General features: G+C 42.6%; 2 protein-coding genes and 2 pseudogenes across 2 annotated transcripts in view; 3 read left to right on the forward strand and 1 right to left on the reverse strand.

Annotated features, from left to right (window-relative positions):
* Positions 1-15,597: 15,597 nt before the first annotated feature.
* LGI1 (leucine rich glioma inactivated 1) lies at positions 15,598-53,006 on the forward strand. Its single transcript, XM_045878452.1, has 8 exons — positions 15,598-16,021; positions 16,421-16,492; positions 34,097-34,168; positions 34,270-34,341; positions 45,753-45,824; positions 48,610-48,779; positions 49,059-49,223; positions 51,817-53,006. Exons 1-8 carry the CDS (start codon positions 15,807-15,809, stop codon positions 52,650-52,652), a joined length of 1,674 nt encoding a protein of 557 aa, XP_045734408.1. The 5' UTR covers positions 15,598-15,806; the 3' UTR covers positions 52,653-53,006.
* A 10,570-nt stretch (positions 53,007-63,576) lies between these two features.
* LOC123845526 (stress-induced-phosphoprotein 1-like) lies at positions 63,577-65,231 on the reverse strand (annotated as a pseudogene).
* A 48,517-nt stretch (positions 65,232-113,748) lies between these two features.
* On the forward strand, positions 113,749-114,124 carry LOC123845527 (U6 snRNA-associated Sm-like protein LSm3; annotated as a pseudogene).
* A 21,862-nt stretch (positions 114,125-135,986) lies between these two features.
* The window catches only part of SLC35G1 (solute carrier family 35 member G1), a 10,053-nt gene continuing 1,860 nt past the window's right edge, over positions 135,987-144,179 (forward strand). Inside the window, exons 1-3 of the mRNA XM_045878453.3 lie at positions 135,987-136,244; positions 140,760-140,940; positions 142,983-144,179. The exon at positions 142,983-144,179 is cut by the window's right edge and continues 1,860 nt beyond it. Coding sequence (XP_045734409.1) covers positions 136,067-136,244; positions 140,760-140,940; positions 142,983-143,721 — 1,098 coding nt within the window. The 5' untranslated portion in view covers positions 135,987-136,066 and the 3' untranslated portion in view covers positions 143,722-144,179. The remainder of the gene's footprint in view (positions 136,245-140,759; positions 140,941-142,982) is intronic.

The raw sequence follows: 144,179 nt of genomic DNA on the forward strand, positions 1-144,179 counted from the left end.
ACTAACTGAGGGGCTTCCCTCCTACCCTTACTCCCTTCTTCAAGCCTTCCCTCTCTGCTGTACTCAGTTCATGCTGATGGAGCTCTTCGTGGCTCGCACTCCCAGGTGCTGGAGGGTTTACAATTCCTACCAAGAATCCCTTCCTTAATTCTTTTTAAATGCCCCCTTTTCAGGAACAATGGTGTTTCCCACACTCACTCCTGCAAAAACTTGCCTTTACTGAAAAAGGATCAATTAATTTTCTCATTTTCCTGGGCTCAAATCCTAGCTCTGCGGTTGGCTGGCTCTATGACCTATTTATTGCACCTGTCTAGCTTTAGTTCCCTGACCTGAAAAATGGGCATAAGAACACCTACCTCATAGAGTTGTAATGAGAAATAAATGATAGAATGAAATATATGTAAAAGGTTCTTAGCCCAGCGCTCAAAACCCACACAGGGCCCGGTGAAAGAGATCAGAGTATGTCACCGCAAAATATGCCACTTTGGAATAAGGTGGTTTTGAGCTGAAAGGGATTGGTTCTTTGCCCTTTCCCTTCCTGTCTAAATGCAGGGCACACCTTTCCCTCTGTAAATGTAATATAAATTTTCATTTGTGAATGTGCCTACCTCTCCAGTACCAGGAAAAGAACTGCTCTGAGACAATTCTTATCACCTGAGAGGACTCTTATCTACATAATAAACCTTAAGAAACCTTTTTTTTTTTTTAGATTTTATTTATTTATTTGAGTAGAGAGCCAGAGAGAGAGAGAGAGAGAGAGAGAGAGAGAGCAAGCACAAGGTGGGGGAGGGGCAGCAGAAGATGGAGAAGCAGGCTCCCTGCTGAACAATGTGGGGGGCTTTGGGATCATGATCTGAGCCGAAGGCAGACACTTAACCAACTGAACCCCCCAGGCGCCCCTAAACAACTCTTATTTACCATGTTTCCTAGTCACCTTCTCATAACTTACCCACATTCCAAAAGCCCCAAAACCCTTTCCCTTTGTCTAGCCTCCTCTCCACACAGTGTCACCCCTTGTTAAGGTGATATATGGAGGCCCAGATTGTAACACCTCCTTCAGTCATGTTTCTTTGTGAACTCCTGTGCATAAGTATATAATTAAATCCTGTTTTTAAAAAACTCTTGTTAAGCTGCCCTTTGTCAGTTTAATTTGCGGGGCTCAGGCAGGGAACCTAAGAGAGTAGAAGAGAAAAATTTTCCTTCCCTACAGAGGCACAAAACCTTTTTCTTCTTGTACTTTTTTCTTGTTTCACATTATACTCTGTGTTCCCTGGTTTACCCTAGAAACCATTTCTCAGAAGCCTTGCCTATTGTGGGGAGAAGTCAGAGGCAAAGGCATGAGGAAGTTTCCCAGATCTTGGGGATCAGAAAGACTACAGCGGGACACTCTTTACTGGTGCAGCCACCTGACATCCACAGGCAATCTGGGGACCTTGAAGAGGCTGCCAGGATGGACTGAAACAAATGGAGCCCTCTGGGTTTAGTTTAAATTTTCCTGACCTCCCAGTTGAGACTCTGTGCTGTTATCGCTGCTCCACCAACCTGATTGTCCCCTAACAGTCTTCTCCCACCTTGTGCTTCCTCTTATTTAATTCTTGACTCCTCCTCTAGACTATGATGCTCAAAGGTAGGAGCTCTGCGGGTCTTGCCCTGTACTGAATGTCCAGTGCTAGGCTGTGCCTCACATGGAAAACACATTTAGCACACATTTGTTGAATGAATTAACTTAGATAACTATGCTGAGTAAGAACTAAGATAAAACTGTTCAAAGTAAAACGAATAAATAAAAATCCAGCATTTACTTAGTTCTAATCTGAGTGGCATGATTACAGTCAAATGCCAATGATGAACACTCCATTTAAGGAGGGCCTATGTCCATCACAACTCACTTCAATGTTGGTCCAGAGAAGTGACAAAAGGGGAAAGTGGTGTTTTCCTGGAAAAACCTGAACAATCATCTTAGAGTGTTGATGCCGTCCTTTGAAAGCCCCTCTGAGATCTGGCTGCTCTCTGGGGTGGGGAGAGTAGGGAATGCCACCCCTGGACTATGTTTCTTCAGGGTCCTGGGATCTATCCTCAGACTAGATGGAAGGTACCCATCACAGAAGCCTGGGGTTGAGGGTATAGTCTGGGCCGGGAAGGCAGCCGATCCAGGCTGTTCTCCCCCATGGCCAGGCCTGGCTTCTCCACTCACTCATTCTGATGGCTTCAGGAGGGGCACTCTTGATCCGAATAATAATAGCTTGCTATGTGCTAAGCACTTTCTTCCCTTATCTCATTTCCTCTTCATAAGGATCCTGTGAGGTAAGTACTGATATCTTCATTTTACAGGTGAGAAAACTGAGGATAAGAAAGTTTAAAATTTTTCCCAAGGTCATGCAGCTAGTAAATGCCAATGCCAGGAGCTGAGCCACAACCATCATGCTATACTGCATCCTACTGGATTGGGATGACCCAAGGGTTCCCCCAGGCTTCCCCTGAGAGCCTCCAGAGCCAGGGCTGGATCAGCCTCAGTTATTTCCATACCCCAAATGCCATACCGTATACAGACAAGGCCTCAAGAACTGCCCATAATTTCATACACATCAAAAATAAGGAATCACATGATAAACATTTTGGAAACAGACCGAAGTCAGTTTGAAGCCAAACTAAATGGCCTTGGGCAAGTCACTGAACCTCTCAGAGCTTGTGTTTCCTCACCCGCAGGGTGAGGATGCTAATGCCTGGCCTGCAGAGCAGGTGAGATGATCAATTGGTCCAGCAAGTATTGGTTCTTCCAGCTCCCTGGCTCCACCGCTGGGAGCAGTCGAGGCAGTGCCAAGCATGTGGCCAAGAGAGGGGCTGGTGCAGGGGCCTGACACTCCCCTGCTGTCCATGTTTCTCCCTGCTCCAGACCAGCAGGGCACTAATCCTATGGTCATACCCAGTTCCATCATTCCCTTGCCATGTTCCGGGGTTAAATTCCAAGCTTCTGGGATCATCATTCCTATGAAAACTTAATGGGTGTAGTACAGGCCACAAGTCACAGGCAGCAGTGGAAAGCTCTTAGTTCTTCCAGAATGAGAGTACAAAGCCAAACAAAACAAAACAGGGCCTTTCTAAAGGGATAAGGCAAAAGCAACAAGCTTGAAATCCAACATCATGAAGTTCACGTTTCCAAAGCAGAACAGTCTCGTTGCAGGTTTCGTCTTCAATTTCAGAATCTTAAACCAAAATAACCAAACAAAAAAGCACTTAATGGTCTCCTTGAAATGGTGAAGAAGTGTCTCTTCTAAGAAAAAAATGACTGCTGGGCGCCTGGGTGGCTCAGTTGGTTAAGCAACTGCCTTCGGCTCAGGTCATGATCCTGGAGTCCCTGGATCGAGTCCCGCATCGGGCTCCCTGCTCAGCAAGGAACCTGCTTCTCCCTCTGACCCTCCCCCCTCTCATGTGCTCTGTCTCATTCTCTCTGTCTCAAATAAATAAATAAAATCTTTAAAAAAAAAAACAAAAAGAAAAAAGTGACTGCTAATAACTACTGTGGGAATGATTCAGGCATAAAGTAGAAGAAGAAGAAAAAAGGAGAATAATCATATTTTCAGCTATGCATTCCAATGAACAAGTCCTCCCTAGGGCAACACCTCTCAGAGGCACTGTTTTCCCTTAGGACCACCCCAAATCATATTTCTGGCTCAGTTATGTTCACCTTGCCCATGACTGAGAATTATGATGCTTGTTTTATTCACTAACAACCTTCTTTTTTTTTTTTTTTTTGCTATTCAAGTCTAGCCACTTGAAAGGCAGCCTACCAAGGCCTTCCCTGCATTTTTGGTTTTTGGCTCTGAAAAATTCAAATATATTTCTAGAGAAAATGCTAAATAATTAAAATCATACATTACCAAAAATATTCTTGGATCACTTGCTTCTGTACACTATTTTATTTTATTTTATTTTATTTTTTTAAAGATTTTATTTATTTATTTGAGAGAGAGAGAATGAGAGAAAGCACATGAGAGGGGGTAGGGTCAGAGGGAGAAGCAGGCTCCCCGCCGAGCAGGGAGCCCGATGCGGGACTCGATCCCGGGACTCCAGGATCATGACCTGAGCCGAAGGCAGTCGCTTAACCAACTGAGCCACCCAGGCGCCCTGTACACTATTTTAAAAATTGACCTATAATATTACACCGATTTCCAGCATACAACATAATGATATTCATATATAGTTTTGCAAAATGATCACCACAATTAATCTAATTAACATCTGTCACCATATATAGCCACAAAAGAGGTTTTTTTCTTGTGATGAGAGCTTTTAAGATCTACTCTCCCAGCAACTTTCAAATATGCAATATGGTATTGTTAACTACAGTCAATATACTCAGTAGAGTATGCTTTTGTATTTTGATTTAAACTTCACCATGTGTGGGATGTCTGGGTGGCTGAGTCAGTTAAGCGTCTGCCTTCGGTTCAGGTCATGATCTCGGGATCCTAGGATTGAGCCCCACATCAGGCTTCATGCTCAGCGGGGAGTCTGCTTCTCCCCCTCCCTCTCCCTCCCCCCCCCCCCCGCCCCGCTCTGTCCCTTGCTTTCTCTCTCTCTCTCAAATAAATAAAATCTTTTAAAAAAACAAAATAAAATAAACTTTGCCATGTGCATTTTGGTTAACTGTAGTACATGCATCTACTATACACAAAATGAGGAAAACAAAGTCTTTTCAAGCCTCTGTTTTGACAAGGTATTTCTCCTGCCTGAGGAGAGAAGTTTGGAAGTTCTAGAATGTTAGTGTTATGAAGCTGGAGAAACTGAGACCTGAGGAAATGAAATGCCAGTCCATGGCCACACAACACTTCCACAGTTCTTGCCAGAGGATATCTGTCAGTTTGTTTTGGATTCTGTATGTAGAGCATTCAGCTTCCCTGGGCTAATGGGTTATTGATTAATGTTCAGAAAAATGCACAGAGAAGTTTTTTATGTTCCCACTATGAGAACTTCTTTTATTCCTTTTCAGTGGGAATGCTAAGAGCTTTGGGGCAAGACAATTCTTCGTTGTGTGTGGAGGTTCCAAGAGTTTCAGGATGTTGGCATCTCTGGTCCAACAGTTGCAGCCAGGGGGAAGCAGGAGGCTACTAGGCCAATATTTTCACAACTCCTCCAGGCACCCAAATAGCTATTAGTAACTTGCTGTTGTACATTCAAGAACCTGCTCAACATTCTCCCTGCCTTTCCAATAATCTTCTCTCCGGTAGGCTCTCTGGCAGAGGCAGTTCACATGTACAGGATCGTTAGATCTCATCCAGTCCCGGCACTTCCTTTGAAAAGCAGAACCTCGATGTCAAGAGCTACACACAAGGTCATACAGCTCATCCCAGACAGAACCAGATCTTGGCCCCTTCTCTTTCTACCACGTCCCAGAGACAAACTTCCCATATGCCACAGCTTTTCCAAGGGATCAGCCCCGGGTACACGGCCGGTCCAGCACAAGGGCCCAACAGCCATCACTCCCAGGAGTTCCACACCCCACAGTTCCTGCCCGCTCTTGTGTGAGTAAGGTGGGGTCACCTTTGTTCCAGGAAACCACTCTGCAGCAAGGAGACAGTGCTGTGGAGTGAGGAAGAGTGCGGAATGTCTCTGTTTTAAGCCAGGTGGACCCCTTAGCTTGGGCAAGCAGCCTGGTCTCTGCGCCTCAGTTTCCTCATTTATAAATCGGGAGTGAAGAGTAGCCAAACTGTGTTCCAGTTAAATGGGGTAACGTCTCCAAGGCACCTACACCAGTCCTCGGCACACTGCAAGCACATGCTAAGTGTTGTCAGCAGCAGCAGCACCATCATCATCGTCATCATCAGTTACATCAGTTTTCCTCCCCTGAAACTTGAACTGAGGAAGGACAGCAGGGCCCGTTCAAGTTCTCCCACCAGCATGAGCCAGAGGGTCTCCTTCTTTGGGGCTGCAAGCAAGAGTCCCCAGTCCATGCCAAATTCACTTTCTACTCAACATGGAAGACGGTTATGAACATGTATAAATTCAGTATACTTAACTGCATTAATAAAAATTAAACCAAACAAAGTTTATTTTTTAAAAGTAAAAGAAAATACCAGGCCACACATCTGAACTATATTTTCTCCTTTACAAGGGCCATTTTAGCTGTTTCTCCTAGGTAATGGTCATTCAGCCAAAGGAATAGAAAGATACATAAATTGCAGGTCCTGCCTTCAAGGAGGCTTTTTAAAGCCATACGACTTGCTGCCTTTCATCCCATTCACCTGGGCTTCACTCTGCGATGGGCTTGGAATCTCGGTAAACTAAAGAACGCCAGAGCCTAAATTCCACTGGATTCGCTGACCCTCCTGTTCCCTTCCTCACAGACCAGCACTCCTAATCGGGTGGTTCCCCAGGCTCCCACATTGTTCTTAGTTCTCTTAGAGCCCCGTCAGTTGCTTCCTACAGAAGAGCGGTTGGAAGGGTGTATTAAACATGTCTTCTTATTTTCTATATTCTGATGGTTTGACATCTGGGACCTTCCTAACCCTGGAGGGACTGCCCCTGCCAGAGTTAACCGATTCCTAGAGATAGTAAATGACTAATCTGTGAGAATATCTGTCATACGCAAACCAACCAAGGCAGAGTCCATCTTCCAACCATCTCCTCTACTGGGCTCTCCTCCTCTGAGCCACTGTCCACCTGCTCTAGTCATCCCAGAAGCAGGTACCCCATAATTAGGGACAGCTCTTATGTCCCAAAGCTCACTGCGATTATTCAAACAAGCACAATAAAGGCTCTTGTCTACACTTTCCCTTCACACCTTCTGCCTCCTGACTGTCCCTAGTGCTTCTTCATGTGGCCTCCCTGCATGGCCTGCCCAGCCTCCTGTTTCACACTCCAGGGCGAGTACAGCAACTTCTTCCTTCATGACAGTCATTTCCATGTCTGCCTGTCATACCATATACCTGATTGAAATGAATCTTGGCTACCTTTACAATAAAGGGAAATAAAACGGGAAAGAATGAGAGATAAAATCAGTTGGGGGAGGGGTGCCTGGGTGGCTCAGTCGGTTCAGCGTTTAAGAGTCTGACTTCAGCTTAGGTCAGGATCTCAGGGTCCTGAGAGCAAGCTGCCTGCTCAGCAGGGAGCCTGCTTCTCCCTCTCCCACTGCCCCTCCCCCAGCTTGTGCTCTCTCTTTCTATCTCTCAAATAAATAGGTAAATCTTAAAAAAAAAAAAAAAAGAGCCAGTTGGGGAGGGAGGGTTGAATTCAGTTTAGTAAACATGACTAGAACAGCATAAGAAGAACCCCTCATACTTGTAAAAGACTAGAGTTGATAAAATGCTTTCATAGACATGATTTCATCCAGCCTTTGGCAAAAGCCTGTAAGGTCAACATTAATTTCATTTCACACAAAGATATTGAGACAGAGGCTAAGGGATTGACTATGATCCCACAGCCAATAGGTGGCAATGTCAGAATTTGAACTCAGATCTGTCCATTTTTACAATTCTACTGCTGCCTCCCAAAGAAGCAGAGAGAGAATTAAGAATGGAGAGTGAACTGTCTACCATCTTATAATCTAGGTATTCATTCCGTTTGCTGAAGACAGAGACTTATGTGTCTTTGCATTCCCCAATGCCTCATGCATAACAGAGTATTCAGAAGTACATGTTGAACCAATGAATGAAGAGCAATTGAAAGGGGCAGGTAAACAGTTCCAAGCGCCTTAGGAACACACCGACCCTCTCTCTTGTCACAACAATATTGCATTGTTGCCTTATCTGTAAGATGGGGTAATAATAGTACTTATGCAAATCTGTTGAGAAGAATTAATATATAATTCAAATATATATAATACAATTATATAGAATATTATATGAGTTACATGTATATTATATATTTTAAATATGTAGTATTTGTTGTTGAGAATTAATATCGGAAAAATGTTTTATCCATATGCCTGGCATATAATCAGTAGTCAGTGTGCAAGAGTTAGTACCTCTGATGCTTCTGCTCCTGGCTGGGCACTCTGGGCCTTTGCTGCTGGGCTGTGGGTGCAGTATTAATAGCTTCTGGTCAAAGTTCCCTCCTTAGCCATCCTTTTTGTCAACTGGCTAGTATGTCCCTGCTTTCTATCTAACTCCTGTTTTTCCTCCTTTGACAAAGGAGAGAGGCTGTGTTCTAGCTCCATGTCCCTACAGCACTTTCACCATTAAATCAACAGGTATGTACTGAGCATTGTTTCATGTTTCCTGTTGCTGCATTAACCAACCACCCAAAACTTACTGGCTTAAAATCATTTTATTTGCTCACAGCTCTTTGATCTGGTCTGAGCTCAGCTGGGAGTTCCTGCTGTTGGTCTTGCCTGTGGTCACTCTTGTGGCTGCATTCATCTGGTAGGTCCGGCTGGAGCTGAACTCAGCCTGGGTGCTGGGGTGGCTGGGTCTCTCTCTCTACGGAGACTCAGGATTTCTAACTCTATGTGGCCTCTTCACAAGGAGCCTGACTACTGACATGGCACCTTAGGGCTCCTAAGAGTATAGAAGCAGAAGCTGCCGGTTCTTAAAACTCTGGCCAGGAACTGGCCTCATACCACTTGTGCACATTTTGTGGTTAAAGAGGGCCAGTCCGGCTCCCAGGGGAGAGGGCACAAGGGCATGAGTACTAGGAGGCCTGGTTCATTGAGGGCCCTTAATGGAACAGACTACGGAAAGCACATTCTCTGTGCCTACCACTTCGCTAGGATCATTGGTGAAAACATCAGACCAAGTTCCCGCCTCCATGGAGCCTCCATCCCAGGGCAGTGGTTATCAAAACTTGACAGTGCACCAGAATCACTGGGAAGCTTGGTGAAAACACAAATTGCTAGGCCCTCCCCGCCGAGTTTCTGTTCCCCATTGTCTGGGGTGGGGTGGGGCAAGTTCCCAGGTAACAGTTGGTCTGGGAACACTTCGAGAACCACCGTTCTGGGGTTCAGTTCTTTCACCAGAATACATCCCCGGAGATGTTACTTCAGTTGGCCTGGGGTAAGGTAATTTTTAAAAACATTTCCCTGGTGATCCTAATGTGCAGCCAGGATTGAAAACTGCTGCTTGAGAGACTATTCTGTCTCCCTCTCTTTTTTCAGACAAGTTTCCTTGAGCTAGTCACAATTTGGTTTATCTTTATGACCCCACCTGAATATTTCTCTTCTTCAAAACAAGGGTTCTCAAATTTTGCTGCACTTTAGAGTTTCATGTGACATTTAAAAGGCTTAATGTCCAGGTCATACTCCAGATCAATTAAATCAGAACCTCTAGGGATGTGACCCCTGCATTAAGTATTTTTAGAAATTCTCCAAGTGATTGCAAAGTGCAAGAAAGTTTGAGAATAGTGATATTATCACGGTACACATTTCTCAGTTAAAAAATGGTCTTCCCCATAGTAATTTTCAGTGCCTTCCTTTGAACACTAAAATGCAGAGGATATTTTAAACTAGAATTTTACCTTCTCCTCTGTCTACTCCCACTTACATATGCATTCATGCCTCAATTACATAATCATCCTTTGGGAGACCAGATTTTGCCACATTTGCCCTTAAAAATTTTTTTACCCAGGACTGCGAGGAACTTTTGGTGAGGAAGGGGTTAAGATGATAGCCCTGTTGCATGCTGGGAATTGTAGTTCTAGAGCAGCACCTCACCAGTGAGGCAGTATGGGCCTCCAAAGCAGCACCCAGGATCCCGCATCCCACTGACCCTTCAGGGAGGCAATGTCCAGTGGTGGCTAACACCGTGGGCATCAGACTCAGATGCCTGGGTTAGATCCCAGTGCCGCCCCTCACCAGCTGCTGGACCCTGGGCACACTACTTCATCTCCTGGCCCTAAGTTTTCTTTTCTGTAAGTGGAGAGGAAATAACAACAGCAACAACAATAATAATAAATATCTAGCCCATTGGATTGTTATGAGGATTAAATGAATTAATTACATAAAGGGCTTAGAACAGCTGATGGCACAAAATACGCATTCTGTAAGTGTCAGCTTTATTCCTATTGCCTTGCAACTCCTCTCGGCCAAAGTTGGACCATAGGAGTAAAAAATATCCCAATTCCATAGTCAGGACATAAGGGTTTATCTGTCTTTTGAGAAATTACCCATACCTGTTTGTATAAATTACCCTCTGGGTCATTCTCTTAAAAATCATGAGGTTGGTTGGTTGGGGTGATAGGCTGGGGACAAGGGATATGATATTAGCTAAAAAATGCTGGCACACATACCATCCCCTAGTGAGTGTCCCTCGATTTTGCCTGCCCAGCCATCCTCTTTGCTCCTGGTAGTAACACCAAAGTTTCCTTTGGGGTGCCACACCCCTCCCACCACCTCCACTCTTGGTGGGATTGCTGCCAAGGTGTCGTGCTTTCCCGTGGCAAATGGATGGGTACCTGACCCCAGCTCAGCCCACCAGGCTCTCTCCTCTGGGGAGGAACATGGGGACAAGAACTGGTTGGAGCAGGTTCACCTGAGGTCCTTGTCCCTCACCTCCTGTTGCCTAGATCCCCGAGCTCCCACAAGTTTCTCCTTTCTGAAACCTGCTTGGACAGACCGTCCTTGGATTCTGCGAGTCACTCTATCACCATGGCAATGAGGGCCTTTTATGCTACGATTGGCAGAATCAATGTCTGACACTTTCTACCAAAGAGTCCTAAGTGACATCCTCTTTCTAAGTAATCTTTAAAATTTGGTCCTCGGTGTACCTGAGTGGCTCAGTCGGTTAAGCGTCTGCCTTCAGCTCATGTCGTGATCCCAGGGTCCTGGGATTGAGTCCATATCAGGCTCCTTGCTCAGTGGGGAGCCTGCTTCTCCCTTTCCCCCCTGCTCATGCTCTCTCTCTCTTGCTATCTCTCTCTCAAATAAATAAATGAAATCTTAAAAAAAAAAAAGGTAAAATCTGGTCCTCTGCTCACTGGCCTTGCCCACATCCCATCTAATTTCTGGCAGAACTATCAGTAGCTGAATGCTTTCTTTGTGACATGCCTTCCACATGCATTATCACTAATCCTAATATCAACAATGTAAAGATGGTATTACTGCTACTTTATCAATGTAGAAAATGAGGTACAGAGTAGCTAAGCAACTTGCCCAAATTCACACAGCTAGTAAATAACAGAAATGATATTCAAGCCAGTCTACTTACTACTGCCCTCAATCAGTAAGTGAATTTTTTTGATATTGAGATCAACATTTCTCTGCCATTTCACAGATTCCTGGGGTGGGTGAAGATCTTTTGCATCCTCTAATGAAGCATTTTCTTTTTTTTTTTTTTGGTCATAGACTGATTGTAAGAAACATTTTACATCACAACCGTACACACACACACACACACACACACAGAAGAACTGACACCCGTTTGCATGTGTGAGTGTTTGTAAAAGGGAGGCAGGGCCAAGCTGGACCTTTTGAGGCTCATAATAATGATTTGTTTACTTGCATAATGCGTGTTTCCTAGGCCACGCCAGCCTGAGGGGAGAGCTGGGATCAGAACCAGCACAGGCTGTTCCTCTCTCCCTCTGCTTTCATCAGCTCTCCCAGAATCTCCGGCCCCTCCACCAAGCCCCTGTCCCAGTTCTGAGGATGCCCAGAGAACATCGCACATGTGCTCCCGAACACACGCCAGGGCCTGTTTCCCTTCTCTTGTGCTCTGGCTCCCTGCTGGGATCATTTGCCTACTCCTTGGTGTGGCCGTCACTGCTGCCAGGCCACTAATGTTGAGCTGCTCCTGGTGGAAAACCCAGTGGCTTTGGTGACGTGTGAGTCACGGGCTCGGATGGGGACGCTGTTATATCTCCATGGCAGTTCTGGTGCCGCAGCGCTGGGCGCAGTTCCTCACAGCACCCACGTGCAAGGCCATGATGCCCACTAACCTAGAAAGCACCCCCTTTGTTCCAAGGACTCAAATGTAGATTCTTCTTACCCCTTCTAACTTACGCGTGTTCAAGGGCAGCAGGCTGACAACAATCTCCGTTTTATGTTCATCACCAAAACCACCTTCTTTTTCTCCAGCTCTGGACCTTGTCCTTGGACTGGGCTTGGATGTTCTTACTCTCACCCAGACTGGTGAGTTCGTTCTTTCCCAGGAGGATCCTTGGTTGCTTTATGCAAATAGACTCTTGGCAAGGCCACAGTCTGTCATCCTGCCCAGAAGTGCCTGCTTCCTAGAGCGAATACAGACTTAAGATAAACCCATTTTTATTTGAGAGCTTGGCTTCCCAGGTCTTGGGAGTCACATGTTCAGAGTTCAAGTTTTGTTGCAGCAATGATGAGGAGGATGATAACAAATCTTCCCCAGGTACCAGACCCCATGCTAAACACTTTAGATACATTTAATTCTGTCAACAATTCCATGTGATATGTATTACTATTATCCTCATGATAAAGAAGAGAAAACTATGGCTTAGAAAGGTTACGTTGTAGCCTGTGGTCATAGGCTGGCAAAGTGCAGAGCCAGCCTGGGACCCACTGGGCTTCTACAGCTGGGCCTGAGCATCCAGCCTTCCTCAGTCAAGCCTCCCAGTACCCCCTGCGCCTCCTTCCAGCTCTGTTTTCATTCTTTCTAAGCCACTCTCCCAAGGGCCCCCACCGTAATGCACAGGTGGGTTATCAAACCTTATCTAAAGGTGTCCAACTTGGTGGAAACCCCTAAGCTTTCACCCTCCCGATTCCCACATCCTCTGTGTGCCCTACCAGGGCTTCCCGGAGGAGGAGGCGGAGGAGTTGTGGGGAAGTCTCATCAGCAGTAAGAGTCCCCTCTCCAGGCCCTTCAAGTCTTCAGTATGGCAAACTGCTCTTCCTAGCCCCCTCCTCAGATCCAATTCTGGAGTCAGGCGGTTTCTCTTCCCTTAAAAGTCCATCAGCATTCCACATTACATGGTTACAATTTTGCCTGATCTTAGTGGGTTAGTGGGTGTTTTAATTGAATAGGGAATTCAAGTCTGGGCTTTAAATGCCATAGAAAAAGAAAAAGTTACTGTCTTTTCAGAATGCCCATTGTAATTTGTCCTTAGAGTCCACCCCCCCCCCCCATGGTCCTTTTTCCACTGGAACTGACACACTGAACCACCAGATAAATACAGCTGCAAAGTGAAGTTATGGGTATGATTTCTTTCCCTCATTCATTTGCCCTTCTGGCTTCGTCCAGTCAAAAATGAAAGACTGCCCACCCTTCCTCTGACCGTGTCTACAGAGCACAAACCCAAGGACTGATCAAACAATCTAGATAATTTGATACATTTGAAAGTGAAACATAGGAAGTGAATTATCCTGTTTAACCACACTGATCAGTTTCACCAAGTCTCTGTGAGAATGTCACCCCACACAGAGTGATAGGTCTGTTCCCTGCCATCTGTATGAGCTCTCAGGAACACAGTTACCCCACCTATAACATTTTGGGGGTTGGATCTGAGAACTCTGAGGTTCCCCGAAGGTTCTCGGGGTCTTTATTTTATAATTACAAAATGCATCATTTACAAGTCAGATAAGTTAGGGGATGGGTGGTTAGAATAAAAAACGTCCTCTATAAAATTTTTACTACATAATTATTTTATGGAGCAAGTTGCCACTGTGCGCTTGAAACAGGATTCAATTTACAGAAATCTGGCTTGCAGCCAACTTTTAAGTGACACTTTTACCATTTCAAGTGGGGCTTGCCCATGGGTCACAGTTTCTAAAAACACTATCATATACTCCCTCCCCCCATAGAGACTTTGACAGTGAAACATTAGTAGAATCTATTCTAAAATCATTACTTCTCTTGGATTGAGGTTTTTTTCCTCTTCTGTAAAAATACAACATATTTATATGCCCTCAAGAGTTGGTTTAATGATCATAATCTACTGGTCCTTTTGAAGCACCAACCAGGTGATATCACTTCTTGCCTAAAGCACTGCAGAGGTGTCCGCTGTTCTCAGGGTCGAGGCCAGGCCCTTGTGTCTATTTGCCCCACCTGGAATGCTCCTGCTCTCTCTTTCACTCCCCCTTACCTGGGAACTCAGCTCAATCATTACTTCTTCAGGGAATTGTCCTCTGACCCCCTTGATGAGATCAAATTCCTCTATTATAACTCTGAGACGTGATGTGAAGTTTCTTTGGATGAGCGTGGTCTGGTCATGAATAGCCTTTACGCCCCATTGTTGGTCTAGGTGTACTGTTTGCCCAGCATGTGCACAACGCTGTCCAGGCACTGGATTCACTGCAGGGTCTCTGCCCTCATGAAGCTTAGAGTCTTCTGAGTGAACAGACAGTAATCAAATACAAGAATGAACATGCCTGCCACTTCCCCCCTCCTCCCACCTCCAGAGCTTACAGAGATTAAACAAGTGATTGCAGTGAGTGTGGGGCATGTGATGGGAGGGAAGGGGTAGACCGCCAATGCATCAAGCTCCAGTGGAGGGTGAGTTTGGTCATAATCACACATTTGTTCAAATTGTCGTTTTACTGCTTTCAGTCTAAGGTGAGCGGGAGAAAGGACTGTAGACTGACATCCCCTGGCCAGCTGGGCCAGCTCCAGGGTGGCTGACTTCAGTGTGGTAAGAGGACCCAGGGTCTATTCTCCTCCTTGTCCTCCAAGGCAAGGGTCTTCCCACCCTCTTGGACTACACCACCCTGCCCCAATGTCCCAATGTCAAGGCCTGTTTTTTTTTTCTTTAAATAAATTTCCTATTCCAAGGGTATGCTCTCTTTCCCATCAACTATGACAGTGACGTAGCCTACCATTTTGATGTAACGTTCATGATATTTATGGAACACCTCTGCTACCATCCCCATTTCACAGACAGGGAAACAGATGCAGGGATAAGGCCAGCTAGTTTGTGGCAGATCTGGGACCTCAAAGCCAGGGCTCCGGCTCTTAATCCAGTGCTTTCCCCACCCTGTCTGAGCCTCCAGGGCTAAAGCAGGTCCTTTACAGGGCCCCGAGAAGCCAAAGTTGGCAGCCTCCTGCTGGCAGGGCACTCCCTCAAGCTTCTGGTCTTATAGCTAACGAAGGGAGTGTGAGAAATGAGGAGGGTGGATTATGCACGGGGGCAGTCTACACTCTTGTTTCCTCCCTCATCGTGGAAGGAGGGGATGGCTTACACATGGGGGAGGGGGGCCCATTATGAGAGGCAAGAATTCATAAGAGTTGATAAGTGTCAGAAAAGTATTTACTCACATTCATTCCCTCAAAGTCACATTCTCCATGTGTTCCTATTTGTCTTTCAACGATGGCATCAGTCAGGTGGATTCAGCCAGCCATACCAAGGTTTTAGCCAAATGCTGCGGAGGGAGAGAGTTTCATTTAACTTCATTTTTCCAGCCAGGGCTGGCTCCGAAGCAAGTTTTTCTGACTCGGTCGTTTGCTACATGCACAGCAAATTCCCAGAGGTTTCTGAGACTGCCGAGATCTGACACAAGATGACTGCTCCCACCCACCCGCCCACCCACCACTAATAAGACATAAAGCCGTCCTATTTTTGGTAGCAATTAAAGGGCCTCCCGGTGCAAGCAGAACGCTGTTTATTTTCTGTTACATCACTTCACTTTGCCTTCGAAGGCTGGTCTGTGCTCAGTGTTCTCTTGGTGATGCAAGTCGGCTCTCTCCTCCAGCAGTTGGGTCCCTCCCATCGTACAGCACCTCACAGGTCTCTTCCCCGAGCAGTGCGTTGCTGGAGCGAAGAGCAGCTCACGAATCAGCTGCAGGTCCCCGTTTTGAAAAACAGACACAGAGGCAGAGGAAAAGGGTGGACTCTTGTGTGACCTGGTCTCAGAGCAAGACAATCACCAGCTGAATTCCAGAAGCCCTGTTCATGTTTGGGGATATTTTTTCGACTGCATGGAATCAGAGAGAAGCCAGAGGATGGGAAATGCCTGCATCCCCCTGAAAAGAATTGCTTATTTCCTATGTCTCTTATCTGCGCTTTTGCTGACTGAGGGGAAGAAACCGGCGAAGCCAAAATGCCCTGCCGTGTGTACTTGTACCAAAGATAATGCTTTATGTGAGAATGCCAGATCCATTCCACGCACCGTTCCTCCTGATGTTATCTCATTGTAAGGCCCGTAAGCATTTTGATATCTAATTTACGATTTAAAAATTCCAGCCGATGTATTTGGGGCTTTGTATGTATCGGTAGGAGGGCATGGAGAGAGAAATTCCTCTTGCGTGCTTGGCCATTTGACAGTGCTAACATTTTGCTGCATATAGAAATTTTGATTTTGATTAAGCTGCTATGGAACATGCTTAGATACTCCCTACCCCTGAACATTATTATGAGAAACCTGTAGCCGATTCATCTCTCCTACTCCATCTGGGAAGGAACAGTATGGTACTTCATAAAATAGTGTCAAAATAGTGCCTGTTTTGCTAAACCGGATTAACATAAGGTTTGTTCTGTGTGTGTGTGTGTCTCTTTGTGTATGTCTGTTTGTTTTTTGTTTGTTTTCTTTCAGATCCTTTGTGAGATCTGGTTTTACTGAAATCTCAGAAGGGAGTTTTTTATTCACACCATCGCTGCAGCTCTTGTGAGAAATATTTATATCATGACTATTTTTAATATAGCATATATTTGGATGAGCCCTCTAGTAAAACAATCTCAATATTGATTTTGTCAAATGTGATTGCATTTCTGGAAGGAAAAAGACTATCAGTAAAGTCAGAGGTAGCTGGGTTTGTTGGCGACTTGACACAGGCAGTGCAGGTTGATTCTTGCAATGGTAAATTTGCTAACCTGTAATGCTGTCTACTTTAATGGCTATTTATGAAGTTGTTGGAATGTTTGCAACAATGCTCCCAATTCCATGCCACTATTTTACTTTCATTTTTGACTTGGGAACTTTGCTTATTTTGCCCTGTAGTTTTTGAATTAGTCGATACTGAACCCTGCATAACATATGCGCTCAAGATGTTGTCTCCCGGGGATCTGGGGCAGGCTGCTACTCTGTATGATTTACCATGTGGGGAAAAACAAATCCGGGTTCTTTCTAGGTAACTCCTTAATATATTAACTCTCATGAGATTGTTTTCTAATCTCTCGTCATTTATAACTAGTCACCTTACAAGGAGGCAAAGAAAATATTAATATAGGATGGTGCAAAGGATTAGTCTTTGCTGTGTGTTTTGAGTTAGCCACGAGGGAACCACATATTCCAGCTATGTCTCAAAATAGTCAAAAAACAATATTTGACTAAGAAATCAGATTTCTCCACAGGCACAATATCACATGTATAATTTGTTCTGACGTGTAATGTTTGGCCATTGGAGTGCTAGTTCTTAGAGCAGGACCACATGAGGGTCAAGAGGTCTCCCAAGACTCAGGTGTCAGGTGACAGATTGGAGTTGTAGTGACATGGTTCCAGGAGGAAATTAGCCAATTGTCGATCAACTGAGTTTTTGTTATCTGAACTGCATGATTCAGGACCCAAGTTTTTTGCTTGCTTGATTTTTGGTTTTTGGGTGGGTGGGTTTTTGTTTTTTGTTTTTTGGGGTTTTTTGCCTTAATTGGCCATTTTGGCTGTTTGAGGTTATATATACGGAGACAAACAGCATGATTTGAAATTGGAGAGACCTGTGTAAATCTAACCCCACTACTCACTAGAAACTAGACATGGAATCTTGTGCAAATGACTAAATCTCTCTGAGCCTCAGTCTCCTCATCTGTAAAATGGAGGTGATGATACATTGAAGGATTGTTATCAGAGATAAATAAGATTTAAGTAGATAAAATGCTTGGCATCAGGTATGACAAATGGTTACAAGTTTTATGAACGGTAGGGCTTTTAATTTTTTACATAAAGCTAAAAAGCTAAAAAAAAAATCTATAAATTAAACCTGTTAATCTGTTGTTTTATCTATATGAAATTCCAAAACTGGTTTGACTATTTCATTGAATTCACAAACCTGATCAGGTGTTCGGACATTATATAACAATGTTGGCTAATGTCTTTCTACTAGTTAATGTCTTGGATTGATATGCAATTGAGTAGAATATGCTTAAGGGATTTATCTGACTGATGGCTAGTGGTATGATTAGGGGAAGGGTTAGCACATCAAACAAATCCAAAAAAGAGTCTTTAGCACATAGAGAGGCAAAGTCTCCAATGCTGGGATCCTTCCGCAGCATAAGAATTGGTTGTATCTGAAAAAGTGGTAATTGTGCTTATGTTGTCCACTTGTTAAATAAATAAATGGCTCATCTAAAAAGCATCCTTTTCAGGAGCTAAGGCACCTCTTGCCCCCCAAGGATAGTTGAATAGATGAGTCCTTAAAATTCAAGGAGAAGCATCAGTCAACACATACTAATATTCCAACACTAAATAGACGTTAGCTGTAACATAGAAAACCTGGATTGAGCAACCCGATCAGTTAGAACATGTCTACTTTGATTTTTTGTGTTTTGTTTTTTTTTTTAACCGGTGGACCAACCTCACAAGCACAGATGCTGGACAGTGGTATAGGAATAGTTACCCGGCTGCTGCAGGGTAATGTGATTACACGTATTTAGAATCACAGAGGGAAGCCAAGGAACTGGTTTTTAAATAGCCCACACCGAGTGTGTGCCATGCCCCTGTGTCCCATGCTCTGAGTTCCTAAAGAACATTCCAGCCCTTATTTCTAAAAGCAGTTCAGGTTTCAGAAATAACAAAAGGGCGAGTAATTCTTGCCCTATATGTCCTTACTTAACTCACATTGGCTAACTTCAACATGCAGATTTGTGCCAGAACAGAACTTATGCAAAAGTGTCAGGTGTCAAAGTTTGTCTCTGATCTCAGCACCCTGTTTCCTAAAGATTTTGCTCCCCATTCTTCTTGCCCAATTTCTTTGCTTCCTCCTTCTCCTCAGGAAAGGGTCTAATAAGCTCATTTTCACTGAGGAGGAAATAAATCATAAGGCTCCAAATAGGAATTGTGCCATAATCATAATATTAATGGAAATAGATGGTTCACAGATGAAAAGAGTTCTTCTGTGGGGCATGGCCACCCAGTGCCCTGAAAACCCCACGTGGGCTGCCAGTCCCCCCCGGAACACGAAGACGAAGGGGCCTGAATTTGCCTTTGCATGACTTTGGCCATCAGACGAGGCCTGGATCACACCAGCCATGGCTTATGCTTTGCAATGAATTCTAACAGCATTTGTGACCGTGGATTACCAAACTGACCTGTCCTATCCTGTGAAGAGAGAAACTTCAAACTCGATTCTGCTTGATTGATGTGCAAAGGCAGTTGGTTTCTTGCTCTGTTGTTGAAAAAAGGAAAAGAAATGACCCATTCCCATGATCCATGCTAACAATCTGATAATTTTGTTATGGCCCCAGATGCTTTTTCAGACCTTCTGCAGAAGCATGATGAGAAGTACTTTTTGAAATGTCAGCCTGGGGTACTGAGGAGAATAGACACAGTGCCCTCCTTAAGTTACATACAGTGTTTTGGGAGAAAAGACAATGTGTGTTGGAGAGCAAGAACAACAAAAGCGCACACTTTGTAGAGAGGAGAGAAAGAATAGAATTATATAATAAAAATTCATCAAAAATGTTATACAAAACAGTTTAAAAATGTCTTATTTCTGATTTTAAACAGCCACAACAACAAAACTTTGCCCAAGCAAATGCGATTTCATTCATGTTTTCCATAGAGCCAGTTGTGAAACATAACCAATGAGAATGATTATTCATTTGGGTTTGCTCTTAGGGGTGGGGAACAGTGCTTGTAGCAAATGCAATTTACAGAAATGTGTTTTCACACATTAAAGCCCCCTTCTTCTCAACTACAGACTGAAATCCCCAATGATAAAGGCTCATTGAGGAAGTAAAATTCTAACTGAAGAATATAAAATGTGGCAACATTGCCATTTGTTTATAAAATTTTTAATAAACTAAATCCCTCCAACTCTTGGCGAGAGTTCTCTTTGCAGGGAGCAAATTACAAGGTTGATTTTAGTATCATGCTAAAAAAAAAATCCATGTATATAAGAATTCAATGTGGTCAGAAAAAATTCTATTTATTCCAGTGAGATTTGGTCTTGTTTGAAGCAATAGAATTGATCCCTCTGGGGGGAAAAAAGTATCACTATTTCTTTTATTAATCCACAATAAGCACACAAGTACATAGCCCATAAGAAGTAAAAAAATTTAAAAAGGAAAAAGCAATACCATGAGCAAGATAAATAATACATCCAACTTATTAAGGTTTTATCGTTTAGTACTTCAAAATACTATTTGCCCACAAGAAAATATCCATGGCCTATCTCACCTCTGCAGTTATCAGCCCCTTCTTCTATTTCTCCTTATGTTACAAGCATAAGAAAAATGTAGCACTCTTTAATGACTACTCAAGCCAGACCTATAAGCTAAGGGGGCTTCTCAAAGAATTATTAGCTGGTAATGGATAAGCATGCTTTGGTTTGTGGCCAGCTGATGCCCCCCACAATAGACCAAGAAGTAAAAATTTCAGTCAGCAAGTAGGTTGTGTTGTCTACAATTTGCCTCATGACCCATAGCTCTGATTTTCAACTTTTTAATTACTTAATTGTTGTGACTGCAAAGTAACCTTGTATAACCAATGTTTCCTCTGAAAGTATATTTCATCCCCTCAATTATTCCAGCAAGAAACTTATGAGTTACCGGCCCCTTCTCCTTCACTGTTTTCCAACCAGACAAGTCCTCTCTCAAACAGGATGAGAACCTGCCACCTCCTCTTCAACCCAAGGCCATGGCCCTAACTGAAGCTGCCATCAGGGGTTCACGAGCTGCTGTGGGAGCCTCTGCATTGGGTGCCCCTTCTATCCACCTCCATTAGTGTTACTTTCCAGAAACACAGATCTCATCATGTCACCCTTGTGCTTGGACATTTTTAATGGTTTCCCAGAAACAGAGAAAGTCTGAACACCTGAGTTGGTCTTAATAGAATGTGGCTATTTGTCCAGGGTCATCTCATAATATTGACACCACACATGCACACAAACACTCCCCAAGCTCCGTCCATTAACAAACTGAAGTACCTTATTCCCTGACCTCTGTTCTCTCAAACTCTATAGACTTTTTGGATATCTCTAGTTCTTCTTGTCTTTTACTAGAGCTATCTGTGCTTTTATCTGCCTCATGTCTCTGGACATCGTGGAGGGTCATCAATAGCCAAGGTCCTAGAAAAGAGCCTAGATGTTGCAAGCCTAGACTAGCATATATTTGTTGAATTCAATCCATATTTTCACAGATTTTATACTAAAGAGTCTTGCTTTCCTATCAGTAGATAGTCACATTCTTTTTTATGTTTGGTGTACCCTATCAGATTTCACGTGAACTAAGTGCGTGGAGGTCTAGAAAGTGAACTGAACCCAAAAATTGTGAAGAGATTCTGTTCAGCCTCAGAATAAAGGTGTTGTTCACTGACTCAGTCACCTCCCCCATACTGGCATTTCATGTTGGGAATTGGCCTCCTTCCCTAGAAACCAAGGATTACCCCTACAAAGAGAGTAATGGTTGGATGATACTCCCTCAAGCCTAAGAGAAGCTCCCCAATCTGTCCTAGGGACCCAGGTAACGTAGAAGGTATGAGACAGAACACAACAGGCCATCATGGGGGGAGCCCCCGGTCTGAGGCTCCAGTTCCTGGAGGACTTCTACCCTCCCTCCTGGAGGCCTGAATACAGACTAAATTTGAATGGGTCAGGCAGAGTCTAAGTCAGTTAACTACCTTGCCTTCGGGACCAGAACAAAATAGTGGAGGGCACTCTGGGAGGCACAGGCACATTGTCTTCCCCAGGAGAGGCCAGGGAGAGCAGCAGTTTGCATGGTGGACACCTCCTTCCTCTTCACTGCCTCTTCACTTTCTTGCTGCCTTTTTCCCAGTCTCCTCACACCCATTCCTGGGCTGTCCCAATCCCCTCTTCTGTATCATGTGTATTGGTTGTACATATAAATTATACTTTAAAAAAAAGGATAAAACCCTAGCGTTATGATATTAAACTTCTTCAACAGAGATCTCTAGTGTACCACAATTTAAAAGGCAAAGCATTTAAAGCCTTTCTTAGACCCACTGCCTGAGTCTCTTCTGTCCCACTTGGACTTCCTCTAGGCCTTTGACATGAAAAAAATCATATTTGCCTCCCAGGTTCTCTGTTGACTCTGGAGGTTAACTAGCATCAATGGTGTGAAGGGTAACATTCCCCCTTTATTCAGTCTGACAAGACATCCAAAGGGAAATGTTGGTTAAGCAGTATTAAGATGGAAAAAAAATTCACTGACAGAAAGGTTATTTCCTTTTTTTTTTTTTTAATGAATACGTCTCTTTTTTTTTTTTTTAAAGATTTTATTTATTTATCTGAGACAGAGAGAATGAGAGAGACAGAGAGCACATAAGAGGGGGGAGGGTCAGAGGGAGAAGCAGGCTCCCCGCCGAGCAGGGAGCCCGATGCAGGACTCGATCCTGGGACTCCAGGATCATGACCTGAGCCGAAGGCAGTCGCTTAACCAACTGAGCCACCCAAGCGTCCAAGGTTATTTCTTTTTTGACTTATTTATATTTGCTTAGCTAAAAGTAGGTATTCGTTGTAGTGCTGCAAGCAGTAACAAAATGAAAGCAAAAGCCTCCCATTTCGGTAAATGCATTTTGGGATTCTACTGTGCAACAGGCACAGCACTGGGCTTTGTGAGGGACACGAAGATGAGTGTCATCTCTCTCCCTCCCTGCTCTGATATGGCAGCTCCAAGTTGGCAGTGATCCCTAAAAATGTAAATTATAATTGCCTGTGTTTGAATGCATCATAAGGTAGACTTTTAAAAAAATTTTTTATCATAAGGTAGTCTTGATAGGCTTTCTTATTTTGTTCAAAATCATATTCAGTTGATTGGTTATGATGGTGACTTTTGCCAACTGTTGAGATTATAGGCTACAAAATGATGACAGGGGCTTTATGGTGACAGCTGTGATATCAAAGTGGCGAAGCCTGGAGAGCTGACAATGTGGCAAGCAGCAAAGAATGCAGGTTTTGTGGTCAAATAAACATGGGTTCAATCCCCACTCTGCTGCTTAGTAGTTCTATGCTTTGGGACAAGTTTAGTCAAGCCTCATGATCTGCATCTGCAAAATGGAGAATAACCATCATACCTACTGCACAGGATTACAGTAAGGATTAACTGAAGCAATAAATGTAAAGTGCTTGGCACAGTTCCTGTAACTCAATAATAAATGTTATTTTTATTATGGTTTTTGAAAATCACTTTAATTTGACCTACCACAATATCAGATTAGCATCTGATTGTATGGGTTGGATTTGCTTATGATCCTAGATTCGAAATGTTATTGTTCTACCCAGAGGTCTCCATCAGAACCTGCTAAGAAATCTTTCCTTCAAATACTTCTCACAGAAAACATGAACTATTTGCCTTTTGGGGGGGTAGAAGACTGAGATGAGCAGAATCCTCTCACTTCTTCCTCATGGAAAAACAACTGGCACCACATTTAGTAAAATATGATTTTGTTCAAAATAATTAACACTGACCAGTCTTCAGATGAGTGGTTCTATGGTAGGATGGAAAGAGGTCTGAACTAGAAGACATGAGTTTCAAATCCAGTTCAGCCACTAATGGGCTTTCTGAACTTGGGTTGGTCACAAAATATCCCTGGGCCTAAAATTTAAATGTATAAAATGCCAGAGATAGATAAAATTATGGTTCTTGAACTCAAATGCCAGTGGGGGTTGGGTGATAGGGTAAATAAAGGAAGCAGTTGAGTAGAAGACAATAGGGGTGGTAGTGATTGGGGTAAACCAGAGAAGACAAGCCTTGCCTAAAAATGACAACCTCGGCTCCAGCTAATCATTGCTGATGAGAATATGGTACATGAACATGGAGCCATATTTTCCTAATTTTCAGGGGAAGGCAAAAATCTGGAAGCAGATTTTTAAAAAGGATAAAAACCAAACAAAACATAAGTTGACATTTTGGGACCTATATATTCAATTAACTGAGGTGTTTTCCTGGCCTAAAAAAATTCTATTGTATTGTATTCCATTCTACAAATAGAGTTACTTTAAATTAATATAATATAGAAGGTGATCTTGTTAAAGAAAATGGACAAAATTTATTGGATCAATTCTAACAAACCAGTAAATTAGATTATTAAATGAAAGAGCCTCATAATATGGAATTAGCTATTATAAAGTCATTATTAAAATAATAATGTGGTTCTCAATTTTCCAAGTACATCCCTTGGGATTTTGCCAAGACCTCCCCATGGTGGCTGATGATAAAACAATATTTCATTATCCCTCCCATGGTCAGGGACTAGAGAGAAATTGTTGTGCCCATTTACATGGCAAAATGGCAAGTGTTTGCCTGTGCACAATGTGATTAAAAAGCAATGAGCCTTAAAAAAAAAAAGACTAGAATTTATATGTACAAATAACTCTGAAGTCATTAGAGAATTCCTGTGGGAGGTCATAGATTCCTCCCAACTATGCTTCCATGGCTAAACATTTCTATATCCTTCTTTGAGAACTGTCTTCACTGCCAGTTTACAAGCCATGCAATAAAACCAGGCAAAATTTTGTTAGGGGGTGTTTGTCATTTTTGTATTGCCTCATGCTAAGCACTTGATTGATCTCATTTTTTTACTTCATCATCACAATAACCCTATGAGGGGATATGATTACCTCCATTCCACAGATGAAGCACTGAGTCATAAAAGGGTTTTAAGTAACCTCCTCAATGTCACATCCCTCCTAAGTGGCACATCTGGGGCTTAACCCCACATCCTCACTTTTAACTACTTGCATCTACTTCCTCTTGAACATGAATCACTGGGCTTGACTTTACATAGTTCCGTTCCCAAAATCCAACCTTCTTTCAAAGGGTCAACCTTTGCCATTAACAAGGGTATTCAAGGGAATGTGTCCTGATTCCTGAGAACAATTAATGAGAAGGAGTTTCAAAAGCCCTTTGAAAGAGTGGTAGCATTATTGGCAAGAGCAACTCGTTTCCCTAGGATTTAATTCTCATTTGTATGTGTAAGCCCTGGTCTCCTTGCTTGGAAAAAAGAGAGAGAGAAGAAAATAGCAAAAGAAAAGGACTTATATACTTTAAAGTTATGCCTTAGATCAATGTTTTCTAAACTTGTGTCCTGTGGAACCGTTGTCCTGCAAGAAAAGGGTCTGTGCTCAAATAAATTTGGGAAACTGTACATTTTATCCCCCCACCTTGGCTACTCACAATGCATTTTGCCTTAGAAAAGCCTCTGGAATTATTTTATGTCATTTTGCTTTTCTTCACATTTCATAGGATATTGGGAATCTATGCCTTTGGTATTCATATTATTTATTAGCTTAATTATTTATACTCACCTTGTTCTAGAAAGGCTTGCTAGCAGTGGTTAGGCAGGTACAAAGAATTCCATCTTAAAGGATACACTAAACCATCTATCTCCATATAAGGAGTTAACTCAGACAATTTTGTTCGTGTGGATTCATTGAGTGTGATATCTGGGAGCATGCCTCCCTCCCACACTGTCCACCTGGTCAAGCAGCTTGGCACACACAGCTGCCTTGGGGACCTCTCAGTGAATTCTCCATCTTTCTGAGGAAGTAGATTACCCCTTGCAGCATATTCAACAGGAAAAACTCCCCTGAGCTTACATTTACACTCTCGCTATTTTTGTCTGGAGCAGGTTCCCTCACAGCCATTTCTCAAATGGCTAATCCAGCATTTCCCTGGGTATGATTCATGGAATATTCATTTTACATAAGGCTTAATGATAAAAGGGTCCCATGATCAATAAAATTGGGAAACTGCGTATTTCATTCCCTTTTGAAGAGTCTCAATTTATTTAAGGATAGAAAGAGTAGTGTAATTAAGAACTCTAATGATCTTTACTTACCCACTTTCTCCAGACTTATCTATTTTTCTATTCATGTAAAACCTCTCGACCCTAAGAAGGCCTTGTATTCCAGGGAATAGACTCTGGGAATTACCAGGCAAGGCTGTTCTAGACTTGCAGCAGACACTGGGCAGATCTGATGGGACTAAAAAGAGAAAGCATGGCCTCACCTATGACCGTCACCAGTCTGAGCACAGAATCCCAGCTTTGCCAGTGACAAGCTTCAAATTATTTTGCCTCTCTCACCTCGGTTTCCTTCATATTTTAAGAGGAGAATATAAAACCTAAATTATAGTGTTCATTTTAAGATTAAAATGAGTTCCTAGATGGCAAGCTGCTGAAGATGAGGCTTGGCACAGAATAGGCTTTCCATAAAATGTTAAGTCCCTTCTCCTTGGTGCTTCAGGACCAGGGTGATATAGGCTGAATTTATAAACAACATCAGGAGGGTAGGCTGTTGACTAGTTATGCCAACTCCTAGAAAGGAAAATTTGACTGTCCTGGGATAAGAGATAACAGACTATAAAAGCAAAGAGGTAGATCCGTGCTTTGATATTTGCTAGTAGGCATGCCAAGAATATTCCTAAGAGGAGTGCCTGGGTGGCTCAGTCATTAAGCATCTGCCTTCAGCTCAGGTCATGGTCCCAGGGTCCTGGGATCGAGCCCCGCGTCGGGCTCCCTGCTCCGTGGGAAGCCTGCTTCTCCCTCTCCCACTCCCCCTGCTTGTGTTCCCTCTCTCGCCGTGTCTCTCTCTCTCAAATAAATAAATAAAATCTTAAAAAAAAAAAAAAAGAATATTCCCAAGGGGATCCCTGAAACCTACATTCTAATCCTGGCCCTGCTGCTGATAAAAGATGTATATGACCTTGGGTAAATCCCTTAACTTCTGCAGACCTCAGTTTCCTCACCTGTAAAAAGAGGAATTGAACTACGTATCTCTCTGGAGTGCCCCTCACCACCCACCAGATTTATGTGAAGCTAAAGTAGGGTTATTTCCCATCAACTCGGATTAAGAGGTGGTGGTTTACTTAAGGATCAGCTGAATTTCATTGAAAATGTTTTTCAAGGATGAGAGACCCAAAAAATCCCAAAAAACAAAATACTGTGACATAAGGTGCTCATGTACGATGCTTCCCATTTTAATGCTTTCCTGCCTTAAAAGCGTATTTTTAAATATTCAAATTAAATTATTCACATGGCACATGCCCTTAGAATGTGCGTATTTAACTAAAGTGAATCATCAGCCTATTATTAATTATCATTCAACCAGCCCTATTCTTTTGGATAAAGGAGAATATTAGTATCTGAAGGGGCTGAATCATTTCAGCACAGCAAGCTCTAAACAACTTGTCAAGTCCCTCCAGCTATGCCCCAACTCCTCCAGCAGACTGTGGCCTGTGTGGCTTCATCTCTCTCTTACCTATATATGCAAATACACATCACAGATGTGCCTGGTTTTGTGCGTTTCTGTGTTTACTCACACTACCCATGGCTGCCTCTTTCCCTGGACAATACCCATAACAGTTGTCTGGGACAGCCGACAATCTCACTAGCTCTCAGTCTCCCTAGCAGTAAAACTAAGGTTCTTCACTACATCTAAAGGCTCTTCCAGCTCTGATGTTTTATGTCTATGCTCTTTGCTTAGATATTCTTTGGCAGAAGCAGAGGAGACATGCGCACATACGTCATCTCATGTAATTCTTAGAATCTTCCAGGAAGTCTTTTTGATATTATAATTCCTATCTTGACAGATGATGAAACAGATTCACCTACTTTATGTATCATGTACATAATGAGTGGCAGTCACAAGCTTAGAAACCAGATTCTCCATTCTATATCTGATCATTGCCATCTCCAAGTGACAACCAAGTGCTGGCTGCTCACTCTTTTCTTCTTCATCGGGAGTAGTCCTCACTGAGGGGAGATTATATGGGAGACCCCCCTCCCCCCACCCCCACCCCCGCCCAAATCATCTCCCCTCCATAGCCAGGAGAATCTGTTCTGGGCTAGAAGGCACCATGCAGGCCACTCATGGGTCAATGACAATTCTGATGATAATGGAGATGTCACAAGTGCCTGGAGGGAGTTTGAGAATTATCAGTAGAGCCAGGGGGCCCTGGCACATGACCAGATGAGCAATCCGGTTTGAGACAAGGGGAGATTTTCTCAGCAGGGTTACACGGCCATTCAGCTCTCTGCAGACCTGCCTCCACACCACTCCCTGCTTCCCATGCAGAGCCCATGCATACTCTTCCAAGAATGAAGCCCACAACGCTGCAAGCATAGACTTCTACATATTTCAAGCTAGAAACGACATAGCCCCCTCATTTGACAACATAGAGAGAAGTCTTAAAGCCACACGGGGGATTTATCACCAATTCACAGGAATTAAGACCCAGCCTTTCTGATTGCCTCTTCACTGTGCTCCTTCCCTGGAACCTGGAAAAATGAGGAACCAGGGCAGGAAACCACTTCAGCAGCCCATCAGCCTCGGCATCGACACCTGGGCTTGCCCAGTCCTTTTGCTCTTGTGGACCCCCATCTCCACCTTCTTGGCTGGACATTGGGCAGCCTAAAACTTCACTTTCTTCCCCTCTAGCTAGATTTGCATTCTCTGATCTGCTCATTTCTTTGCTTCTCTGTTGCCACCTCGGTTTCCCTCAGGACTCCGAGCTCCACACTAACCTTAATGCCCACTTTTTTGCTCCTTTTGAATTAAATGCTCTGGTGCTAGCTTTTCAGTTCAACCAGGAACCCCATAACAACTTTACAGCCTTGGTGTTAATTTACTGATTGTGAAGAGATGTGACCCATCAACCTAGGTAGTTGGATGTAGACACCAGAAGGAGGAGCTAGAGCTCGAGGTGAGCAGATATCTTTCAGGGATGTCATCCTCTGTTCCCAGTGCTATATTAACAATAAAATCATGAGGGCTTTTTTAAAAATCCTATCATTGACGGGGAATTTTAAGAGTATTATTCTAAATACTTGTGGAAATCAAATATGCAATTTTAAAAGATTATTACCTTCAAAATTTACTGGATGCCTTACTCAGAAGTAAAGTCATATTTCTAAATACTTTCCTTCTAAATCAAAAAGAATAAAAATATATGAATTGAGCACTAAACTCAATATTCTAAGGAAATTAAGAGAAAATAAATAGCAATCAGATAAAATAATAAATTAGGAAGCACTAGGAATAATAAATAAATCCAACATTTGATTCTTGGAAAAACCCAATAAAATAGCAGACATTTGAAGGAAGCAACACTCATAAATGGGGAAAGCATCAATTATTCAACAAAAGGTTTTGAGTAAATTTGAGTATTTAGGAAAGAATCAAGGCAGTGTCTCACCTCACATTATACATAAAAGTAAGTCCCAGGTGGATCAAGGAGTCACATGTTAAAAAAAAAAGAATTTTTAAGGGAGTAGATGTAGGTAATATTTCATTGATCTTTATGTAGGAAAAAATGTTTTAAGAATAAAAGCAAAGAAAATATACAATAGAAGCTGATATATTCTGTTAAAAATGTGAATCTTCTATATGTTAAAAATCATGAATGAAAAAAATCATAATCAATAGGGAAAAACTCTTAGCATCAAATAAAGAAAAGAATAAGTAATGTTCTTAATATATAAAAGGGCTCAGAAAGCAATAAAATTGTCAAAGGACATGATTTCATAGAAAAAGAAACAAAAATTATAATTATAAATGTTGATGTGGTAAAATAGGCAAAATATTTGTATATGAGGATGGTTATGATAGTGTTTATAATAATAAAAATTGGAATCAACAATAAAAAATTAAATTACATTGGGGCGCCTGGGTGGCTCAGTTGGTTCAGCGACTGCCTTCGGCTCAGGTCATGATCCTGGAGTCCCGGGATCGAGTCCCGCATCGGGCTCCCTGCTCAGCAGGGAGTCTGCTTCTCCCCCTGACCCTCCTCCCTCTCATGCTCTCTGTCTCTCATTCTCTCTGTCTCAAATAAATAAATAAAATCTTAAAAAAAAAAAATTAAATTACATCTATAACACAAAACGTACTCATCTGTTAAAATTATACTATTGAAAATTTATTGACATGAGAAATTGTTCATGATAAAATAAGCACATGAAAAGGGCAGAAAAACATAACATCATTATCCCAATTTTATTAATATATATGTGTATATCTCATGTATGTATCATGTATACGCATATCAATATCTTTGGATAGTATGATTATGCAATCTTTATTTTTTCCTTTAAACTTTTCTGTGTTTTGCAGAATTTCAACAATGAGCATATTGTATTCATAAGCAGAATACACTGAAGTGCATTCCAAAACTTTAGTCTTTACTTGAAGAAAAACACAGGTTTAAATGATCTTAATGTCACTTTGAGTCTACTTAAATTGGTTAATTAATTCCCTTTAAAAAGGGATTATTATTTAATCAGATTTCTTAAATCCTTATGAGCTGAGCAGTGTTGTCATGATTGTCTGCCAGAATGGAGATATTAAGTCATTACGTGACCCCTTACTAAACTGCTACCAGCTGTGCCAATAGGGCACTGGAGGAGGAGTCTCGGGCCTCAGGACCTTGACAAAGAGCCGAAGGCAGACGCTTAACCGACTGAGCCACCCAGGCGCCCCTTGAGCAAAGCTTTTAACAGCCCTCTGAGCCTCAGTTTCCTCCCATCAAACAGATATTAACACCTCCCTTACCAGTTTCACAGAGTTTTTCCAAAGACCAAAGAATATAATCCAGCAGGAGTCTATGAAATATAGGCTATTATGAAGGCAACAACCATCCTTTAAACAATGAGCTGTTGCCTGCCTGGAATTAGCAGTTGGTTTGTACAATCTTCCTAAGTCTCCTTCTTGTAAGGAAACATATACTCCCTTGGTTGCAGAGGGGGAAAAAAGTCCTCCCCATTCCTCCTATAGTCCCTTTTCTACTGAATTCGTGAGGGTGCTGACTAAGGGATATAAGTGCGTCTCCTTTGGGGGTGAGGTACAGATAGCTCATCACACATCCCTCCACCAAAACTCGACGAGGAAATGCCTGGTGTTTTCCTTCCCTGAGAATAGAGGAAATGGCAGAGACCTCACAGGTTCCCACAGGACCAGGGTGGAAGGGCAAATTCTACACTATCTCCACACAAATCCACAGGATGGCTGCTTGGCAAGGCTATGGGATCCAGATCTCTGATTTGTGGCTCAGAGTAACAAGTCCATTCATACGGCACATTAGTCCCCACCGACCCTTCCAGGATGCTGCAATTGTGAGGATGGTTGTCAAATCTGAGTCTTATTATTGCAGACTCTTACCACATGTAGTTATGGGGACAGGACAGTCCACAGCACCTCCATGTCCAGAGCCACTGCTCCAACCAGACTTGCTACAAGGAGAGCAGACTGCTCTCTAGGGAAGCAGCCACAGGTAAAAGGGGGAGGGGAATAGTGTAACTGACCTGGAAGGAAAGCCCCGGCTGCATATAAGAGTCACCTGGGGAGCTTTTGAACATCCCCATGCCCAGGCCACACCCCAAACGTAGACTTTAACTTGAACCCCTCAGGGTAAAACCAGGTATCAGTATTTTTAAAGCTTCTCAGGTCATTCCCAAGTCGAGAAACTCAGCACTATCCTCACCCCAAAGGCTCCCCTTGTGCTCCCTTCCAGTGACTACCCACCTCCAAGGGTAACCACTATGTTGATTTCTGCCAGTATAGATGAGTTTTGCTGTATTTTTTTTTTTTTTTACTTTATATAAGTGAAATCGCATAGGATATACTCTATTGTGTTCTGGTTCATTCATATTTTTGCATGTAGTTTCAGATTTAGCCAGAGATTTTGATCCTTGAAATCTAGTTCAATAAGCATTATTTAACCAGGAACTATGCTCAGGGCTGGGGACACAAAAGCAAATAGGGTAAGTCCCTGCTATAAGGAACAATCAATCTAGTAAAGTAGTATTGACAAGAATTTAATGTAAAGTGAATTCCTTTTGTTTAACAAATATTTATTCAGTGTCCACTATGGGATAGGCAGTGTTATAGGTGCTAGGGATAAGCAATGAACAAGCAGATACAAATTCTAGTAGAAATTCTCTGTTTTATTTCCCTGACATGTGTGGGCAAGTTCTGCCCACTAATATCCATTTCCCGCTCTGTTTTGCATCTGCTTTCAACATGAGGGGAACTAGTGCTGAAAGCTACTTCTTCTGGCGACTTGGAGTGTACAGCTTTGAAGTGGCTGGTCCAACCTGAGGCAGTTTATAAACCAGTGAGCATGGGAGGTATTTCTCTGTATCTATTTTGCCTTATTCTATTCTCTCCATCCTTGATACTGCCTATATGGAATGAAACAAAAATCTGGAACCTAAAGAAGGCTTTGGATGTTAGCTTACTTTGGGAGTAAAGCTGAGCAATCTTGTTGCTTTCTAGAACCAGGAAGTAAAAAGAAACAATTGCCAAAGTTAGACTGAAATCATAAACCTTTGAATTCGTTTTAATAATTACAAGCATCTAATATGTATCATTATTCAATAGTGGTGACTTTTCAGAGCCTAGTGAATGATTTGAGTGTGATGGAGGAGGGACAGAGAATCCAACATCACTCCAGGATTGATAGCTTAAGAAGAAATGGAACAGATCATCTAGTTTTATTTGTCTAATTCATGTTTTCCCCCATTTTTATGGAAAATGTCAAGCATACATAAAAGTAGAGATAATAGTAAAATTCACTTCCATGTACCCATCTTTTACCTTCAAAGACTATCGATCATGCTCAATTCATCTCTAACCCACTGCTTTCCTTCCTCTGACTATTCTAAAGCAATCCCGGGGGCGCCTGGGTGGCTCAGTTGGTTAAGCGACTGCCTTCGGCTCAGGTCATGATCCTGGAGTCCTGGGATCGAGTCCCACATCGGGCTCCCTGCTCAGCAGGGGGTCTGCTTCTCCCTCTGCCCTCTTCCCTCTCGTGCTCTCTGTCTCTCATTCTCTCTCTCTCAAATAAATAAATAAAATCTTAAAAAAAATAAAAATAAAGCAATCCTGGTTGTCAGATAAGTTATTCATAAACGCTCAAAAAGTGAGGTCTCTTAGTTTTAATCTGTTTAGTTAACAGGCACAGAGAGGTGAAGTCAGCAAGCTAGTTAGTGGCAATTATTTTTAATCCCTAGACTTCAAAAGTAAGTCAAAAGACTACTAACAGAATATTGGACTTTACATAGTGCAGTTAAATGGTATGTGTGAAATATGAGCTGTCAAATTATGTCAAGCATCTGGTCTGGTCTGTGACCATGGTCACATTTTGGATAATAGTTATAAGTGGAATAAGAGGTTCCCCACACAAGAACCGTAATATGTAGACTGAACATCACTTGAACCCAATATAAATTTGTCATCAGTACATTTAAAACCTTATTTTTAGCTTGCGTCAACACTTTAATGAATTTCATAAATTAATACTCACTCTAAAAAAAAAATAAATAATTTGTATTTGTATTATTTGGCCTACAACCACCTCTTTTAAATCTCCTGTTCAGAAACTGGCAACTCTTCCAAATTGTTCAATAGGATGTTGGGACTGATGGTTGATGTTCTTTTTCATCAGTAATTTCAAAACAAAATTCTTGTGGATTTTGAAATTGCAAATAAATGTGTCCAAGTGAAACTGTTCTTTTCAACTAGTTAGTAATGAAATGGGTCTAATACCGTTCCTAAGTTTCATTGTTTCCCATCTTCACCCTGTTCTATTTTCTAAGAAGGTTAGTTGATGTTCATTGAGCCAGTGTCAATGGCTTATCTACTTTGAGATATCAAAGCATGACTAGGCTTTAATGGAGCTGCTTTTCCAGAGTTTCCGGGCTTCCCACCCTGAGGCACCATTATTTGAGCTGATGAGAATGTTCCAGAAGTTTCTAGAGCAAGAGGGAAAGACTGTTAGTGTCTTTGTTGTGATAATGTGCAAAATGTTGCTTTGACTGCTTTGACTGTTATACTTGTCCAGTTTTATCTCAAAATGTTACCCAAGGCATGTGACATCCACCACTGTGAGAAGTGGGGCATAAAGCCTCTCTCAATGAATATTTGATGAGGGGATAATGGGGGGGCGGGGAAGCTGCAAAAATTACCTAAATAAATAACACTGTAAAAGGCAGATGTTCAGACACTTTTTCATACACAAATTTCACTTGTTTCTCTAAGAGATAACAGCAGCAAAGATTGACAGTCTGTCAGGTTAACCATTTTCATTGTGTACTTTTTCTGGGCAGATTATTCACATCGAACTCCTTTGATGTGATCAGTGATGATGCTTTTATTGGTCTTCCACATCTAGAGTATTTGTAAGTAAAGAAACTTTTTTTTTTTTTTGACATGATAATTCAGGACAAGTGCTCTCAGGTTCCTACAGCTGTCTGACAACAAATATTATAACCTATTGCAGATTCATAGAAAACAACAACATCAAGTCCATTTCAAGACATACTTTCCGGGGACTAAAGTCTTTAATTCACCTGTAAGTATGAATGTTGCTATTACTTTTTAAGCTTACTAATGGACAATGCAGTTTGATAACCTGTGGTTCAAACACCCACTTCTTGGGTAGTCCGTGGAAACTTAAGAAACCCAAATGATTTCTCCCCATGTACATGTGCCATATCTCCCTCTCATCAGTCAATGTGGGTTCAGAAAACTGATTGCTATTAATATGATTAGCCTAATCCAACAATAATTAGGAAAACAATCTAATGCAGGGAAACTGTGTGACTGAAATAATTTTTTTATTATCTACATCATTACTCACTTCATGGATAATTATGGTTTGACTATATAGCTTAATTTGATACGTGCTGTTTTTCTTTTTCTGTGTAAGCCCTGACTTTATATACATTTAAACATATACTATAACCACCAGCAATGTCTACACAGTACATGAACAATTTGTTTGTAAATGAAATACTCATTCAATGGGTGACTTATAGCTATAGTCATAGTTCTTCACGGTAGACAATTTTGTCTCCTGGGGAACATTCATCAATATCTAGAGACAATTTGGTTGTCAGAACTCAGGGCTGTAACTGATATCTGGTGGGTAGAGGGCAGCAATGATCCTAAACACCCTACAATACACAGAACAGCCTCCACAACAAAGAAATATCCAGCTTAAAATGGCATAGTGCTGAGGTTGGGAAGTCTTGAAAAACATGAACCAAATAACTTATTTCTCCTAGCCTCTCTTGCCCCCTAAACACATACACACACACACACACACACACACACATGTATTTTGAAGGAGGCTAGAGGGCATGGGAAGAAAAGGTACTAACATTTATTAAGTGCCTACTATTATGTCAGTCAATTTGCTTTACATGGATTTTTATTTAATCCTCTCAACAATCCTGCCAGATAGGCACAATAATCCCCATTTTAGAAATGAGAAAACAGAGACCTGGAGGGGATATGTGACTAGTGAGCTGAATAGTTATGGGATTATAACATCAATTCAGTAGTTGAACTGCAATGGCTATTCATCCATTCAAGACTATTTTTCAAGTGCCTAATATGTGTCTCATTAGTGTTAAGACAAAGATGCAGGAGATCCCAGTGTCATTCTGTCAACTTTAATGTGTTCCCTCACAATACCTCACTGTCAGCTCTGTTCTAAGCCCCAGGATGCAGCAGGGAACAAGGCAGACAAAAATACTTGCCTTTGGAGTCTACATTCTAGTGTGTCCACAGGGTCATAATGCTTCCTCTCACCAAACCTTGTCTCAACTGCTGTTTGGATTTGCAGTAAGGGGCACTGATGGCCAGATGTATTACACACAAATCATTAGACCCTTCAAGTCTTCTGTAAAAAGTCGTTATAATAAAAAACATTTGCTTTGCTGTGCTACATATCAATCCTGTAATGTGATACAGAAATAGCTGTGTATGGTATACATGTTATGCCATTTTATCACAGAGCCAAACACTACCAAACATCATTGTTTAGAAAATAATAAAAAACAGAAACAAATATATGGAAGGAGAAATAGAAGTCATGACCTCAACTTGAGAGGTGCTTAATTCACATAAATCCCATTCAACAGAGCTTTTGTCTGATGTTCAGCATAATCAAGGACTGAAGGAAGGATGTAAGATCCACGTGTCCTCTCTGGGAACTCATGACATAAGCCTTGCTATTCCCATTGGTTCACTCAAGTGTATCTTCTCTCCAGTCTAAAGGACTACCTGACCCAGAAGGAAGGAAGGATGGATGGATGGAAGGGAAGGGAAAAGGATGGGTGGAAGGGTTAATGAAGGGAGAGACGGAGAAAGGGAGAAAAGAAGGGGAAGAGAAAACAGAAGGAAAGAGGGGAGAGATGGGGAGCAAAGGGAGAAAGAAAAAAAATCTATACAACACCCTAATGAAGAACATCTATTTTATTTGACTAGAGCCTGTTAGGTCCATTAAATGAAATGGGAATTGAAATTTGGGTCTTAAGGAAGCCTCTTATAAAAAGGGGACACTGGTATAACATGTGTTTAGCATCCAGACATTTTCAAGCTCAAGGGAACACCAAAGTCAGTCTTCAAAGAGAGCAGCATGAATCTTAATGGTCAGACAGTGAAAGGAAAGTTTAACCTCTCTGATCAGGTGCTAGAGGTGGGAAGGTGTTATGAGGGAACAGGTTAAAGTTGACTGAGTGAATATGACCCTTAGGTCTCTTGCATCTCTATCTAACACTTAGGTTGACTCATATGGCATTGCCAATATTAGACTATTTTTGATCTACAAAAATGCAATGCCATATGACTCATCCTAAATAGTCTCTAGGAAGTGCCACACAAAGATGAATAAGATCCAGTTCCAACCTGGAAGAGCTCAGTCTGGCAAGAGGAATTAGACAAACAAATATTTTCTCACTGAGTGCCTTTGTCCCCAAGTTATTATGCTGTTCTGCAAGATGTACTTCCTTCCTTCCTTCCTTCCTTTCCTTCCTTCTTTCTTTCCTCCCTTCCTTCCTTCCTTCCTTCCTTTCTTCCTTCCCTCCTTCCTTCCTTCCTTCCTTCCTTCCTTCTTTCCTCCCTTCCTTCCTTCCTTTCTTTCCTTCCTTCCTTCCTTTTTCCTTCCTTCCTTCCTTCCTTTCCTTCCCTCCTTCCTTCCTTCCTTCCTTCCTTCCTTCCTTCCTTCCTTCCTTCCTTCCTTCCTTCCTTCCTTCCTCCCTTCTTTCCTTTCTCCTTTCCTTTCTTTCTTTCAAGGAGAGATGGGTAGGGAGGATTTGAAACCCAAATGTCCCTCTGACTGCTCAGTACATCAAGTTAATTTTCCATTGTTTACCACCTATAAATAAATCTGACATTTGTTTGAGCCATTAGTTTCCTTTTTAAGATTTTAGGCTTTAAAGTGTACTTTCCTCTACCTCAGACCAACTCTTCCCAACCAAAGGCAAACACTGAATCAGTGAGGAGTTATCATCTGACCCTCTAAATTGTGTATACCGGTGGAAGAGTTTACAAAGCTCTTTCAGATTCTTGACCTCATTATAGTCTCCTGGTGACCTTACAAAAGAGGGTATAGCACTGCCCCTGTTGACAGATGAGAATGTGGAGGTGCACCCTGCATTTAAGCTGCTCCCCAGCTGATAAGGTAAAGGCAGAAGTTTCCTGGGGTCTTTAATGAGATGTCTCATGCCCTGCCCACCACATCAGTTATAGCAGGGACAGAAAGCTTTGATTGAGCTGCTTGGATCCTTCCACAGGACATCGTCTGAGGCGCAAATATGACTGGGGAAGAAGGAGAAGATCCTGAAGACAGGGCCCTAGCCTCACTCTTAGTCTCCAAATGCAAATAGTTGGAATGAGACATATACCTTCAGATCCAACTGGTTTCCACTCTGGCCTAACATCGAAGCTGCCTCAATGGACCTACCTGAGCATTTATACAGATTCAGTTAGTCCCCAAGGAAGCAACAAACTTATCTCACTTTCTTATACATCTATCTCAGGAGACCTAACTTCTAAAGAGAGATTTATAGACAACTTAAAAGTTACTATGTATACCCCCTCCCCTTCAAGCTAGCTTTCAGAAAAGGGAGAATTCCTTACATTTCTGTCCTTACAATGCCAGTCAAATCCTGGGACCCTCTATTTATTACTTTATTCTGAATTACTGTCCCAATGTTATACGTGTTTAACTTTAATGTTTGAATAGTTTATATATTTCAACAAGGTTTGAATTTTTCTGCTGACTGTGTATTACTTTTGAAATCAGGGTGAAAATGCATTAAAAATAGTTTATGGCCAATGATGACAGAAATCTCTAAACATTAGGTATTAGTTTCTGTTAACATCCATGAGCCTTTTTGGTAATGATTTCATATGTGTCACTGTGACTAAGGCCCGGTAGAGACAGGACTGTTGGCATGCATGTATAAAAATATTTGGGGAAAACTGTCATCAATCTATACGTGTTGCAGAGCACCTGCTGGTTGCTCAACATTGGGGGGTACAAAAAATGCATATAGCAGTCCCCAAACTCAGGGTGCCTGCGTGTCCCCAGTCAGGCAGGCAGATGTCTTCATTTCAGCCTTCACGATGACATACATGTAAAGAGGCAGTGCAGGGTAGTGGCTGAGGGTGACCTCTGCCACCAGACTGCCGAGGTCCAAAGCCTGAGCAGCTGTGGGATACCAGGAGGTCACTTAGCTTCACTGTGCCTCAAATTTCGATTGTGTAAAATGGGAGTGATAACAATAATCTGTAAAAGCAGGGACAGGAGATAAGGAAGTGCTTAGGAGTACCTAGCTCCTAAGGTTGTCATAAGATCAAATGAGTTCATCTATGCAAAGTGCTTAGAGCCTGGTATGCAGGAAACACCGTTATCGAGGAATAAACTAAAACTCCCTGCCTAACCTCTCTTGGTCCTGGATCAGGATTTCAAGTGCTATGGTGTTTTTATCCCTTTTAAAGATTCTGTATGAAGTTAAAATAACTGCACTCGAAGCACTGCAAATTCCATGAGACACCAACTCAAGTGGCGAAGCTGCACTGCAGGGAGGCTAGGAGCACCCCAGATGGCTGTGGGCGCTGCTTTCTTAGCAGCAGAGCCCAGCGGCACCGAAACAAACTTGCTGTCGAAGCCAGTGTGGTCTGCCTCAGAGAGGAGACTTTCCAGTAGGTTCCATAGTCATCATCAGAGGTTTTCCCAGGTAAACCAGGAAGACACCAAAGTGGAGGGAATGGTCGTCCCCTCTCTTGGGAAGGACAGACTGTCTGTCCTTGGGAATGCTTGACCCTACTCAGCTGGTTTCAAGACAACTAGATGTTCGATTGGGCAGTGTCCTGGTGTCTTAAAGAATGTTCCTTAGGCAGGCTCTGAATCAGGACTAGGGAACGGTGCTTAGTGGAAGGCACACTTTAAAGAGCCTCCACATTGTTTTGGAATGATTGCCATGGGGAGGTGATGAGGAGGGAGGGCACCTTGTGAGCAGCAGGTCCCTGTGATGTGGGTGGCATAGGGCAGTTCACAGGCTTTGCACTTTCTTCCTAACTCAGTGTCTTGGTACAAGGGGCCTAAGAGAAGCAACCTCTACTCTTTTTTTTGTCTAGATTGCTGCCTTTCCTCTCCTCCACTCCAGCCTGCCCCATTCATTCATTCCTTTCAAAGTATCTACTGAGGGCTTACTTTTGCCAGGCACTAGGAATATGGTGGTAAGAAGAGCCTCCTTCCAGAACGCTCTACAGAATCAACCTAGAAAAAATTAACATGGATGAAATATGTCCTCAAACCTTTCCTCATCTCAGGGCGCCTGGGTGGCTCAGTCGGTTAAGCGTCTGCCTTCAGCTCAGGTCATGATCGCAGGGTCCTGGGATGGAGCTCCACATTGGGCTCCCTGCTCAGTGGGGAACCTGCTCTCCCTCTCCCTCTGCTGCTTCCCCTGCTTGTGCTCTCTTTCTCTCTCTCTGTCAAATAAATGAATAAAATCTTAAAAAAAAAAAAAAACCTTTCCTCGCCTCATCTTCACTCCTCCTGATCAGTTCTATCTGCTCCCCACCCCCTGGACATTCCAGTGCACCCCTACTCCCTATAAAAACCTGTAGTCAAACTCACTGACTCTAAACTACATGGCTTAAAGTGTTGTCTCTCCTAATATTATTAAAGATGAAGCCATAGCCTTTCATGGTGAAAAATATAAAGATGTGATTTAAGATCTGGAATAGCACTTGCAGATAATTCTGACCAAGTGATCGTTCACTTTGTAGAAAAGAAAACAACCACAGCTCAAACCCAGATATGTCATTTCCAGACCATGTCATTTCCACCCCGCTCTGCTGCCCAATCCAAGGAGCCCTGGTGAGGATGGACAGGCAAGGGGTTGGCTTGGACAGTCACCAGAATTTTCTTCAGTCATACCACACACAACGTCTTTTCCTGACCACTCATGGCCACGTCCAACTCCTTGCCTCTCTCTCTCCATCAGTCTTCTAATGTGTCTTCCTCTTCTTCCTAGTAATACTTGTATTTAGTTTAAAAATCCAGCACTAGGGCACCTGGGTGGCTCAGTCGTTAAGCATCTGCCTTCGGCTCAGGTCATGGTACCAGGGTCCTGGGATTGAGCCCCACATAGGGCTCCCTGCTCAGCGGGAAGCCTGCTTCTTCCTCTCCCACTCCCCCTGCTTGTGTTCCCTTACTCACTGTGTCTCTCTCTGCCAAATAAAAAAATAAAATCTTAAAAAAAAATAAAAATCCAGCACTGATTTGACCCTTGCCCACCTAGCAGACTTTCGAAGAGGAAAGAGGTCCCCCACACCAATTCAGGCTCACGCTCTTTCAAGCCATCTCACTCTGGACCAGAAAGAAGAAGGGGGAGAAGAAGGTCTCTAGACCTTCAGGACCAGTAGCATGTCTCTCTGGAATCTCTTGCTTTCCACACAAATATCCCTCATGAGATGAACTCTGTAGTAATGACTGAAAGAAAATATGACAAAAATCTTAATAGTGATTACTTCTGCCAGGATGATTATTTCATCCTTCAAAAAAATAATTTTTACACTTTCCAAATTTTCTTGATGAAATAATAAGTATTATTACATATATATGTATATATGTGTGTATATATCAGAAAATATATATTCCAGTGACATATATATCACTATTTATTTATATATATATAAAGTTTATTTATATATATATATATCAGTAAAAGATGGGACACTTAAAAATACCAAGGCATAAAGTTCTGTCTACTCAGAGAGGCAAAAAGAATAGATGACCTCAGCCTCCAGAATTGAGCATTTAAAAGTGCTTAGGTATTAAATATCACTGGTTTTGACAACAACAAAGAAACAGATTAGTTTTGTAGTCTTGATTATCTGACATAAGGCTTAAATATTCACCTGCAGATGCCAAATTTTTCCCTGGAATCCATTTCAAAAGTGTGTATATAAAAAATATTAGTAGTTGTGTGTGTTAATTTTCACCCAAAAATGAAATTGGTATTCTTTGTTCAGTTTTGCAGATGGAGAGACAGAAACCAATACCCCCCAAATGACCACACTGTACTCAGTGATGCTGGGGATGAGAGTAACGGCCATTTTACAAAAGATACAGAACGTATTTCAACCAGAGCATCTATTAGGGGAAAGGGAATAATAACATGAAGCTGTTAGTCTGTGACGCTGGGGGGATGATGGAGGAAAAGGAGAAACTGAGAAAACTGAATGAATTCGATTTTCCATTTTGCTCTCCAATAGCAAGACTCAGTGCAGAGATGGAATCTGAAGAATCAAACGATCCTAACGTCAAGCCTAAAAACCTTAACCCTAACCCATGAAATGCTGTCTCAACATCTCTAGCTGTTTAACCTAACAGGCAGCAGATCCTCACCCTTTTCACCTAAGGACCAAATGCTGAGGAAGCTTCAGGGAGCATCAGGGACTTGTTACTGTTTCTTCCTGGCAGCCCTGGCGCAGAGCCCTCCGGAGCCCTCTCACCCCTACTCCACCCCCACAGAAATTTCCCACGGAGATGCCCATGATGATTTTTGAAGCTCCAGGCCCTCCTCAAAGCTGGGTTTCAGCTGGTGTCAGGAACCCAGAGGGATGGCTCCCAACCTGGATTGACTGCATTCCTAAATTTCCCCAGATGACGAGGGCCTGGAGCCATGCGGTCATCTTTTTTTTTTTTTTTTTTTTTTTTAATGATTGTATTCTTTCTAAGGCAGAACTGTTGCAAGAATTCTTTTTTTTTTTTTTTTTTTTTAAGATTTTATTTATTTGAGAGAGAGAGAGAGAGAGACAGCATGAGAGGGGAGAGGGTCAGAGGGAGAAGCAGGCTCCCCACCGAGCCGGGAGCCCCACGCAGGACTCGATCCCGGGACTCCAGGATCATGACCTGAGCCGAAGGCAGTCGCTTAACCGACTGAGCCACCCAGGCGCCCCCATGTGGTCATCTTGTGAGAAAAATGGGAGCTCCATCCTGAAACCCATCTCGTGCAAGAGCTAACATCATCTGACCACTCAGACCCCCTTGTGCTGACCCTGATAGTTACACTCTGGTGAGCCCGGTAACTTCGGGACTTGATGAATGAAGTAAAATAATTGATTTAGAATCACTAAATCTTCACTGGACAGAACCATTCCATACACAAATACTAAGCAATGGGGTCTTTTTAAAACCTCAACTTTATTCTTTGTTTCTTCTGAACTTAAAATAACAATACATGCTTGATGATAAAAACTCTCACAATCCAGATGTTTATATAGCAAAAGTAAAAGATTCCAAATGTAAAAAAATTATATCTCCTTCCAGACCTTTCTTCATGCATTGTTAGCCATGTATCCTCCTTCCCCAAGTGGGATTACCCTCTACATCCTATTCTCCAATTTCTTTTTTTTTTCTTTCGGGCATCATTTCTTGCCGAATCATAGAGATCTACCTCATGTTTTAAAATCTCCTGCAAAGTATTCCATGTTAAGTATAAACCATCATTTATTTACACAATCCCTTATTAATGAACATGTAGGTTGTTTCCAATTCTTTTCTACTATAGATAATGCTAGATTAAATATCTTTCCCCAGTTGTGCAGTGGGTCTCAAAATAATTCCAGCTCTCTTCACTTAGTAAATTGGTAAATACTCTTAACTGGCCAGCTAATTAATGTGTGGAGGCATTTCATCGTTCTCTTCTTAACTTTGCAGATTTTGCTGATCTCCTATGTGCCCTAATGCATCCTTCACCGTTGACCCATCAGCCCGCACTGGAAGGCTACTTTATATCAGGACCCCGTTACATTTGTTTTGCAGAATAATGCCCAGGCTTTATCAGCATTGTTTTCCTAAGACATTCTCTGCTCCAGTCCCTGCTGCCTGCTTTCTTCTTACACAAGTGTAAACCCTGTCACTGAGGCCTCCCAAAGACTTTAGGGAAGCTGTCTGAACTCCACTTAATGGGACTCGGAAGGCTTCCTCTCCTTTCTGGGTCTTACTTCCTCTTGGTTCTGCCTCTTTTATGAGTCCAGGCAGACTTCTCATGCCTACTCCTCACCAAACCTAGGCGTGAAGCTCCATCCTATCTTTTTCAGAAACAGTCCACTGTGAGTCAGTATTTCACTGAATTTTGGCAGTGAAACAGGAAAACGAGTAACACTGAGTGCAGTAAATCCAGCCACCATTTCTGCCTCTGGCACCCCTCACGCCACTCTGCCTCCCCCTCCCGCTGGTCCCCAGAGTGAGAGCCTCCCTGTTACAAGAAGTCCTCAAAAGGCATAAAGCCTCATTTTACAGCCCAAGAAGGTCAGCCTGCCTTCATCGGCTCCAGCCCCCAACTCTGTTGACTTAAAAGTCCTCCATCTTCTCATGGAAAAATGATGTCTCTTTACCCCAAGAGCCTTGTCGCTCCAAGTCTGTGTCTTAACAGCCGCTTCTGTGGTTGGCCTTCACCTTGGGTATGTGAGGTCTAGAGCTCTATCCTTTGGCCAGGAAGTGGAACTACCAGATTTGCTCATTGTTTAAAAGAACAGCCTTGGAAAAAAGAATAATAATAAAAGAACTGCCTTGGGCAGCAATGCAAACATGGTCCCTCTTCCTGGGCAACCCTGGTGGCAGTAGTAATTCACGACTTGACTGTTTCTTCATTTCACGTCCGCTGTCCTATGACCCAGCCTCCTCCAACCTTGTGCCCTGCAACCAGTTGCAGTTTGTTTCATCCACTTAGAAGTTCACATGAGAACTTTAAGACACATGGTGCCAGAAAATAAATTGAGACACATAACTTGGGAGTGACTCAGGACTAGACCAAGACACCAGGAAGTCTCTTCATTCAACCACTAGGCAGAAAGGTGAATTATAGACACATTCTCTTGAAAAGTCTTCTTTAGCAACATTTTATTAATCCTAATACCACTACAGTCGTAGTGGTTCTTTCATATGGCCAGTTTTCTAAATGTTATTTCTTAGGCAAGCCCTTCTCCTTCTTTTCCCCTCCCCCTCCTCCTTGCTGCCCTTTATTGAGAATAGACCAGAAGCCAGGTACCATCCCGAGTTATCTCATTTACTTTTTGTCTTGTGACATGAGGTATTATTACCCATCCCCCCACCTAAAAAAAAAATGAAAAAATTGAGTCCTGAAGAAGATTCAGAATTAAAGTCACACAGCCAGGAACTAGTGGAGTCAGGACTCAAACAAAGCTCAGAATGGCCCAAAGCTGTGCCCTTCTTTACATAATGGACCGTCATTGAGACGGGAACATTCTGATTCAGTTCCCGTTCTTAGTTCCAAGGTTCATTGAAGTTTTCCAAACTAGTCGCAATTTCTAAAACTCAGGAAAACAACATAATTAACTGAAAAATAGGTTTTAAAAGTCTTGAATGTTTGCACTTGAGAAATCTCATATTAATTAGAGCAGGTAGAAGAAGAGTTTTGAGAGTCTTTTAAATGGAATTTGAGAGAATTTTCAAGGACTTTGGAGGCCAACAACATAAGTTCTTTTTGTTTTGGTTTAGTTTTTAAATTTTTTGTGGAAAAAATTTCATAAGTATATAATAGATAGGTGTGTAATCACACAATGCTGATTAAAAATAGAAAATTATCAGTACCTACATCCCTTGCTACTACTTGTTACGTCCACATTTCTGCAGTATGGACACATTTCCCTTTTCTTGATATCATCAGGACTACTCCTTACTCATTAGCTTTGATTAGAATTATTCCAGTGATTCATGAAAGAAAAAAGAGAAAGAGAAAGAGAAAGAGAAAACAGTTCCTGTGACAATAAGAACTGGAAGAGAAGGAAAGGAGATGATTAAAGAGGATGGATGGATGGATGGGTATTTGTGAGAAAGCTGTTTTCTGAGGTCAAATGAATGGAACTTAAAAGAAAAGAAAAATAGAAAAAGGGAGTATATGCTTTGAAAAGAAGAAAGGATGTGCTGGCAGGGGGATAGGCTATAAGGTCCCCCAACTCTAGAGCTATTGGCACTATCAGTTGGGGGTTTGGCCACTGTCTGGAGCAAGTGAGAAGGAGAGAGGGAGGAGCAGGGGCAGGCTGAGTGTGAGGGGAAATGGGCACTGTCACCCATTTAGTTAGTCATTATTTGGGACACATGCCCTAGACTGAATGTCTAAGAGTATGAATCTCATATTCCATTCTACATAGAAAGATCAATGCCCAATATCATTTTTTGCTGGTTTGTTAGTTTCTTTTTTGCCATGGTACATAAGTGCCATAAATACTGAGTGAGCATTGAAGCAAAGAGACCAAGAATTGAAAGTGTGATAGCGGGAATCTGAGTAGTATCTTAGAAGAAGAAATAAAAAAGGTACTGCAAGTAATTTAGTGTAGTCAGGAAAGAATAAAAGGGATTTATAATTAAGTTTTATCATAAAATGCATCTATTTAGTTTATGATTACAGTTTACATCGCTCTTTTTTTTTTTTCCAGGAGCCTCGCAAACAACAATCTCCAGACACTCCCAAAAGATATTTTCAAAGGCCTGGATTCTTTAACAAATGTGTAAGAGGACCTAAGAAATCACTGATTAATTAATTTGCAATAGTTAACAAAGAAACTTGGTATTGATGTTTAGAATTTGTAATTGGCTTTAAAATTAAATAAGAATTTTACAATTTAAATTTTAAATTGGCTTAAATTTTAAATTTACTTGAACTAATGTTTGAGTCTTCTATAGTGAAGACTCAGTATATATATTCTATATTCTGAATATATAATGCCCAGGCATTCCTTGGGGCAAAGTGTGTATCCTATGGGAGGGAGTGTTGATAAGGGACTTTGAGGGGGTGGGAAGAGGAGGCCCAGAGTGAAATTTCAAGATGCCTTTTTTCTCACGAGGTCCAGGAAATGGGGCTACAAAGGAAAAACTTAAAGGAGTCTGGGAAACTGACAGAGTACAGATGAAAGGTTACACCCATGGGTTGGTCAGTCAACAGAGAAATGGAGCAGGAAGTGGGGGAAGGGAGGCAAGTTTGCCTTTTCTCTCCTTAGACTGAACAACAACTCTAGGCTTAATCCCCAGGAATTTGGCTTAAGCCCCAGGAAGGGAATGAACTTAATTATTTTTGACCCTTTGTCAAACAAAAGAGCTTTCAAACTTTGACTTTTAAGCCTCAGAGTGAAAGATCTTTGTAAGGAATTTGTATATTTTGCTGTAAGCAAAGCAAGTAATATATGCCTAACTCTCTCAAAAGCAATTTAGCTTCATTAAGTGCCTTCCAGACATTAGAAAGGTATTTAAATGGTCATAAGGTAGATACAGGAACAAATGAAAGGATATATGAAAACAAAATGTTTCTTATCAATTCAGGTACTTTGCTATAGAATATATATTCAAAACAACTTTTCTCCAATAACAAAAGATCTGAGTCAAGTATTTTCTCCTAAACCTAGTATTTAACTTCAAATCAGTAAGCTAATGAAAAACTTTCTTTGTTCCTTGTGGTATTTCCCCAGCCCCTCCTCAATGCCTATTACCCCAAGTCCTGAATGATGGTTTATTTCCAAGAGAGTGCAGGAAGCAGGACACTTCCAAGAGAGTCTCGGACAGACCACAGTTAGCTGTTCTGGTTTACAATCACCCAGAAAAGTTGACACTCATTATTTGGGGTCAGAATATTCTTGGGAGATGAAGTCAGCCCTGGGATGTCTTGGAAGTTAGATGATATACCATGGCCGACTTGGGGATACAGCTTATTCGGGCATCATCTTCTGGCTCATCCTTGTGTCAGCATGAGCAAAAACCAAAACAACAACAACAAAACCCACTTGAAATTGGCTCAGTCTCTAAGGAAATTCCATAATGGGTTTGGCCTCTTGGGCCTACCCTAATACACCCAAATCAAGAATTATCTAAGAACAAGGATCCTTGACAGCTTGTCTTTTAGAGGATTTCTTGGTTTTCTTGAATGTATCCCCCAAAAAGCATTTTTAAAGCTTCAACATTTAAAAATTATCCGTGTGCTGTGTGAGACTAGGCAATACCTATCTTGGGAATTCTGTGTGACCAAGAAGGGTTTTAGGAAGGAGCTGGAATTTCTGAACAGAAGCAATGCAAATAAACAGAAAACCTGGTGAGTTGGGATCATGTGTGGAAATTTAAATGATCCATGCTGTATAGTTTATTACAGACATGAGCTGCTGGATGTCTGAGTTAACTCTGCTGTGTCAGTCATTTCCTATTAAAATTGAATTTGTAGACCACGGAATAGGATCAGGATGAATTACATCTCTGAGGAAGAACAAAAGCAAATAGCTGATTTAATTAAATATGACATAATAAGCACTATATTCTATCCTCTAGACCTGCACTCCAATACAGTAGCCACACATGTGGTCACCAAGCAGTGTTCTAAGTGTAACTAAGGAACAAAGTTTTAAATTTTTACTTAATTTTTAGAAAATTAAGTAGCAAACTAAGTTAAATTGAAAAACTGATTCTCAGTTCGGTTATTGCAAAACTTAATTATGTTTGGAACAACTTGGATGTGCGAGACTATTTTTTTCCAACTATAAATTTTATGAAATCTAAATACAGATCGCATACTTCTGATGAAAATTTAGCATCCAAATTGAGTTATGCTCTAAGTGTAAAATACACACTAGACTCCAAAGATGTAATATTTTTTAAAAATGTAAAATACCTCATTAATAATGTTTGTTGGCTACACAGCTAAATGATAATATTTGTGTGAGATATTAAATAAAATATATTATTTTAAAATAAATAAATTATTTTAAATCAAGTATATTATTAAAATTAATGTCACCTATTTCTTGTTACTTTTTTTAGAAATACAGAAAATTTAGAAAAAAAATTAGAGATTTTATTTATTTGAGAGAGAGAGAGAGAGAGAGAATGAGTGGGAGCTGAGGGAGAGGGAGAAGCAGGCTCCCTGCTGAGCAGGCATCCCCACACTGGCTTGATCCTAGGACCCTGGGATCATGACCTGAGTTGAAGGCAGACGCTTAATGGACTGAGCCACCCAGGTGCCCCTAGAAAATTTTAAATTACATATGTAGTTCACACTATATTTCTATGGACAGCACAGCTCTAGACAGAGCTGCCTTTGATCCAAGAGGGAATAACTTATGAGATTCTATTCAAGGGTGCACTGCGGGAACTCTCTGAACTCAAAGTGAATGGTCAGTCAGGTTCAAGGTAGATTATGGGGCATGATGTAAAGCCGGGTAAAGGCATTCTGCGTATGTTAATTGCTGAGGTAGAGATCATACATGCGTAGGTAGGACCCTCATATAGCAAAATCAACTGAAGTTTGTCTTTCAGGGACCTGAGAGGGAATTCATTTAATTGTGACTGTAAACTGAAGTGGCTAGTGGAATGGCTGGGCCACACCAATGCAACTGTTGAAGACATCTACTGCGAAGGCCCCCCAGAATACAAGAAGCGCAAAATCAATAGTCTCTCACCCAAGGATTTTGATTGCATCATTACAGGTAATGTATTCCAAGTCATTCCACCTCATAAAGCTAACTTAAGGGCTACATGTTGTGTGTGTGCAGGAATTGATATTTTTTATATCTTTAAAAACCAAATGACCAATTTTAATTTTTAAAATATGATAAAGCATTAAAACTTTGTGGGTTTAAAAGCAAAGTAAAATGATCATTTTACTGTTTCTCTTAAATAAATGTATCTCTTAAGGACATTTGAGATCTAGCCAAGGAACGAGGCATTAATACATGGTTATTCATCATCATTTCCTGTTTTTGCAGAATTTGCAAAGTCTCAAGACCTGCCTTATCAATCACTGTCCATAGATACTTTTTCTTATATGAATGATGAGTATGTAGTCATTGCTCAGCCTTTTACTGGAAAGTGCATTTTCCTTGAATGGGACCATGTAGAAAAGACCTTCCGAAATTATGACAACATTACAGGTATGAAAAGCCTGATTGTATTTTGAATAGAAAGTTAAGCAGGTTCGACCAAGGGCAACAGAAAAAGACAACTGGTATAGGGGGATCGTTGGGCATGCTAGAGTCCTTTAATCCCCAGCTGTACCATTTACTAAATGACTGGGGATTGTTCCCTAAACCTTAATTTCCTGACTTGTAAGTGGGAATAATAATACCTAACTCACGGGGTTGTTGTAAGATAATGTATTCATAAGATAATATGATCACATATTCAAGAAACTTAGCATAGAACCAAGCATAGTAAATGCCAAATAAAAGGTAGATTATTTTTCTTCGAAAGAAAAATACTGGACTAGGAATCATGAGTTTTAATCTAGGTTCTGCCACAAACTAGATGGGTGAGCCACTCATCCTCACTGGGCCTTCCCTTTTTCTTAACTATAAAATAAAGATGTTATTTTAGATCAATGAGTCTCAACCTCTGTTGTACAAACGTGACCCCCTCAAAATGTTAATGTACTCCTGTGACAAAAAGGGATTTTGGTCCAATAAATCTGTGAACCATATCTCCCTCTTGGAGATTCATAATAATTATGCATTAGAGGCCCTGAGAAGTCTAGCAGTGAGGAAGCCTCTTTCCAGTGTTTTGTGCATTTAATTTGACCTTGGAAACCACTTTTCTTCCATGAAAACTTTTACTTAGGTGACCTATTAAATTTTGTTCTCATTTCAACAACTTTATAGTTTTTAAGTAAGTTAGAATATGGGGCTCCCTCTAAAATGTTTCCATCAGCTTTAGCTTCTAATACCTTTAAATCTGCTCCTGAGAACATTCAAACCTCCCTGTAAAAGAGTTCCCTTCTTGGGTGGGAAGGGTCATAATTAGATTGTGTTGGTGGCCGCCAGCCCCATTGTTTACAGGATTGAGACAAGTCTGGGGCTTGCTCGAGACTGAGGTGCCCAGATGAAGGGATCTTCTCCAAACTGAGGTCCTCCCAGAAACCTCCTTCTTTCTCAAGGAAGAAGGTCATGCTTCCCTTTTTCCCAAAGCCCCCTCAATTTTCCAATGAACTGCAGCAGCTTTGTGCAGTTTAAACCAGGTTCTTCTTACCTGTGTATGTCCATCAGTTATTCTAGATGAATCTTAAGATGAATACTTGAAAGAGAAATGAATCACATATATGCATACTTTCAGAAGACATCATCTCATCTAAGATGACAAATATATGCCCAGTATACTGTCACTATGACTTCCTTTACGCCAGAAAGACATCACTAATCAATGTCAATGCTCTTGCTTACAGAGTGCAGACCCGACTACAGAATCCTCAACACAGTTTTTCAGGCAGTTTCCCAATCAGTCAGTTGATCAGTATTGATACATAGTTGAAATCTAGTGGCCATTCCTGATCTAGGTCAAATCCTCATTGTACAGAAGGGAAAACTGAATTTCAGAGAAGTTAAGTGATTTTTCCCAAAGTCACACAATCAGTTGAGTCCTGAAAAGGGTCACAAATAGAATAATCTCACCTATTAGTAGAAAGAGTTGATGCAGAACTTACTGCCTTGGAGCTTCTAAAGTTAGAAAAGGCTTGGGGCCCAGATTTGCCCTGCTCTCTTTGGATTTCCTAGAGCCAAGCTGCCTCTAGTCCATATTTACTGATAAATGATATTTACATTTATTGATACCAAAAAGATACTGAGCAAGGATACTGATCCATATTGTTCTCTAAGATTTCTCAAAATAACTTTTAGGAGTATCACCTATGGCTGTACCCCTCTTTCATTTTTCTCAAGGATTTCTCTTCCTTGTCTTCTCTCTTGCCACCAGTGACCTAAAGCTTCAGAAAAATGACAAGTGACATCTCTCTCCTTTCCTAGAGGAAAATCACCTATTTTTAGAGCAAGAAGCCATTCACACTAGGAACAAACCAATTTCTGGTAGAACCATGGGCTACCATGGGCTACCCAGATGACTGCTCAAGACTTTGTAGCGTGGTTCTAGAAACTTGTGGGATCCCACCCAAGTCAGAAGCCCTGGAATAGCTCACCTCCCCACAGGTTGGGTTAAAAGCATAGAGACGCTGGTAGACCTGAGTTTGAATCCCAACTCTGCCTTCTCCTAACAGCACTGAATCTCTCTGAGTTCAGTCTGCTCATCTGCAAAAGGGAAGATAATAATATTTATCTCATAAGATTTTTGGGAATTTTTAATGAGATGATTTGACAAAGCACATAGTTGGTGATCAATAAATGGAAGTTTTCACTAGAATTACTATAATTAACTCATGAGGTGTCAGGGAAAGCAATGCTTTCTTTCTGCAAGAAGTGAGAGGAGAAAACTCAAGCTGTAGCTGTGTGTCCTGAATGTCTAGTGCAGGTTGGATGTGACTTGACAACTCAGTTGTTGGTAACAAGGCCTTGTGAGGCACAAAGGCACAGAACTTCAGGATCCTGCTGCCATTGGGCCTTGGAGATTGGCCTTGCCTATTCAACCAAGGAAATCTCTTATTCCAGGCTGATTTTGGTGGAAGTTGTATGGCCTCAGGCTGCATGTTTACATGCTGCAAAAGAGGATGGCCATCCAACTAATCTCTCATTTGTCTTTTCCCAGGCACGTCCACTGTAGTGTGCAAGCCTATAGTCATTGAAACTCAGCTCTATGTTATTGTGGCCCAGCTGTTTGGCGGCTCTCACATCTATAAGCGAGACAGTTTTGCAAATAAATTTATAAAAATCCAGGATATTGAAATTCTCAAAATCCGAAAACCCAATGACATTGAAACATTCAAGATTGAAAACAACTGGTACTTTGTTGTTGCTGACAGTTCAAAAGCTGGTTTTACTACCATTTATAAATGGAATGGAAATGGATTCTACTCCCATCAATCCTTACACGCGTGGTACAGGGACACTGATGTGGAATATCTAGAAATAGCCAGAACACCTCAGACACTCAGAACGCCTCATTTAATCCTGTCTAGTAGTTCCCAGCGTCCTGTAATTTATCAGTGGAACAAAGCAACACAATTATTCACTAACCAAACTGACATCCCTAACATGGAGGATGTATATGCCGTTAAGCACTTCTCAGTGAAAGGTGACGTGTACATTTGCTTGACAAGATTCATTGGTGATTCCAAAGTAATGAAATGGGGAGGTTCCTCATTTCAGGATATTCAGAGGATGCCATCACGAGGATCCATGGTGTTCCAGCCTCTTCAGATAAATAACTACCAATATGCAATTCTTGGAAGTGATTATTCCTTTACGCAAGTGTATAACTGGGATGCAGAGAAAGCCAAATTTGTGAAATTTCAGGAATTAAATGTTCAGGCACCAAGATCATTCACGCATGTGTCCATTAATAAGCGTAATTTTCTTTTTGCTTCCAGTTTTAAGGGAAATACACAGATATACAAACATGTCATAGTTGACTTAAGCGCATGAGACACCAAATTCTTTGGCTGCCATCAGAAACTTTCTACAGTACATGATCCGGATGAACTCAATGCATGATGACTCTTCTTATCACACTTGCAAATGAATGCCTTTCAAACATTGAGACTGCTAGAACCAAGCACTACCAGTATCTCCATCCTTAACTGTCCAGTCCAGTGATGTAGGAAGTGACCTTTTATAAGACAAAATTGAATTGTGTGACTGTTCTTTGCAGTGAAGATGTGTAAATAAGTGTTTAATGGTATCTGTTACTCCAAAAAGAATTATTAATATGTACTTTTCCATTTATTTATTCATGTGTTCAGAAACAACTGCCAAATAAAATGTTTACATTTTCTTTCATATCCCAAAGGTAATTATTTACAGTTGTTTTATTCTTGGTGACGGTACATTGAGGAAATAGTTTTATACAATAGGGTTATGTTTAGATGAAGAGCTTATGGTGTGAATAAGGAGTGAAGATGAAACACTGATATTCATTACCCAAGATTTAGGAACAAGTTTATCAACTGATTTGGAACATTCAAGGGTGTTTCCAAAGGTCATGCTTTTAAGAACATTTTGTGGTAAAATGGTGACAAACTTAAAGCAGGGTAGAGAAATTTGCTTATTTCAAGAAGACTGATTTGAAATAAATAGTAAGACCCATCCTTTTCCTGACAGCTCTAGCTAAAAAAATTCTTCAAAAAACTTATAAAAGAAGAAAAAGTCAAGATTTTCAATTTTAAAAAGGCTATTTAGGGACTTTCTAAGTGTCTGACCCTAGAATCATCTGAGAGCTAATTGAAATTGTAACCTTATAGTACTTGCCTCAGATTCACCCAATATGTAGGCCTCTTGACCTGATCACTTCTAGACATCAGTTTGGATGTTACTGACATGCTGCAGAGTGCCCAGGAGGCTCATATTTGATTTTCCAAATTCCTACTCCTGGATCACATGGTTTGTTAGCACCTAGCACAGTGCCTATGGTAGGCTAGGCCCTCAAAAACTGCTTTAGAAGACGCATGTGTGTCCTCCTGTTATAATAATAAACTTCCTAAGTCCCTTTGATCTAATCAGTCCTATTTATTGAGTACCTATTAAGAACGGGGTATTGTTCCTGTGGTGTTGGGGAGGAGAATTGAGGAGGAATAGGGCATGGCCCTTGCCCTCTGGAGCCTTAGACTAATTGGAGGGTTAAGACACAGAAACCTACAGGGGCGCCTGGGTGGCTCAGTCTTAAACGGCTGCCTTCGGCTCAGGTCATGATCCCAGGGTCCTGGGATCGAGCCCCACATCAGGCTCCCTGCTCCGCGGGAAGCCTGCTTCTCCCTCTTCCACTCCCCCTGCTTGTGTTCCCTCTCTCGCTGTGTCTCTCTCTGTCAAATAAATAAAATCTTTAAAAAAAAAAAAAAGACACAGAAACCTACAGAGTAAGCCGTAAGTGCCAATCATCATCTGAACATTCTGATTATAAAGATCCCAGGAGTATCGAAGATGAGTTCCTGGAGGAAGTGGTCCCTGTTTTAACTTAAAGGGGAGATATGGTTTCAAAAGGGGATCACGGCATAGAAGATATTCCTGGCATGAACTGGTTCTGTGTGAATCAGAGCTTCCTCCAGCTTATTGCTCCCCACGCTCCTTTGCCAAATGAATGGGTAGGAGGAAGAGGGCAGACATCAACCCCTCTGCTGGCACATATCTGGCAAACTTGAGACACCAAAGGTACACACAGTAGTTACACAGCCTCCAAGAAGCAATACCTCAGGAAGTTATGCGTAGGAACCGGATTCCTTTACCACGTGGGATGATATTAACTGACATTAAAGTTATAGGGGACAAGAAGTCTTACCCGTTCCTGATCTGGCACGCAGGGAGAACTGGCCTTTGAGTTTCTTATTTTCTTCAGTTCCCTTTTTCTATAAACAGGATATATGTTGATATATATGTTGAAGAACACCTGCTTCGTACAGACTGGGTTTAAATCCAGCCTTGCCATGTACTGGCTTTATCCACAGGCAAGTTATTTAAGTTCTCTGAGCCTCAGTTTCTTTATCTACAAAGGGACAATAATGCCTACTCCAAGGACAGTGGAAGGATTAAATGAGATAATGTGCACTTGGTGGATTGAATTTTCCAAATACGGCCACAATATTTCCCATCCTACATGTTCTATGAGAACCTTGCCCCCACCCCATCAAGAGGTAGTGCCTAATTCTGTTATCCTTAAATCTGGGCAGGCTTACAATCAATAGAATGTAGTGGAAATGATGCAGTTTGACTTTTGAGACTAGATCATAAGAACAATGAAGCTTCTACCTTGTGAACTGGGACAATCGCTTTTGGAACCCTGAACGGCTACCCACAAGGTCCCACGAGGCTGAGGCCACCATTGTGAGGAAGCCCAGGCTTCGGTCGACAGCCCCAGCTGAGGTCTCATCTAACAACCACATCAAGCACCAGTGCTGTGAGTGAAGATGCCTCCGGGTAATTCCAGCCCCGAGTTGTCAAATCTTCCCCACTGGGGCCCTGGACGTTACGGAGCAGAGACAAGACATCCCCACGGTACCTGGTCCAAATTCCTGACCCACAGAATCTATGAGCATCATAAAATGGTCACTTCAAGCATCTAAGTTTTGGGGTGATTTGTTACACTGCAGCAGTGATCAGAACAGCATACAAGGTACTTAACACCGACCTGACACAAATTAGCACTCACCGAGTGTGCCAACTCCACACCCAGAATATTGCATGCTTCAGGGTCATGTTCTACATTTATTACCTTAATGTAACTTACGGCCGTTTCATTTGTAAAGGATATCTCTTGTTTTCAATACGTTGCCAGTGTTCGAACTCTGTGCCAGGCCTTCTGCTGAATTCGGGGATGCAGAAATGAAAGGCTTAGATTCTTCTCTGTTTGTTTTCACAGAAGCATTGACTATTTAAATTAGCAAACCGACTCTCTAATTCACCTGAACCCGGAAAGCCAGAGATGTGAAGTGAGCAGAGGGAGACAGCACCAAGCCAGGCCTCTGGACATTCAATCCAGATCCATCTTCATCACATGGAACTACCTTTCAACACTTCACCTTCCAATCCGAACCTGGGACTGTAGATGGGGAAGAGGTGAGAAGTGAGAAGGCTGACAGAAATTCAAGAAGAACTGAGGAGGAGGACACATGGTAGGATCCACTTCCACAGGAATTGGCCGGTCCTTCCTGAGACTTGCCCTCTCTCCCTGTACCCTTCTTCTGCCCTATACTATATAACTCTGCCTCCTCTCCAGCCTCAGATGACTGGACCTGGAGTGAACTCCTGATCCAGGGTTCAACCCAGAAGCTGGGCTGGGAAAGAACTGATCCAGTTCTTTCTCCTGGATATTTGGAATTAGGACAGAGAGGCTCGGTCACTTAGTCACAGGCACCAGATTTGTAAAGTGACTATCTTAAATCAGTTTCCCTCAAAGCAGAGGGATTGACTGAGGGAGTGACTTCCTGTTACACCTGTAAGGGATTGAGACTAGGGCAGGGGAAGGTGCTACACAGAGATATTCTTTCAGGAGAAGTTAGCTTCAGACTGTCTCCACGGGGAACTCCAGAGTATGAATTGTACCACACAGTGTGTCCTGCCTTGAGGCAAGGAGGATGGATGTTCATACCCCCCATCTAATAGTCATTGAACCAAGAGGATGGGGCATAACCTTTCAGACATCTCTAATGATGAAGGTTCCCGTTGGCTAAGGACAATCCTCCAGAGAAGTATGCAAATGTAGGCTGTTATAAACTAACACCCATGGCAGCTGCAGGATGGGTACTTCAACCCAGTAAAGAGCCTCTGGGTGGGAAACAATGGCATATGCTACAGGGACAGTGACAGAGCAGAGGAAGCTGGTCTGAAAGGTGAGAAGAGAATGAGGTTGAAGGTCAGAGAGAAGCAGAGGTGAGAAGCTACATAGTCTGAGGGGGAGGGGGAGGAAGAGCAGAGAGAGAAAAGGGGAGAAAAGGAAGGGGGAGGGAGGTCTGGTGGCCCCTGTAAGGTCGCCTGAGAAAACCAGACTCTGTGAGGCTAATGTACACATATTTATTTAGTAGTACCCTTGAGATGCCACCTAGAAGGGAGGAGAAGAAAGGAGAATTTGGCAGAGAGCAGCTGAGCCGTGATTCAGTTCCAATAAAAAAAAGCCCTGTAGGGAGCTGAGATGCTCCTTCTCAGGTGTCCCAAGCTGAAGCGAGGGGACCCACCAGACCTTTCCACCTCCATGGTGATTAGTCACTGGATGTGGGCTGGAAGAAAGTATGGCCCGAGGTGAGGCTGTGTTTTAGCACAGCAATCCCCAGAGACTAGCAGACGGTAGCAGAAGCTGTTTCTGGGAGTCCTCCCAGCAGCTGGTAAAGTAAGTTTTTAATTCCTGAAAGAGGGAGGATCTGGGCAGTGCAACACAGCATCCACCACAGGGGGAAAGAGAGAGAAAAGAGTGAGAGAGATTCCTAGTGACTGTCCATTTCCCATTCATCCCTCATTGCATCCAACAGCACTCCCTGCCCCTGAATTCCTTGATGTACTTCTGGAGCCTTCTAATAACAACCCTGCCCCACCATCACCACACATACACATTTGGCTTTGTTCCGCATTAGTTTGAGTGGCTTTCTGTACTTGCCACACAATTATCTTCACCTAAGCAGAATGTTTAGGCGTAGTTACCTCAATGTGGGTACGATGCTGAGTACTAGATATTTTCATCACCTTTTCCTCTGCTATTCAAACTGTGTGATTTTTTACTGATCTATCTTCAAGTTCACGGGCTGTCTTCTCTGTCATCTCTCACCTCGAATTTCTTTAAAAAGTAATATTACTCCAACTAGATCAGAGCTGCTCAACTTTTAAAAAATTTTCTAATGTTAAAAAAAACTTCAACTATGGAAATTAAAAAAAATCTCCAATGTATTTTTGGCCAATGTCTTTCCATTGTCTTGTGGACCAATATTTCTGGAAATTAGAATAAAAATGAATAATTACCAGAAAAATGATCACATGCTTCATTATTGTGACAATGCCAAATTGCTGTAAAAGTTTCTCAACGTTCCTCTCAACTCCTGTACTCATTCCATCCCAAACTGATTCCAAACTCCTCCTGGCCTGGCACTGGTCCTAGGACCACATCTGTAGGTATACTGCTAGTCGATGAGGGCTCAACTTACTCAACGCAGTTCTTACATGTTGATCTTCGTGTGGGATGTAGATGCATTTTAACATGATTGCTATCAAGGGCACTGGGCATCCAGGACCACCACAGGCCTAGGAAGACCTACAAGTGGCCCTATAAAGTCTTAAGGTGGAGTTCAAAATCTGACCAGCTTCTCCTTCCACTCCAGCATCCTCCATTTCACCCACACTCCCTTCATGTTCACAATTTGCCAATCCCTGTTCATCTGAGCACGTTCGTACTTGCTTCTGTGCCTAGGCAACCCCAACCACCAACAATGCCCTTTCCCTACTCTCCTACCTTTGGACATCTTAGTCCTCATCCAACCAGCTACCTGTGGTTTCTCCTTTCTCCAGCTTTCTCAGCCCGTGGCTTTTACCATAAACAAGGCTCATAATTCATTCTGCCTTGTATTATGGTTGATTGTTGACCTATCCATCTCTCCTACCAAGTTACATATCCCTGCTGGTCAGGACTTTGTCTTAGGGGTCTGTGATTCTTCTATCCCATCCCACCCTCTGTCCCCTGGAATAGTTCTACTTTGTAGAAAATCCATAAAGCTGGTGGAAATGAAATAGCTTTAAGTCCACCAGCTTCAGCCTTCCTGTTTGCATATCTGAGAAGCAGCCTCCTCCCCTACAGCAAATTTCCAGCCTCATAAAGAATCCTGGCCATGGGTTACACCTAAAGGATAGACCTACCAAGACCATCTGTTTCCCAGGTATAACTGGGGTGGTCTGGAAGATAAAAGAGACACAATTTATTTCCTGAGTAAATCCTTATTCAAATACATGCGGCAAATCTACCTAAAACTTAATCCACAAAAACGAAGGATGGGAACTAATTTAATTAATCCACTGAGACCCAAAGAACAAGAAGCTTGATACTAACACTTTCAGAAAGTCTATGCCCTTTGAAATTTCTCCCCCCAAGAGGGATCTACATTCATGGTCAGCACTACTCAGAGATGCCCCAAGGGGAGCATCTTCCCTAGCTGAAGCTTTTAACAATAATTCTCAGCAAAACTGTGTCCCAGAAATCAGTCTTCCCAACAGTGCCAGATCCCAGGACAACTGTCCTTTGTCCTTTATTCCCTTAATCCTGTCTACCCACACATATTTAATAATTCTAAAGAAACTTTAAGAATTTTAATATTTTAATTTAATATTACAATTTATATTTTAACATTTTAATTTCATTATAATAATAGGTGGCACTTATTAAGCACTTACTATGAGCCAGGCACTATACTAAGTGCTTTATCTGTATTGTCATTCCATCCTCTATGATTCTGTAATAAGAGCATTGTTTTATAAATGAGAAAGCTTAGTCTTAGAAAAGCTAAGTAACTTGCCCAATCATATAGCCAGTTAAGAAGCAAAGACAAGATTCATTTTGGATAGTATCCATCAGTGGCATGCTATGAAGTGCTTAAAGATGAAATATATACTAAAAATTCAGGACTCTGAATTCTTCTGTGGCTGGGTGGCACAGTCGGTTGGGTGTCCAACCCTTGGTTTTGGCTCAGGTCATGGTCCTAGGGTTGTTAGACCGAGCTCTACATCAGGCTCTGCGCTCAGCACCAAGTCTGCTTGAGATTTTCTCTCCCTCTCCCTCTGCCCCTCCTGCTTGTGTTCTCTCTCTCTCTCAAATAAATAAATAAATCTTAAAAAAAAAAATTCATGACTCCTGTAAACTGCCAGATAGACACCCCAATCAAGAACCTGGAGTGTTTTAAGTATCCTAGGACTATTGATTGGTATTTACACCAATGGACAACAACAAGCTCAATTGTATCAAGAACATTTCTTGAACATCTATTATAAGCAAAGTGCTATGGAAGATGGTATAAAGAAAACAAAACGAGCAAGAAGTTGTCCATACTCTTAAAGGATTTACATACCTCTGGGGTTTATTTCTAAAAGGCAGCATGCAGAAACAACAAAAGGGGCAAAAGTAAGTTCTATAGGGATCTAAAGGAGAAGTGAAACATGACCAGTGTTTTTCTTGCTTTTTGCCTGTAGATCTATCCTGTTGGTGGCCACAATATTTCTCTCTTTAGAGCAGTGGACATAATGATTAACAACATGTGTTGTTAGATTCAGGCAGACCTGGGTTTGCATTTCACTGTGGCTACTCACTAACTCCATAAATTTAGACAAGTTAATTAATCATTAATCATTTCTCCACCCAGGTTCTGATCCCTGAGGAGACATAGTGGTTAGGATGCTTTTGGTTATAAGTTGCTGAAATCCAACTAAACTAGTTTAAATACAAAAATACGTATAGCTTCAGAAATACCTGGACCAGATACTCAGATGATATTTTCATAAATCTGTTTTTCTCTGACTCTATTGTTGACTTCTTCCTAAGTCAGTCTCTCCTTTCATGGTGGAGAGACCCATCAGCAGCTCCAACAAAACATCTTGCCAGTTTAGCTGTGCCTAATAGAAAGATGGTACTCCTTTTCCAGTAGTTCTAGCAAAATTTTGGGGCTGATGCTCATTGGCCCAGTGCCCATCCCTGAAGCAATTGTTCTAAGTATAGAAGGCTCTGATTGGCCAAACATGGGTCATATGCCCACCCCTGGAACCCACAGGTGAGAACCATGTGCAATGAAAGTGAGGTAAGGGTATTTCCCTAAAGTGAAATTGTAGTGCTATTATAAAGAAAGAAAGGATGCTGAACAGGCAAAACAACAGAAGTCATCAGCCAAAGGTGTGGTCTCTGTGGAGAATCTCCATTTAGAGAGCTGGAGTTACCAGGGAAGAAGCCACACCCTTAGATGTGTCTAGAATCCCTTCACTAAAAGGTTTCAAAGAGCCGTTCTGGCTCTTATTTTGCAAAACTTGACAAAATATAATCTCCCATCTTTGTCTATTATTCATGATGATTCACTGCTACAATTTCTATATACATTTTTAAATGGTGTTCTCTCAAACATTCGGTTTTAAAATATTTAAATTGATATCTTCTGTTTCAAAATGATATTTTCCCAAGTGAAGTCAAGCTGCCAATTCTGATTCCATGGCCACCCATCCCTGGGAAATGAGAACAAGCATTCCTAGATCATGTTTTGTTCTCCTGGATGTGCTTTGACTTCAGATCAATCTTCACCAGGCAAGGGTAGCTCTCTTCTTGCTCTAATCACCTTGAGCTGGCTTGAAGATTAAAATCTCAGTGGCTCTTTATTGGCCCAAGACTTTTCCTGACTTAGCTTTCCCACAGGTATCTAGGCATTAGCTGGAAATTGTCATAGATCAACCTCAGCAGAGAAGAGAAGAACATAAAACACTGACTTCTGTTAATAATCGTTCCTGGACCTGGTTTCCCCCCCAGAACCTCCTAGAAAGCAAACTAACTATACAGGTTCCTGGGATCCCAACTCAGAGCCACTGAAACTGAATCTTCAAAGAATAGGACCCAGGAATTTTTATTTTTAAACATTCCTTAGATGACTGTGATGTTGCTAGCCCATCACCAGTTCACTAGCTGGGCCTCTGCTCTAAATAACCACGTTGAACTGACCAGTGGCATGTCAGGAGCACCAAGCCTGTGGTTACAAAAGTTGGCCAAAAGCTTTGGAACACACTAGCTTTAAGGATTACCTAAAGCAAGACATGGAGCTTCTTCCGGCCTTAGTTTTCTCTATAAGATATTGGAACTGGATCAGGTCAACCTATAGATCCTTAGAGCTCTGAAAAATCTGTAACTGTGTTATAATGGAGAATAAAGTCGCTTGGAAGTTTAGAGATCTTGGCCCAATACAACGGCCTTTATAGTTTTGTGACCTTGAGAAGTCACTTTCACTCCCCGGCTCACAATTTCCTTTTTTTTTTAGTTAGTTGGAATAAATGAGTTATAATTTTATGATACCTATAAGATAACAATTAAGCCTTAGATAATTCTGCAAAATAATGTCAAAATGTACAGTATGAACGAGCCGAGGTTGATCATAATTTCCTGTTGACTTGGTTTGCTGGGTTGAGAATCTGCAAGCAGCATTTGGTATGTTGGTGTTTAATGGATATGACATTTCACTACACCAAATGGGAATGGAATATTTTTAGCACAGAATTCTCTAAGTTTTAGTAAAGAGGGCTTGTTCTGTGAATGGAGTGTGAACAAGCAGAGATACTATTTTAAAAGACCAAATATAATGCCCCTCCCCATCACAAAATAGTCATATGTGTACATATTTTCACCACAAAGCTTGAAGAACTTACCCCTTTTTATATCTTCTAAAAGGCAGTATTACATCTACTTTAATAATTTTACTGGCTCACACACACTCCTCCTTTCTTTGCATGGCCTGCCTATTTATGATTAATAGGCTAAAATATTGTTGATGATTGAAAACAAAAATAATAGCTACCATTGGGTTGCCTGGGTGGCTCACTTGGTTAAGCGTCTGCCTTCGGCTCAGGTCATGATCCCGGAATGTTGGGATCAAACCCCACATCAACCTCCCTGCTTAGCTCCCTGCTAAGCTTCTCCCTCTCCTGTTCCCCCTGCTTGTGCTCTCTCTCTCTCTCTGACAAATAAATGAATAAAATCTTTTAAAAAATAATAATAATAGCTACCACTTATTGAGCACTTACTATGTGTAGAACATGTGCTGAATATTTTATATGTATTTAGTCATTCAACCCCTTCAACAATGCTATTATTATCCATTTTTTCAAAAGAAAAAATGGAAGTTCAGAGATGTAGAGAAGTCTACCTAGGGCATGCAGCTAACAGCAGAACCAGGATTCAAACCAGGTCTCTCTGCATTCGGAGCCCTAGTGATTGACTTACACTGATATACTTACACTGATTGTTATCCGTCAGGATAACCTGGGTTATTTGGTAATACTTCAGTAGCACTCAAATATTACTGGCTTAAAATAATAAAGACTTATTTCTTGTTCATGTTACTGAGAGCACTGTTCCAAGTCATCATAATCTGCATGCATTGATGGAATAGCCACTATCTGGGACATTACTAAGTAACAGTATCAGAGGGGAAAGAGCCATGGCAAAGTATGCATGACAGCTACTACTGCTTTTATTGGATTTCTTTATCTGACTTTTTAAAAATGATTTTCTTTTATTTTTTTTATAACCACGCCCAACTGGCTTGTTTTATTGGAGAAGGGCATGTGGAGTTAACAATGTGAAGACAGTTGGAACCTGAGGTCGGGAAGAACACCCTCCCCTCCCCATACGTGGCCACTGCCTCAAATAAAAAAATAACCAGCTGTGGGGACGCCTGGGTGGCTCAGTCGTTAAGTGTCTGCTTTCAGCTCAGGTCATGATTTCAGGGTCCTGGGATCGAGCCCCGCATTGGGCTCCCTGCTTGGTGCAAAGCCTGCTTCTCCCTCTCCCTCTCCCACTCCCCCTGCTTGTGTTCCTGCTCTCGCTATCTCTCTCTCTCTGTCAAATAAATAAATACAATCTTTAAAAAAAAAAAAAAAACAACTATGGGAGAGCCGATGCAATTGAGGGTGGGGAAGGTAACACGGAACCCCAGGGCAGCAGAAGAGACCATGCGTGTGCTGGGAGGGCTCCAAGGCAGTGGCAATACAAGTAACGTGAGTAGGACTCTCTGTATCTTCCACATAGGTCTATGTAAATATATAGAGAGAAGTTGTTTGCTTTCCCTTGCTCTCTGCTCTGCTCCAGCTACTTGCTGCAGCCCCAGCTCCTCTTTCCACATGAGGGCGAAGGGAAGAAGATGATGAGCAAGTCATCACCAAACTGTGATCAGACCCACACATCCATCAGCTTCTGGATCTTCTGTGCTATTACAGGATTCTTTAAGTGTTCAGTGAGTGCCTGGGGTCCTTCTGCATTGGTGGCTCACTCATTATCTGCTCATTATCTGCTGCACCTCCATGCTGTCATGTTGCGCCTCCATGCTATCATGTCGGTTCTACTGAGCCATCATACAGCGTTGGTAACCGTCTGCCACCTCCTTACCATTGGAATCCAGATCTAACACCTTCCAGTAAACATCCATGGCTTTTGTGTAGTCCTTCATCTCCTCTAGTGCAGCTGCTTGCCGTTTGTAACCCTTGATGAGGGTTGGCTCCAGCTGGATACATTCCTCACAGTCCTTGAGCACCAGCTCAAGGTTTGGTGTAGCAGGCAGATTGATTGCTGTACAATTTGGCATCTCTTGGGTTCCATTTGATGGCTTCGGTATAATGCTTCATGGCCTGGGGAGAGTCTCCTTTCTGAAAACATTCATTGCCTTTGTTCTCCTCCAAGGCCAGGTCAGGGTTTATACAGGCCAGCCACTCTTGGTCCTTGAGAATTTTCTCCACTTGTTGGCATTTCTTGAGCACATCTGGTGTTCAGGGCTCTGCCAAAGACTTGTTATAGAAATGGATGGCATCCTTGCACTTTTCTTTTTTGAAGTAGGAGTTGCCATCTAAGGCTATACCACCCTGAACATGCCCATTCTCGTCTAAAGTAGGAGTTGCCAATTCGAGAATAAACTTTGGCAATCTGTCAATAGTCTTGGTTTTCTCACCCCACCTCAACAGCCTTCTCAGAAAGCTCCCGGCATTTACTGTAGTCACCCTTCTCGAAGTACACAGCTGCTTGATTGGTCATGTAGGGCTGTTGGTGGGATCTAGGTCCTTGGCTCTGTCATAGCGCTTCAAGGCTGTGTCAAAGTCTTTTGTCTTGGAGGCCTCACTCCCCAACTCTTTTTCTTTCAGTGCCTGCTTCTTCTTCTGGGGAAGATCTTTTACTGGCTCTGGCTTGGTGTCCTTTTGGGGAAGAGGTGGTAGTGGAGCTTTTGCAACTCCCTCCTCCTCATCCGTACTGCCCAGACCAACTCCCAGCAAAACACTGAGAGTAGTCATGATCCGGGGATCTTACAGTTCGTACCTAGGTCACACGGCTTGTTTCATAGTTGCTCTATCAGTTGCTGGTAGATAGGATCAGTGAGCAGCACCCTTGTCCTGGGATCACTCTCTAACTTGTGGTACAGATGCGGCATGTTGAAAGGATTCATGAATTTCCTCTCTGCACCACCGGGCCTCCATATTCTATAAGCCCTCTTTGAGCTGAGGATTATTTGCTTCATGTTTTAAACCTTCTTTGTAGGTTCCCTTGGCTTCTTCGGATCAGTGTAAGAACTCAAGAGCTACTGCTTTCTGTGAATAGCCCTTGCCCCAGTCAGGCTTTAAGTCAATAATTTTGCAACCATCCTCATAAGCCTTCTGGTAGTCACCTTTCTTGGTGTAGGCTGCTGAGCAATTTCTGTAGAGCATGTGGTTCTGGGGATCTAGCTTAATTGCTTCAGAGTAGCACTGTAATGCATCAACGATGTTGCCCGCACTCAGGGCCTTATTGCCCTTCTCTTTTAGCTCATTTACCTGCTCCATAGCCCTCCCCAGAACCCAGTTGAATCAATTCCATCCACTCCACATTCTCAACCCTTAAAAATTATTTTCATTTAATATTTGGGTAACTTTTTTCAAGGGAAGTTTCCCCCAAAATAGAGAAATTAAAAGGACCTAAGCCCTTGGAGATATCACTGTTACTTTGATGAAGATTTTACTGTCTTGTCTTCCTAATCTGAGGCCAATATGTCAGGTAGTTATCAATGACATGAGCCAGATGGCTCATATTTATAATATTTACACTGGTGTAGGGCCAAAGTGCAGACTACTTATATATACACACATCTGCTAAAAGGCTCCTCCATGACAAAGAAGAACAGTTACATGGTAGGTGAATTCTCCCAGAAGTACAGCCCAAGCGTGGCACTGCCAGCCTGCACTGGTGTGCTAGGAAGGGCCAGAGGGGCCAGCCCAAGATTCTGAGGAGATCTACAATGTACAATGAAATGTGGCATGTATTACTAGTCCCTGATAACCCAGCACATTGGGCTATCTCAAGCTAGTCTCCCTTATCTTCAGGATACCCAATTTTACCTCCATCAGCTTCTTTCCAAACCTCTCCCCTTCACTTTTTGTTGAAAGGGTCAACTTGATGCTGAGATTTGAGATTTCTGCAATGCTCAGCTACTGCTTCAAGGATGCTGTAGTAGATGAATCATAACAATAACAATTATTATCATGCTATAGAAAGAGGTTTTCTCTTTAGAGGCTCCCAAATAGAAACTATCATAATATGTGGGAGCAAGGTCAAGAGATACCACCATCTGATAACAAACTGAATGAGTCAGGGCATAGTTGATGAGCTCAGACATTTCCTGGACATATTTCAGGGCCCTTCCCAGAAATAACCCATTATCCATTGTGATGGGTGCCAGAATCATTCTCCCGGGCATGTTAGATAAACTCTACGTGGAAGCTGCTGGCTCCATGCCAGCCTCCTTAATAATAAGAGGGTTTGGTACCTCCTTAATAATAAGAGGGATTGTGGAGGAAGAAGAGTTGGAGGGTAAGAAATGCAGACTCTTGGGGGCGAGGGACAAGACCCAATGGTTAACAGGCAGAATATGCCCACTGTGGCCAGCAGAGGGCAGCAGAACCAGACCACTCCTGCAGGTGGCCCCTGTGGCCCCTGTGACCCCGTGGCAGCTGCCGTGGACATGGGTGCTCCAGGAGACCAGGACCACAAAGGGTAGTCCCTAGAAAAGGCACAGCTAAAGTGGGAAAGGAGGTTTGGGGAAAGAGATTTCCTTCCCAGTGATGATATTCTTCCCTGAAATCAATCCACGGTCCAGCCTCCTGGAAGATGAGATTAATCTTCCAAAGCCTGGTCATCCCAAGAGGAAGAGTAAGAACAGCGATCTGGATCACGCAAAGCTGAAGACTAGAACATAAACTCCTAATGACTCAATCAAGATAGAAACAATTCATTAAACTCAGCCTGGAACAGTCACCCATGCTTCCTTGTATGCCCCAACAGATTTACCATCACATTGCCTATGCCCCCAGTGTCCACCGCCTCTACAACAAAGAGGGATAATATAAACACTTTGCTCTCATCTTCCCAATAGATCTCATGCCCTCCATCTTCTTTTCCAGAAGGTCAGTGTTCTCACTCAGAGGGTGGTGAGTACGGGCAATAAGCACAGTGAGGGCCTGATTCATTGCCTCCCGTTCTTCTTTGGTTAAGTCAGAGATGACTGAGTATAGTTGAATTTTACTGCCCTTGAAAAATAACAAGACTCCTTACATCTCACATGTAGAGGTAGGGTCAAGGGCAGCATACTACTATGAATTATTCCTAATAGATGACTGTCCCAAAGGGTCGGGGCAGATGCTCAGATGCTTAAAGGAAATTATGGCTAGCTTTGTTATCAAAAATGTAAGTCTAACCAGGCAAAAGCGTTGCTGGCAATGAATTTCCAGTCCTTCCCCTGGCCATGTAAGCTAAAGAAGGTCCTTCCTTTTTCTCTTCAGTTCCTTCCTTTCCCACGGTCCTCCCAGCAGGCTCCTGTTTTAGGGGCTCTCATGAGGCAGAATTGGGAGGAGAATAACACAAAGAAACTCACAGATCGGGCTGAAGGAGCATGTCCAAATCTGTGTTTTAGAAGAGAGAAGCCCAGAAGCAGCTGTGGAAGGGGAGTGGGTGGGCGAGGACATGGGGATTCTAAGAAGTGTTTCTGTGAGTTGCAGCCTTTCATGACATTAAAAAAATATATATATTGCTCAGCTGTGTTCATTTGGTGCAGATCTTCTTTGAGAATGGACCCTATGAATCATAGTTTCAATAGAATTATAGAAGACACTAACATAATTCTGCCTCTTCCTTTGAACAATCATTTGCATAATTTGAGTAGGTTATCCTGTAGCTCATGAGGAGCATGGAAAATTACCTAACTCACAGAATCTCAGCATACCAAAAACCAAGCAAATCAAAAGCCAGAAATACTTATCAAAACTCTGCTGTTTCTGTCTTCGCTTCCATGTTGTTGCACCTAAAGCTTTTTAGAATCATCTTTGCTGCTTGAAAACTGTTGGAGATATTTCCACTCCATCTCTCTTGGAAAGTTTCTTTTTCTAGGGACCGTTAGCTTTACCATCTCATTACACAGCTCGAGGCTATCCTCCAAAACCTCTCACTATGACCCAGACTGACCAGGCTGATGCCTTCTACACTGATGCCTCCCCAACATGACAGAACCAGTGATCTTGGTTCAGTGCCTTTTTCTGTCCTGGAGGGACCCTTTTAACTTCCGGAATTGAAGGCATGTAAAGAAGAAAACAGTTGCTGGGTGTTATTATAGCCCCAAGGCCAAAAGGCGCTTAATTAATTAAATGTTACATATGGATTTAGGGTGACACCGGGAGTAACAGGCCTGGGGACAAGAGTGGCTTTTCCTCCTTAAAAAAGGAAAACGAACAGAAGAGGTAACATTACCTAGAGAAAATCTCCTGGTTACAGATAGAATTTTGATATGTGAGCAACTGGGATTTCCTTCTCTCCCAGATTTTTTTCTTCATTGGAGGAAGATGAGGGCAGAGATAACTGAGAAGAGCTGGAATTCACTGGGGAAATTACCTCAGAAACCAGCTATAGATGAGGGTACCACAGAAACAGGTCCCCCTGTAACCATGGTGACAAGCAGAGGAAGAAAGGAGTGGAGAGAGGAGGGAGCAAACAGCCAGTGCAGTTACAGGACAGGAGGAATGCAGGGAGGGGAGGGGACACCCAGGTCAACGGAGTGAGTGACAGGAGCTTTTAAGCTAACTTCAGGTTTTTAAAGGAAGAAAGAATTTGTGACTGCAATTAACCAGGAAGGCAGGATGCAGTTACATTATGGATTCCTTTTACATTTAGAGAGTGTTTTAAATGTTTCTAGAGTTTAGCTATTTTAACAAAGCGATATTATGAGTGAGCAGAGGAAAGTTGTGGTTGAGTTGGGGGTGGGGATGGGGAGGGTGGAGGAGAAAGGAAGGCACACTCAGAGCTACCCAGAAGCCCAGAGACTGCAGGCATCTAGAGTCAACACAGCACCCGACTGCCTCTTGGGGGCAGCTGTCTTCCCAGAGATGGATGCCCTTACAGGCTTACGGGGGGGGGGGGGGGGGGGACCAAAGCCAGAAGTACAGGAGGCCACATTTAGCAAATATAAATACAGGATACCAGTTAATTTTGCATGTCAGATAAATAGCAAATAATATTTTAGTAGGTTTGTGTTCCACGGCAACCCTTATAAGGTGGCACCCACTAATTAAATATCTTCTTGTTCTCTCATCCCCTATATATTTAAAAAAAGAAAGGAGAGAGGCAAGGAAGGAGAAAAGGAAGGAAGGGAGGGAGGGAAGGAGGGAAAAATGGAGGGAGGGAGGGCAGATCTCAACCCTCTGAACACCAGATGGTTAGTTTCTAATTACTGACCCACACTCCATTCCTGCTTGCTCCTCTCTCTCCTCATCATCATAGAACTTTCCTTAACTATTCAACTTTCTTTAACTAACTCAATGTCTTCAAACAATCGGTCAGAACAAAGCCACACACAGTCAGACCAAACCTCTCTGATTCCTACAAGCTCCGACTGTCTTTTCCTGGATGCTACCTGTGTGTGATGACACCTCCTCCAGCCTCACCTGGTGCCTCCACACTGACCTCACCAAGCTTTCTTGCAGCTGCCTGTTGTTCCTGCCAGGTCTATATCTGTACCAGTTGACCCCACCTCTGAGCTCCCTGCTGGCACTTTTCTCGGGCCTTTGTCCGTGATTAATACACACCTCTTAAAGCGTCTACCAATTAAGTGGCAGGTATCAATAAATTCCATCACAGCAATATTTCAAAGAAGTGTTTTACAAAACAAATCAACGTCTATGGCTCAGCAGTGGTACTGATGTTCTCAGATGGATTTTTCTCACTCATGCCACCTCAGCTCCAGCCCTAACCAAACACCACTATAGAAAAGACCAAGCACAAGACAAGAAATGGGTTCACACGTCAGCTTAAAACTTCAATCAGATCATGTCATTTGGGTTAAGAACATCCTATATTATCTTGGGATTTGTGTGTTTTACTGTATGGACGTCACAACTCAGTGAAAGATAAAATATTAAGTGGGCCAACCACAGTAGTTCATTACCACATCATCCCTTTTTATTCCTTCCTGACAAGGATCACAATCTAGAATTTATGTTGATTCATTTACTGTCTGTCTTTCCCCTCAATCAGAGTTGGTAAAATGATGGCCCATTGTCCAAATCCAGCCACCATCTCTTTTTGTAAGTTAAGTTTTATTGGAACTCAGCCATACCTGTTCATTGACTATTTTCTGTGGTTGCTTTTGGGCTACAGTGGTAGAGCTAAGTAGTTATGACAGAGATTTCGTGGCACCACGAAACCTAAAATGTTTACTATCCAAACAAAATTTGACAACCCTTGCCCTAGACTGTAAATCTCATGAAGATAAGAACTGTGTCATTCTTGCTCATCTCTATCATCAGGGTCCAAACAGTGCCTGGCCCAAACTCAGCAATCCTTCAACAAATATTGGCTCCCCATTATGCCTTCTGCCAACTGGCCCCTACCGCAGTCTCCTAGTTGCTCATCAGAGCCTGGATCCTGGCTGGTTGCCTGCACACTGAAGGTTCTTGCCATCTGCCATCCCCTCCTAGTCCTGCCTTCTTGCTCTGTATCTCCAACTGGTGCTCCTGAAAAGTGATCTGATCAAAACCAACAATCCCACACCACAAAGCTTCCTCTGGGTTTTGTCCATCAGAACCATGTTTTGTAATCAATCTTCATGTGGCCAACCCATTCTTTATAATCATGAAAGCATTCCTATCTAAAATTTCATTCTTCTATCATTCAGCTTCTTGACAACATATTTATTTAGGTTTTTTCTATTATAAAAATGATTTATAGGGGGCGCCTGGGTGGCTCAGCCGTTAAGTGTCTGCCTTTGGCTCAGGTCATGATCCTAGGGTCCTGGGATCGCCGCCCCCCGGCCAGCTTTGGGTTCCCTTCTCAGCAGGAAGCCTGCTTCTCCCTCTCACACTTTCCCCACTTGTGTTCCCTCTCCTGCTATCTCTCTCTGTCAAATAAATAAATAAAATCTTAAAAAAAAAAGATTTATAGGTATAACATAAGATTTTGGAAAAATCAAAAATAAAAGGAAAAAGTCACCAAAACACAATCACTTTCATCATTTTGATGTAGTTTCTTTCCGTTGTTCTATCTTTCTATGCTTCTTTTTTTTTTAAGCACACTTGCGTAAAACAACAAAAAATGTCTGAAGGTAATTTTTTCTCTTGCATTATAAAAGCATTTTTATATGCACATTCTTTGTAAATTATTATTTTTAGTACCTGCACAATATTACATTGAGTGAATATATTTATGAAATATTTCCCTATTGTCAAAAAATATTTATAATATATCCAGATTTTTATAACCAAAAAAAAATTATGAAGATCTTTGTCCATGTAGCTTTTTTCCCCCTACCTTTTGGATTACCTCCTCAAGTCAGATTTCCAGAAGCAGAATTACTGGATCAAAGGATTTTGTTTGTTCGTTTCAATACATATTGTCATTCTCCCTTTTTAAAAGGTTTTTATGGATAAAGTTCTCAAAGTAAATATACTCATAATCCTCTTTACTGTATCCCAAATCCATAAGAATGAGAGATAATATATTAAGATATATATTTATACACTACTCTCAAAACACAAGAGAAAAATCTCAGTGGCTCAAAACACAGAGTAAAGCTTAAACAATAAGGGAACTGTTAAGTCACAGGAACCGAAGATGGGACTGGAGCCAGGCAGGCAGAAATGGAGTTAAATACCTCCTAGAAAAAGCTGGAATACACCTTCTGTAACAAGAACCTGAGCTGGACTTCCCACTCAAGAACAGTGGGTGATATCGCTCCATCCATGCATCTAGAATTGTGGCAGAAACACACTACTTCCTCAGGGCCAGTGTCCATAGCACAGTCCCCTTCTGGTCTGTACCATGTGAATTGTAGGGAATTGTCCCTCCAGAAATGGGGAGCTCTGAGCTGAACTACAAATACATGACATCGGTTGAGTCTGGTCAATCCATGAGACCAAGGCTAAGGCAGCTAAGAAATTACCTCACAGACAAGGGAGATATAGGAGAAAATTCCCACACAATATGAGATTTCCAGGAAAAGTTTAAAAACACATTTAGCACAATGAAGAGTAGTCACAAAAGAAAGATTTATATCCTAAGGTGACAGAGATACAAGCACCTGACAAGAAGTTTGAAATGAATCTGTCTGAAATCTTCAAAGAAATAAAACAAGGTAACATTAATAAAATCAATAAGATATTCTAAAACTGGAATAGGTAAATAATGAAAAGAGCATAAAAAAAATTATCCACCCTCAAACTTAAAAACAAAACCAGCCCTTAAAAGAACTGTACTTCACTACATTGACAGAAGAGGGTGATCTTGAATTAGGAATGGCAAATTACTCTATATCCATGACATGAAATGAAGCTCCATAAATCCACACAAAGCTACTCCAAGGGGAAGAAAACAATTAGGATAAAAACACCTCAGCTGAAGAAAATTTTTACCAAAAACAACCACAGAGCAACCACAAAACACAAAATTCCAAATGGAATTAATATCCTCAAACAAGCATCTGAAAATATGAAAAATCACCTTAAATCAGAAATTTAAAATCCAAGAACAGAAATTGACAGAGTGGTAGATAGATAGATAGATAGATAGATCGATCCATCAAAGTCAGGAAAGAAAAGACAAAATCATCTTAGGAATGAAAGCTCCGTGTACCCAATGGAGAATAGATTCAAATGAAGTTTTAACAGAGTATCGAGGAAGATAAACAAGAGAAACAAAATAAAGAAAGAAGTAAAAAGATTCAGAGAGAAAGTGGTTGAAACGGAAGACAAAGAAAATTAAGGATATAGATCATCCCAACCCCTGAAGAAGACATATGAAACACTGGAATATAACTTATATTTAAACCTACAATCCAAAATGGAGAGATATACCATGTTCATGTACTGGAAGATTCAATATTATTAAGATGTCAGTGTTCCCCAGACTGAACTATAGACTTGTCTATGAAAAACTCCTTGTTTCTCCTTTCTTCTCACACTTAACAACTCTTCTGACAGTGTTGGGTAGTAGAAGTGTGGATTTGTTCCTATACCCACCAACTCTCCAATACCAGCTGAGTGTCCTATAGTTCAACTCAGTTCTGCACTGTCTACTTGGAGTTAGCATTAGATCCCACAATTTAAGGGCTCAGTACCACAAGACTGTCCCCACTTCTGATGCCTATTTTAAGTCCCAGGTTATCTCTTATACTTCTGACCAACAACCTGCTATAATTCAGGGTTCCTGTGATTCCCTCCTCAGGTCTGATAACTTGCTGGAACAGGTCATGGAAGTCAGGTAAACACTTACTATGTTTAGTATATAATAAAAGATATGATAAAAGACACAGATGAACATCCAGGTGAAGAGATACATGGGGAAAAGTCTGGAAGTGTCCCATATGTAGGAACTTCTGTCTCTGTGGAGTTGGAGTGTACCACCATCCCAGTACATGGATGTGTTCACCAACCCAGAAACTCCCCAAACCCTATACTTTTGGGATTTTATGGAGGTTGTATTGTGTAGGTATGACTGATCATTAACTTAATCTCTAGCTCCTCCCCATTCCTCAAAGAATAGGGGGTGGGGCTGAAAGTTCAAAGCTTCTCATTGTGGCTACATATTTCTGGTGACCAGCATGCATCCCAAAGCCATCCAGGAACCCACGAAGAGTCACCTCACAAAAAACATTCTTATCAGGGCACTGGGTGGCTCAGTCAGTCAAGTAGTTAAGCATCTGCCTTTGGCTCAGGTCATGATCCTGGAGCTCTGGGATGGAGCAGCATCGGGCTCCCTGCTCAGGGGGAGTCTGCTTCTCCCTCTCCCTCTGCTCCTCCCCCCCTGCCCCGCTCGTGCTCGCTCTCTCTCAAATAAATAAATAAAATATTTTAAAAACAAAACAAAACAACATTCCTACCACCTGGGGAATCCCAAGGGATTTAGGGGCTCTTTGCTAGGAACCAAGATCAAAGACTAAATGTTAGAACAGAAGATGCTACTACTTGTGCTCTCAGCACTTAAGAAATTACAAGGGTATTAGGACCTCTGTGCCAGGAACCAGGGACAGAAACATACTTTTTTTTTCTATTATTTCACAAGACTCAGTATTGTTAAAATATCAGTTCTCCCCAAATTGAACTATAGACTCAATCCCAATCAAAATCTCAATAAACTTTACTGTAGGAATTGATAAGCTGTTTCTAAAACTTATACAGAAATGCAAAAACCTAGAAGAGCCAAAACAATCTTGAAAGAAAAGAACAAAGTTGGAGGACTTAAAATACTTGATTTTGAGACTTACTATAAAATGAGCCATAATCAAGAAGAGTGGCATTCAATGGGAATCACCTCATACCTGTTAGAATGGCCATAATCAAAAAGATAGGAGATAACACATGCTAGCATGGATGTGAAGAAAAGGAAACCCTTGTGCACTGTTGGTGGGGATATAAATTGGTGCAGCCAGTATGGGAAAATAGTATGGAGGTCCTCAAAAAAAAAAAAAAGAAAGAAAGAAAGAAAGAGAGAGAGAGAGAGAGAACTACCATATGATCTAGCAATTTTACTCCTGGGAATATATTCAAAGGAAACAAAAACACTAATTTGAAAAGATATGTGCATTCCCCATGTTCATAGCAGCATTATTCACAATAGCCAAGACATGAAAACAGCCTAAGTGTCCACTGATAGGTGAATGGATAGTTGTGGTATATATACCCATATGATGGAATATTATGTAACCATTAAAAAAGAGGACATTCTATCATTTATAACATGGATGGACTTAGCATTACCCTAAGTGAAATAAGTCAGACAGAGACAAACAACTACTGTAAGATCTCATTTATATAGAAATCAGATTTGTGGGGGTGCGGAAAGGGGGATTTGGAGGAAGATTGTCAAAAGGTACAAACTTCCAGTCAAAAGGTAAATACTAGAGATGTCATGTACAACACGATGGCCATAGTCAACACTGCTAGATGATATATAGGAAAGTAGTTAAGAGAGTAGATCCTAAGAGTTCTCATCACAGGGAGAAATTTTTTCCCTTTCTTTTTATTCTATCTATATGAGATGATGGATGTTAACTTACTGTGATAATCATTTCATGATATATGTAAATTAACCATCATACTGTATACCTGAACTTTATGCAATGATGTATGTCAATTATTTCTTAATAAAACTGGGGGGAAAACTGCTTTTAAAAAAGGAAAGAAACAGTGTACTGGGGGGCACCTGGGTGGCTCAGTCATTAAGCATCTACCTTTGGCTCAGGTCATGATCCCAGGGTCCTGGGATCGAGCCCCACATCGAGCCCCACATCGGACTCCCTGCTCAGCAGGAGGCCTGCTTCTCCCTCTCCCACTCCCCCTGCTTTGTTCCTGCTCTCGCTATCTCCCTCTCTGTGTCAAATAAATAAAATCTTAAAAAAAAAAAAAAAGAAACAGTGTACTGGCATAAGACTTGACATATAGATTAGTGGAAAAGACTAGAAAGTCTTAAAGTAGACCCACACATATATGGTCAATTGAAGATATTGAAGACAATTGAAATAATTGTCTTTTCAATAAATGGTGCTAGAACAACTGAAAATCCATATAAAAAATGAACCTCAACTATTACTTTATATTATGCATAAAAATTTATTTAAGATGAATCATAAATCTAAACATAATATTTAAAAATATAAACCTTGTAGAAGAAAATATAGTAGAAAATATCTGTGACCCTGGGATAAGCAAAGATTTCTTAGATTGGGCATAAAAAGCACAAAATATAAAAGGGAATTGATAAATAAGGCTTCATTAAAATTATAAACTGCTCTTTCAAATACACCATTGAAAAAGAAATAGACAAGCCATGTAATGGGATAAAATATTCATATATATATATATATATAGGACCAAAGAATTATAGCCAGAATATATAAAGAACTCTTATAACTCAATAATGAGAAGATAGATTACTTCATTTTAAAAACTAGAAAGGAAGGAAGATTGGGAAGGAAGAATCTCTGGCAAGCTGATGTGGAGTCCTCAAACCAAAGTCAGGGTCCTCTTGATAGAATAGGCTCACCTTAGTCCCTCTGCCATGCTCAGTAATTGGAAGGAGCAGCCCTGGGAAGCAGGTCTCTACACAATGGTGGCAGTGGATCTAGAGAGGCAGAGGTTGTGGCCAGCTAGGGAATTTTGCTCTTCACAGTAGAAAATAAAGGTGGTACATTTTCATGGCCAACCCATCCTCTTTCTCTCCTTTAGATTCTTCTTGGCCTTTGATCTCCCAAGTATTATTTTTCTCTGAGCCTCTATTCCTCCTCTGTAAAATCACAGAGATGGTACCAAACTTTATGCATTTTCCTAACATCTGACAAAGATGAGGAACTCCAGCTCTCCAAGAGGCCCCCATGAAATTTTGCAACAGAACAATACTATTCTCACTATACCTAGGGCCCATCCCTTTTCTCTAGCCCCAGAGCCCCTAGCATGGTGTGTACCCATCCATCTCAGGGAATTCTGTCCCATTCCTACACTGTAATAAGATGCTAGAATGTAGAAAATCCCACATTACACCATTAGCCAATTCCATGTGTGTGTTTCTCTCACAGTTTTAAGCAGCTTTTAAATGTTTAAAGCATCTTTTTTTTTTTTTGGAAAACCTGGTGATTCTATCATAAACAATTTTCTGAAGATTCCTCTGGCCCACATGCACTGTTAAACTTTGAAGTTGCTATGGGAACCAGTGTTTTTTAAATAAATTACTTATGTAAAGGAAAAAGAGACTTTGATGCCTATCTCAAAGAAAAACAAATGAGGCATTGGAAGATATTTTTAAAAAATTAAAAACCTGAACACATTAATAACAAGAAGAGCTTTTCATTCTTTACTTAAATTGTACAAATGGAAAGCTTGCAGAAATTCTGCTATGTGGGGAATTAGTCAATTATGTACTTCTATGAACAAAGTCAATTAGTATTTGTTGAATGAATGAATGAAGAATGGGAGACAAGGTAACCCTGAGACAGTGTTGGATAAACTGGTCATGCTTTACTACTCACTTGGGTTATGGGAATTAGAGGGGTTCGTCACCCCATGATTAACCACTAATCCCAGCTTTTCATCAGTTCTGTCCTTTAAACCTTGAGAGATTTCACTATGAATCACACATTCATTTTTCAGAAACCTATTTTCTGGGCTGTAGGCATTTAAAAGTTGGTGTCTACAAAAATGTCATACTATAAACCAGCTCAAGAAAGCCAATGATAATATATGACTGTAGGCCAGAGGCTTCCTGCCACACAAATTTACCCACTATAACCAGGTATTAAAATCTCTCAAGTATAAAACAAAATCACATTAATTTTTAATGTCCATATTTGAATGACTGGAACCACTGGGATCATTGCTAAATCTCAGAGGCTGTAGTGGACACAGGGATGGCGAATCCTAGGTCACCCTACAGGGAAGGATTTTTCCAGCTACTGGGACTATTGTCCACAAAGAAACTTCAGTTGTCAGCATCTTCAGGGTCGGCCTCAGCTACAGAGAGATGCCTTGCCTATGGCCATAGCTTTCCTGGGACAGCTTATACCCCAGAATGTATGGAAGCCGGGGTAGAAAGTCCCAGCCATTTCAACCCAATGTGGAACAACTTGGGTGCTTTTGGTTGCCTGTAGGGTTCTTTGAGGCTGTTGGGCCTACATCTCAGTTCACCTTCTTTCTCAATCCAGTACAGCTTTCTTTTCCCCCTCCTGAGTGTGTTGATCTCAAAGGCACTTCCTAGTAAAAACCCTGCACACTAAACTCCATCTCACAGTCTGCTTGCCAGAGGACCCAACCTCAAAAATTCCTCCTATCCCCTGCCAATTGCATTGCCAAATAAAATATTGCCCAATGAAATGTAAATTTCAGATAAACAATGGATAATTTTTTTAAAGGACTTTATTTATTTATTTGTCAGAGAGAGAGAGCACAAGCAGGGAGAACGGCAGGCAGAGGGAGAAGCAGGCTCCCTGTTGAGCAGGGAACCCAATGCGGGACTCGATCCCACGACCCTAGGACCATGACCTGAGCCGAAGGCAGACGCTTAACCAACTGAGCCACCCAGGCATCCCTGGATAATTTTTTAGAATAAATATGTCCCAAATATTTTTATGGCTTATGGCTCTACTCCCTTGTATGCCTAGTATGGTACTCTGCTTAAGTAAATGCTTGCTGGATGAATGAGAATGTTAGGACCCTGTCTTTTTTTTTTTTTTTTTTAAGATTTTATTTATTTATTTGACAGAGAGAGAGACAGTGAGAGAGGGAACACAAGGGGGGGAGCGGGAGAGGGAGAAGCAGGCTTCCCGCCTAGCAGGGAGCGCGATGGGGCTCGATCCCAGGATCCTGGGATCATGACCTGAGCCGAAGGCAGACGCTTAACAACTGAACCACCCAGGCGCCCCTAGGACCCTCTCTTAAAACAGTGCCCTGTCACACAAGGAAGAAGGCAGAGGTAGACAATAGTCCCCTACTTTCCATTACGCAAGTGTTTCTCAAAATGTCCACAGGTAAACAACATCCCAATGACCTGGAGGTGCTGGTTACAAATACAGATTCCCAGGCCTCACCCAATTAACTGAATAAGGATCTCTGTGGCTGATCCCTAGAAATCTGCATTTGTAGCAGGCTACCTGGGTGATTCTTCTGCCTCCTAAAGTTTGAGAACCTTCAACACTGAGAATGGTGACCTTGAACTAGAAAGACCAGTTTCATCTAAATTGAGATGGTCTTTCTGTGGTCACCAAAGAACTGGGGAGAGGAGGGGACTAGCCCTGTCTCTTTCCCACTTGTCTACTTGCTGTCCCTTTCCTCTTGAGTCTCCTTTAGATGGAAAGTAAGTTCTTGGACCAGGCTGATCACAAACTCTGGGAGAAATGGCTTATACGGATACCGATTTATTTATTCAACATAGTACTGGAAGTCCTAGCCACGGCAATCAGACAAAAAGAAAGAAATAAAAAGCATCCCACCGGTAAGGAAGAAGTAAAACTTTCACTATCTGCAGATGACATGATACTATTTTTCTGAAAACCCTAAAGACTCCACCAAAAAACTACTAGAGCTGATAAATGAATTCAGTAAAACCACATGATATAAAATTAATACACAGAAGTCTGTTGCATATCTACACACTGATAATGAAGTAGCAGAAAGAGAAATTTAAAAAACAATCCCATTTACAATTGTACCAAAAATAATAAAATACCTAGGAATAAACTTAACCAATGAGGTAAAAGACCTGTACTCCAAAAACTATTTTTAAAAAATACCGATATACTGGGCGCCTGGGTGGCTCAGTCATTAAGCGTCTGCCTTCGGCTCGGGTCATGATCCCAGGGTCCTGGGATCGAGTCCCACATCGGGCTCCCTGCTCGGCAGGAAGCCTGCTTCTCGCTCTCCCACTCCCCCTGCTTGTGTTCCTGCTCTCGCTGTCTCTCTCTCTGTCAAGTAAATAAATAAAATCTTTAAAAAAAAAAAAATACTGATATACTAAATCAGAGACTCTGAGAGTAGTATGTAGAGCATACAGGGCCTCACAGAAGCCAGAGTGACTGGGATAGGCTTTAGGGAAGAGATGGCTTTGAATGGTAGGCAGTGTTCACATGGGCAGATTGGAGAGGTTTGAGCATTCTAGAATTCTAGAATCTTATAAGCAGGAGAAGCATGACAGGGGAGACATTTATTGTTAGAATGCTCCTGGAAATCAGAATCTGGGTGGCAGGTTCGGGAACATTCCTTCCTAGATAAAACACACAGTGTCATGTTTCTGCTGCCAGATGCCCCCCTGGAAATAAGCAGAGAAATCTTCCTTTGGGGTTTGATCAGATCTCAAATGGGTCAACACAATGCACCAAATGCTCGTCCACCGGGAGTTCACAGATTGGTGCCCCAGTTGGCTGGACACTGAGTTCTAAAAGCCCCCATTAATGTTTATATCTTTGGCAGAGTCCTCCTTACACAAAACTCTACTCTCTTCCCCACAGGATGAAGGTAGATGGGTGAGGGAGTGGTTTTCCCCAGATACCAAACGATACCACAAAATTTTCCTCTCCCCATCTCTATTTTATCAAGTAAGGAACAATAAGATTCACAGGTAAGAGCCATCTATACGTTTGGGGTTTGTGAAAGGTGGTTTGGGGCTGATGAAAAAGATGTCACCTCCGTGGAGGGGTGAGGTGAGGGTTGTCACTCTCTGTACACACTTGGCTAGAGCAGCAAGTGCGTGTTAGGGAAGAATAAAAATCAGACTGGAAAATTGACAGCAGTTTGCCAGCCATGGTATGCTAAGAGTTACCGTTTATCTTCTCAGCACATCTTTATAGACTCATTTTATTCTTGTCATTCCAGTCTTAGCTCACATGTCACCTCCCTCAGAGAGGCCATCCTTAAGCACCCATTCTAAAATCCCTCCCTCCCTACTCTGTCACTCCATCACATCACACTGCTTTATTCTGTTTAGAGTACTACTCTTATAAAATTATGTTGCTCATTTACTTATTTTCCCGCTTGTTATCTTTGCCCTCACTAGAACGTAAATTCCATAGGGACCGGGTCTATCTCTGTTTTGTTCACAGCTGCAGTCCCCTGCTTCACATTATTCCTAGCATTTAGTAAGTACTTGATAAAATATGTGTTGAATGGGGCGCCTGGGTGGCTCAGTTGGTTAAGCAACTGCCTTCCACTCAGGTCATGATCCTGGAGTCCCGGTATCGAGTCCCGCATCGGGCTCCCTGCTCAGCGAGAAGCCTGCTTCTCCCTCTGACCCTCCCCCCTCTCATGTACTCTCTCTCATTCTCGCTCTCTCAAATAAATAAATAAATCTTTAAAAAAATATATGTGTTGAATGAATGAGTGAACTTACATTTTCTTTTCATTAAACATCATGAATATTTGTTAATCCATACCAGAAACACAAGCATAAATGCCATAATGCTAGAAGCATCGGTACCACAGGGGCCCATAGCTTGCACTGTTCCTCAGAATCCATGTGGACTCTTTTGCAAATCCTGCACTACATATGAAAAGTCACTGACAAGGTCAATGAAGAAAAAAACAAAAGTTGAGAATTTGCAGGTCTTTCTCAAGTGGTAGCACAGGGTTTTCTGATTTGACATTTAAGGGAAAATCAGCAAGTCAGTCTACATCCAACACAAATCCAAGAGTTGAAAGGTAATAATTACTCACGAACATTACATTTTAAAACCTTTAGCATGAAAAACCTTTAGACAGATGGATGTATTTCACTTAAATTTTATCTCAGAAAAAATTAGACTTAACTGAGCCTTTCTAATGAATAAAAATTTATTTTAACACTAAATAAAACTTGCCACAAGCTGCATATCCAATGGAGTATTTGTCAAAATTTAGGTGGAGAAGAATCAAATTCAATTAATCATCAAGAATTCAGAGTTGAATCAAGGATAGAAGAACAGGAAGAATGTTAAAAGCTGTCACATGTTAATGAAGTCTGCAAACCACTTCTCAATATGTAAGATTATAATATTCAAAATTTTAGTTATCTGAGTCTCTGGGTTTAATTCTCCTATGTTTTGAATGCCACAAAAGTTCATTTCTTCAGATCTGCAAAGAGCACAGTTTTTCTAAAAATAGGCAAATAGAATCTGTAAATCCTTTACCCTTCTGAAGTCTAAGTATTTATAATTATGCCCTGCTTTTCAAAAGGAGGCAAGTACATTATCTGTGCCTTTTAAAGAAATGTTAGGGAATTTGGTTAAGTTTGTCAAATTTATAAGATGATTGACTAGCTTAACGTGGGCTATTTGGGCTTCTGTTAGTGATTTTGAACCTTCTGCCTTCATCTATTCATTCCCTTCTAATGTTATTTGAGTTATGGGTCTATGTCCATCATGAATAATGTGCCTCTAGTTCAGAATGTCTGTGTTCCTAGCGGAACCTTGCATAATTCATTCATTCAACAAGTATTTGTAAGTGCCTGCCTACCGCAGAAACAACAGTAAACGAACACATCTGCCTTCTTGGAACTTGCATTTTAGTGATGAAGACAAACAATAAGATAAATTAGTTAAATAAGTACTCTGGTAGATTGTGATGGGTGCTAAGAAGAAAGCTAAGTAGAGGAATGTCCACAGGAAATCTGTGTATGGGAGGGGGCGGGGGTGGAGTGGGCTTTTAAATAGCATAGCCAGAAAAGGCCTCAAGGAGAAAAGACATCATTTGAGTCAAGATGGGAAGGAAGGGGGGCATGCCAGGTAGATAGAGAGCACTCATGTACTGAGTAACTGAACCACAGTCAATTGATTCCTCAGCTCTCAGTCTGTTTGGGATGTCTCCTCCATGTGGGAGCTGATGTGTTTACACTGTAGATGGTTTGTCCCTTCTCATAACTCTTGAATGGTGTCCTTATCCACAGCCTATAAATAGCAATCCCAAATGCAGCTGATGTACATATCCATGTCCTCAAGAATAAACAGCTCTACACTGTCAGAAATTGGCTGGATATGTAAGGGTTAACACAGTAGCCTGGACTGGTGACAGGTAAGCAGCAAACCTGAGGCTGTTTGGATATGGAATAGTACTATGCGTAAGTTGAGATGAAATGGAAGTAATCAAAGAACTCTAAAGAGAAAGCAAAAGACAGAGAGGTGTTGCTCTCGGGAGTTAAGGTTTACATGTAAACCGCAAACAAACTCTACGTTATAAACTAGTTTCCTATCTCTGACGTGTAAATGTGTGGACTTTCCTCCACACTTATCTACTGGTCATACCCAAAAGGCATGTTGTTCTTGGCAAACTACTGCCCCCAAGGAACTTCATGCTCTTTTAGCTCTCCGTGCCTTTGCAGGTAGGTATTCCTGACCTTTAGCCTGCTGTTCATTCTTCCAGGACTCAACTCAAAATTTCACCTTATCTGTCAAAACCCACTGAGCTGTAACCATTAAGATGGGTGCATATCACTGTAGGTAAATTATACCTCACACACAAACAAAAAGTGAAAGAAAAAACCCTCATCTCCTCTGAGTATTCCTAGCACAACCTCCCATCCTTGTCCCCCAACTCAGCAGGGATGGCTATCAAGACCAGCAGTTCCAGAGTCTGGGGGCAAGCTTCCTAGAGAGCCAAGGGGCCAAAGCAAGGGATGTTAGTGTATCTGGTAGCAATCCAGGTAGATTATTACCTTTTTTGCCCTTTCTACATTCCACATTCCTCCTCCTTTTTCAACAGTAGACAGATAATTACAGCTTCCTGGGCTTCTGTGCACTATTGAATTACTAATTTTAATATGTCCTCCAGCCTTGCTAAGTTCTGGGATTCAAACTTTGCATCATAGTTCTGACGTGTCCTATCCATCCATCCACCCATCTGTCCACCCATCCATCTTGTAAATGTTTATAGCATAGTTCTGAACTCCCATTGCCTAGGTTGAAATTGTGGCTTCTGCACTTACTGAATAACTTTGGATAAGTTACTTAACTTCTCTGAACCTCAGCTGACTTATCAGTAGAATGGGATAGGGATAGTCTTTATTTCTGAGAGTTACTGGGAGAATGAAATGGGTTAATGCATATAAAATGTATAGATGGTACCCAGCACAGAGTGAGCACTCAAAAATTGACAGTGAGCATTCATTCATGAATTATTCACTGAGTATCTACCATATGCCAGAACTGAATTTGATACTATGGAAAGAAACAATAAATAAGACAGGAACCCTAACCTTAAAAACTGAATTTATGAGGGAAGATTCACAGGCAGACAGACAGACAAATACAACTGAATGGACTGATCCTATGATGCGGCAAGCCCTAGGGGCCATGAGAACCCAAAGAAAGTGTCCCCAGCTGTCACTGGGAGACAAGTCAGTGAAGGCTTCCCAGAGGTGGAGTTAGTTGAACCAAGTCCTACAATTCTGGCCTCTTCTGTTTTTTCCCCTCAGGTTCAGCATCACCCAGACATCTTTGTTTCTGACCCCAAATTCTCTGACTGATGTGCTGGACTAACATCCAGACTTTGGCATTCTTGTTTCTGGTTGGTGTCCTGCACCCCTGTGACTCTAAGAGGACCCAAGCCTCTTCCCCCAAGGGTAGGCAAATAAGAACAACAACAGTGCTAGTAATATGATAACTAATGCTCAAGTTCCCATTTTATTCAGAATAAAAGCAAAAGCCCTTCTAAAGGCTTCTAAGGCCCTATATCATCTGCCCCCATCATGTCTCCGACCTCTCTATCATGTTCTTCCTTCTTTGTTCAGCTCCAGGCAGACCTTTTGCTGCTCCTTGAACATACCAGGCACACTACCACCTCAGGGCCTTTGAACTGTCTCTAACCTCTGTCCAAAGTATCTTCCCTCTACATCTGCAAGGCTCATTCTCTCTCTCACCTTCAAGTCTTTACCCACATATCAACTTCTCAACAGACCACCCTATCTAAAATGCAAACCCTGCCTCCCAGCACTTCCAAGTTCCCTTTACTTTGAGCTCTATTGTTTTTCTAAAGCACCTATCACGTTTTCTCATTCTCCATAATGTACTTATTTACTGTGTTCATTATCTCTTTACTCCACTACCTTGTAAGCCTCAGAAGAAGAAGCATATTTACCTGTTTTATTCACTAAATAGCCTGTGTCAGTGGTTAGCACATTGTGGGTGCTCCATATATTAAATGAGAGAATATTCAGGCACCTGGGTGGTTCAGTAGGTTAAGCGTCTGCCTTCAGCTCAGGTCATGATCCCAAGGTCCTGGGATCGAGTCCCACACTGGGCTCCCTGCTCTGCAGGGAGTCTGTTTCTCCCTCTGCCCCTCCTCCTGCTCGTTCTCTCAACCTCTCTCTCAAATAAATAAATAAATAAATAAATAAATAAATAAATAAATAAATAAATAAATAAATAAAGAGGATATTTGCATTAGCAGCCTAAGGGAAAGTTTATGAGGCCCCACAAGTTAGAAAGCACAGAACTACCTCTCTGCCTTTTAATTATTAAGCTGCACAAGTGTAAAAAAACTCAATCTGATTTTACCCTTCAGTCAACAAAGAAATAAAGGTCCTTGAACTTGCTTAATGAGTTCATGAGAATGACTGCTAATTAATGTGAAGCAGCTACTTGCTCTGCCAAGTTAGCCACTACGATCACTTGAAGAGCCCGTTGGAAGTGGAACAGGTCTCTCTCTGGCTCCCTGTGTATGTGCCCAGCTGTCTGTGCAAGCCCAGAGGGGTACTGAAAGTGGAAGGAGAGCTGAGACAGCTTCTACCTCAGTGTCTTTGACAGTTCCTGGTTGTTCTAGCCTAGAGGGAGCCTGGGACTTTCCCAGACTGGGATCCTTAGCCTGGACCTTGGTTTGTTAGATTCCTCAAAGGCTGATCCTAGACCTATTTAATTAGAACCAAACTCTGTGATTTCATGCATGCTCATGGGAAAACTGGGTCTGAAACATGCTGGAGTCTTCTCTAGCCTGGCTTTTCCTGGCAGAATAGCACTCAATCTCTCTTTTTACAGAAACTGATGTTCTGGACACAAATCCAGAACAGATAGCACCGGTCAGACTGGGTCTGAATCCAGCTGGTCCACTTACTGGCTAATTGACTTTGAACGTGTGTTTCAACGTTTTGACAATACTGAATTTTACTTGAGCCCCAAGAACACATTGAGGGTTAAGAAGTCCCCCCACCCTTTTGTACTTCAAAATCCTTTCACCCTTTTCTGTATTCCAGAAACAGCTAATCTCACAAAGGACAACCCTGACCTCCCAGATTCCAAGACAAGACTTGCTTCCACCCTTCCCCAAACTCCCCTAGATTCATTCCCTTGTTTACCTGCTTCTATAAAACCCCAGGCCTCCTTCCCTTTCACTGAGATAGTCCTAGTAATGAACCTTCTCCCTAGTGCAATAGCCTGAATAAAACTATCTCCTTAATTGTCCAGTGCATTTTGTCTTTCACACTTTTGAGTCTCAGTTCCCCCATCTGTTATTTTTAAAATTTTATCCTTCATTTTATTTTTATGTCATTTTAAAATTCTCTATAAGTATTTTCATAATTTGCAAAAATTAAGTAACACATTACTTTAGCATTTTTATAGAACTCTATGGTGATATATATAGATATATATATATTTTTTAAAGATTTTATTTATTTATTTGAGAAAGACAGAGATAGTGAGAGCAGGAACACAAGCAGCACGAGTGGGAGAGGGAGAAGCAGGCCTCCCGCTGAGCAGGGAGCCCGATGTGGGACTCGATCCCAGGAGCCTGGGATCATGACCTGAGCCGAAGGCAGATGCTTAACGACTGAGCCACCCAGGCGCCCATGATATATATTTTTTTAAAGTAGGCTCCACACCCATTGTGGGGCTTGAACTCATGACCCTGAGATCATGCTCCACCAACTGAGCTAGCCAGGTGCCCCTAGTGATTTTTGGTATATGAGATGACTATGGTAAAGGTTTCCAGTCCAAATGCAAATGCTAGTGGTGCTTTTCGGTTTATTCCTTTTGAAAAAGAAAGTTTGTCCCACAGCTTTCTCAAAATATGAACAAAATGTACTGAATCGAGTGAACCACCTGTAAAATGCTCTCCCAACATTTCTTCCATATTATTTATTTCTACATTATATAAGTGTATTGCTATAGTAACATATAATGTACATTATGTAGTACACAGGCATTTTTAAGCATGAAGTAAAAATAGAAATAGACATGTGATAGTCTCTCCTGATATCCCCATGGGTTGTCTTGTGTAGTCCTGAAGGACATACAGCAGACTTTAGAGACCATTGCCTTAGAAAACTAAACAGTCAAATAATTTAGGGTTTTACATTTATTTACATTCTGTATTCCTTTCCATTATTTAAAAAAAATAGATTTGGAAGTAAATAGTAAAAAGAAAATGAGAACTAAATTTTTGCATGACTTTGGTGGTAGATTTTACACTCTTTTTTTGAAGATTATGTTTACTATTCTGGTTTGAAATTTGGTATTTGCTGCTTAAAATTATGTTTCACGGAATTGTTGGGGAGGAAGAAATTTTCCGCTATTCAAGATTCTTCTAGCCGAACCAAACTTACCTACAGTGAATCCAGACAGACATGAAATTTCCAAGAAAGGCAACATGAGGCTTATATGTCATTCTGAGCTAAGGCGAGGGGTAGGGGTCTAGGGATAGATAGGGGAGGAAGACCATTAGAAGAAAGGTGAAAGATGTTTGGTAAACAAAGGTTGCTCTGTTATGCAAATAAGTTTGTTAGATAAAGAGGAATTTCTGTTAATAACTCTCCCTAGTACAAGCTCTCCTTTCCAACGTAAATTTAAGCAGTTGAGGGGAGTAAAGAGCTTTTCCTGAATCTGCTGGGTTTTGATTGCTTTTAACTCAAGATATTTTTCATTACAAAATAGCCCACCTTGGAGCTGCCAGTCCTTAGCCCCTACAGTTGCCTCCTTTGGAACTTCCCACATGAAAAGTTGAGTTGATAGGTTGTTCCCTCTTGTTGAACCAGTCTCTTAGTCCTGACAATAGGTCAATTCAGTTAAACTCATTTCAGGAGGCAGTGATGCAGGTGTGTTCTCAAAGTTAGGCCAATGGTTCAAGTAATCATGTATTAAATAAGAGGCATTTCTCCTAAGACTGCTGGAAACTCTATAAGCAGGGTAACAGACTGATATTTCCAAGGGGCTTTATTGGCTCCATAAAGTCAACCATAGTTCCTTAAAACATTCTGGTTATATCTGAGTCTATGCATGTCTCTCTCAAGTATGACATTCCAGTCAAAGCTTTGGTATTATGACCAATGTTTCCAACTGTGTCCCAATTCAGTATTATGATCTTAAGGTTATCAGAAGCCTGTACTCAAGAGTTCTTTCCATGAGTCTCACTGAAGATGAAACACAGTTGCAGGAAGTTTTCGTAGAAGCATCTGAGTAAAAGTATAACTGTTACAGGATTTCTTTTCCTTTAGTGCCCACGTTCTTGGTCACACCTCTTCAAAGAATGAAGAGGTAGACAAGCGTGTTGGGTGGCAAAGCAAATTTTATTGAGTGATAGTAAAGTTTATTGAGAGATAGTGCAAAGCTCCCAAAGAGGGAGGGGACCCAAAAGGATTGCCCTCAATTTCCCCATCTGTTAAAAGGAGATCATCATAACTACTTCCTAGGGATGGTTGTGAGAATTAAATGAAATAATGTGTGAAGTGTAGTGAGTCCTCAATAAATATTTTGATGGAATTATTATTCCCACTGTTAATTCTCTCCAGCCTGGTCCTACCAGTCCTTGGTCTTTAGGGTTTCCTGAGCTGATAAATGTCTGATAGATGGTCTTAGTAACTTAAAACTTGCTATTACTACACAATTTCTGTTAATGACAGCATTTTTCTAGAAGCTTTTGAAGGGTTTAGTCACATGTAGCGGTACTCAGCCTCTATCAACCACCAGACACATCCTAAGAGTATGTCCTAAATGCTGTCTGAAAACAGCATTTCAGTGCTCCTTCCGCATACCAGAAATGGAGTTCTGAACCACTTCCCCAACCCGCCCCAGACTGTTCTCCAAGATCTGGCCTTGCTTCTCCCTTCACATTTGATTCTTGGTGGGTTTTCCTGTGATGAGTGTTGCTTCTTACCTATTCAGCTACATGTCTCTGTGTCCTAATGGGAATAGGTGGGGGGGCTACTTTAGCTCTGGGGAGAGCTAAGGCTAATCACTCCCTCACTGTGCTTCTGCAGAACTTTGCCAGTAGTTGGAATTGGAATCCCCCCCAGGGACCAGGACCAGGGACTTTTTAATACTCCTTTTTTAAAGATTTACTTATTTATTTATTTTTGAGAGAGAGAGAGAGAGCACAAGAGCGCATGAGCGGTGGGGAGGGGAAGAGGGAGAAGCAGACTCCTTGCTGAGCAAGGAGCCCATGCGGACTGATTCCCAGGACCCTGGGATCATGACCTGAGCTGAAGGCAGACACTTAACCAACTGAGACACCCAGGTGCCCCCCCCCCCCCTTTTTAAAGATTTTTTTCATTTATTTACCTTTTGAATACTCCTGATACCCAGGTGGCAACTCAGACCAACTAAATCATGGCCTCTGGGTATGGGACCATGGCACTGGTGTTTTTAAAAAGGTCCCTAGATGTTTCTATGTGCAGCGAAGATTGAGAACCATTGTTATACAGACTTCTATGGTATCAAACACCCTCTAGTATAATTTACCTTTCTGCCTTCCCTGATAAACCAAAGTTCTTAATCTGCAGTCCATGGACTTTTACAGGGATGATCAGGGATCTGCGACCCAGAAAACATTTAGAATCATTCATCCCTAGTCCAGGAGCTCCTTGGAAACAAGGCTTGTAGCTTATCCATTATTGAAACCTCTGTGCTAACCCCTGCTCACTCAATTAATATGGCATTTATGCAGTGATAAATCGGATACTGGGGATAGCATCTCAGTAGGAATTGCCCAGAAATTCTTTTGAGGAAAGAAGATGAGAATTAGGTTAAAGAATAATCTCATAGCTTCACATGCATAGAATAAGGGTGGAGTTATATATAGATATATATATTTCAGTATTTGGTCATATATATGTAGGAGAAGAAAAATCTTTTTCCCTCTGCCTTCCTAGATTTAATATCTGGGGCCCATTAATCAAACTGATAAAAGAGTCATAAGAGAAAAAACAGTTTTACTTACATACCCATGCATGGGAGTTCACGAAGAAAAACATGGCTCAAGGAAGCAGCCAGATGATTGACAATTACATACCATCATAGGCCAGACAAAGGAAAGTTTTGGGGCTTCTGGTCAGGAGAGCCAGGTTATGGGAAGGGGAGGGGAAGAAATTTATGACAAATAAGGGTTGTTGTGTTACACTGATAAAAGCCTCCTGGAAGATAAAGGTTATCTCTGAGAGTAGCTCTCTTCCTGATATGGAGACACCTTTATGTGGAAATTTCCTTTATAAGTGTAAATTTCCTTTATAAAAGGAGAAACGTATACTCTATTTTTAGGTAGTTAGGGGGAGGTAAAGAGCGCTGCTTGTGCCTGCTGGTTCTCAATGGTCTTTTAGCACAGACTAATACATACACCGAAGAGACATATTTGGGGATAGCATATTGTGGTACCCTTCATATATTTACTGAGGGGTTTGATCCCCATCACATTGTAATTGTCTGGAAGTTTGCAGCATTTGAAGAATTATCCTAAGTTCCATATGTCTGCCCAGGTTAATTCATTTTAAATTGATTTAAATATTCATCCATTTCCCTTTTTCTTTCATCTTCATAGGATAATAAAAGTTGCAGAGAAGTTTTGAAATGAAATGCTTTAAAATTCTTTCTGTATATTTGAGCTGAAGGGGAGCAGAATATGTAACCTCAAAATATATCCCTTGAGCTTAAGACAATAAAGACCCAGCTGACTCAAGAAAAACTTTTATTTTTTTTTTTAAGATTTATTGATTTATTTGAGAGAGAGAGAAAGCACAAGCACACGTGTGAGTGGGGAGAGGGGCAAAGGGAGAGGGAGACAAGCAGATTCCCTGCTGAGTGGGGAGCCCCATGACAATGACAAGGACAAAGACACAGGGCAATCCCAGGACCCCGAGATCATGACCTGAGCTGAAATCAAGAGCCAGACGCTCAACTTACTGAGCCACCCAGGCACCCCACAAGACTTTTACCTCTCCCTTAACTGCCCAAAAGAATTTAGATAGGGGGCCTGGCTCAGAGAGAGAGAAAGAGAGAGAGAGAGCCCTATTACCAGAGATAATTTTACCTGAATGGCCTATCTGTATGGCAGGGCAAATATCTAATTTAGCAAACACCTGCTCTTCTTCTTGTCCTATGAATTATCCTCCCCTGTGAAGCCCCAGGCCCCTATCCCATTCCTTAGTTCAAAATGGTATATAAACCCCAATTGCTGGACTTATCCTTGGGTCTCACAGTCTTATAGGCACCACAGATGTATGTAATTAAACTTGTTTTTCTTCTGTTAATCTGTAAGTTGTTTATTAGACCAGCCAAAGTATCACAAAGGATAGAGGGAAAAAATTGTTCTCCCCAGCAGATCTTAATCAACTGAAACCTCATTATTTTAACTGTGGAATACTGCACAAATTCAGAGATCAAACGTGATCACATCTCTGCCAGTTTTCTAATTATTTGCTTGAGGTCCCATCTGCCTTACTAGCAGGAAGCACAGTTATCTCCTACCCTGAACTGTCCAAGAACGCTGGGGGGAGAGTAGTGAGTAGGGATGGGGGTGTCTCACTTCAGCCAAAGAGGAAATCAGTCCAGTTTCCACACTCCTGCTATAGCAGGGAGTACCGTATTAATTATGCCTTTTTATTTTCTTCATTTCGATGCTTTGACAACTTGGGGCCTTGCTAACTGTACATAGACTGTCTCTCCCAGGGTTTGTCTGGAGATAGTAGACTTGCTCAGATTTCACCCTTCACATGCAAATTAACCAATCCAGAGCCCGTACCCCACCCCTCCCTGCCATTAGCCTCTCTAGCTGAGGGCCACTGTTCTCCTGCCCTAATCACCCCAGGGCCAGGTACCAGACAACTAGAGACAGCCCCTGTATCCCAGAGCCCACCAAAATTATTCAAACTAGCTAATCCTCAGCCTGCTTACAATGCCTCACTTGTTTCTTCCCACAGAAACCACAATAAACACACTTGCCCACATTTTTCCTGAATTCCTTTTGCCTCTGAAACACCTTGGTGCTTCCTTTGTGCCCCCACCCCCCACTGTGGTGTGGCACGCTCCCTTCTCTTGGGATCTATGAGTAACTCTCTTTTCATGGGCAATTCTTTCCTGATGGGTTGATCTCACTATTCTTGAACGATAATAAAACGTACATTTTAAAACCCACCAAAGTCTGGTGATTCCAGCAGGCTATGGCTTCCAAGGCCATCAGCATTGAAAATGGGCCTTACGAAGTCCAAGATGCCTTGACAGGCCCCTACTGTCATGATGTCAATGCATTCCAGATTGCAACCAAAACTGTGGGAAATCCTGGGGGTAGAGCCCAGCTTAGCCAAGGATGCACCACATTTGGGATCCCAAGAGGGCAGAGCCTTAGCACTCTCAGTTCACATATCCAGGAACCTCCTGAGGGCAAGTCTGCTCGGTGGAGCCCTGAGATCTGCCATGGGCCACGCTGGGGATCCATAACCATCTGGTGAGGAGGCTGCCTTCGGGTGATACACTACTCCAGCGATTTACCCCTCTAAGCAAGTATTTTATGGGAATTTCTGGCATTTCTTTTGCTATACAAAGAGAACTATCCCCCCAAATGTACCCTAATTTCATATAGACATTTTATAACTTATTAGAATATCTAATTTATGAAAAAACATCTTGTAAAATAACCTTCATTCCTCCCCCATCCCTAGCCTTCCATGGCCTCATTATTGGACTGTTCTCATCCCTGAAAACTCCTCCTCTCCTCATCTCCTGACCACAGTGGGCAAAGCTCCCAAACTGACCCCTTCTTTACTAGTCTTCCCCCAAGCCTCCAAGACATGCCCCAATCGTGGAACCTCCATCAGCCTTGTTCTCCTTCCCTACCCCCTGGCCCATCTGGGGTTCCCCACAAACTCAAGGCTTAGCTTTCAGAAAGGCTTAGGGACAAATGTCAGGCCCAACACTTGAGTTTTAGGGGGCTTGGGCTGTTTCAAAGATTGAAACAGTGATATGGGTTAACATGGGTTTTGAACTGGCCAGAGAACCTCGCCAACATTTAAACAAGTATGTTTCTATGAGAAGACGTGTCCCAAGTTCCAAACAAGTGACATACAAATGGAGTTGCAGAACATAATGCTATTTGCAAGCTAGGTATGGCCTGTCTTTACGGCCTCTAGCTAGTGGCAAAGGGGTGCCGTGGAAGGGAGGCTGCCCTAGGAGGCTGGGGTTCTAGTCCCAGCGCAGCCACTCAGATAACTCACCAGTAAAACTGGCATCCCACCTTTAATATCTTCCTTGCCAGAAATTAGGAGCATGGATCAGATTGTCTCTTGCAGCTCTAACAATAATGTAAAATTAAAGCTGAGCTCCAAGAGGTTCATTTCCTGCTGTGAAGAATTCCTGCGCTGAATGATTTATGGAAAGTTTTGGGAGAGGGGGTGGTTTGACACCAACTGAAAGGATCCTCCTTCCCAGTGGAGTTTATTAATTCAAGGATCAGAGCAGAGAGGAGAATGGGGGGTGGGCTGAGGGCTGTGAGGGTGGTTGGGCCTGAGATCCCAAGGTTCACAAAGGGACCAGGGCTGACCAATTTATTTCTTGCAGCAGTTTCCTTTTTCTCAAATCAAGTGCGCTGTCGCATCTCAATAGTCTCCAAAGTAGCCGTTTGCCTTCATTCCAAAGAGCAGCCATTTGCCACCTGCTGGTTTGCATTAACATAAACTATGCAGACAGCTTTTTGTTCTAGAACAAAAAGCCTCTCGGTAGGGTTGCTTAAGGCAATCAGACATTCTGCTTAAGAAAGGCTGAATTAATTGACTGCAGCAAATAAACTGACATTCTGCTCCAAGTACTGTTGAAGGCAAATAATTTTGAATGGGTTTGTAACTGGTTCATTTACACAATTTTTGTTGTTGTTGTTGTTTTTACAGAATTCAGTGAGCTTTTACTGTTCGGGGCCCTCCGTTTAGTAAAAATTGCCCTGGTGAGATGTTAAACATTGACACTAATGCACATCACCTTTCCATAGTGTTTATTACAAACATTCAAGCTGCCGCTGCTGATTCCTTAAGGGACTTTAGGCTATTAAATGTCAAGCCCTATTTTCACATTTCTATTTTCATTTGGCTAATTATCTATCACTTAACAGAGACCTGTTGTGACTGACCCTCATCAACCAGTTAACAAAGAAACAGATTTCAAGGAGAACTTTCGTTTAGACAAGTCACCGGACTGGAGTGCACTGAGCCGGAAGGCCTTGGCAAAGGCCTGGAGGTGGGAGAGATAGTGACTGGGGAGGCTGGGGTTAATCAAACCCGCTAAACAGAGCAGTGGTCTTGGAACTCAGAAGTCATATGTTCGAGTCCCAGCTGGGTAGGATAAAATGATCAGATGACTTATTGTTCAAACCAGGGCATGTCTGATAGAAATGTTGCAGGATTTCTCCGCCTTTAGTGCCCGCGTTCTTGGTCCCGCAGCTTCAGAGAATAAAGAGGCAGACCGGATGAAGAGTGGTGGGCAGCAAAGCAAAGTTTACTGAGCAAGAGTACAAAGCTCCCAGAGAGGGAGGGGGGCGCCCGAGAGGGTTGCCCTGGAGTTTCAAAGTTTCGGGAGTTTTAGGAGCTCTTTTTTGCACTACCTTGAGCAATCAGGGTGTGCGGAGCCATGCCAATCAGGGCTTTGGTCACGTCTCTGTCTACCTATTAGGTTAATGTCAGTGTGCTGATGGTCTTTTTTGCTGACATCTGGGGGCTCATGTCTTAACTGCCCCTTGCCTGTGATATTGACAAATGCTCTGTGGTTAATTGCCTTATTTTAGGACATTTTGCAGAAGTCATTTCTGCAAAGGCTGCAAAGCAGAACACCAGTGCGGTCCTGTCTAAGCTGCAAAACAGGACGTTAGTGCTGTTTTATTTCAGCTGTCCTGACTCCGTATTTTCTTCTTGGGGACCCTGGTCCTGACTACCTAACTGTCCAACTAACTCCTAACAGTAACATGGTTTTAACTGGATGGCAGACCAGGACAAAAGAACAGAAATTGATGTGGGAAACAAAGGCAGAAGAAAAATTATTAAATTTCCTTACTACGTACAGCCCATTGACAAGTCCTTGAAACGGGCAGAGTGACATTCCTCTAGGGACTCAACTGCCTGGATATTGACACTTTGCTAAGGGCAAAAGGCAATCTTAGCCTGACCCCCAGGATCCTGTAAGTCTACTTCAACATATAAAAAATTCCTTTGAAAACTTCCTTTATCTCCACACCCTCCCCTTCAGATACATGTTGGCAATCATCCTCCAAGTATATGACCCACTCGTATACATCTGAAGGGTCTCACTGAGTAAGGGAAAGGTGGGGCTGGGGAGGGAGAGATAGGGGGCTATGGGATCAGGCTCACAGAAATCCCAGAAATGCTGAGGCATAATCAAACCAGAAATAAGGGGACAAACCAGACCTCTCTGCCCTGAGTGTCAGAGGTGGGGTCTTTTAATGGCAGTCACATTGTGGCCAGACCCCAACAAGAAATAAGCCATTAAAGATGTGATCACCAATCCTTCCTCAAACCAAGACATCATAAGAATGATAAGGCCACAAGCTCCCTGGTCAGTTCTAAATAAAAGACGGTCATGTTGGCAACCCTGTCAGGACCCCTCTCACGCCTGAGAGCTTTTTCTGTATCCTTGCTTCATAAAACTCTATCGCTTTACTCACTCTCCTTTGTTCACAAGTATCGCTTTACTCACTCTCCTTTGTTCACAAGAATCATTCCTCAACTCTGTGAGACCACTCTACCGCTCTACTGCCTCAAAATTTTCTTAGGAAAAATCAGAATGCGTGGTTATCACACCCCTTGGCTCCTTAGTAGTTTTGTGACAGTGGGAAGTCATTTGACCTTTGACCTTTCTGAGCCTATTCCTTAGCTTTACAATAAGATGATAATGTCTTACAGGATTTTTATACTTACTAGTTTCGGAAATACACATTAATGTACTTTTATAACTTGTAAAACATGATATAAACGTGAGATACTATCATAGTTGATAAAGACAAGTTTACTGCTTGCTACTGAGACTGAATATATGAACAATAGCCAGACCGTATATAAAAAATAGAACTTTGAGGAGCACCTGAGTGGCTCAGTAGGTTAAGCATCTGACTCTTGATCTCAGCTCAATTCTTGATCTCAGGGTTGTGAGTTCAAGACCCCTGTTGGGCTCCATGCCCAGGCCAGTGTGGAGCCCACTTAAAAAAAAAAAAAAAAAAAGAACTTTGACTCAGAACCTATAGCACCCTGCCCAGGAAACCAACCCCTCTTCTACAATAAACAGCCTAAGAAGCCTGCCTGCTCTAAGTTAGACTTGCAGGAAGCCAGACCGCTATCTCTAGTGACAATCCAGGAAGCTCAACAATAACTTCTGTAATAATCAGCCCCTAGGGGCCAGGACTTGATTAATAAGTGACGGTTTCCCTAATTTGTCTCCACACTTCCAGTAGGACCAGTCAGAGAAAACCAAACATGAATCCCTAACCAATCACACAGGATGTTCCATTTCTTGTTTGGGTGGCCTCCAGCTTCCTCTCGCTAACAGCTTTCAATTAGAGAAACCTGAAGCCTTCCTTCTTTTCCACTGAAAAGCTGTCCTACTCTCCTGCCTGCCTTTGGGTCTCTGCCAAAATAAAGGTGACAGTGGCTGACTCCCTGACTATATAGCAAACTCTGAATAAAGAGCCTTTGCTTTCCCCATTTAGTTGGTCTTTCTTTATTGCCAGATCTGATATTTACATATAAAACCTTGGGTCACATGATATTGCATGGAACTTTCACTGTTGTCTTAGAATTGTCAACAAAGCCCTAAAGCTAAGGAAAATAGGTACTAAGAACATCCAAAGGATGAAGAGGAACTCAACAGGCGCTGCTACCATTCTGTCATCATTTCCTACAGCCTAAATCAAGAGCAGAAATATTCCCAGAGTAGTAGGATTACCCTACAGGAGTGTCAAGTCTTCTCAAGCAAGGATATTTGCATTTTCGTGATAACAGACTCCACATAAGATAGTAGAGCTTGAGACCTCTCACTGGTACCCTGGGTAGGCAGCTGGCTGCTCATGAGATGGCCCCAGCCTAGAAGGGGCTGAGGGTGGTAGTCAGAAAAGGTTATGTTGGAAGAGGTCATCTTGCCTTGGGTACATGGTCATTCAAAATAAAGATTGCATTGCCCAGGTCCTTCTACCCAGATGTGCTTAGTTCTGCCTGGGACAGAACAGTTTTGGGGGGAAACACCAAAATTAAGACAAACATCTACCAAAAAGGGAACCAGTAAACCAAAATACATCATTTCAAACTTCAGTATCCTATAACATGCAGAATCCCTTCCTACAACTCTTGGCTTCTTTATTGTTGAATACACAAAGTAAGGTGGTCAGTAAATAGTCATTATGGATCAATGACTGAAAGATTTTTATATGAAAAGTGTTTTCTTAATCTTTTCATCAAGGAGGCAGCTTCTATCCTCAAACTCTTCCCTACATTTTAAAATGTTTAAAATGTAATCTCTGTGCATATATCCAGCAAAAGAGAAGCTTGAAAATGAAATTGCAGCTTTCTAAGCATTAAAAAAGTAGGAAACTAATTTGTTTTACATAATTTGAATCTGAGTTTCAATGTAAAGATGGGGTTAAGCAATTGCTGATTTTGTGATGGATGCTGACACCTACTGGCCAAATTTGATATTACTTTTTGCTATGTTTTGACCAAGAAAAAGAAATGTTCCTGGTTCTTGGAGGGGGAAATTTGGAGGGGAAAGAGGGGAAAATCCTGGTTCCAGGTAGGTAAGAGTGTGGCCACTGGGAAATGGAGATGCAAATGTGAAAAAGGACCTAAGGAAAAGAATCATGGGGTAGCTTCTGAAATGTCATCAAATAGCTGACTCCAGAACTCCTGGCTTGCCCAATTTAAGCCCTTCCTCTCCTTGAGTTTTTCACTTGGTGTTCTAAGCGATTTTACTCCAGGTGCACACTTCCATTTTCAAATTAGATTTTGGAAAAGAACCACCCTCCAAGCCACCAAACAGAAGTGCCTTGGGCATCCATGTGGCACCTGATCATCCATATTATTATTGTTGACATGTTTGGAAGCTTACTCTGTGCTACTGAGCTAACTGCTTTATAAGTACACAGAGCCTGGAGTTCCAACACTGGCTCTGGCGTTTACAAGTTATATGACTGGTCAGATGACTTAATCTCTCTTTCCTTATCTCTAAAATGGAATTAACAATAATGCCTATCACATAAAGTTCTTGTGAGGTTTAAAGAGTTTGCATATGGGGGCGCCTGGGTGGCTCAGTCATTGGGCATCTGCCTTTGGCTCAGGTCATGGTCCCAGGTCCTGGGATCGAGCCCCACATCGGGGTCCCTGCTGGGCGGAAAGCCTGCTTCTCCCTCTCCCACTCCCCCTGCTGGTGTTCCCTCTCTTGCTGTGTCTCTCTCTGTCAAATAAATAAATAAAATCTTTAAAAAAAAAAGAGTTTGCATATGTAAAGTGCTCAAAACAATGCCTGGTACATCCCAAGTGCTATAAAAAATGTCAGTTATTCTTACCTCACTTCTTCTTTACAATGATACTCTAAAATAAATACTGTTATTTTTTAAATGAGGGAACTGAAGGTTAGTGTGTGAGTTGGAAATGCTTTCAGCTTTAAGTAACTGAAAACTAACAATGACTTAATAAAGTTCCCCTCCCACCACCTTTCTGCCCGCCCCCCCCCAATCTCTCCCTCAACAACCCATCCAGAGGTAAGTACCAGCTGGCCCTGGCTCATGGTTCGGTGATGCCTGCTGGATATATGCACAGAGAGTATCTTGGAGATTACTTAGGTTTCTCCATCAGGGTCACGACTGTCCAGTTCCAGGCATCGTGTCTGTTCAGCAAGAATGGGGATAGAGAAGGAAGCTCCTGACATTGGCTCCATCTGCCCTTTTATCAGAAAAGCAAAACATTCCCAGAAACTCTCCCATTAACTTCTACTACTTATATCCCATTGACCAGAACTGTGTCCCTTCGTCACTCCTGGCTAAAAAGGAGTATAGGAAAGTGAGTATTTAAGTTTTCCTGATCTATCATAGAAGGCAACAAGGGAGAAGGGAATTGGGAATGACTATTGAATCAACTAGCCATCTGTATCTGCCACAGCTTAGAGAAGAGAAATCGCTTGATAAGACCATATCACTACTAAGTAATGGTGCCAGCATTCAAACCCCAAGTCTGGCTGCTTGTGTCTTAAACACCATCTTCTATTAATATTGTACTGGAGAGTCTCCGTTTGCCCCTCCAGATCCACTCTTCCTTTCCTCTAACCTGATGTGGTCCTGCAATTCTGTTCTCTAAGAACTGTAATACATGGGACTGCGTGCCCTCAGATTTACCATCTGGTTCAGCCAATAGTATTGGAAAATGGGAGAAGAGGGGCGCCTGGGTGGCTCAGTCGGTTAAGCGTCTGCCTTCAGCTCAGGTCATGATCTCAGGGTCCTGGGATCGAGCCCCACTTAGCAGTGAGTCTGCTTCTCCCTTTCCCTCTGCTGCTCCCCTGCTTGTACTCTCTCTCTGTCAAGTAAGTAAATAAAATCTCTAAAAAAAAAAAAAAGAAAGAAAGAAAAGAGAATGGGAGGAGAGAGAGAAGTCAAGGTATTTATTTGCTCTGCCAACTCCCTTTTTGTCAGGCTCTGGCTTAGCAGAGGGTATGTTCCTCTACTGAAGGCCACGGCATGCCCAGCAGGCTGTCTCCTACTGGTATCCACTAACACCATTCCTTCGCTTGCCCCTTCAGGCCTATGGGTAGCAATGGCTTTCTACTATTGATAATCCCTTGTTGATTCTCCTAATCCTGACAGGACAGATTAGTTTACCATCTGTTTCCTGCAAGAACCCTGACACGCACCTTTCATTTACATAATGCCCTATAATATCCTTTTGTATATTCTCTTAAGGGGTCTTATTCTACTGAGATTTCAACCTATTGCCTTGCCCCCACACATCTTTCCAGTATCTGACCTTCTCATAAAGGCATGTTCTATCAGCATATGCACAGTAACTTTCCTGTAGAATAAGGGAGGCTTGGCCTCATAGGTATGCAGGAGAGAATTACAGTTACATGGCTTCCTTCACAAGTCCAGCCTGACATACTTTACTTCATAAAGTCTGATTTTCCAAGGCTGTTCTGCTTAATCTGAGTCCCAGTCTTTGGTCTGTTTTGTTTTTTTTTTTTCCTGCAAAAAAGACTTAAGGGTTTATTGAAAATAAACTCAGTATGTTAAGTGATAAAATATAACTGCCAAAGGTACCTAATTTATTTCTGTGATGAATAAATAGCAGTATGTTATATAAACAAAAGAAGAATGATAACCCCATTCTCTTTTGTTAATGGTCATATCACATACAGAACCTTATATTCAGCTCTGAGTCTTTCTAATAAGAAGTCCAGCTTCTTTGTCCTCTCCCTTTATCTTGCATCCTTTGCTCCCACGCTTGGCCCAATGTAACTCTTATAAGCCTCTTTCTTCCTCTGCCCGGGTTCAATTCCCCTAGCATTGCCCATTCTTAGCCATTTCACTTCTTTCTTCTTTTCTCTTTCTTCTAGTCCATGTTTCCCCTTTTCCTGTCTTCCTGGCTTGCATCTGGAACACGGCACCCTTCCCAGCCTAATTTCCCAGGTCTAGTATCTCAGCGCTTGTCAATCGTTTGCAGACCATGATGGCATGTGAAAGAGAGAGTTCACTTATTTTATTTTATGAGCTGGCATTGTAATAGGGCAGGACTTCCTTAGATAAAAATAAATTATAAAATAAACAAAATATAAAATATAAAAAAGTATAAAAATAAATGTTACTCAACTTTAGCATCACATGGATAGGAGCCTATTCTGTTCATTCATAAAAGCCATTTATTTTTATTATGGTATAATACACTTAACATAAAATTTACCATTTTAAACATTTTTGAGTATACAGCTCTGTAGCATTCCATACATTCACGCTGTTGTGCCGCCATCACCACCATCCAGCTCCAGAACGTTTTCCTTTTCCCCAAACTGAAACTCTGTCCTCCTTACACACTCACGCCTCACTCCTTGCTCCTCCAGGCCCTGGCAACCACTATTCTATTTTTTTGTCTTTCTGATTTTGACTCAGAGTAGACTTATTTTGTACTCTTCAGAAGAACAAGCTCAGGATCACAGCATGCAAGCTGCAAGTGCTCCATGGAGATGCGTTCAGGGTGGACACACTGTTGGGGGGCTGCTGCCGAGCTGCCTGCCTGTGGTGATGCTCAGGATAGCCTGAATGACCATCAGGATGCCAAAGGGTGAGGTGTCGAAAGAGAGGACCCTCCACTCCTGACCCCAACCCCACCTCTGCAAGCTCACTTCTGACTCTTCAGTTCCATGAAAAGGAAACTTGGACAGAGTAATATGAAACGTGTTAATAGAAAACACAAATTGGCTAGGTTATTATAGCCAGTATGTCCATACATGAGCTATTTGCAACTAATGCCAGATAATGCCAGAGAGAGAGTGAGCACATGAGCAGGGGGGAGGGGCAGAGGGAGAGAGACAAGCAGACTCCCTGCTGAGCAGGGAGCCTACACAGCGCTTGATCCCAGGACCTCAAGATCATGACCTGAGCCCAAGGCAGATGCTTAACCAACTGCGCCACCCAGGCACTCCAGAAGATTTGTATATAATCAACAAATGACTGGAGGAGACAAAATGTTCAAAAACTGCAGAGGGAAGAGAGACTGTCTGGATATATGCAGGAAGAGCAATCCAGACAGAGGGAACAGTAAGTGCAAATGTCCTGTGGAGATAGGATGGAGATAGAACACATACCTAGCACATTCAAGGAACAGTAAGGAGGTTGGTGTGACATGCTACAGGCAGTAGAAAATTAAGATTCTTGGTGATGTATGTAGCTATAGTTGATTCATTTATTATTCTATATTATTCTACTGGGTACTCTTTATCCTTCTCCCTCTGACCCTCCCCCCTCTCATGCTCTCTCTCTCTATCTCATTCTCTCTCTCAAATAAATAAATAAAATCTTTTTTTTTAAGATTTTATTTATTTATTTGACAGAGAGAGACACAGCGAGAGAGGGAACACAAGTAGGGGGAGTGGGAGAGGGAGAAGCAGGCTTCCCGCGGAGCAGGGAGTCCAATGCGGGGCTCGATCCCAGGACCCTGGGATCAATAAATAAAATCTTTAAAAAAAAAAAAAAAGAGTATCAGTAACAGAAACAGAGAAGTCAAGGAAAAGGAGAGGCAGCTGGTCAGGATTTTTATCACAAGTAACAGAAATGCAATTTGAACTTCTGTGGGCAAAATAGAGACTATTGGCTCATGAAACCAAGCTGTGGAAAGAGCAGGGATAACATGGAGTCTGAAAAACATTTGGCACAGGAACTTGAAGTTCATCTCAATTTCCATCAGCATCTGTTTCTTCACTCTGGGTTCCCTTCGTTCATGAAGCTGGAATACTTCTGCCAGCATATCCCAGGTTCACATGCTCCCCATACCAGAGATAACAGAATTTGCTTCCTTAGTTCCAATTAGAAAACTCCCAGGGAACACTGATGGATCTGTTAGGGTCACATGGCTACTTTAGCTGGAGAGAAGAGGCAGAGTACTCTGATTAGCAGCGCCCACGAAAACCACCAGGTTGACAGTTGGAGCAGTCCCTCAAAACAAAGGTAGGATATATTTTCAAAAAGAAATAGGAACACATGCTGGATAACCAAAGCAACTAATGCCTACCACAGGGGACAGGCTGATAGGTGTTTGTTTGTTTTAACATTTTAAATTTAGGTAAGTAGCATACATCTAAGATTGCGGAATCACATGATCTCAAGGTTCCATAAAAGTCTTCTGATCCCACATCTTATCTAATGTACTCATTATTTCCATAATATTCCCAACAAGCTATCTCCCAACGGGAATTCAATTTACTCCCTCCTTAAGCACTCTATCCATTATAAAATGTTCCTAGTTGTTACAAAGTTGTTCCTTATAGTCAGGTAAAATTTGCCACCTTGGAATTTCCATCAGTCAATGGCAACTTTCTCCCTTGGAGGTGTCCATAATGAATCTCTTCCATTTTGCAGGTTTGAAGAAAGCTCTCATGTTCCCCAGTGAGTCTTTTCTTCTCAGGCTAAGTCTCAATTTACTCCAACTATTTCTCATGTGGCATGGAGATTAAGTCTCCTTGGACTTTTGTCCAGTGAATTCTTTCAACATTCAACAAATGTTTATTTATGCTCTTGCTTGTGCCAAGCAGTAAATTGGATCTTGAGAATAAGATGATGAGAAAAACAGATTACATCCCTGTCCTAATGGAGCTTATAATCCAAGAGGAGAGACAAATACTATATATTCACACAAAAATATTGCAACCATGATAGGTACTATAAAGAAAAACTACAGAGTTATATGTTTACCTTAAGTTTTGGTGCCCAGAATCATGTAAAATGCTTCATGTATGGCCTTGCCAGTGGTAATGATGAGTAGTTTAAATATGTCCAAAACTTCCCTGACACTATCTTTAAAAGGTGCAACACTCCCCTTGAGTGTTAACTGGACCGACAGGAAAAAAGCAGAAGTGACACAATGCCACTTCAGAGACGAGCTCATAAAAGGCATTGCAGTTTCCCACTTGCTCTTTCTCTTGCTCAGGGAAAGCCAGCTTGTCATGAGAAAGTTCAAAAGTCCCATGAAGAGGGAGCTCTTCATGGGACTTTTGGTGACCATGTGGTGAGAAACTGAGGCTTCCAGTCAACAGTCTTGCGAGCAATGTTGGAAGTAGACCCTCAATCAAGCCTTCAAATGACCACAGCCCTGGCCAAAGTTTTGTTGCAACTTCATGAGACCCTGAGACAGAAATATCCAGCAAACCAGTCCTTAGTTCCTGACCCACAGAAACTATAAGATAATAAATATTTGTTTTAAGCTAAATTTTGAGAATAATTGGTTATGCAGCTGTAGACAATTAATATGGCAATCAAATATAAACAATTGAACACTTACCTGAAAATTAATAAATGGAAACATCTTTTAGAATGGAGTCAGAAGGCTGGCAGGCAAAGACGGTCTCACACACCGCCATTCGTCAGTTGTAGACCCCACAAGAAGACAGAGACTTTGCAAGTCTATGCACTATTTTACTAACCCAGCAGGAGGAAGGAGGATTTCTTCCTCCCCTGGCAACAGCCCAGCCAATGAGAGACAATCACAGCTCAGCCAATGGAAAGCCACTATGCTTCCAGCTCCCAGTTTACTCCAAAGGACACTTAGTTTATAACCACCCCTCTTAACTCTGTTCTTCCTCTATAAAAGAGCCGTTCCTTTCTTTTGTTCTTTGGAGTTGGCTGTGGTTTCCCCATCTTTGTTTGTTCCAGATTGTAATTCTCAGCAATTCCTGAATAGGCCCATCTTTTGCTAGTAAAATAGCTGGCAGCTTTATTTTTAATATTAACACATCCTTCACATTGACTATTTTAGCTGTCACATTGCCCTGCTGATTCATGTTGATTTTACAGTCAATTAATATTCCTAAGTCTTTTTTTCTCACATTCTATTAAGACTAGGCTCATTGTTCCATCCTGTCAAAATCCTTTGTGAGTTTAACTTTCTTTCAAGGTAATAAGTTATCCCTCTTGCTTTGCACTACTTCTTGGAAGAAGTAATAACATCAAAATCCAAGGAATTGGGTGGTAGTCCCAGATTTGCCACTAACTGGTTGAGTGACAATGAGAAAAATCTCTCAATCTCCTTCAGCTTCAGTTTCTTCATGTGCAAATTGAGTATAATAATGCTGACTTCATGGGGGCTCTGAGGGCAGACTAACCTGAGACCTGTTCCTAGATCCTGGACCCACCAGCTGCAAGGGACACCTTTCACCTGCTGAATATTTACTCTCCTACCTGCTTTTGATAACAGTAGAAGTTTCTTTTGGGAGCCATCCCTCCTACAATCTCAGTCCATACAGTTCAGCAAAGGACTGCTCAATTATAAATGACTTTAAACTATAAAGATGTTTACTGTGTAGGTAGGTGTAGGAGGTTTCTGGTTTGGAGCAGTGGTTGAACAATGTCGACTCTAGTTCTGCATCTCTGAGATTCTCTTGGCCTTCTCATTGTTACACTCCAGTCTTTTCATTCTCACACGTCAGTGTCAGAGCAGGAAGTTACTGGGTGGGTGTGGGGTACACATATAGGAAAACTGGTTTCCCTTTTAATCAAGGGAGAAAATTGTTATGACTTTGTCAAATTAATAATTATTAAATAAACCCCTAGGATGCTGGATGATGAGCTGGGATTTGACAAAAGACAACAAAGGAATTGAAATAGAGAGGGTTATTACTCACAGGTACTAGAGGAAGTATACTGCATGCTTTGAGAGACCACACCGGGAAGTAAAGGCGGGGTTCAGGCAGAGAGACAGGCAGGACCTGGGGCACATGCATTTATGAGGGCCTGTAGGTGAAGTGCTTGGGATCCAAAGTTGAGGCCAGATTTAGTCAATTCAGACCAAAAAGAGCAGGGTTTTGGTAAGTTCCACAGGGGTCTTACCTAAGAGACAGGGCACAAGGGCAAGGCCCTGGGAGGTGGGAGAGACTGTTTATCACAAAGGCAACTGCAAAAGTCATATCAGGAATTTACATTTACTCAGGACTCTCTGTGGGCTATTATCTAGGGTATGAGCTTGCATGAGGAAGCTAATGTTAGTTTAAGGCCTCTACAGTTCATTTGACCAAACAAAATAGATGCTGAGGCAGCAATACCAGAGTTTAGTGTTGCTAAACTCTCAACAAAAATCTTCCCTAGAAGTTTGAAGATCAACTCCCTTTTTCACTTCAATGGCCAGACTCAATCACATGGACACACCTAGCTAAAAGGGAAGCTGAGCAATTGAGTAATTGGCTTTTTTTAGACTCTCAGGCAATGGAGAAGATAGTTGGGAAACACTGCTGGGTAGGTAGTTAATCAAAAGCATGTGCCATAGGTAAGCGCATGACCCAGATTTGACAATTAGCACATTCCATCCTCCCAGTCACAGGATGGGTGCATGGATGGATGGATACATGATCCTGCATGGCTCCTCCAAAGTCAGAAATACTGTGGCCATTTGCCACCATTAGTAGGGAATCTGCCTGAGAATGGTGTTGACATAGAGGAAGCAGAGGTGAGAGACAGAGAAGCATATTCCAGTTGGCCTCATTTGAGTGCCTTTTTACTGACAATACCTAAGCCAGCTACACATTTTTCTTTTCTTTCTTTTTTGAGGTGGGGGAGGGGTGGAGGGAGAGGGAAAGAGAATCTTAGGCAGTCTCTAGCTCCAGCATGTGAGCCTGCCATGGGGCTCCTTCTTACAACCCTGAGATCATGACCTGAGCAGAAATCAAGAGTTAGATGCTTAATCACTGAGCCACCCAGGTGCCCTGTGAACCAGCTATACTTCTTAAACCTGCCAGTAACGTGAGCCAATAAAATCCCTAGCCTAATATGGTTGGCATATTACATTAACAACCTGCCATGAACCATGTTTCCCAGCATTCATACCTTCTTCAGTCTCTCTCCTTGAATCTGGGCTGACCCTCTGCCTTACTTTAGCCAGTAGATTATGATGAAAATGACATTGTGCAAGTGCTGGGCCTAAACCTTAGGGTTTGGGCCACTGCACTTTTGGAAATCAGCCACTCTAGAAGTCCAACTACCCTGAGACCGTCATGCTGTGAGGAAGCCCAAGCTAACCATGTGGAAGAAAACTGAGGAACCTAGTGTATCAGTCAGGGTTCTCCAGAGAAACAGAACTAATAGGATATATAGAGATATATAGAAAGAGATATATTATGAGGGATTGGCTCATAATCTAGGCTGAGAAATCCCATGATGTGCTCTCTGTAAGCTGGAGATGCAGGAAAGCTGGGGGTGTAGTTCTAGTCTAAACCCAGAGGTTTGAGAACCAAGGGAACCAATATATAAGTCCTAGTCCAAGTCTGAAGGTCCAACCAGGAGTGCTGATATCCAAGGGCAGGAGAAGACAAGTATCCCAGCTCAAGCAGAGAGAACAAAGTTGCCCTTCCTGTGCCTTTTTGCTCTGTTCAGGCCCTCAATGGATGGGTGATGCCCAACCACATTGGTGAGGGTGATTTTCTTTACTCTGCCTACCAATTAAACTGCTAATCTCTTCCAGAAACACCCTCACAGACACACCCAGAAATAATGTTTTATAAGTTATCTGGGCATCTCTTAGCCTAGTAATGTTGACACATAAAATGAACCATCACACCAGCTAACAGCAAGAACTGAGGCTCCCAGCTGAAAGCCAGCACAAACTTGTCAGCCATGTGAGTGCACCCTCTTGGAAGTGGATGCTCCAGTTCCAGTTGATAAGCCTTCCCCATGGAGCCCTATCCACATTGCAAACACAGAAAATGGTTGTTGTTTAAGCTACTAAGTCATGGAGTCATATATCCCACAGCAAGAGATAGTTAAAACACTGAGTAGGATTCAGGTATTTCATTTGCAGTTGAAAGGTCTTTGGCTAGTACACCAGCCATATAGCCTTAAAAGGGAACTGTAATATCTGCCCACAATTCAGTTTCTTTAGCTATACAAAGGTTGTAACTCACATTCAGTGTATATTTAATTTTCTTCCCCTCGTCGGGTTATTTTTAGGATTAAATGAAGTAACATATAAAAGTACCTAATAATACTAAGGATTCTTGCTCACTCCCAGTGACCACTGCTTTCCCACCTGCCTTGCTGAAACCCAGTAACACTGTCTCCAGCATTACCTTGATCTTCCAGCTTTGTAAATCATCAAAAAGTGAATAGAATTAACTTAGCTAGTGAATTCCTGCTGATGCACAATGACTACAGCTTTCCCAAGTGGGTAAAAGATTCATCCAATGTGCCTTTCTAGAATTTTGCCATGAGTAAAAAAAGGCATAGAAAGCCATTTAAACCTGAATTTTGTTCATTTCTGCATTTATTTCTTGTTTATTCCTTTTTCCTCCCTTCTCACATCCTACCTCCTCCTCTACCTGCCATCCCCAGATGAGATGAAAATTCTTTGATCTTGGCTAGTGAGGAGATTGGTTCCACTTGGTTCTAAGAGACGAATATTTCATCCTGATTCTCCTCTGGGCATGGAAGAGGGGAAGAACAGAAATTTCAGATTGGTTTTGGAGTTCTAAAAGCAGAGGGGACCTAAACTGCTTCCCTCTAGTAGAGCCCGGGAGGGGCAAAACAGCAAAAACTCTGAGTGGGTTTGGGGTTCTGAGCTCAGTGGGGCCTGGGTGGGGGGGCAAGACCTCAGACTAGAAATGGCTGTGGTGGCCTAGGCAAATGCGCTTGAGAAATCTTCACTGGAGATCCCTATACTCAGCTAAGTATGGGTACGGTAAATGATTCCTCTTAATACATCCCAGGCATAGTGAAGGGTAGCAACCACCCAATGGGGTTCCTTTGGGCCTGGTATGATAAGCAACACCAGAAACCCCATGCTCTTGGAGAAGGCACCCAATGAGCTGAGAGAACCCCCAGACCTAAGTAAGAGAGGGACCCAGCCCTAAGGAGGGATGACTCATGTGGGACATGCGTAGATTTACTAAAGACCAGGTAAGAATGAAGACGTCCCAGCAGGGGCCAGACATTCCACCTGCCCCTCTCTGCCACCCCCTCTGGTACTTTAACATAAGATACCAGAACTTCGGTGAAACATTGACTAAGATTTAAGGGCCACCACTCAAATCAGAGTGGGGGCTCAGAACAGAAATCAAGCTCATTTATAGAAAACTAAGTGCTCATATTTTTCATACCCGAATTTGTGCAAATATATTATCTGCCTGGATTTTGGTAAAATAGTTTGCAGATGTATGGGGAATACTGGGACCTGACTACCTCAGGTGCCATCACCCTGTGATACCATGACCTGAGCTCCCAGTACCATGCCACGGACCATTTGATTCAGTTCATGAAGGCAGAGGAGATTTGCCTCAGCAAAGTATCACTGAGCAGTGGTCAGGTAGTTCCATGACTCCAAGATCAAGGTCATACTGCCTGACCAGGTCCAATGTGGACAGTCAAAGCCATGCTTCACCACCAAGAGGCCCAACATCTTTTATTTATTTATTTATTTATTTATTTATTTATTTATTTATTTATTTATTTATTTATTTATTTTTCCAACACCTTCTTTTAGATACAGGGCCCTTCCCATCCCCAGGTCTGCTCAGATAAATTCCTTGGGGGGAAAAAAACCATATGCTCCACCTAGGGAATATGTCAAGTGGAGATGTGAAAGATGGATAAGGATTAGGGATTAATCCAAAACAAAAGAGAAAGAGTTCTAGGCAATGGGAGGAGCAGTGTGTCCTCCTGTTTTCAGAGAACAATGTAGTAGTTCATTTTGAGTAAAGTCACATCTAAAATAATTTTTGTTTGTATATTTTTTTATGCCATTAAAGGGACAAGTCTCAAAAGTTACCAAAACCCAGTGGTTTCTGGTTAGCTGGGATGTATTCTACACTCCATGATGTTAGTTCCCTTACCAAACTTTGCATAACATTGGGGACTATTTGAACTACATTGTTTTAGCAGAAATCTGTTGGAGTATCTGCCATTTCTCAGTGACCCTGTTCACAATGAATTGCTCTTCCATGAAAGTGGACTCCTGGCAACCTTGTTTGTAACAGATGATCCTGGGTGATTATAAATCAGATCAAGGGAGACATCTGGCTCCATCTGAACCAATCAGATTCTCCCCCTGGAAATGAAGTTTGGTGGCTAAGCAACAGCTAGTTATTCTCAGGGTGCACCCGGAACCGAGGGTCACATAACCCCAAGAGCTGACTTTTCTTTCACTGAACAGAGACCCAAAGAAAGAGAAGAAAAAAGCAGATGGGCAGGGAGACCTGGCATCATGGAACCATTTGCCCCATAAAGAAAGAGAGAGGAGTCTGAGAGAGGACAGTCTTGCAGGAGACCCCGCTGCATTCCCACCTTTGGCTTTTTGAGACACACCCCATATATCCTTACATATCTTTCCCCCTCCACCTCCACCTATCTTTTGTGAAGCTAGTTCAAGTAAATCCCATTACTTGCAAGAAAGAGTTCAAAGATAAGATAGTGATTATTTATGTGCCTTTGTTTTCTGGTGGGACAGTCAGTACCTGCTACATGCCCAAACAACAATGTTGCAAGGCCTCAAAACTAAATTATTTCCTGCTGGAAATGCATGCCTATGACTCAGCAGTTTTCCTCTCAGACTCCCTGCAAAGTCCTGGTAAATCTCAGCCAACCGCTGCCCTCTCCTTGTTCCCCACTAGGTTAGGTTGGCTGCTTCTGCAACTTCACATTAACTTGCTGGGGCACATCCGATGAATAAGCATACATAGGAATGCAATGGTGAACATGGCAGACCAAACACCTACCCATCCAGAGCTTCTAGCTTCTAGCTGGAATTAAACCCACAATTATAATTCCATTTAGGCGTTGTTTAGCCAATAGGAACTATAGCATGCCAGAAAGACACATGGCAGGAGGTGCCTAACCCAGTCAGGGAGGGGAGTTATGGGAGAGGAAGAGCGATTTGTCAAGAAGGAACACAGTCCCCAAAGAGTCAAAGCCATTGATTACATTCATCTCCTGTGTGTCAGACATTGTTCTAAGCACTTCGCATGTATGAGATCACTTAATCCTCACAAGTTTATATGGTGAACACTATGATTAACTCCATTTTATAGATGATTCAGGTCCATCATAGAAAGATTAGTAAGCATGTCTAAGAACATACAGCTAGCAGTGGTGGAGCTGAGATTCAAACCTGGCTGTTTGAATAATAATTATTTATTGATGGAATAGCTACAAACTGTACAAAGCACAAAAATGTTTAATCCCTCCACCAACACCCATACTGCTCATTTTTATCTCTAAAATATAAATATCCTTAGGCCTTGAAATGTGCATCTAGTGGGACTCAACTGTATATGCAGAGTTAATGTCAAGATAAAGAGCATTTTGAGGCAATTCTGCCAAGTTATCACACTCCAGATAGTAATGACCGGCAGCCACATTATTATCAGCAGTGACCTCTCCATATCAGGGAGCAGGAAAACAAACAGGACCATTTCAAGCTTGCACCAGCCACCAGCTGAAATTACCCCATTAAAGGGAACGCCAGAGGAGTGGTTGCTGGGTAACAGGAGAAGCTTGTTGACGTGCAGCCCTCCTTTTCAGGAAAATCTTTCCATGCAGATTTCTATTTCCACAATTTTCAGATTGGTTTGTAGCTCATCAGAAAATGATTCTTTGGCTATTCTATTTCACAAAATGTACTGCAGCATTTACTTGTGAGAAGCCATTGAGAGGCAAACCAACTTCAGGCTGAAAGTTTAATTACCAGAATTTGAGTGGTATTTGGCTACACTGTATTTTGTACTAAAAAGAAGAGATCGAATTTTTTTTCAGAGTGACATGCTTTTGTATGTTTTCCAAAATTGTATTTATAATTCATTAACAAAATAAGGTATTCTACTTTAGAAGTTTTTTATTTCTGTTCTTCTTTCCTTCTGGCCTTTATTCCCCCCTCCTCTTCTTTTAGCTCACATCTATACAGTGAGTCTTTGATCGTTTTCCTCCTGGAAACTTTATAATATTTAAGCAAGAGATAATGGCCTGGTTTGTGCATATGAACTCTCAGAGAGAGGATGTGTTTATTTTGATCTAATCTCTCATCTCTCTTGATATTAACTGAGTGATAGTCATTAGGGCTGCTCACAAATGTCCCTGCACTCCTGTTTCTGGCACATGGTAGGACTGTGCCTCTCACCCACCTTGAAGCTAGGCATGATCATGTGACCTGCTTTATCCAGTAAAATATGAACAGAGTGATGTGAATGTATTAAGAGCATGTAAGGCAATAATAATGGAAATTTACAAGTTTTGACAAAAATGTGGAAAAATTGGAACCCTCATATATTGCTGGAAGAAACATAAAAATGGCGTAGCTGTTGTGGAAAACAGTTTGGTGCTTTCCCAATAAATTGAACGTAGAATTACCATATGACCCAGCAACTCTGCTCCTAGCTATATACTCAAAAGAATTGAGAACAGGTGTTTATTTTTTTAAAAGATTTTATTTATCCATTTGAGAGAGAGAGAGACAGAGTATGAGCAAGGGGAGGGGCAGAGGGAGAGGGAGAAGGACAAGCAGACTCCCTGCTGAGTGTGGAGGCAGACATGGGGCTTGATCCCACAACCCTGAGGCCATGACCTGAGCTGAAGTCAGACACTTAACTGACTGAATCACCCAGGCACCCTGAAAACAGGTGTTTAAACCAAACTTGTACATGAATGTTCACAGCAGCTGTATTCAAAACTGTCAAAGGTGGAAACAACCCAAATGTCCATCAATTGATAAACAAAATGTGGCACACCCACATAATGGGATATTATACAGCCAAAAATAGGAATGAAGTACTATTACAGGCTACAACATGGATGAAGCCTGAAAACATGCTAACTGAAAGAAACCGTATGCAAAAAGCCACAAATTTTATGATTCTAATTATATGAAATATCCAGAATAGGCAAAGAAAGAAAGCAGATTAGTAATTGCCAGTGGTTGGGGGTGAGGGGTAGGGGTAGGGAATGTGACTAATGGGTGTGGGATTTCCATTTGGGTGATAAAAATGTTATGAAGCTAGATCGTAGTGATGGTTCCAAAACATTGTAAATATACACTTAATGCCATGGAATTATACACATTGGTTAAAATGGTACATTTTATATAATGTGTGTTATATCACAATGTTTTAAAATTAATGTGTGTGTGTGTATGAAGGGCATGTATAATTCTCCAGAGTGAACTCGAGTTGATAGGGAACATCCATCAATCTGAATGATAATAGCATGACTGAGAAATAAACTTTTACTAGATTGTCATTTGTTACAACAACATAACATACCCCATCCTGACTGATATAAACTATTATATTGCATTTAGTTCACCTAATCTTTTCTTAAGCCTCCTTTGTGTCAGGTACTGGGGAAAGAAAGAGGAAAAGCTTCAAGCAGCTTGCAGACTAGCAAGGGAGATAAACATGTTAACCAAAAGATGCTCTTCTGTGTGATGATGCCATGATGGAGGTAGATTATGAGCTATAGTGGAAGCACAAAGGCCAGAATGGCCAATTCCATCCTGGAAACTCAGAGAAGGCTCCTGAAGACAGCAAAGGTTGAATTACATTTTAAAAGATGTATAAAAGCTTGCCAGCTTGTGAAAGGGAGAGATTCACTGAAGGTTGATGGAAGAGCTTGTGCTCTATGCAGTGATATAGGCATGACACAGCTTGGCATGTGGCAAGGAATTGTCAGTCACTAGATAGGATTGACAAGGAAATAATAAGGTGTAAGGTGATGAGTGCTGGAGAGGGGACTAGAGAAGTCAACAAGTATTGGGAGTTTAGACCTAAATCTGTAGCCAGCCCTTTCTAATCTTTCCATTCATGCCATATATGGAAAATGAAAACACATATGGCACACTGAGGTAAAAAGTTGAGGCTTCTTGTGACTGACAACACACCTGGCCCAACTTTGGTTGTCACCCTTGGCATTCTTAATCCACTGTAACACACAATTGGGGCACAAGGTTTGGGAAGCTCTCCTATGAGTAATGGAGTAACACCAAGATTTTTAAGCTAGGAAATAATAAGATTTGGAAAATAATTCATAGTTTGGAAAATAAAAGAATATGAAGAATAAGATTGAAGTCCAAAAGATCTAGAAGGAAGTGATGGCAATAACCCAGAAAGAAATAGTAAGAGCTTAAATCATAATAGTGGCCATGGAAATAAAGAGAGTGGATAGATTCAAGATAGAGTTACAAGTTAATTCTACAAGATAGAACTAACAAACTTTACTGATTGACTTGAAGTGGAGGGGGAAGGGGGAGAAAGAAATTAAAATGGCTCCCTGCCTGGTTGAGTGTTAGTGGTTCCACTGGAATAGGAGAGAGAGGAAAGCGAGGACTGTGAAGACAGGAGTCAGTACTCAGGGACCTGCTGATTTGATGTGCCAGTGGAGGTACCTGAAAGGCAGTTAAAAACCAGAGTAGTTGGGGAAAGGATGCAGGGTTTGAAACATGGTGGATGACATGGACCAGCAACAAACTACCAACACTGTAGAAGAGCCCCTGGATCTCATCAGGCTCAGCCTGGATGAGCGAATTTATGTGAAAATGAGAAATGACAGAGAGCTTTGAGGCAGATTACATGCTTATGATCAGCATTTACATATGATATTGGGAGATATGGAAGAAACTGTGACTACTATAGAAATTGATGAGGAAACATACGAAGAGATATATAAATCAACAAAACAGAATATTCCAATGCTTTTTGTCCGGGGAGATGGTGTTGTACCAGTTGCCCCTCCATTAAGAGTTGGCTGAAGCAAAGAATTTATCATGTATGGAATATGGGAGCTTTTGTATGATTTCCTCTTTATTTATTTATTTTAATATTTTATTTATTTGACAGAGACACAGCGAGAGAGGGAACACAAGCAGGGGGAGTGGGAGAGGGAGAAGCAAGCCCCCCACGGAGCAGGGAGCCCGATGTGGGGCTCGATCCCAGGGCCCCGGGATCACGACCCGAGCCGAAGGCAGACGCCCAATGACTGAGCCACCCAGGCGCCCCATGATTGCCTCTTTAAATGTAGAAGACATTCAAAAGAGAAACCTGCATAAATTTTGATATTAAGAAATGACCAAGGATTCTTCCACTCCTGAAATGAGTTGATTTGCGGATAACTAAAAAATTCTTAAGCTAAAGGGCATTTTAATTTTTTTCCAACCCTTTCAATAAATGTGATCACCAAGATGTAGAACTCTTTTTTTCAGGGAAAAAAACCAAAAAACCAGAGTAGTTAAATATTCAGAGAGAAACTGGAGTAGAGTTAAAGATGGGGGGGTGGGGGGTGGCCATGGACAGATACAAGCAGTAGTTCAAGCCCAGGGAATGGATGAGCTGGTTGAGAGAGGCCATAAGTGAGAAAAGAAAAGGTCCAAGGTCATTTAAGGGGAACACAGAGGAAGGAAAGCCTGTGGGAATAACATTGGCATTTCTTTGATGCATAATAGGATTTCTCAACTGACTGAACAGATAACTCTTTGAAAAGAATGACTCTCTTTAATCTTTCTAAATCTGTCTGAATTATCTGTAAAGGCACCTCTGGGAATTCCAGAAGATTGATCCCTTAATATAGGCAGATACCTCTTATGCAAAATGAATGTTTAAAAAAGTAAATCATTTGAAGTAATTTTAACAAAGTCATAGCTATGGCTCTTGTTAACATATTACTACTATATATTGTGATTATATACTTTTATGTCTATCCCTTCTCACTAGACTATAAAATCCTCAAAGGCCCCAGTGTTGGTGTCTAGTCTGGTACCTGGAATATAGTACACAGTTGATAAATATTTGTGAATTACTATGAATTTGAGTTTTAAAGTTCAATATATACAGAGTATAACTCAGTTCCAGTAATCTTTCCAATGGAATTGTTAAATTGGCAAGAGATACTATAGTTCTAAATGTGGCAGTGCCCTTCATAATAGTCCACATTGATAGTGATGCATGATATATTTATAAAATATCATTTAGTAAAGAGAATAAAACAACTAAAACTATATATAGTAACAAGGATGAATTTCACAAATATGATATTGAATGAAAACAAGGGCAAATGTAGAATTCCAATTATATGAAGTTTAAAAACAAACAAATCTAATGCATCAGGTTTTTTTTTTTAAGATTTTATTTATTTATTTGACAGAGAGAGACACAGCGAGAGAGGGAACACAAGAAGGGGGAATGGGAGAGGGAGAAGCAGGCTTCCTGCCGAGCAGGGAGCCCGATGTGGGGCTTGATTCCAGGACCCTGGGATCACGACCTGAGCTGAAGGCAGACACTTAACGACTGACCCAGCCAGGCGCCCCTCTAATGCATCAGTTTTAGAAGTCTGGAGAGTAGTTACCTTTGGAGGCAGTGTAGTGATGGGGAAGAGGCACAAGGAGGACTTTTGCAGAACTGGTTGTGTTCTATTTCTTGATCTGGGTGTTCTTTTCATGAGCCCATTAAATTTGTCATCATTCATTAAACTGTACACTTATTATTTGTGCAGTTTTCTGTATGATGGCTAGACTTCAATAGAATATTGAAGAGAGAGGAACATAAATAATTCTGATACATGATACTACATGATAACTAATAACATTAAAGAATAATGCCTACAAGTGGAGGAGGAGTATATAGCCTTAAGCAAGTAATTGAACCTACAGTAATCAACTAATAAGAAAAAGAGAGTAAAAGGAAGAAGTCAGTGGGTTTCAGACCTGAAGACCCACGCTTATTATTAGCTGAGGACTCAAGTGGTTGCTGATAACTACATACCTGCGTGGGATCAAAACCCAAAGTGGTCTTGCTGTTTGATAAAACCATCTCAGTTTCTGAGCATTTAGCACAACTCTCATCGAAGGAAACTTCACTTCATTAGATGAAAACTCTGAGAATAAACCACTTCTACTCAGGCTGTGATGGAGTGACTGGTATTATCCTAGCCCCCTTGCCATCAGTGAAATATAGATAAACATGGACAAAAGATGAAACACATCTATTTTAGACACTGAACAACAGGCTATACAAGACTATAAACTCTAAAAGAAAGGGAACAAATGAGGTAAGTTCAAATTTCCTCAGCTTTAGGCTTAAAGGCACTTAGATTCTGGCACAGAGAGGAGGAACCTGAAGCAGAACAGCCTTGCTCAGTTGAGGAGGCAGAGATTTTAGTTTGGTGAGATTAAGATTGCTGTAATTTGCCCAGAAAATGTGTGAGAAGTGGATACTATACAGAGAAAAAAAACTCTAGAAATCTGCACACAGTCTAGGGAGATAAGAATATTGGGGGAAAAAACAATGTCCAGAGAGCTATGAGCTGACCAGCTGTGAAGCTCACAAAGTTTTAGGAGACCTTTCCATTCTGATCAACCACAGTGGAGAGATCTCATTAAACATCTAGAACATTCATTAGAGATGCCAGAAAGCCCAAGTCTTATGAATAAAAATAATCTAGCTATAGAGTTAAACTACCAGAAATCCATTCTAAAGGAGCATAAAGTCAAGCTTTGAAAGTATCAAGCTGATCCACAAGTAAATTAACTGCAGGCCAGAACAAAGCTCAACAGTTCTTGAAGGAAGACAACATAATCTAGACTCTATCACCCAATAAAAACAAACAAACAAACAAAAACCACTAGATCTGCAAAGAAGTAGGAAAATGTAATCTATAACGAGGAGAAAAGTTAGTCAATATGGAGACCCAGAAATGACAGAGATGATGGAATTAGCAGATAAGGACTTTGAAACTATTATTGTAAATATTACTTAAAGGAAAACATAAACACATTGAGGCAAGAAATGGAAACTATTAAAAAGATCCAAATGGAACTTCTAGAGTTGAAAGATATAATACCTGAAATGAAAAATTAATTAGATGGGCCTGACATAAATTTAAACACTACAGAAAAAGACAAGTAAACTTGAAGACAGGAAGCAGAAACTATCCAAACCAAATCACAGAGAAAAAAAGAGGATTAAAAAATGAATAGCTTCAGTGATCTATGAAACAAAATTAAACAGTCTAATGTTTATATAATTAGAGTCTCAAAAATTAGGGTAGTAGGGTGGAGCAAAAGAGAAAATATTTGAGGAAATAATGGCTATTTATTTTCTATATTTAGTGAAAAATATTAACCCAGAGAGCCAAGAAACTCAATGATCCTCAAACAAGATGAAGACAGAGAAAACTACAAATTACATCAAAGCATATTGATGAAAATCAATGACAAAAAGTTGCCAGAGAAAACAGGGGAATATTCAATTCTTGAAGAAAGAAGAAAATGGACCAAGATCTTTAAAGGGTTGAAAGGAAAAACTGTCAACCTATAATTGTACTTCCCTTAAACACAAAAGAGAAATAAAGACATGTTTCAGACAAAGACAGAATTCTGTGCCAGCATATCTGCTTTACAAGAAATGTTTTTCAAAGTTCCTCAGGCTGCAAAAAAACATTACATCATATAAAAACTTAGATTGGTATGAAGGAATGAAAAGTGCTAGAAATGGTAAATATTTGAGTATATCTAAAAGATTTTTCTAATTTTTAATCTCTTTAAAAGATAACTGACTTTCTTGAACAAAATAAAAACAAACATATCTGTATGTGAAGAACCTTATAACATTCCATTTCCCCTCTCCTGTTCATTAATATATCACTGTCATAATCCTCATACACTTTATTTCTACATAGTATCAATGTGAATACATATGCACGTGCACACGTGCACACACACACATAGACGACATGCAGGATGAAGGAAATACTCGCTTGGTGGCAGAACTAGACTGGCCTTAGAGCATTTGTTGTTCTGGGGCAGTAATGGTTAAGATTTAAAGTGGGTATTAGAAAGTACAGGTTAAATCTAGTTCCCAGTTAGTAACTATCAGACGCTGAGCAAGTTACATAACTAGCCCAAACCTCAATTTCCTTATCTGTATAATGCAGGTAGGGCCTATTTACTAGCACGGGCATGAAGATTAATTAAATGGTCATAAAGTGTTAGCACATCGCCTGGCTGCCAATAATAAGGACCTGACAGAGGACGACTATTACTATCCTGAAGTCAAACATGTCTCCACCTTGCCAGATATCAACTTGTTCAGATCCCGGTTGATCAAGATGATATGACAGGAACTAGGGAAAGCAGATGGTGGCCAAGTGGCACTAAAATTCTCCATCTTCCAAAGAAGGATAAAAGAAATCATCTAAAGTCAGTAAATTGGTCTTTAGAGACTAAGGGCAACCCCTAGAAGAGTTAAAAACAGAAATTGTTTACAGTGATTGCCTCTGAGAAGTGGGATTGGGGGAAGAAAGAAAAGATTTTATTATTCATAGTATACCCTTTTATGCTGTTAAAAATTTTATCACACATTAAATATTGCATAGAACTTCAAAACCTAGTTCTATAATTCATAAAGTACATCTGGAACAAGTAGAAAGGTTAAACAAATATACCTGAATCTGTATAAAAATGGCACTTCTTGAGTGCTTCCCATCCTCACCACCACTGAAGGGGAAACTGCTTGTGTGTGTGTGTGTGTGTGCATGCGCGCGCGCACGTGGGCACATGCATGCAAACATGTGCACCCCTGTTTGTCTGGAAAATAAATGCTTGATGGTTTTTTTTTTTTTTAAAGATTTTATTTATTTATTTGAGAGAGAGAGAATGAGAGACAGAGAGCATGAGAGGGAGGAGGGTCAGAGGGAGAAGCAGACTCCCCGCCGAGCAGGGAGCCCGATGCGGGACTCGATCCCGGGACTCCAGGATCATGACCTGAGCCGAAGGAAGTCGCTTAACCAACTGAGCCACCCAGGCACCCCAGTGCTTGATGGTTTAATATTGGAATTATCTACTGACACTTTGCTTACGTCTTCTCCCTCCTTGGGCCTCATATTACTAAAAATTAATATTTGTCCTTTTGGTTGATAGCATGAAAAGTTGGAAGATGATCCAGTAATGGGAAAATAGAAATAGAGCAGACACCTAGGATGCAGGGAAAATAATAGAGTGCCCTGGATAGGCAGAGGATGCAGGAAATCCCTAAAATCAGGTCTGCATTGCTGGTGGGTATCTATTCGCTTTGCAAATTGCTTGTGAACTCTCACCCCACCCCTGCCCTGTGGGTCCTAGCTTAGACTCCAGCTTTGGACAACAGAAGTGAGTTAGGAAGAGATCAGAGTTGTGGACATTGGAGCATGTATGTTCTCACAGCAGATGGGGAAATAGGTTGGCTTCTATTATTATTATTATTATTATTATTATTATTATTATTATTATTAAAATTGCTTTTCTTCTTTGTTTCATAACATTTTACTCCAAGAAAGTTAAGATGCTAGACAGACACCATAAGCCTAACACAAAGCACAGAGCATCAGTGTGGTATAGAACATAGTCATAGAATGTAGCCAAAGTAATGGCCTCAAGGTCCAAGCCAGGCTATAAGGTGAAAGGGACTGTGCCCTAATGAGGTCCTCTCAGAAACCAGCAATCCTGGCAATTAAGACCCCTGGATAAGTCAAGTCATTGGGACCGTGGACTTTGACTCCATACAGTCCTGGGTCCCAATCCTACTTCTGCTCTTTCCTATCAGTGTGCCTTTGGCAAGTTGTTTAACATCTCTGAGCCTCAATTTTCTTATCTGTAAAATAGGGATAATAAAAGACACACTTTTTTTTTAAAGTACTTACTATCTGTCATTCTACATGTATTACCTCATTTCATTCTCACAGCAGCTGGATACTATTATCAACCCATTTCATTTATTTTATCTTTTAAACATTTTTGTATATTTATTATGTTTCACAAAATTACACCTTGCAGTCTAATACAAATAAAAATTTTAAAAAATTTGTATATTTCATGAAGCAAACCATATACTAGGTAGTCCAACTATTAAAATAAAGCATGTTATAATTCTTAATCAGCAAGTTTTTTTCTTCCAATTTTTATTTAAATTCTAGTTAGTTAACATTCTAATAGTGTAATATTGGTTTCAGGAGTAGAATTCAGTGATGCATCACTTACAGACAATACCTGGTGCTCATCATAACAAATGCCGTCCTAATACCCATCACCCATTTAGCTCATCCTCCACCCACCTCCCCTCCAGCAACCCTCAGTTTGTTCTCTGTCATTAGTGTCTCTTATGAATTGCCTACCCCCCTCCTTTTTTTGCCCTTCCCACACATTCATCTGTTTTGTTCTAAATGCCACATATGAGTGAAACATATGATATTTGTCTTTCTCTGACTAACTTATTTTGCTTAGCATAATACACTCTAGCTCCATCTATGTCACTGCAAATGGCAAGATTTCATTCTTTTTGATGGCTGAGTAATATTCCAGTGTGTGTGTGTGTGTGTGTGTGTGTGTGTGTGTACCACCCTTCTTTATCCATTCTTCAGTCGATGGACACCTAGACTCTTTCCACAGTCTGATTATTGTTGATAATGCTGCCAGAAACATCAGGATGCCTGTACCTCTTCAAATCTGTATTTTTGTATCCATTGGGTTATTATCCCATTTTATAGATGTGAAAATAGAGGCTCAAAGAGAGGCTAAGTCACTTGTCCGAAGTCACACAGTTGGTAAGTAAGGCAGCCAGAAGGGTACCCCAGCAGCAGGCTCCAAGAGCCCTTCTATTAACCATTACACTAAAATGTATGATAAAGTTCTCCTGAGGATTAAATGAAATGCATTTAATAGTGGTTGGCATACTTTGAGCATTTAATAAAGAACAAGTATTATAATGAGAGCTGGGTGGAATCCAAATCCCAAATTATGACAAATTTGGGGTTAAAGTGGATTGCACTGTACTTTTATCATCTAGGGCAAAGTCTAAAGTACAGGCATCCGTCCACACTCTCAGGAAATTTGTAAGCAGAAAGCAAGTTCCCACAGGAGGATACAGGTTTCCCAGGGGCAGCGCAGCAGGGCAGTGGCCATAAATCATTTTTATAGGAGTTATCTTTCCCAGAGAGGGAACGGATGAGAGTAGGAAAGCAAGAAGTTGCTGGAGAAAGTCCCAGTGGTATCAAGGCCGGGTGCGGGGGTGTTGGGGGCCGGGGGGCGGGGGGGACGCTCCCCCGCCCAGCTGTGACTGCTTGGGATCCAGCTCTGTGACTTCTAAGCTTAAGAAATAGAGATGGAGAGAACCAAGTGGATGTGTCCAGACCCGCACAACTGCACGGAACCCAGCCTCTTGATTCCCAGGCCAGTGAGTCAACCCGGCAGGGACAAGAAGCTAAGCAAGATGCACGGAGCCGAAGCATGAGTTCTGCATGCTAGGTAATGCGTGCATCCTCTTTTGTTCCTCCACCATCCCTCACCCGACCCTTGAGAGGACTGTAGCCTTGTCTGTTTCGCACCCCACTCTACCCCTGCTAGGAACTGTAAGTGGTCCACTGCAGGCACTCAAGCATTAGTTGAATGAGTTACATGAAAAATGGCATTAAGATAAACATAAATATATTAGGGAATAGAATGGAAAATTGGCATACGTGTCCAAGATGGGACAGGGGACTTTAAAGAAACGTCCCATCTCTGACGAGGGCTTTAAACTCTGTCTCCAGAAATTAAAGTTCACAGTTCCAAGTTCACACTTTTAGCTATTAGGGATACTTGGATGGAAACGTTTCAGAAGCCCAGAACACACTATACCATGCTACCTCTTTTCCTCCTCTTATGGATCTTTTCAATGTATTATCATCTCTCTATAATTATGAAGGAGAACTGAAGAAAGGAGAGCATGGCTAGTGCTGGGGAAAATACCTTGCACACCACAGCTTGTATGCAGACCCGGGTTTCCTTCAACTTTGGATCTACACTGCTGGTTTCATAGTCGTCTGCTGCACACCCTCAGAAAAGCTTTCCCCTGACATTTCTTTTTTAACTTTATTTTATTGTGGTAAAACATAAATAATGTAAAATTGACCAGTTTAGCCATTTTAAGTGCACAGCTCAGCGGCACTAAGTGAGATTACATTGCTGTACAACCATCACCACTATCCCCCTGCAGAACTGTCATCATCCCAGGCTGACACTCTGTACCCGTTAAACATTAACACCCCTTTCCCTCCTCGATCGGCTTCCAACAACCACCATTCATTCGATCTCTGTCACTATGCATTTGACTATTCTAGGCTCCTCATCTAAGTGGAATCATAGAGTCTGTGTCCTTTTAGGTTGGGCTTATTTCACTTAGTGAAATGTTTTCAAGGTTTGTCCATGTTGCAGTATGTGTCAGAATTTCATTCCTTTTTAAGGCTGAATAATAGTCCATTATATGTATATACCACACTTTGTTTATCCATTCATCGGGTGGTAGACATTTGGGTTCTTTCCACCTTTCCACTATTGTGAACAATGCTGCTATGAACACTGTTGTGTAAATTCTCTGTTAGATTCCCTGCTCCCAATTCGTCTGGGTATCTAACCAGAAGTGGAATTACTAGATCAGGAGGTAAATTCTCAGTTGCATTTTTTTTTAAAGATTTTATTTATTTATTTGACAGAGAGAGACACAGCGAGAGAGGGAACACAAGCAGGGGGAGTGGGAGAGGGAGAAGCAGGCTTCCCACTGAGCAGGGAGCCCGACGTGGGACTCGATCCCAGGACCCCGGGATCATGACCTGAGCTGAAGGCAGACGCTTAACGACTGAGCCACCCAGGTGCCCCTCAGTTGCATTTTTTTTAAGGAACTGACCCTGGCTTTTTTTTTTTCCTGTTATATTTCCAGAGTCAGTTTTTATCATCTATTCAAACAGTTTATTTTGCCTCTCCAATATACTATCCTACATTTAGGCTAAACTACCTCTCTTTGGCTTGTTCCCTCTTTCATTTATCAAGGTATTTAGAATTATGATCTATTGTTCCACAGTACCGATCTTCCCCAAAACATGAACACTAGACCTCACTCCTTGGAGCAAACTGCCATTTTCTGAATCATAAGTTGCATTAGTTAAAAGAGTAAGAAACGAACTTTTTTGGGGGGGGTTAGGGAGGAGTCTTTCAAATCAGTATGAAGATACCAGTCTGATATGAATCAGGTAGACATACCAGGAGAAGAGAGCTCCTGATTTACACATGTCTCACTCAGGAACATCCCTGACATATAAAGAGTAGCAGAAATCAGGAGTCCAACTCCTCCGCTGCAGTAGCTGGAGGTCTCCACCTGCCACCACTGTGGTGATGAGGATCCTGCACTCTCACTTTTTCATGGAACAGCTAGAACCCACTGTTACAGGATTTTTTCTCCTTCGGTGCCCATGGTTCTTGGTCATGCCACTTCAAAGAATGAAGAGGCAGACCAGGCAGAGTGGTGGGCAACAAAGCAAGGTTTATTGAGTGGTAGTGAAGCAAAGTTTATTGAGTGGTAGTACAAAGCTCCCAAAGAGGGAGGGGACCCGAGAGGGTTACCACTGGAGTTTCTAAGTCTAGGGTTCTTTATGGGCTTGTTGGAGGGCTGTTTTATTGATAAGGAAAGTCTTTGTCCTAAGATGGCCAACCGAGCCAGTGAGAGAGTCCCAGTCCTTGCCCCAGGGCTCTTCTGTGTTCTTCTCCCTGCGCGGCTTCCAGCACACACCAATCCAAGTCCTTCTCCCTGCCCTGCTTTGTGCAGGCGCCAAAATTGCCAAGTATGCGGAAGTAGAAGTGTATAAATTGCCCCCTTTGTTTGTGCTCAGGGCTCAGACCTTTAGAGACCACTCTCCTCTGAGCCCACCAGCCTTAAATAAACCTCCTATCCTCCAAGATCTATGAGTGCCGCTTGGTTCTTCTGTCAGACGATCCAATCCAGGTTCCGTAACATTTGGTTCCCTGACTGGGAAACCCAACTGCGCTGGCCCATTGTAGCCACCGGTTTGGGGGCAATGGCGGGGCAGTGACAGAAGGAGGGATCGTAATGGAGAAGGCACGCCCTGCCTAATTTTCGGTAGTCTCCCATTCCGGTCGCCTCAGGCCAGCCCTGCTCTGCTGTTCCTGCCAGACTCGAGTAGACTTGGCAGGTGAGGACCTGGTCCGAACGTCAGATTCTGGTAAGGCCTGGGGCCCCAGGACCCAGACAGGCCCACCCCCACTGGGGTGGAAGGGGAACCTGATCACCTCCCAGAGACCTCTTACAGGTCTCACAGGTAGGGATTCCCAGGGAGGGAATGTAATAACTTCTGGAGTGTGAATGCGTGAGTGAATGTGCAGTCCAACCTGGCTTGCTCAAGTGGACTGATTCTGTGACTCCATGGGCGGGCACCCTTAAGGTCCCCAGAAGCCTACGGAGTCTGAGTGGGCCCATCTGTGATTCTGTGGTGAATGGCATAGTGGCAGCATTGGAATAGTTTCCGATTGTAAGTCACAACACTGAGACCGCCAGGGCTAAGCCTCACCTAAGCTCCTTCAGAACACGGCCAGACGGGCATCTGATTGGTCTCCTCACCTCAGGAGGCACCCCCCTTTTGTCTATCTCTGCTCCACCGCACACGGGGACATCACCATGGGGTCAGGACAGAGTAAACCTACAGTTCTAGAGGCCATGATCAAAAATTTCAAGAAGGGGTTTTCGGGAGACTATGGAGTCAGGATGAACCCCGGAAAGTTGAGAACCCTATGTGAATTGGAATGGCCCACCTTTGATGTCTGGTGGCCTCCAGAAGGGACATTGAATGTCCCAATGATTTGTCGAGTATGGCGAGTCATAACAGGAAAACCAGGACACCCTGACCAGTTTCCGTACATTGACTCCTGGCTAGGAATTGCTCAGACCCTTCCCCCCTGGGTGTGATTCACTTGCAATAGGCAGGGACAGGCCAGGGTCTTAATCGCCTCATCCAAGCAACCTAAAGAAAATCAGCAAAAGCCCCAGTCTCCACAAATCCTAGCCGGAGATCCTGAGAAGGAACCGATCCTGCCCCCACCGTACATACCCCCAAGACCATCTACACCTGGCCCTTCAGTTCCAGACACTCCACCACCATCGGTTTCACTGCCACCCCCAGGCCCAGAGGATCCACAGGCGCCCCCAGGCCCAGAGAATCCACCGGTGCCCCCAGGCCCAAAGGATCCACTTTCTCCAGGACCAGCAGCCAGCCTGTGCCCAGGCTGGGTGCAAGCGCCCTCCAAATGCCTGTACAAGAGACGCAGGAACCCGAGAGGTGCAATAAAGATGGGATGGTCCAACCCGGCCGTTCCATGATGTATTATCAGCCCTTCTCCACCACCAACCTCCTCAACTGGAAACCTAACACCCCATCCTACTCTGAGAAACCACAGGCCATGGTAGACCTCATAGAATCCCTCTTCCAGACTCATCAGCCAACCTGGGAAGACTGCCAACAGTTACTCTGCACACTGTTTAACAGAGAGGAAAGAAGGAGAATAATGAAAGGTGCATGGCAATACCTGGAAGAGCATGCACCAGTGGGAGTCATCAACCCTGCTGCCTGGGCTAACATGGCCGCACCCGAAGAGCACCCAGCATGGGGCTTTACCAGAACTGAGGGACAGGCCCACATCCACCAGTACCAAGAGGCCCTCCACCGGGGAATCCAGGCAGGAGCTAAGAAACCCATGAACATGACTAAGATATCCGCGGTCACTCAACAACCAGGGGAGTCCCCCGGGGACTACTACGAAAGACTATCTGAAGCCTACAGGATATATACTCCATTTGACCCTGAGGCACAGGAAAGCCAACAGATGGTAAACGCCTCCTTCGTGGCTCAGGCTGCCCCAGACATCAGAAAAAAACTTCAGAAACTAGGTTTTGCCGGGAGGAACATCACCCAACTAATAGAGATTGCCAATAAAGTTTACATGAACAGGGAGGTCGCAGCCGAACAGGAAGCCGACAAAAAGATGAAAAAGAAAGTTAGCCTCCTTGCCGCTGCCCTGAAAGAAAAGGACAACACAAAGATGGGGTGACCCCAGCCATTGAAAGGGGGAAGCCCAGAACCCCCTTGGCAAGGGATCAATGTGCCTACCGTAAAAAGAAAGGGCACTGAAAAAATGAATGTCCCAACCGGGGAAAGGCTCAAAAGCCCAGCCGCTACAAGGAAGAACCCCAAGAGGAGGACCTCATAGGCCTTGCGGGAATGGACTCAGACTGAGGGGGACTAGGCTCTTTCCTCCTTGGCCCACATGAGCCCATGGTCAGAATGAAGGTAGGGGGCCAACCAGTGACTTTAATGGTTGATACTGGGGCCGAGCACTCTGTTGTCACCTCCCCAGTGGTCCCTTTCAGCAAAAGGACTGTGACCATCCTTGGGGCCACTGGGATGCAAGAGATACAATAGCCCTTTTGCCAGGCTTGCCAGTGTGAACTCAGGGGCCACAAGGTCCGACATGAATTCCTTTATCTGCCTGACTGCCCCATCCCTCTCCTGGGCCAAGACATAACTCTCCAAGCTTAGGGCTCAGATAACCTTTGAGCCCACTGGGCACACTAGCCTCTGATTAACCCAAGGCAAGAGGAGATGGGGCATCTAATACTAGCAAATACCATGCCAAGGGAAGAAGAATGGAAGCTATTCTGTGCCCAGGCCCAACCGAGCAGCCTGCCGGAGTTCAGACTCGCCTGTCCTTCAGTATGGGCTGAAAACAACCCACTGGGACTAGCCCAGAACTGGGCCCCTATCATTGTTGAACTGATCCCAGGAGCCCAACCTCAGAGGCAAAGGCAATAGCCCCTTCCACAAGAAGCTAAGATCAGCATCCAAGAACATCTGACCAAACTCAAAGAAGCAGGTATTCTAGTCGAGTGCCAGTTGGCCTGGAATACCCCACTCCTACCAGTCAAGAAGCCAGGAGGGGGATACCGACTAGTTCAAGACCTGTGGGCCATCAACAAGGTGACCATCTCTCTGCACCCAGTGGTCCCGAATCCATACACCCTCCTTGGCCAAATCCCAGGGCCGGCCAGGTGGTTCACTTGCCTAGATTTGAAGCATGCCTTCTTCTGCCTCTGCTTAGCTCCCCAGAGCCAGCCAGTGTTTGCCTTTGAATGGACGGAACCTGATACAGGGCACCAGATGCAACTGACTTGGATGCGCCTCCCACAGGGGTTTAAAAACTCACCAACCCTCTTTGGGGAAGCACTGGCTGCGGGCCTCACCAGCTTCCCAAGAGAGGTCGCACAATGCACCCTCCTCCAGTATGTGGATGACCTCCTCCTCGCCAGTGACCCACCAAGGCCCTCCTACAGCTCCTGTCAGACTCGGGATACCGAGCCTCATGGAAGAAGGCACACATCTGCCAACAACAGGTCCGATACCTTGGTTTCCTCCTCACCCAAGGGAAAAGAGAACTAGGGCGGGAGAGGAAAAGGGTCATCATCTCCCTGCCACAGCCCCAGACAAAAAGGGGCCTATGAGAATTCCTGGGGGCTGCAGGACTCTGCTGCATCTGGATCCCTGGGTTCTTGGCAATAGCAAGACCCCTTTATGATCTCTTAGGGGGACCAGATCGAGAACCCTCTTCCTGGACTGAGGAAGCGAAGCCACTTTCACAGAGATAAAGATCGCCCTGGGGCGGGCTCCAGCCCTGAGCCTACCAGATGTAGAAAAACCCTTCAATCTCTTTGTGCATGAAAAGGAAAAAATAGCTCTCGGGGTACTCACCCAGACTGTTGGACCCTGGCAATGGCCAGTTGCTTATCTGTCAAAGAAGCTGGACCCCTTGGCAACGGGACAGCCACTGTGCCTAAGGGCGCTGGCAGCCACAGTCCTACTCATCAAGGAGGCGGACAAACTTACCCTGGGGCAAGAACTTAACATCAAGGTCCCTCATGCAGTTGTGTCCCTCATGAACGCACAGGGACACTGCTTCCTTTCCAAAAAACGCCTTTGTTACTCTACGTATACATGGAGCCATCTACAAGGAAAGGGGCCTCCTAACCACAGCGGGAAAAGCTATCAAGAACAAGGAGGAGATACTGAGACTCCTTGAAGCCGTCTGGCTTCCAAAGGAAGTAGCAATCCTGCACTGTGAGGGACACCAGGAAGGAGACGACCCCACAGCGCAGGGAAATCATCTGGCAGATGAGGCAGTCAAGACCACTGTCAATGAGGACATAGACAGAGCCTCTTCCCTCACCATGGCCCTAACACCCCCAGAAGAAGTCCCTCTGCCCAGTTACACTAAAAAGGAAAAGGAATGGGCCATGGCTGAGGGGGCCAACCTGACTGAAAAGGGATGGTGGATGATGCCAGACGGTTGCATCTTTGTTCCAACAGCAACTGGAGGGCATCTAGTCAAGGAATACCACCAACTCACTCAGCTGGGAAAAATTGCATTAGAGCCCTTCTCAGGAAACACTACTACATCAGTCAGCTGCCAGCACTATGCCGAGCAACGAGTGAACGATGCATAACATGTGCTAAAAATAATGCTCGGTCTGCACCACAGCCCCTGCCCAGTGTCCAGAGGATGGGAGCAACCCCCTTTGAAGATCTAGAGGTAGACTTCACAGATGTGCAGCCGAGCAGGGGATTCAAGTATCTCCTAGTAATAGTATGCACATACTCTGGGTCCGTCTAAGCCTTCCTGACCAGGATGGAGCAAAGCCGGGAAGTAGCTAAATTCCTCTTGTGGGAGATCATGCCCCAGTTCGGCCTGCCGTTAACAATCCATAGTGACAATGGACCCGCATTTGTGGCAGACATTGTACAGGTCTTGACCAAATCTCTCAACATCACCTGGAGACTCCACACCACTCACCGGCCCCAAAGTTCAGGGAAAGTAGAGCAAATGAATCACACCCTCAAGGGAACCTTAGCAAAGTTTTGTTGGGAGACTAACCTTCCATGGCCAGATCTGCTACCCCTAGCTCTCCTGCATGCTCGCTGCCCGCTGGGGACATCAGGTTTCTCCCCATTCAAATTAATATATGAACAGCCTCCCCCATGCTTGGGAAGCCTTTCAGGAAACTTGCATCAGGTTGGAGATAAAGGGATAAAGGAGCAACTTCAGGCCCTGGGGGCCACCCTAAATAAATTACAAAAGTACACCACTGAGAGGGTCCCAATCTCCTTAGGGTCTCATGTACACTCCTTCCAGACAGGGGAGTCAGTTTGGGTCAAAGATTGGAAGAAAGACTTCCTCAAACCGCAGTGGACAGGGTCCCACATTGTTGTTCTAACCACCCCTACTGCCCTCAAGGTCTCAGGTGTCACTCCGTGGGTCCACCACTCAAGAGTGAAGAAAGCTCATCATTCGGACAAGGAGCCACGCCAGTGGAGAGTCCAGCCAGACTTCACGAACCCACTCCGGCTTCACCTTCAATGAGCTCCACCAACTGATGGACATCTGCTCACCATGGTCCCTGGCTCTCATTGGCGTGATTTCGCTCATCTTGGGAGTCAGACTCTACACTGTTGCCCCTCCTGACCAGACTTTCCCCCAGAGGCTCACCATTGTCATTGCTTATTGGGTGTCCCTAGTGTGTATTACTGCACTTACTTGTCCACAGGTTTCATCTGCTGACGAGTTAGCCATGATGGCTCCCTCTACCTAAGGTCATAGATCCCAATTTTATTGGCCTTCTGCTGTCTACTCCTGAGCACATTTCACCATGGTTTTCCTGGCCCCAGTCAGTCCTGGTCTTCTGCTACCTGGAGTGCTGTTCCTCCACACTGCCTCTAGCTTGCCTGGCCCAGCAAGGGGGGCAAACTCTTGTATCACTGTTACTGGCAAATGACTTTCCAGCTTATCCCCCTCAATCCTGCACCAGCGGCCCCACTGACTTCTTCCACCTGGGAGGAGCACAGACCAAAGGTTGACCTCCATTTTGATGGATGCCAGCTTCTTGATACCTCCTGGGAACCTCATAGATGGTGTTCCTACCATGACCCTCACTCAGGTTACCAGCTGGTAGATATCTACATCTGTGGGGGCCCTATGCCTCAACAGCCAAACACCTGCCCTCAGTTCTACTCACAAGCCTGGGGATGCAAGTCCTGGGTGGCAACTTGGCTGGGAATGGAACAATGGTCCAATGGGTGGTGGAGCCTTAAACAGCACAATGACATCCAGATTTCCTTGTCGCGCAAGGCCACCCCATCCTCTTGCTCTAACAATCACTGTATACCACTCGCCCTCTCAGTCTTAGAACCCAATGCCACATCATGGGCTGTAGGAATCACTCTCCTCTTATCACTCTATAGGGACTGACCCCATGGCCAAGTTTATGATTAAGTCCATGTTCGCCCCAAGCCTTGCAGTCGACCCTCAGAGTCAAACAGAAAATAACTCGCCCTGGCACATCCCTGGGTCCCTCATCCACACGCATCAAGCGTCTATTGCGCAACTGGTAGGTATGACTAACGCCTCCCACCAAGCACTTAACCACTCAAATCACTCCTAGTGTCTGACTTCTGGATCTGTATAAAGCCCAGTCCCATCCAATACCTAGGTGTCATCCTCAACCAGTCTACCACGTCACCTCCCACCTTGGCACTGGGGACCGCAGATTATCCCTTTCTGGCTCCACTACCACTGTATGGCAACTATTCCTCTCCCATCACGGGCCACAGTCGGGTCTGTACGCCTAACAACACTTTTTTTTTTTTTAAGATTTTTTTTTTTTTTAAGATTTTATTTATTTGCGAGAGAGAGAATGAGAGACAGAGAGCATGAGAGGGAGGAGGGTCAGAGGGAGAAGCAGACTCCCCGCCGAGCAGGGAGCCCGATGCGGGACTCGATCCCGGGACTCCAGGGTCATGACCTGAGCCGAAGGCAGTCGCCCAACCACTGAGCCACCCAGGCGCCCCTAACAACACTTTTCTGGCTTGTGATCAAGGTGTATACATCTGCATCACCCCGTGAGATCAATCATGCACGCTTGTCAGTCTCTTACCCGATCTTTCAGTCCTCCCTGGGAGCGATGCCCCACTCATATGGAGACATCCTAGCTGCCCTCGACGCTCCCCCACGGCCATCCCTCTTATCGTGAGCCTGCTGGCCACTTCAGGTGTTGCCCTTGGCGCCACTGGTGTCGGGATGTCTCAGGTTCAGTACCAGGGGTTAACTCAACAACTCACGGCGGATTTTTCTGCCCTCACTCAGTGGGCCCTGGCCCTGCAGCGGCAACTCAATTCACTGGCCTCAGTGGTCCTCCAAAACAGGCACGGGCTCGACTTGCTCACGGCTGTGCAAGGGGGGCTCTGCCTCTTCTTACAGGAGCAATGTTGTTTCTATACTAATGAGTCAGGGGTGGTCCAAGAAACTCTGACCCAATTACAGGAACGAGTACATTGCCGGTGGGAATCACTCCAGCGGACAACTTGGTGGGATACCCTCTCACAATGGTTCCCTTGGTTCGCCCCCCTCGTTGGCCCCCTCCTATTGCTTCTCCTCATAGTAGCATTTGGTCCTTGTATTCTTAATGCCCTTACTAGGTTTATCACTACTCAAATTGCTAAATCAGACTCCAGTTACTCCTTACTCATTATCACCCCTTAGAAGATGAAAGTGCCCTCTAAACTAGGTGTTTAAAGGGGGCATCAAAGGGGGGAAATGATAAGGAAAATCTGTGTCTTAAGATGGCGGACAGAGCCAGCGAGACAGTCCCAGCCCTTGCCCCGGGGCTCTTCTGGATTCTTCTCCCTGCCCCGCTTCGCCCGTACGCGCCCCAAGTGCCAAGTATGCGGAAGTAGCAGTGTATAAATTGCCCCCTTTGTTTGTGCTAAGGGCTCAGATCTTTGGAGACCACTCTCCTCTGAGCCTGCCAGCCTTAAATAAACCTCCTATCCTCCAAGATCTCCGAGTGCCACTTGGTTTTTCTGTTGGGCAATCCAGTCCAGGTTCCATCACATTATTTTATTTTTTAAGGATTTTATTTATTTATTTGACAGAGCACACGAAGGGGGAGTGACAGGCAGAGGGAGAGGGAGAAGCAGGCTCCCTGCTGAGCAAGGAGCCCAAAAGGCAAGGCGGGGTTCAATCCCAGGACCCTGTGACCTTGACCTAAGGTGAAGGCAGTTTAACCAATTAACTGACTGAGCCACCCAGGTGTCCCGGGAGGGCTGTTTTAATCTGATCAACCCCTTGTGCCTGTCATCCAATCAGGTTTTTGTCATCTATCTATCACAAGGGAAAGGGTGGAGGGCTCCTTCCAGGGTGGTGTAAAATCCTGTTAACGGTGGTTTCCTCTGAGGGCGGGGTGCCTTGTCCCTGCCTGCGTGCCTGCCTTCCAACTATCCTTCATCACCACCCCTCTTCGACTTTCATCTTCCTTCTTCCTTAATGACACCAGAACGGTGGGAGTGCCACCCACTGTGGTTACCTGGCATTAAGAGTGAGGGCCCCTGTTCTCACTAAAGGATTGAATTCCTTGAGAAGCAGAATTTCAGTTGGAACACTGCATGATTTTGCCTACAGAAGCAATGCTGCTTCGTATGAGTCCACAAATCCTGTCCACTCCATCTGCCAGCTACCTCAAAAGCAGTCCTTCCTCCCTGCCTCCTCTGCCCTGAGGTCAGAACCTCAGACTAGTGCAGTGGGCTCTGAGCTGGTTTCTCTCCATCTCAGGATTCTGCCCCACCCTTCATCCTGTGGGGGAAGCCCACCTCTCTCCAACTGTAAGTCATTGTCACCAGAGTCTAGAAATAACAATGCTCAAAGAAAAACTTAGCTCCTCCATGCCTCTGCTGGGTAGAGCTGCAACTTGGAGCGAGTCTTCTGACTTAGTCTGGTCCATATTTTCCTTATCAGTTGCTTTTTATATTTCTGTGGCTCTTGTTTGTTTAGCAAACAAGAAAAACTAAAGTGACTGCTATCTTTCATACATCACTGTTGGCAGCAGAGGGGAAGGAAGTGAAAGGGAATAAAATGCAAGACCCAAATCATTCCATCACCCTTAAGTCACCCTAGTCAATACTGGTGTGGTACCTATTTTCTTCTCCCTTTTTGAGGATGGTATTGAAAGTGAAGTAGTCAAGATATTTCTTGGTCAAATCATCCAATTCTTTCTTCCTTACACATCCTAACCACCATCTTTACTATTTGAAAAGGGAAACTAACAGGGTTCCTGGACCCAATTCCACTGGGGAGGGGTGTGGGCAGTGGGAGGTTTCCCCACACAAACAATAATTCTCCAGACACCAGCTGGGTGTCCTATAAGTCAACTCAATTCTGACCCTATTTACCCAGAGATAGTGTCAGACCCCACAGTTTAGGGACTCAGTCCTACGAGGCTGCTCCCCACCCATTCAGATGCCAATTACACATCCAGGTTATTTCGTGTGCTTCTGACCCACCAGCTATAGATGGGGGAGTTCCCAAGACCCTCGCCTCAGGTTTGATGAATTTGCTACAGCAACTCACAGAACTAAGAGAAGCATTTTACTCCCTAAATCACCAGTTTACTATAAAAAGCTATAATCAGGACTAGCCAGATGGAAGAGAGCCATAGGGCAAAGTATGGGGAAGGAACTCAGGGCTTCTTTGTGCTCCCCAGGAGACCCATTCTCCCAGTACCTCCACGTGCTCACCAACAGGAAGCTCTCCAAACTCCATCCTTTGGAGGTTTTTATGGATGATTCATTATATAGGCATGATTAATTAAATCACTGGCCATTGGTGACTGAACTCAATCCCTGCCCCTTCCTCTTCCCCACAGGTGTCCAGGGGGACTGCCAATGCCAACCCTCTAATCACTGGATGGTTTCCCTGGCAACAAGGCCCCCTGTCCTTAGGTGTTTTCCGATAACCTCATTAACATAAACCCAGTTGTGGTAGAAAGAGGTTTGTTATGAATCACAAGATGCCCATTACACCTTTATGGCTCTGAAGCTATTTTAGGAACTAAGGACAAAAGACCAAATATTAAGACACAAGTTGCTTCCATTGTTCTTATTGCTCAGGGAATTCCAAGAGTTTTGAGAGCTGTGAGCCCAGAACCTTGGCTGAAGAGCAAATAAATATGTGAATGACCGAATATATACTTCCTGTAAATCACAATATTGCAGGGACTCTTCAAACACTCTGCACATCTAAGTCTTACAAATAAATGCAGTTGTGAAACTGCACTTGATTTCTAGATGTTTGGAGAAATTTTTTGGTTCTTGCTTCATAATCATGATCTATCACCTTCACCACCCTTCCCTACAATTTCCCCACTAAAATACCACCACCACCACCACCACCAACAACAAAATCAGTTTCATATGTTTTATAAGCAGCCTTAAATTCTTTTTAAGACAAGGCAAAAGTATATGTTCACCAAGTTAGAATTCAGGCGGCCATTTGTCCCAGCTTGCCTACAACAATCCCGGTTTATGCCTATTGCCCTGCATAATTTTTGAAAGCTCCTTCTTCCACCCTATAAAAGGGCGGGTCCAGTTTAGAGGATAAATTATATGTTCACCTTATATAAAAATACACCTTGTGAGGTGCCTGGGTGGCTCAGTCGTTAAGCGTCTGCCTTGGGCTCAGGTCATGATCCCAGGGTCTTGGGATTGAGCCCCACATCGGGATCCCTGCTCCGCGGGAAGCCTGCCTCTTCCTCTCCCACTCCCCCTGCTTCTGTTCCCTCTCTTGCTGTGTCTCTTTCTGTCAAATAAATAAAATCTTTTTTTTTTAATAAAAAAAATACACCTTGATTTTTCAGTAAAGTGCTTTTCAGGTGACACTGTGCTTTTGCCCACATCACTGGACTTGATTTGCACAACTCTGCAAAATAGGAAGGGAAATAATTTTATCTCAAATAACCAAGGCCTCAAGTAGTAGGTGGTGACTATCCAAGGTCACATACTCAGGGACAGAATCAGAGGCAGAACCCAAGATTCCTGACTTCAGTATTTTTCAGCTGTTGACCAATTTTTGCAAATACCTGAGTAAAGACAAACTCTACTCTCATGGTTGGTAATCTGCTTGCACTTGGACCTAGAACAATTTAGGCAGGTTCATCCCTGCCCAGACACTGTCCTTTCACATTTAAAGCAAGCAGAGATGAAAGAAGAATCACCTAAACATAAAGAGCCTATTAGTGAATTCCAGGAATCCTGGGGCCAAATGACATATGTTTTTTTTACGTTACTGGGCGCAATTATGTCAGATTATTGGAATCTTACATCTAACCAAATTAGGATGTCTCAGTTAACAACCAAAAAAAGAAATTAAAAAAAAAAAAAACCAATAATGAATGCCTACTGTTACAAAGAACATATAAATAGGTTCTGCCCCAGTCTTACAGATATATTTTCCCTATGGTTATGTGCTAATCCTTTTTTTTTTTTCTTCTTACCTAAAACCAGGAAAATTCTACCTTCCCTGGATAACTGGCAAGGAGACAAAGACAGGCACAGTGTTTGGCAAGGTCTCCAGGGTACTCCAGAGGTGCTGAATGGGTGCCACACCATTAAATAAACGCACACTCTCCTAACCTCCCCACGGCCTAGCCCAAAAGAAGGCCACAGGACCCACACGCGTTCCCCTCCCTCTCTTTGCATCGACAGAAAGGGGTCCGCTGTGCCTGGGGAAGGATGACTCCAAGCCACTGGCCAGGCTAGCCGGACCGCAGCAGAGGGGAGGACGCCCTCGGACTAGTTGTGGGAACCAGCGCCAGACCAGGGAGGTGGCCGGCCTCCTCCTGCGCAGGAGGCTTCAGGAGCCGAAGGTAAGAGGGCAGCGGAGGACAAGCGCGGTCCCCGGCGAGGGGAGGAGGGCCGCGCGCGCATGCGCCCCGCCCCACCGCCGGCCGGAAGAGCAGGGCAGCGGAGCCGCTGCTCCCCGCGCTAGTCGCCGCGGCGCGGGGGAGAGCGCCGGCCGCGCGATGCGGCCCCTGGACAGCGCCGGGGCAGCCGAGGTGCCAGAGCCCGGGCTGCGGCTGACGGAGGACGCGCCTCAGGGCGCGATCGAGGAGCCCGCGGCGGCCGAGGCAGCGGGGACGCCCGGCCCCGGCAGGTGCTGGCTGTTCGGCTCCTCGCCGTGCGCCTTGTGTGCTCCGCAGGGTGAGTGTGGGGTGCAGACCCGGGCGCGAGTCTTGCCCCTGGGGTAGGGGTGGGAGTGCGGACGCCAGGGGGCGAGGGTCCCCTTAGCTGCGGGCCGGGGGCGCAGTGAGGACCTCGCCCCCCATCCCTACCCTGCTCAGAGCTGGGGAAAACCCTCGAGCCCTCACCTGGGGGTCTGCAAAGCAGAAGCCCCTTTCGTCCCCGCTGGCGCGAAGACTGGAGAAAGTTTCTGATTGTGTTTGGAACCCTTTTGGGATTCTGAAACTGTTCCTATAATTAAAGTGTTGCGGGCAGGACCGCCGAGTCAGATTGCAGTTCGGTGCGTCCTGCCGGAGGTTGGAGGTTGGGGGATCAGTTAAGAGGCCATCTCGCAGCCAGCTGAGGTTGGGAGGGAGCTAAACTACGAACACTTATGACGGTGGTAAGCGGTGTTCCTTCAAGAGGAAGTTGAAAAGCACAGAGTACGGGGCGCCTAGGTGGCTCAGTCCTTTAAGCGTGGGACTCTTGATCTCGGCTGAGGTCTTGATGTCAGGGTTCTGAGTTCAAGTCCCGAGTTGGGCTCCATGCTGGACATGGAGCCTACTTAATTAAAAAAAAAAAAAGGCAAGCATAGAGTCTAGAAAATGTTTGCCTCAGAATCTTAGAATCTTAGGAAGGCAGAGTTTAGTGGGACCACTGGTTCTTAAACTTTTGGGGTTAGGAGGACTTTTTTGTTGTAAATTTTTACAATATATCCGTAACAGCTCACACTGAACTAAACCAGATTTCCATTATTAATATAATGAATATTTTGTGATTTTTTTCCCCTATTTTTAAAATTTTGAATCATTATATCACAGACCTGAAACAAATATAGGACTTTCTTAGCAACTAATCCTAAACAAGGCAGATGCACAACCTTACATAACATTTTTAAAAGGTTCACAGACTTGTCTCCAGAGCGCAGTACCCTGTGTAAAATCACCTTGATCTTGTTCAACCTCTTCCTTCCACAGATGAGGAAAGTGAAGCCCAGGAAGGTGAGGGCTTCGGGGCGGGGGTTGCCTTGTTTTCCCTAGATCTGGCATGTGTGGGTGAGACATGGCACAGGTCCCTGCAGCACCACGGTTAAGGATCCCAGCATGCCAGAGACCCAGGCCAAGGTCCTTTGTGTTGACCACAGTGCTACTTTAAGCACATTCCTCCTTAAACTCCACCAACCACCTGGAGCATCTTCCTAGAAGAAGAGGAAAAAGTAGATCTCCTTTCAAGACAAAGTTACACAGTCTGCATCATCTCATCCTCTGGGTGACCTCCACGAAACGTGACCCTGGATTTCTATGCCTCTTCCCCAACCCCATTTCCCCCTTTCTGTATTATGAACTTTCCGCAGTTTAGAGAGATGAACCCCAGAAGATGATTCTTGCTCCATTTTTGTCCTAAATGCTAACAGAAATGATCAGACTTCTGATTCTTTATGCATGGGCTGGTGGCTCCAGAGTAGGGGTCACTTCAAGCTGTGCTGACCAGATGTGCAGTCCGTGAAGAGGTGAATTTCTCACTTTATCAGTTATTATGGCTGAATGTCATTTTGGTGGAATGCTGAGTCAGTCCTTACGAACTCTTAAATGTTTCTGCTGTTGTGAGCCAAAGAGGAAAACTGTACACTCAGGCAGCACATGGCAAAATGATAAACCTATATAAGCGACTGCACTTAGGAATCTTGAGTATTTTAACTTCAAAGAAAATTGCTAATAGTAAGACTTAGTTATAGTTATCGTAAGATAAGCAGATAATACTCTGAAAACAGGATTGCCAGAGAAATGTTGTCATCGAACTTTGTGACAGTATCATTTTAATGGCTTGATCATGGGTATCTCAAGAAAGCTCATTTTCAAGTTCAGGTTGAAACTGTTAAACCAGTTTTCTACATTCTTGGATAACCTTCACAGACAGCATACAGCTATCCTAAGACATCTATTTATTTTCTTGAATGACAGTGTGGATCTTGGACTGAAGCAAGGAGAAGTTGTCTTCGATGTGTGCCCCTGGAAGGAGTTCTCTAGTGTAGCACTGGTTCTCAAGCTGGTGGAGCTTTTTACCGTTGCAGAGATCCTGTATCAGTGGGTCTGGAGTAGGGCTCAGGAATTGAAGTTTAAAAAGTTAACTCAGTCAATTCTCATTCCCAGCCAGAGTTGTGAATCACAGTTTAAAGCAGAGGATAGAAAAACTGAGCAGCTTTTCAGTTTTCTTCTAACTTGGGAAATTGCACTGTGGCCACTTAATCTGAATTATTTAGAGTTGCCAAATTATTAGCTATGCTTGTAGTGGAATATGATCATAGAAGCACATTACATAAGCAAATGCCTCTTTGGATTATGCTACTCTCTTGTTCATCTCCATTGGCAGAATGGAAATTATTATTCAGTAAGAGACATGTCCGCCTGAGTAGAACCAGGCCTCACCTTCATAACAAATAACCAAGCTCAGCCAGGCCTTGTAACAACTGCCCTGTCCCAGTCAGCAATCATGGGCCTTAAGTGTTTATAGGCAAGAAAATATGTGAGTGGCTATGTTTTAAGAGACAAGATAATCAGAACCAGGGGTGTAAAATTAAGTTTTAAAAGAGTTAAAATGTCATGTTAAGTTAAAATATTCCTGGAGAAAAATTTAAAAGTTTAGGTTGGAGAAGATCCTTGAAATATAGACCAGGGAGATGTTTTCTGTCTTTGATCTTCCTGTTCTGTCTGAGGGTGTAGGTCCTATGTATGAGTTGGGCTTCTTTTAAGAAAAACTATTTTATTTGGACCTGAACTCTGAAATTTCAGAAGTTGAACTCTCAGGCTGACCACAGCCAAGGCATGTATTTTGTGGTGCTTAACTTGGAAGTCTTCTAAAGTTTCCTTCTCATGGGCTGAGTATGTGCAGTTTGTTTCTGTGGTATCTGAGCACATAGGTAGTGAACAGAATGTGGAGGATTCTGGCACTTACAACCTATCGCCCTTGACATGACGACGACCGCTAGCTCCAAATGATTTTTTTCGGCTGTGCACCTGGAACAGGAAAAGGGAGAGGCCTCTGACCACAGTGGCATCTTTCACTACACACGTCAGGCTGTAGAATGCTCCTGGAAAGATTGTGCATCATCATACTTTGGTCCCAATTCACAAAGTGTTTGTCACTCATGGGCGAAGGTATCTCGCGGCTGTGAGGATGTTGAAATGTATTACCTGGTGTTTGCATTTATCAGAGGAGGGCATTTTTTAAAAAAACATTATTATGCAATACCATTCTATAGCTGAGTAACACATTGTAAATTCCTAGACTGGAATGATGATCCTAGTTTTACTATAAATTGCAAGTGCCCAAACAGTACACCCTTCTGTTTTGCTGTACTCTTAACTGATGAGGGCCAGTAGTGTTTCCTTCTTATTCTCTCCTTGTTTCTGTATTTGTTTCAAAAAAGAAAAAAATATTAATATATCCCTCAGTGAGTCACCTATCTTTTAGGGAGTTCTCTGCTTATCCTGTCCCTTTTTGCTTCCCTCTGAATGGTGGGGCGGGGAGGGGGTATGAGACTGAAAACAGGTTCTACTCCTGTTTTAGGTAACTAAGATATAGGAAGTGGTGAAACAAAAGTTTAATGCTCATACAGACTGTCATTAATGGATTGAATATGTGATGCTTTAGAGAAAGCAGAAGTTTCCTGGTTCAGAGCTAGGCAAGAAGGTGCCTAGGTGTTTAACGACGGTTCTAATTTTTAAAAAATTTTGTTTTAAAGCACTTTGAGGTCAGAAGGGTAGATACCCTAGCCCCCTGCCCTTGAAGAGTTTATGCTCTAAACGGAGTATCAGTCGTAAACCATGAAAAGTAAAAGATTTGATTAACGGTTCAAAATAACAAAACAGAGAGCCTTCTGTTGCCAGTGGTGTTAGACTTGGTGTCTTTCCATGAAGTTCTCTCATATTCTTTCATTCAGCAAATATTTAATCAGGGTCTTCCATGAGCCAGGCATAAACGAGACAGTGAGGTCCCAGCCTGGAAGAGTTCACAGGCTTGTGGGGGAAGTAAGATAATCAACAAGTAGCCATATGACACAGTTATAAACTGTTGTCCAGAAAAGAACACTTCCTTTATAAAACCTGGTTCACCAGTGAGATGCTATAAATTATCACTTGGAAGCATTTTTCTCTAGCCATCTTGACAAGCATTTCTTAAAGATTTCTCTCACCGTCTTGGCAAGCATTTTTACTTTTTTGATTTGTAAGTGAGGGGTGATTCCTCAGTGAGCCAAAGGAAATCCATTTTATAGGGTAAAACTGCATTTAAAAATTAATGGGTTTAAATTGTTGCTTTCCTCAATGATTCTTCATTCTTGGTGGGGAAATGGTTCGGGTCCAGAGAATGGATATGCTTAGGAAATAGCATTGGTAGCCTGTTAGCCATTAACACTGTTCCATTTTTCTCAATTCCTAAGTGAAAATAATAAAACATATACTTGGAAGCAAGGACTAACCAGAACTTAATCTTTTTCAGAAGCCAAGAAGAAAGCACCCTGTCCTGGACTTGGCTTGTTTTATACATTATTGTCCGCCTTCCTTTTCTCAGTGGCCTCTTTATTTGTTAAAAAAGTGCAAGACGTCCATGCTGTAGAAATTAGTGCATTCCGATGTGTGTTCCAAATGCTAGTCATTATCCCTTGCTTAATATACAGAAAGTAAGTATTTCTTATCTGCAAAGTAGAAGGTATCAACAAATGTTTGTAAATCTTTTGAACTGCTTGAATTATTCTATAGCGGATGCTTTATCCCTCCCATAGATTAACCAGTTCCTACACCCTTTGGCTCTGATTACTAAATAGTCACAAGGACCCACCCACAGAAGACGCTCTCATAAGCACAAACCACATGCCCAGCGAAGGAGGGGAAAGAGATTCAGTTATTCTCCATTCCCCATTTTGAGAACAAAGCATTCCTTGTACACAATTCCCTCCATCTTGTACCACTCTCCCTTCTTTCCCTTGGCATAACTGGTATTTAGAAGAAAAAAGGAAATGAGAAAAAGTCGTGGTGTCTCCTAATATCAATGTTTCTTTAAGTAGAATGGGCTGCTCTGTTATCAGGGCAAACAGAAGGTTACCATAATAATATCCAGGTCTTCCCCCCCTAGGGTGATGTGGGAAAGGGAAAAGGTAATCTTGAGCAAGGCCTTTTTAAATAGTTTCATACTTAGTGTCCTCATCTGTGAACTGGAGGGAACTATACTCTTTGTCTTCTATCTGGCACCTTGGCTGCAAGGGCCAAATAAAATTGATTATAGCTCAGAGCACTTTATGTAGAATGTAACAGTATTTGAAAACTATATTCCCCATCCTTCCTGTCCCTATCCAGCACCTCTTTCCCTTCCATATAGAACCCCCTCCCCACCCTTTCCCAGGTTAAAATTATGCCTCTCTCACACCATTATAACCTCTACCCACCCCTGTGTACTTAGAGGCCTTGGAGAAAAGACCAGTTGGATGCCTGGTGGCAGTCTGTGGTTCTTTCTCTCTTTGGGCAAAAAGGCTTAAACCCTAAACTAAATGCTTCAGTCATGTGCCACCAGTCTCCTTGTATCTCTAACACAGTACAGATGCATTTGGAATAGTGTCACTCCGTATCCTGAGGATTTGGTGAAAAAGGTGAAAATTTACTAATTAATATTGTCAGACATTCTTTTGTAAGTGTGGATAAGTCTCAGTATTTTAGGAAATGATGGTGAGACTTCAGAAATTTCTAAGGGTGGTAACAGACCACTGATGCTAACACAATTATCTTCCCCATAGTAGAATTGGCAGGGGAAGGCATTGGAAGAATTTTTTAAATCCTTAGCACCAATCTGTTTTGACCTATTTTATGTTTCATTATCATGGAAGATGATACGGTATTCCAGGTATTTTCAAGGTATGAGTCAAAGGTGACCTATGCTTTCATTTCTAACTCCAGAGACCCAGGAGTCCTCATGTCAGGCCTACAGGCTAGCCTTCAGATAGGTGTTCAGTGCTGACACCAGGTCAGCAAGCTGACTACCCTGACATGTACCCAGCACTTTGCTTGGTAAATATTTAATAAAAAGAAAATTGAGTGGCAGTTATTATACTTATCCAAATGCTATATGTTCTTTTTCAGTATATTTTAACTCTTCCTGCAGAGAACAATGAAAAGTTGTCGCACATTCAATGGCTAAAATAAATTCTAGCATTACCTCAGCTTTTATAGAAAAACTCGTAAGATTGGCAATGCATACTAGCCAGGACCAAATTTTCTTATGTAGGACAGCTCAATCTTGAAATTGTATTTATTATAAAAATCACGTATTGTCATTGTAGAAAATTGGGGGAAAATAAAGAAGAAAAATTATCTATGAGTCTACCTGTTAAAGTTTACCCACTATGAACATTACAGTACATTTTCCTTTTTGTCTTACTTGCAAGCCTGTATAGACATAGGAAAAATTAGATTTGCTTAATTATAATTAAACTATTTATGGAGTTCTCTTTTGCTATTTTTGCTTATACTGTGAACACTTACCTGTTTTTAGCTATAATTAGACACCATTTTTTAAAGGTGTATACTATTAAGTTGTGGGCATTATAATTAATTTACTAGTCCCTTATTTTTTGACAGTTAGGACTTCAAAAATAGTGTTTAATCAAGAATTGCAATATTAAAAACAAATACCAAGTTGGTTTAATGTGCGTTCCTCCATTTGAATTCACAGAACTGGGTTTATAGGCCCCAAGGGTCAACGAATTTTCCTCTTGCTCAGAGGAGTCCTGGGTTCCACCGCCATGATCCTACTGTACTACGCTTTCCAGGCAACATCCCTTGCCGACGCCACTGTCATCACGTTTAGCTCGCCCGTGTTCACGTCTATCTTTGCTTGCATATTTCTCAAAGAGAAATACAGCCCTTGGGATGGCCTCTTCACCGTCTTCACTATCACTGGCGTGATCCTTATCGTGAGGCCCCCGTTTCTGTTTGGCGCCAGCGCCGCGGGCAGGGGCGAAAGCTACTCCCTTCACCTGAAGGGCACGATCGCAGCGGTCGCGCACGCCGTGTTCGCCGCCCTGACCCTGGTCATCCTCAGAAAGATGGGTAAGTCCGTGGACTACTTCCTGAGCATCTGGTATTACGTCATCCTCGGCCTCCTGGAGAGCATCATTGTCCTCTTCATCATCGGGGAATGGAGTCTGCCCTACTGCGGGTTGGACAGGCTGTTTCTCATCCTCATCGGCCTGTTTGGTTTGGGGGGTCAGGTGTTTCTCACGAAAGCCATCCAAATAGAAAAAGCAGGGCCAGTGGCAATAATGAAGACTATGGATGTGGTCTTCGCTTTCATCTTCCAGATTATTTTCTTTCACGATGTGCCCACGTGGTGGACGGTGGGCGGGGCCCTGTGCGTCATAGCCAGTAGCACGGGCGCGGCCGTGCGGAAAGGGTGCCAGGGCGCCAAATGAGGCTTCGCTGCTGAGTGCGCGGTCCCCCGGTGCGGACCCGCCCCGCGTGCACGCACCTGGAAAATCTGCATTTCCTTCGCTGATTATACTTAATAAATTTCATAATTAAAGTACCATTTTTGAATATGGTATGTCTTTAATTAGCTAAGAATTAACCAGTGTGGTCTAGCAATTTTTTTTCCCTCAATTGTTTCGGTTTTGGTTTCTCTTTGGGTTTTTTGTTGTTGTTGGGGTGGCATCGGTAAGAGGACAGATCATTAGTTGGAAAAAAGACTGCAAAATGTTCTATGACTGGTATAAATATATGTAATTTTTTAAAGTGTATTTTTGGTATTGATGGGATATAGGTGGGTAGGAAATTTTAGATGCTCTTTTAGCAGTGTAGAGGCTAAGAAACTTACTGATTATAATGCTGCTATAATTGGTATTATGTTGGAAATTCATTTGAAACCTAATTC

The sequence above is a fragment of the Mirounga angustirostris genome, unplaced genomic scaffold (genome assembly GCF_029215605.1).
Source record: "Mirounga angustirostris isolate CCGP_5_RB_7025 unplaced genomic scaffold, mMirAng1.0.hap1 SCAF_6, whole genome shotgun sequence".
In the NCBI taxonomy this organism is placed as follows: domain Eukaryota; kingdom Metazoa; phylum Chordata; class Mammalia; order Carnivora; family Phocidae; genus Mirounga; species Mirounga angustirostris.

What these genes read in the sequence shown, in the direction of transcription:
- LGI1 (XM_045878452.1), top strand. Translation starts at nt 15,807, where the DNA reads ATGGAATCAGAGAGAAGCCAGAGGATGGGAAATGCCTGCATCCCCCTG. An exon ending in ACACCATCGCTGCAGCTCTT is followed by an intron (nt 16,493 to 34,096) that starts GTGAGAAATATT and finishes TTTTCTGGGCAG; the next exon opens with ATTATTCACATCGAACTCCT. An exon ending in CTGGATTCTTTAACAAATGT is followed by an intron (nt 45,825 to 48,609) that starts GTAAGAGGACCT and finishes TTTGTCTTTCAG; the next exon opens with GGACCTGAGAGGGAATTCAT.